The following is a 144,179-nucleotide window of genomic DNA, read 5'->3' as shown; positions in this document are numbered from 1 at the left end:
AATATTTTTATTGTGCTACAAAGCGAATCTACCATGTGTAGTGTGTACGATGTCATTTTTTATGTGATCTATAAGGTGTGTCTTCGGTGAATGAACACAATTTTATCTTCACTTCATTGATTCAGTTGAATCCATGGATCATGGGGATGAACATCAATTCATTTTTGCCACTATTATTCTCAACTTTTTCTCTTATTCTCTAATAGTACACACATATTACAATATTTGGTTTATTTGACGATTTCTTTGGGTCTTGCATTGCAGGGTTTTCTGATTTGAAATCAATTGATGTGAAAATCAACAAATCAAATCACAAATCAATGATTTTCAAATAAAAACAATCAAATAATTTGAAGTGTCAATTTAATTGATTTGTTGATTTTGATTTAAAATCCCATTTTGAGAACCAATGACTGCCAGTGGATTCAACTCCACAGCAAACTTGAATAATTCCAAACGAAATTCAACATAGATTTTCCATTTTCATTATTTAAATATTTCCTTGAAATATTCAATGGCACAGGAATGATGACTATAAAGTGTTTAAGCAAATGCTTCGTGTTTTCTTCTACTTTTGTTGTCAATGAGGCCATTTCTTTTTGAAATATCTATTTATGTCCATCCCCATGGTCAGGTACATGATACAATTGTCAACCCATTCCTCGTTCAGTCTTCACAATTGTTGCATGCCACAAATCGAAATCTTTTGTGAGATCTACAGAGCTACACAACATCACCATCAAATTATACTTATTAAAATACAATTCAAAAGTACATTTGGTTCCGAAAGAAGAAACCATTTCGATATACGACACCGCCAAAACACCCATAAACAATTCAAATTATTCACTCGTTGGCTACACATTAAGTTCACTTGCTGAAAGTGAGCTTGTGTGCGCGTTCCTATATATAGGTGTTTGTGCGTCTGATGAAAATGGAAAAAGGTGTCCTTTGTCATTACTATAAAAAAATGATGAAATTCGACACCAAAAAAACTTACTTAGTCACAATATTTATAACAAATTAATCGGTGTCTGAAATATTCCACAGTATGAATTTCACATTGCGGGAACTATACACAACTTGGACGTCGTGATAGTTCAATATACATGCACTTGTGATAATTAGCATTTTCGATTTTTACAATTTTCACACTGATGTGGCTTCTTCATGTTGCGTCAAATATTTTCCATTCATTCGAAAATTCGTTAATTTGCCAAATAAAGTTGGATTCACCGTAGCTTTTCTCGCATAGAACTTTCCAGCCATTCAATAATGTCATCAACGCCAACGGCAATGACGCACATCATCAATGCACATTGTGTGTTGCCAGAACTTACATTTCTATTCAAATCGAACGGAGTATGATCCGGTTATATAAAGCGATAATATTAGCTTACATTTCATCGCAAAATATTATATTATTATTTAATCACATTTCAAAACGATATGCAGAAATTAATATTGATATATTACAATTACATGTGAAATTCGTTCAAAAAAAAAAAATATGCATGAACACGCACACGACAGTGTTCGGCAGTGGAATGGGGAGGGGGGTAATTGATAAGAATGAAATACAAAGAATAGACAAAACAATTCTACATAACACATAAACTCAAGTTTATATTTTTTCAGCGAATAATTTTTTTATAACTACACATAAACAAAGTTAAAAAGAAATCAACCGAAATGTCTTACGGTCGCACACATTTTTGTATACTTCATTTTTATGACTACTGCTTTGAAAATGTCATTACATCGCGTTTGAGAGTTTTTATATGTAATGTTTATATTTGTTTTCGAATTAATTTATTATAATTTGTCACAAAAAAAGTCAATTCATTTTATTAGTTGTACATCCAACATGTGTCTGTTAGCCCAAAGCAGCAGTACAATAAATGACTATCGGTTCGATTCGACCGCAATGTGCTGTGTGCTATGAACACATTTTTCATTGATAATAAAGCATTTGCAAATTCAAATTGAATATTATACAAATGAACACGAAATATTTGATCTATGCGGTAAACTGTAAGCGATTCGAATTTTATGTGGTGTCTATGCTTATTTATTTATTTTTGTTTCATTTTGCAATCTTGATTGTTTTTTTATCACGAACGCAACAGGAACTTATAAAAATGCGCTGAAACGATACATTCAACCGTAATTCTATTTACAAAACTAAATGAACAAACAAAATTCACCCGAGATCGGTGCAGATCTTTTTTTAATTAGATTAAAACTTGCGTGACGAACCCCAAAAGACAAAGACGCATCATTTTACAGTCATATGATTGGTTTTTTTTGTTAAATGCTATATAAATGTATGTATTAGAGAAGGAAAAAAAACGCGCACACACTTAAATAAATGATTGTGAGCTTTGACTAAAGTTGGAATGGAAAATGTGAATGAACGCACATCAACAGCTTACCGTTAAACAGTACATCCAGGCGGCTCAAATCGATGGCAAAATTGTTATTTGGCTAGAAATTTTTATTTCACTCCCTCTCTTTCTCGATAGCGCTCCACGTCGCGTTGCGTTTGCGTGTTTTCAATGCTAATGCACAGCACAGGCGAATGCTTGGCTGCCTTTTATCGAATAATTTATTTTACACAACAATAAAACAAACGGAATATGAAAAAAATGTATTTGAATGCAAAAAAGAGATGGATTTAAAAAAAATCATACTCGTTCACTCACTTGCAACGAATTAACTCAAAATGAACGCCGAATCGGACACAAAAACATACACACACACACACACAAACCAAAATCAAAAAATGCCATTTAGTATAGTAGCTTCAGTCATCGCATCACAATTATCATATTTATGTAAATTTATGCATCGAATTCAGCTCTATCTATTCAACTTGACTCCATTATATGTCATTGTTCATTTACATATGGCCGATTTGTGCGCGCGGTGGAATAAAACGGCTAGAAAATACAACAGCAAAAAAAAAGAAGAAATACAAGCAAAGGACAGAAGAATAGAAGTCGTTTTGAATACAAAGCAATTTTTATCATGGAGTTGTGGCCGATGGTCGACACTACGACAAATCATCGTCGAGTCGGTTGTGTGCTTGTTATAATGAACGATCTCACTTCTGTGATGAATAATATTTTCTCTTGACTCTTTTTCGCGCTATGTGTGTGTGTGTGTGTAGTGCGATCCGTTTTGTGTCATTGAGATGTGATCAAAGTTGCCTCAAGTTCATAGTTATAGTTCACGTTTTTACATAATCACAGGTTTGTTTTTCTGCTTATTTAGTGCAATTGCAATTAGTGATCTGAAATTGAAATAGGTCTTACTCATAAGCGCAACCGCAACAGCCACAACCGACAAAGCCATGATCTGCGGCCAAGTGGCAACGATCTTTGCCAACAGTAACGTACAAACAAAACATTTGTAATATGGGGAAATTGACGTTCTGCTTCGCAGACTATAATAATCATGACACAGACTTATAATTCTTATGCTATTATGATGTTTTCTTTGTTACCATTTTTTCTTTCTCTCTGATAGTTTTTTTTTATCTTTCATTCACATTTAGCATTTCGATTAGAGTCACAAATGCTCCGCACTTTCGATGCACCGCATTTCTGCTCTACTCGACAACAAATGCTGCTAAGTTGTTGTGTTCTTTCGTGCTTGTTGCTTGATTTTTGTGCACATGCAGCACACTTTACATCAAATTACATTGTTTGAAATGAAAAAAAAAAAGCAAATGTGGAAAATGAGAAAAACGATTCACTTGAACGATCCCGTCTGTGGCACATTTGTGTTAATCTGGCGCACTTGAAGTGTGTCTTTGTCATCAAGCCCATCGCGGTATGTTACTTCATTTGAAATGTATAGAAAAATCAGCCAAAACCAAATCGAAAGGATTAATCCTAAAAACTTCATATGATTTTTTTGGTGTTTGGACCACGATCGCTATATGTAACTTTTGTGAAGCAGTACTATGTAGAAAAATAGTTGTATATACTATTCAAATTTGTGCATATGCATAATGAGAGACCAACAAAAGGGTGATGGTATGCTGTGTGTGTGTTTTTTTCTCATTCTTCTACTTATTTTCAGTACGTGCAATTTTGATTGTCCTGGAAACCGAACTGAATGTTAAACACAGCTGTTAATACCTAGGTTAATACACACAATTCATACGAACTAATAATTTACTTGGGTATTCCATCAGCACACATGTGTACGCACATACACTCCCATACACACATGTCACTACATGTGCATAATGACAACAACGACAACGACCGAGAACCTAACAAACCGATCATATTCGTTGTGTGTTGAACACGTAACCCGTACAGTGAATTTGAATCGCATCGCACACAATCGAATCGGACGTCAAAAGTTGTAATGCGTAAATATGTATGCGGCCACATTGAACATTCAACATTCAACCATTGAACATATGAATGTAGCAAATACACATAGCAGCAATAGCTCTCGTTGGCACAGCAATTTGTTAAGGCTAAATACATACACACTCTCGCGCACACCATACCAATGTATTGTTTGCTTATATTGTATGTAAAGCGAGCATGAAAACATTGTAGTACGTCATTCACCTAGGGGATAACCGTGAATTGCAGATCGAATAATTTATAATAATAAACGCTATTTCTCTCTATTTTTCACTAATTCTGCTAGTATTTCTACTAGTTTGTTCTAATACTGCTATTTTTTGCTAATTTCTCTAGTACGTCAAAAATATTGCATACGTCAGATTGACAGCATGATCGAATAACTGAAATGTGTTTACGTAAATGTTTCAAGTTGACACTTTCAACGTGTATATTTGAAGCAGACACTAGCGTATACGTTTTCAGTGTCATCAAATCTACATTTCCGATTGCAATTCGTAAATTGTAGTTAATACAGATGAAACGTGCTTGGTTACGTGCCATTGAATATATTTTTATTTAAAAATGAGAAAAAGCGTATTTAACTACATATTTTGATACATTTTAGTTCAACACTATTCAATTCGTTTGTTTTGTGAATTTTATTTTAATTAATTATTTCAATATATTCAAGAATAAATGCTTACTAAAGTATATACGTGTACAGTGCTAATTCTGCTATTTATTGCTAATTTTGCTATTTTCTTCATGTAAATTTCCCTATTTTTTTGCTAATGTGCTAATTCTAATTCGCATGGATATCCCCTAGTCATTCACACAGAACGAGCACGTACAGACGTAAATGTTGAAGGCAAGAAAAAAAAACCAAATAGCGGCAAACGTTCGAATGTGCCAGGTACTTCCATTAAATGTGATTCATGAGTCAGTCGACTTCTGATCGGAAAACGTCTGTTTGTATTTCTTTGTTGGTGTACGGAGAAGAAAAAATTGCAACACATTCAATCGTCGACGTCGTTGTTTTCATTTAAGACGTTACTCAAATAGTTGTGTGAATACGAAAAATTTATTTGATTTCTCGAAACTCATTCAGCGACTGTTTATTTGTGTTTTTCATTCCAGAACGTGAACAGAAAAAAAACACAGAAAGTAAATAAAGATTCGTGTATTGCAAAAACAAAATGAATAAAATACAAACGCAGTGTTATTGATTTAAATATTTTCCGATAGTTTTATTGAAAAAATATGTGATTGAAATCGACATCAAGCTAAAAGTAAGATAAATTACAAATATCTATAAAAAATTAACCACGAAAATCACTAGTAGATCGTATTTAAATAACCAGAAATGATGAAGATTAAATAAAAAATTTATCAACGGAATTAAACAAACGATTACTTGAGCCGTTTGTGATTAATGTTTGTCTAAATAAAATTAATCAAAACAAATCTGCGTCAAGATTTTAAAATAAGCGCTTGAGTATCTGTTTTTTTTTTTGGGGCCTTGCTCGACATTTCCGACGTTGACATACATGACAACCGAATACTAGCAATAAAATATGTTTCTTCTTTTTTTTTTTAAAGTGTTACAAGCCGTGAATTGACAATAAATTTCGCGCATTTTGAATATGATCTGAATAACTTTTGTTCCCAAATTTGTCGATTGGAAACTCAAGATATTTTTATTATCATTGTGTATATAAAAAAAATTGTGTCGATGTATAGTTGCTGTTGTTGAAGCACTTTACCGCATACCAAAAAGTGAGCTCCGATGAAGCAAAGATAGAAAACTAAACGACAATACAATAAAAAAAGGGCGAAGAATAACAGAAAGAAATTGATTTGAATAAATAGTTTTGTGTTAGTCGAATGAAGAGGCGAAGAAAAAAAGCATAATATACCGTGTTGTTTGGTGCATGAATTATGATCAATTTCAATATAATTCCAAATGATTGATAGAATGTGTGCTCTATAGTCAAAACAAATATGTTTTTCTTTCCAAATTTGAATCGTACATATGAAAGAAAAAATTGTGCAAAAAAAAAAATTTAAATGCCGCTTGTAAATACCGTGCATACGTGATCATAACATATTTGAATGTTGAAATTCGAATAGCTTTTTTTGCAATATTTGCCGGTGACGTGAAATGTTCTTCGTCGGCAGTTTCTCCGTTTGTTTGAAATAGTGACGGTTTTTGGCACATTCAATCATACAAAATCGTCGAACATAAAATTAAGAGGAAGAAGAAAAAACCATACACGCAAATTTAAACAATTAGCGATCGCTTGATATCGGTTTGTGATGTTATCACTATGAAAAGTGTACGTCGTGCTCATTGCTTTTTTGTGAATCATCATCGTCGTCTTAAATAACAGCCTAACTTGTTTATAATCAATTGGCCCATTGGGAATAATAGTTCAAGACATTTCTTGTGTATATACTGCATGGTAAGTGACAATACACAGGAAAACAAGGCATTTGTTGCTTTTATTCATTTGAATGTGAAAATCTTAAAATGGCCATTTCGTCAATGTAATCACACCACAATAATAATGTTCAATATGTCAATCATTTTTAATGTAATTTAATTGCTATTGCCGTGATTATTCGGATATCTAATTGGTTACTAAGCCAAGAAAAAAATGTGCTCACTTCACTAAAATAGAATCAAATCTCGAAGACTTATGTCAAAGCGGAGATTTAACCGTACACGATGAGAGAGCAGACAATGCGTTGAGCTGAGCTTAGTCAGTTTATGTTTTTTTTTCATATGGTTGATATGAGATGATGACGTTGTTCCTTTCACTCATGTAAGACTTTTGAACGGGCACCTTAATGAGAATTTCCAATGAATTTTCACCAAAGCATTCGTCAACTTAAATGTTATTCTTCTTTCATGCAAAAATCATGCATAACTCTTTGAATAGATTAGAACGACAAAACTAGCTATATCAGTCGAATAAAGTTGTTCAACTGGCTGAGACAGGTCAGTACAATGGACTAGATCAATTTTAAAGAAAGGAGAGAAAGAAAGAGCAAAAAAAACTCACATCTCAATCAACCGGTTGGCATGGATATAATTTGATTTCAGCATCTAAATGCGATTAATGATGAGGTATTATTGGAATTGCAACAAAAAAAAAACAATTCCAGTGAACGAGACGGTCTATCTCAGCTCGGACATATTAGTCTCTTGATTGACCGTCTCTTGGTTTTTTACTTTATTCGATCGACATTTAATTTCCAAATCGAAACTAATGTAACATTTGCCGTTTGGGTATTTATTTGAAAGTTACTTACCTGTATGTTACGTCTTTGTCTAATTCATTGCTCCAATTTGAATTGAAAAAAGAGTGAAGAAAAAAACCGATTAAAGGACTTCACACTTTATCGCATCCATTTAATATATTATTGGATCACATTTGGATTTCATCATCAATATAAATTACATGAAAGCCAATTCAATAACCGCATTAGATAATTTGGTCATTATTTTGCATTAGCCGTTTATTAGTCAATCAAAGGGATGGACGTGTGTATGTATCTTTGTAAATCCCATCAAAATGATGTACATTATATCGTTGAATGTGTCTGGCACTTTTTTCTCTTCTAAATAAGCCAACATTGAGTGTGCTTTATTGAGCAATAATAATTGCATATTTTATCTTTCTCAACACACGTAGATGCAATCATGTTAACCATACTGACAATAAATTGCTAATTAATTTTACTTGTCAAAAAATTATCATAATCGCCACTTACTTTAGAAGGTAAAGAAAAAAAATGGCGAACGAAACGATGCTATCAGGTCAATTGAAACAATTTAAATGTTTTGCGAAGTAAAGTGATATTCTCCATGCTGGGTATATAGTTTTTTTTCTTTTTTCATTTGTCAAATGTGACATTCGGTTTGGCCAAATCACGGTCGAAACCGAAAAAAAAAACCAACAACAATGGAACGAAAGTTCAAAGATTCATCTGATTTATTCATTTCGCCGAAAAGAAGAAAAAAAAAAACATTGAGTCCTCCATTGTTGGGCCATTCTTCTTATGCGATGTGACACTGTTTTATTTTATGTGATTGATGAAAGATGCTTAGCGGTACTTGATGGCACAGTGAATGTACGAATGAATGACAGAATGAAATGGGATAGAATCGCTAAACGAGTAAAAAAGGAGGAAAAATTAACGTTCATTCTGTGAAGTGTGTAAAAGTTAATGAAAACCAGAACGGTAAACATTCTACAAATGTAGAAATAGCAATTACAAATGATTTTGATGCTTTTTTTCTTTCTCTGTTTTTGGTCATGTTGGAAGATTGAGCAATCTATATTGTGTGTTGTATTTGTTGTCATCATCATCATCGCCGTCGTCGTCGTTTTTTCTTAACTTTATTGACGATGGATGATCTCTCTGATTTGTACGATTCTAACAAACAAACGATAGAATTGCGATTTAACAAACAGCAAATCGAAAGAGACAGTATGATAACGGGAACCAATTTATGAACATAAAAAATTAAAATACGTTAAATAGACAGTCATTCTTGTGCACAGTTTAAACTATTTGCTGGGTGCTTTACTATTCGATGAAAAATATTATTGTGCTCTGCAATGGTGTACGGAAGTCATCCGTACATCTGAAAATGAACGCGAAGAGAGATAGAGATATGCATGATGGAATGGGCTCATGCTACATTCGTAACAGTAACACATACATCATCACCAAGCCAAGGTGAAAAGCTGTTGTGATCTGTCTTTCTGGCACTCACTATGTCTTACAGTGAGAACGGGAAAAAAAACGAGAGACAGCAAGATCATGAACTATAATGTTGTGTCGCGAGCACACCGCTTTAATAAGGTCAAACATATTTTTACAAGAGAGTTTTAGTCAATCGATTGAAAATGTTTTCCACTCATCTTCACTGTCACGTTGTTCTTCGCTTATTAAAACCACTTTAGAAACGATCACATTTTTAATTTGCAATCGATCAAATATTTATATCCGAACACATTCTCACTCTTTCACATTTCCGACAATCAAGCATGAGACACTTACCATATAAATAACGAATTTTATAAGATTCTCTCACTTTTCAGTCGTGAGAATTCACCACTTTTTTTAATAAATAAATCTTGATCTATGTCTATTTGTTAGCGTTCGAGTTCTTTGCACAATTATTCATTTCGTTGCCGCATTTCTCCACTCTCGAACGAATACCATCATCATTTTCTTATTATTATTTTTTTTTTTTGTTTCGTGCATGCTCATTAATTCAAGCCGATGTTCTTTTTGTTCGAGTTTTTTTTTTATAATCGCTAAATTGTGCATGTATGTCAAATTATCAACACAATTGCACAAACTCAATGTGAATCACATTAAAATTGGATGCAATTGCATTCGCGGTGAGGAAATGAAATCGCTTTGCAAATTATGTTCGTGTTCATGTTTCTCTTCAGTTGAAAATGAAATGATAAAAAATGGCGCACTCAATGTAGATTTTTCACTTGAAAAAAAGTTGATCACAGCGAAAGCTGCGATCTTTTCAATAGCACATTCTTCTGCAGAATTTTCCTCAAATTCATTTTTTTTCTCCCCCCTTTTTCAAACTTACAAATTATAAAAAATAAACGACAAAATAACGAAAGAACTTTCGAAAATCAAATGCGTGCGTTGAAAATTATCGAGAAAATTGATCAAATTTGAAGAAATAATAATATACCATGTTGTCTGTCGCCGAGACTATGGAAGAAACGCTGCTGCCGTCTCGAATTTCGGCCAAATTATCCAAAAAAAATGATGATCCACAGTTTTACTGTGTGATATTTTTCGCAAACGGCCATAGCCGTAGAGATCGCATTTCAACGAAGCGATCGAATTTTGTGGAAACAAGCAATAAAAGCAATGTTGTTATGAAAATTGTGCGTAAAATATTTTTTTACGCTTTCTTATTTAATATTCTTTCGAAAGATTTGGATTTTTCCGAAATGTGTATTATCCACTGGTCTAATGCTGTGTGTACTACACGTTGTGTATGTGTGTGTGTAACGCGCTACTATTATTATTATATTTTACGCAATTACCATCATATGGATGGTTTCAAAGAGAAATCGTTATTACAGTTCAGTTTGTTGTATTGTAGTTTTTGTTGTTATGGTTGATGTTAATTTATTTTTCTCGATTTGCCATAGTGTCGAATGTGTATATGTACAGCAAAGAGCACACCTTATATTGTTGAAACGAATCTGTTGCTGGCTTCGTAGTGTACAAAGTGCCACGAAAATTGAAATAAATCGGTACAATCTAGAATTGTGCGTCTCTTTCGCACTGGCTGAAAATGAGCGATCGTTGTGTATGTGATGCACGCGTCTGGAACAAAAAACTATTCAAAATCACTTGGCAAAACGATGATCATGAATCGAATAATCCAATATAGCATAGTCAAAACCCGACAGAGATAGATACATCCGACGGTATACCGAGAAAACGAAAATAAATGCCTGCACCAAACAATAGATGTGAATATGAGAATGAGTATGCACATGTTTTTGGATTACGCACATCTAAATGCTGTTAGATTAATGAACGACAAATTGATGAGCAATCAAATGTATATTTTTTTTTCTATTCACGCTTTCATCTTGCTCGTATATCTTGTTTGTTTGATTTTCAGTCTATTTTTTTATTGCTTGAATCAAGTAAATAACGAATTAAAACTCAATCGAATATGTCACAAAAGTTCCACTATGTGGTTCGCATCATGCGTTTCATTTAAATTAATAGACATCGGTAAATACTGAAATGATATTTACGTTTGAGTTGCAAAACGCAAAATTTTAATAAACTAATAATTATAATTATAGTAAAACACCTAAATGGTTGGTCTATTTTCCAGCACATCCCGGAAATTATTGAAAATAGACTTTATTTGGTCCATGAAATTATCAAATGTTATGTTTTGCATTCAAATTTCCGACAAATGGTCATGCGTCGACATTTGGCAATGTAACGGTACTTGCATAAACAAACATTTGAAAGTTCCATCGCATTGAAATGATTTGGATTTTATGTGTCCCGGAACAGATGCAAAAAATAAATTACACTTATCGTTTTTCATCATGTAAAATTTTACATTGCGCGGGCCATGTTGTGAAATAAATTGTATTTATTATACCTTCGCTGGAAGGTAAAGCAGTTTTTTTATTTACTTTTGAATCAACTACCGTACTTATCTTCCACATTTCAGCAAAAAATAAATCGAATAAAATGTGAAAAGAGTGCAAAAAAAAAACATTTGCACACGCAACCCAGTCGAATAATATAAAATGATTAAAATTCTGTATTAATTTGATAAGTTCCTCCTCATTTTAATTTTTCAATCGATGAAAACCCACTGTGCAATGTTCATTTGATGTAATCGTTGTCGTCTTTTCTATGAATCATATCACTTTGGTGACTACAAGGATGAAATAATAACTTGAAATGAAAAATACAATTCGTTCGCTAAATTTTATGCAAACATACACGCAAACGATCGATATCAATAAAAACCATCAATATAGTATTGTGAATGCCGATGTTTCCCACATTTAAAAAAAAATGGTATTGCTGTGCACGTTTGCGTTGGAGTATTTCGTTTCAGTGGTCTTGAATGCATTTCACGAAATACGAATCGAATACGGTTTAAATGTATATATGGAGATGCCGCTACCAGGTTGCGTGCTAATGGGATCCATGTATCGTTATGAACTTTCGAACGAACAAACAAACAAACGTTGAAAGAAGAAAATAAAACGACTTTCTTGAATACACTATCTGTATAAGAATTTTTTGTGCGCATTTTTTCTATGGCATTTTCATACCGTACATACCAGGCACAAAAGCCCCTCCGAATCCGACAATTTGAAAGTCGAAAATAAGATTTATTACCGTTGTTATAATGAAACAAACTATATAATTCGTACTATTCTGAACGTTTAATCAGACGATTTTCGATCGGTTTGTTAAATCGATATATTTATTTATTTTTGTCATTTCTTTGGATTAATTTCAAATACAAACAATAATGACTGTAGCATGTATATGTGTGTGTGTGTTCTTGCCATATTTTCACTTTCACCTCAATTAGTTGACCTTTTATTGATATGGCAAACTGTTGTCAGTGTTTAACCATTGGAAATGCTACCGCACAAATAATTAGCTGAAATTGAAGCTTATTATATTAACATGGATTACCATTGCCTGGCATGCATACAGACCAACGTATGATGATCGATTGAAAGATAGATCACTCTTTCGCTCCATTGAAATTACTTTTCAATTCACCGGAAATGTATGATGCAATCAAAATATAATCAACCATCAATTTTCTACTGTGTTATTTTTTTATGCATCTATTTTGACTTTCACACGTACACACACACACACACACACACAGAGAGAGAGAGAGAGAGGTCGTAGTTTTTAAAATATTTTTTTTTATTATGTGAATGTTTTGACATTGCGAAAATAAAAATTTCAACCCTTCTAATACACGAATACAAATAATTTTGATTGCTTTTAACAATACGTAATAATTTATTATAGATCATGTTGTTGTTTTTCATTTAGTATCGATTAATTGTCGATTCGCATATAAAACATACGGTATACGGTTCACGTTTAGAACATATGTGAGTGTGCAAATCGCGGTGAAACTAAAATAGAACATGGATATGACTAGAAACAGCTAGAAAAAAAAAAGCGTACACCTGCATAAAATTATTAAAAATTCGTTCCATTGGTTTGATGGTGGCGAATGGCGTGTACTAGAGAACAATGGACACGAAGTTAACACTCATGTGATCAAGAATCAAGTAGCCTCGATCTAAAAAGCACATCATCCATCTTTATCGTATCGGATATCGTGTTTGCCTTTTGTACATTGGCGAGGTGATGTGTGTTTTTTTTATCAGTAAAGTGTGGCGCTTGCTTACAAAATCACTGAAAGGAAACCCATCTTTATTTTCGTGTTTTGCAATCAAACCTACCAGCAAAGGATTTATCGTAATAATAATTGCTTCGATGACGATGATGATGATCGGCGACACACAAACAATTTCACGCAGTGTTAAATTGCCTGTAAATTAATTAATTTCGTCTTTTTTATTTTGCTGAAGATGTAGCATTTTTTTTCTTCTTTAATTTGCCACTTACCTATACATTTTTAAAATGAAAAAAAAAAACACTATGTGTTGTGACTCTTTTTCAACGTTCGCAAGCATATTTCAAAGCAAATAATAAAACAATACGACAAACGAAAACATTCATACAGGAAAACAATGACAAAGGAAATAATCGCACGACTAAATCAACAAAACGACTCAATTTTAAACAAGCAATCAACATCGCAGCACATATACACATATATAGACAGAAAACATACATTTTATATTAAAATGTAGAATTACCATTGAAATGAGGTTTTTTCGCCAAAATTAAATCATTAATGCCACTATTTTTTTTTGTGCGCAGAAATGAGTCAATTAACAAGAAAAAATTGTTGAAATAATAAAAAGAGAATAGTTCTCGAAGTTCAGATATCGAATACCTTCCAGTGTTCAGTTCATATTTGTATTTTAAAGCAAAAATACGATGTCCGCAAACCGCGTGGTGTATCAATATATGACATGAATGTCAGTGTCGACAATCATTTTTCAGTAACGTCATTCATCAAACACGAATTTTATTTTTAGAAATTAAATTTACTCCCAAATGTATTATTTATTATAACAATTCTATTTTCTGTACTTCTCTCCATCCCGATTACATGTATTTAGTTCCAACGTTACCTTATTTCATCTGTATATTTTTATGTATGACTGTCTGGATACATCACGTGAATAATTCTGTTGTTCATTTTCAGATGAAATCTCATTGATTAATGATCAAATTGTTGTAATACTCACAATTTCTTTATGATACATATTTCGATGCCGATGACAGCCAAAAAAAATGTTAAAATTAACAGAGACTTGAACTTGTTTAGAAACCTTACGCAACCTCATCAGACATTTTTATTGGAATTTGAAAAGAAATTGTTTGAAAATAGATGCTTCATTAGTTGGATAATTTATTGACCACCATATGCGATCGATAAACTCTTCAAAAATTTGATAGATAAATGCCATAAACTTTTATTTCCATAGGCATTGTTAACGCCGTCCAATTCGCAAACATTAAAAAAAACACACACCAACAACAATAAGGAAGCATGCTAAGGGAATCGACACATGTTTTATTATGTGTAAATAGTTGCCCGAGGTGATTGCTTAAAATGTGATGTCGATTTAATGGATATTCAGTAGGAAACATGATTTCTTGCTGCATGGCTCATGCCGAGAGCACACACACACAATACAACCATCACTCATCTCATGATAGGAAAAAACCAGAGACCAATATGCGTTGACAGCAACGTTACACAAGAATCACCTATCCATGGTCTTAAACGTCGACGCATACATTTTTTTTAATATTTGCGATACTTTACATGCAGCGTTATTGTACTGCTGCGCGTGTACGAACACATGATCAAGTTAGTAGAGTCTACCGTTGACCGTCAAGACAATGCGTCAACAAACATAGGTAAAGAGGTTGTCTCTGATGAAAACAAAAGCACATAGAAATGCTTGTGAGTAAAATTAGACCAAACGTGATGGGAAAATGTACATATTCATTTTTATAAGACTAGTCGTATAGAAAATGTGTAATAATTTTTTATTTTCTTTTTTTTATCGTGATGACATCTTTGTTAATATCGTCACTTAATCGAATTTGGTCATGTTGGTCTGTTGCATGCGGGATATCGAGTTTGTAAAACGAGTTATTCCGTTCGTGCTAACATTCAGTACATTGGTTCGTATAGCATCTGCAGACTTTTTTTATGACTTTTTAATTTTTAAAATTTAATTTTAATGCGGTTCGTATTCATCGCCACCATAAAATAACTGGTCCATCAAATAGATAGCTTCTGGCCAGGAGATCTGAGAACTCGGAATACCCCCTCCCCCCGTAATCAAATTCATTCATTTTTTTTGGAATGGAAAATGAAAAAATATCTTTTGCTAAGAAATGTTTGAGATTTTCTAGGGTCTTTACCCCCTTTACATTCTTAGAAAATGTTGGAATGAATCCTCCCTTTGATCGCCACCGTCAGAAGCTATTGAGATCATAGTAAATATAAAAAGGCGGCGCAACAAACAAACACACACGATTTGCGCGCACTTCTTTTGATGGTAATGTTGTGCGCTGCCATTTTTTATCAATCTAAGGTCATCAATGTATCATTGATGGTATGATTACATAGTAAAATAGCCATTTTTGTGCCTATAAATTGACATACAGCAACAGGTCAATGGTTTTTATCAGATGCATTCGATAATTGACGTATTTTTTTTTTGCTGAAATGCCTGCATTCAGATACGATTTCGTCATTTATTCGTTGTTTTTTTTTTATGTTTCACTAATAAATATTCAACAAGTTCATCTGGTTGGCAAGCAAGTCAAGGAAATTGTAAATGTCTGCCATGCTGCGTTGAAAGTGACCAATTAAATTTGATTTCATGGCGTAATATAAATAAAAGCGATACACATCATACACAGTTTCTATGTCACACTATGAGTGCCTCATAGGCTATGTGCCGAAAGTCAAAACAGAAAAATGACATAATTTTGGCCATTTTCAAAAGAAAAATAACTGTGAGCCTGTGTCACTTGAATCCACGTCAAAATGTTAATAATAAACAAAAAAATAAAATAAAAATCCAATCCACAGACCTTGAAATTCAAAGAACCCGCATCGCTTGAACAATTTTATTGGCTTGAAATATTTAATTCACATCATGTTTGGTAACAAATCTATCGACAAATTTTTCGGCGGGGCCCTTTTTTGTGCGTTTAATCGAATACCATTTAGTATTTTTATGCATTGCAATCATGATTTTAGTATTGCAACCGAAATGGTTGGCTTTCAATAAACTTACCAAGGTTATACATACTTGTGGCCCAACTGAATCAGCGCAACGATACAACAATAATAATAAAAAGAAAAAAACTAAATCAATAACGTATTGGTCAATTTACTGAAATTTATGGTGATGTGGCTCAGTTCCATTCTTTCGATCAATTCGTTTTGGTATGCGATGAAGCAACAATCATGACTGAACAGAAAACCAATGCACGATAAAAACCAAGTGCAAATATATTTGAAAGAAAAAAAAAAATAAGAAGAAGAACAACAACAACCTGAACGCAACAAGCGATGATGGATTTTATAAAATAGTACAGCGGAACATTTGTTGCTACGGATGCTGCTGCTGCTGTTGTAAATGCTATTGACGGTTTCTGATGTGTTGCTCTTGGAACGAATCGAAAAAAGATTCGAATGCATTCATCCAACTGTGCAACAAGAGCAATATGTAAAAATTTACTTTGTAAATGCGTCATCACCTTTAATGCTTCACAATGCTATTATATATATTGCAATATGAAAACTGTCTGCCACGAATGAAATTATTGATCGTTGTTTTGTACTGTTTATGCAGTTGTTGCACGCAAAATCATTTCATACAACGGATCTAGTGAATGAGAACGTTTAAAATGCTGTGTACGTTATTATTCACGGTGCGTTCTGGTCTTGTGCTTCCGCACAGTCAATTTGTTGACTGTGGCAATAAACCAATAATAACGGGGTATTCTTTTTCTGCATTGAATGTTATGGTCGCCGACATTTGAGTGAAAGATCTAAATACATGTTGCTGTTAGATTGTGTGTATGCATACTTGTTCTAAATTCATTTAAAAGTGTGCGGCCGCTACATTGCTCCATTTTTCTATTCATCTGAATATACATATATACATTAACGAAATTTATATTGATTCATTCGAAAATCTGACTCAAAACCAATGGATTCTTTTTTGTTTATCAAAACGAATACAAAAAATGAGAATATTCCCGTGATTTGAATCTTATTTTTATTACATTCAATTTGGAGATTATCGGGCCAATGCATGGTTTTCTATATTGGCATCGTTTTATTCGGGCAATTCGTCGCAAGAACATGCAGATAATAGGTTAATTGTTCTGACATTTTCAAAATGTAGGGTAAACTCTCAATTTGTCTATGTCAAAGGTGATGCTAATAGAAATTCACACTGGCAATCACTTTAAAATAATGCAAAAACACAGCGAGATAGATAGATAGAGCGAGAGGAAGAGAGAGAAAAAAAATCGAAACGTGTTCAACATTAGCCTCTATGTGGTGCTCTCGCGCTCATAAAATCATCAACATCAGAATCAATGTTCCATCAATTGTGTGTCTGCGCCAATTTCGAATGTGTATATACAGTGAGCTTAACTTTCTGAAAATTTGCATAAATACGTTCCGTTGAACAGTTAAAAAAAGGCATGCTCACTTTCACTTCTAATGAAATCTGTGCTATTTATCGATGCTTTTGTGACACCTGACTTAATGCAGAAAGCCATTAAAAAAAACATTGGCGAAAGATCATCCAACACACACACACAACATATACAGCTCGAAGATATAATTAAAAAAATTTGCGGTTAAAAAATATATATGTGTATATGCTAAAATTGAAACGAAATGGGGAGCAACATGCAGACTGAAGTTAATGTTTTTCTTTTGTACGAAATATAAATTTATGCAATTGGCTGAATTCGAGTATATACATCGCTGTGTTTTGAATTTTTCACATACAATGTGTGCACTTTTTTTTCCAACGTCGTTTGCCCTTTTGTTTGAACGGTCAGCAGTGAAATCATAGTGTGTACACTTGAATAATAATATTTTGTGTGTGGTTTGGTGTTTGATTTCGATCGTGTTTTTTTACCTCTGTCGTCATTGCTAGGTTGTCGTTATTCTGGGGGATTTCCCAACAGTTTGCTCATCGATCATACAGACAAAACCCCGAAAGAGCCCACTCAAATTGTATTTTCTATCAAAAGCGCTTAAGTTTGATTTTGTTTGGTTTCAATTGGAAACGAAACAAAAAAAAAAAACAACCAGCAACCAAATTACCAAAGTCACGAATTCACTTATGTGATTCTCATATGCATGCTCCCTCTCTGCGTCTCATCATTCCGTTCGAGGATAGCAACACTATCAAAAAGTGTGAAAGTATTACATACGAAAAAAAAGAAAATATTATCAATAATTTTTCGCCTAGTGGTGAATGTCATACAACACATTTTCTAATCCAATTATTCTCATTCCGCATTGAAACTTCATTTGGTAATGTTCAATTTTTGACCGATTTCACTTTTGTTTCCATGTCGATGAATCGACATTGTCGACCAAGAAAAAAAAAACCAAAGACGGAAAGAACAAAATAAAATTCAGCCAAAAGGTCGAGATCATAGTTGGTTTATTTGCCGAAATAAGATGAAGCAGAAAATTTTCGGACCGAAATGCTAATTACATGTGATATGTCACAGTACCCCGTATTTTCCGCAATTTTAAAACATGTTTTATTAAGTTTTTGGCAATAATAAAAAAAAAAACAAAAGCGTTAAACGCTTAATTTGAAATTAGAAATAGATATGTGTAATTGGCAGCGTTATTTAAGATCACATCGAAATGAAGGTCATTACATATGCTGGCTGAAAAACAAAATGTTTATGAGAAACGTTGATCTATTAAATGAATGTCCGAGAATGACTGGGTGAATTCTGCATTCACATAAATTTAGAAATTGTGTTTTACTTCAATGAAATTGTATAATATTGTAGTTTTAAAAAAATTGACTGAAGTTCATTTCATTAACAAAGTTGATGTACAATAGAATCAGAAGCACATAAAAACCGATCCATGAATCGATTTTTCCCGCTTTCCCGATGGAAAAAGCGATTTCCGAAGTCGCATCCATTCTCGAACACTCAAATAAACTTTAAAACGTTTTTCGAACTTCTTTGTTTTATTCGCGGCTTTATATTCTCATGTCAGAATTTTTTTTTTTTTTTTTCGTTTCACATCCGACGTTTGAAGACATTGCGCGTCCATCAATTTCAAGGTGGACTGAGTTCACTCCATAAAATCAGATGCTTTCGCGGAAAAATTGTATCGCCAACAAAACGAATTTAGATTTTTTTTTATGATTCAATTCGTGTTATTTTTTTTATTATATATTTCATGCACTAGTTTAGATTATTGAACCTAAAAACAAGAAATCGTTGGCCTCAATATTAATTTTGTTCTGTTTCATTGCAGGTTCAGGTACGTATCATTGAAGCAAAGAGAAACCATAAACCATTTTCTAACCGATCAGTAAGTGTGAAAATCAAGCATTAAATCGCTCTACAAAACCAAAAAAAAACTGAGTTTCACCAGTTTTTAGTGACTTACCACTGGACACATTTTTAATGTTTACGATATTTCGATTTTTTTTTTTGGTTTTATATTTTTTTCTTATGTCTAAGCGTAATGAGCAAAAGAAAAAAAATTGTTGGCATTAAAAGTCAAAACAATGAAATTTCACTTTCTTCATATGTTTAACAATGGCCATAAAAATTAACTGAAATGGTTGACTGGAAAAATACGGCCCATTTGCGATTTTATTTTTTATGTGAGTTTACTTTTTTCCTCATTTCTTTTTTGCCAATGGGCAATGCGAGAAAGAAGTTGAAGAGAAAAGTTGACACTTTTTAATAGCCCACGACTTTTGGCTATTAAGCGCATTTTGTTTCCATGTTGAATGGGTTTGAAAAAATAAATGCAATTCACCGACTATTTCATATAGACAATTCGCCATTTTCGATCGTAACAGAAGCAACGAGCGTTCATTGTCGTTGAATTGAAGTTGATGTGGACAATTAATTAATTTACATTCACTAGATAATTTTGTGTGTCTGTAATGATATTTATGACTTTCGGTTAATCAGCGTAACAAATTTACGGCGTTCGATTTAAAATGGAAAATTGTGTACACAGATATGGAAGCTGCGCTATTGATGCCTAATTTTGCATGGCACGGCGCGTATGTGTACACGGCTTGTTTTGTTCATTGCTTCAACCCATATGAAAAACACAATACAATTATGTAATGGTATTCGTCAAAGTGTTGGCACACTGAAACAACAACGACGACGACGATGATGTGACAATACGGATATGTCCCGTGCCAATGTTTTTAATGCAGGAAAAAACAAAACAAAACAAAGCATGTACACCTAATTAAACTAAGAAAAAAAGAGTGAAGAATTGTTTATTAAGCGAACGGTATGTTGCAAATTGCCCGTCTAATAAGCACTTTCAGATCTTTCTCGATTAGCCTCAGTCAATTTTTGCTCATTCATATGAGACAGTTTAACTAAATTGATATGTTTATTAAACAATTCATTTTGAATGATCAATTCAATTGAATGGTTGCGGATCAGCGGGAAAAACTGCAGTGGATTATAATGCGAACCATTGGATTTGTGTTGGTTTTTACAATCTAGGGCTGGCCATTTTTGTATTTACAATACAATTGTCTGTTCCCATAATTTTTCTGTATTTTTTTTCCGTGTCAACAATAAATTCATTGAAAATTCATGTTGAAGCTTATCATAATTGAATGTTTTCTCTTACTCTCTTCAATTTAAAGAAATCTTTCATTATTTTTGTCTTCAAATTTGAAATGTTACCGCGGAAAAGATGAAGAAAGAACAAATTATGTGAATAGAAATTTTCTGAGTGAAAATGGCCAGCCCTAATGCAGTTTCGGTCTCAATTCATGTGTCAGTGCATATATGGTGTTCAGTCACAACCGTAAATTTGAGCCCGCATTTTGTTCCATATAAGGGTAATATTTATTAACAATATCGTAGTAATTTTAATTGAAATTTAAAATGTTATGTAATCAGCAAGATTGACTACGGTTATTTTCTAATTTTGATCCTTGGCGGTAGTCGAAAGATTTAAATCAGCCGATTTATGTTACGATTTGTATGCAGCCAATAAGTGTTTTCAAATTTCGGTGGCTTTTTGTTTCAAACAAATTAACTTTTGAGACTATTCCACTCAATGGCTCGTTGTCGTCTCCGCATTGGATTAAAGATACAACACAAACATCAAGGCCACCGTGTCATTTTGTGAGTCTCCGCAATTTTCGATGTAATTTTCGTTTCAATTATCATTTGAGAAAATGTCAAACGTGAGCTACACAAATAAACGCTGTAATTTAAGTTTAAACCACACAAACAGTCAACAATATCTAATTTTAGATGGTGAGTCTACCTGAATTAAAACCATCTAAATCGCAATGGAGCCAATTATCAAGGGCCTTTTTATTCGCATTTCTATTTCTCGGTCAATCCAGTTGCTAAGAACGAACGTGCGCTCACATACATACATGCATTAAAAAAATGTGTAGTTGATATTGTTTAAATGCCATAATAATGCGCAATTTGATCACAAACAAAAATATAATATGCATGTTGACTCTTCACGGTCACTGAATCGCCCGCTCGTTGTCTGAGCGGGAAAAAGACCAATAATATAAGATACTTATTTATTTGACTTGTCATTCCATGAAACTCCTGCACATTGACGCGCAAATTAAATTTCATTTCAGTGTATCATAAAACTCACTCAAGTGTTGTGTTTGCTTTATTTTTTTATAAATATATATTTTTACATTCACAAAACATATATGCGGCGCACAGAGTCGATGCAGCAAAAGTATTGCAGACAAAAAAATGTTCGTATCCAAAAAAGAATATGGCGTTAAAAAACGAATTTGGAAAATACACCGGAAAAGTTAGTGGGTTTCTTCAAATCTGTACATTGTTTAATTAGTATTGCTGTTCCTTGTTTATTGTTTTGTGTGCATTCAAATATTGTTGTACACAGACGGCGCTTCAAATGAGATAAATGAGCCACTTTAACACTTCAGACATTCATAGAGATGAAGATGAAGCGCCTAGATTAATCGATAAAATATAAGTGCTTGAAGAAAACTTTCAGCTAAAACACGAAAAATATCCAATCATCGATGTGTTCATATGAAACAAATTATAATAAATGACGATAGACCACGCATAAACGCTGCAATTATTTCCATTTGTGATCTTTCTTCGCTGATCTATTCAATTGTCTGTCGAATTTTCACCATTTCCAAATAGATTATACTTTTGCGGTGGCCATTCAATACAATTGACCACAAATGTTTTCTCCAATTTTAACACACACATAAAAATAAATGCGAAAGTAAAACCAAAAAAAAATGTTTCATTTTCCGCAAATAATCTGTGTTCAGTGGAATTATTGAAAAGTGAAAATCATATTTTTGGACATATAAACAATATGAATTAATATAGAGTTTATGATTTGAATGGTATGTGTATATGTTGTTGTCAGCCATTACGTCTCATTGAGCTCCACAACATTGTGATAATTGAACCAACACCACATGTAATGCCATTTCATTGGACAAAGATTTCACCATGACAAAGAGAAATATCAGAAATTACGTCTTGCATTCAGCCTAACAAAATGTTAAAAAAAAGATTTTAACAGAAAAAAGCTACATAAAATTATGAAAAAATATAAACAAATAGACCCACAGCGTGCAAATGTATGCGTTGAGTATATGTCCGCCTTTCTTTTCCCGTACACACAAAAAAAACTATTAAAATTGTTAAAAAAACCGACACAAAAACAAACACAGCAGCGGCAGCAGCACGAATGCAAAGAAAAATTAAGCAAAGCATTTGATTGCTTCCCCAATACTCAGTGCGAAGTACATTATAGTTATTTTTTCGTCATCATTTTTGTTATGTTCCATTGAATAACTGCGTAGTAAAACTAATATAACAGCGAAGGAATCAGATGAAATCGAGTTCCAGCGTCTCAGGTGTAAACTTGTGCTGCAGTTGGTTGTAAAATACTATTTAATCTCGTTAAAAACAAGTATCAATAGATAAATCATACGTACACATGGTCGGGTCGACACATCACCATCAACATCATCAGCATGATGACTGTTTAAGCGGCATTTGAAAACAAACGTACACCAAATCGCATTGAATTTGGGCATTTGATGGTTTTCTTTCTTTCAATATAACTAAATGCAGTCACACAAAAATGATAAAATTCCCACAATTTCTTATGTAATCGAAACATCTGTGTGTACAGTTTGAGAATTCTGACTTTTCGATGGATTTTTAATAAAATAACAGTTTCATTGTCTTCGCAACCGTTCGCAGTGAACAAAAAAAGAATACGATTGGCTAAGATATCGTTTCATCATATTTGGTTTTTCTCTCTGAACAATTTGTCTGGAATAAAACATATTGTAAGTAGCAAAACGATTGTTCTGTTCAATTTTATTTATGTCGATAAATTGTTGTGCTATTTTGTCTCATTTAATTGATGCTGCCTTTTTTTACTATTTGAATTTGAAAAAAGTTGTAAATCATAGGAGATTTTCGCAAGATAAATAACTTTTTGCGAAATACATGTATGAATATATGTATAAAATTAAACAAATGATACAATAGAATATTTATTTTTCAATCATAGATGGGCTTTAATACAAGTTCTTTAATTGGAATTTCATTCAAAAATGATGAAACGAACTTCATAAATGTGCCCACAAAATGTGTTTTCGTCAAAATGTGTAATCCACGTGAATAAACGTATATCTTTATACAAGTATGATTCATCGTGTCATAAAAATCAATATTGTTTGTTTTTCCCACTTTCATGCATAATTTCACATGAGAGAAGCATAAACACGCCAATATTATTTCCTCGCCCAAGACGGAGTCGACGTTATTGTTGCGGTTTTGCTATTGAACCTCAATTCAAAGTGTAAATTTGAATGACGGTTTTGGGTTGAACGATCGGAAGTAATGAGACGATATAAAATCTATCTCTCTCATTTTGTGAGTCTATTGATGATTATATGTGTGGTTTGATGATTATTTTGTTGATCAAAATCCTAATAACTACTATTAAGTTATGAAAAACCAAATTGTTAAAATCCATGTCACCGAACATGATCAACATATTTTGTACAATGTTTATTATAATAATTTGTGAAAGTAGAAGAGGAAGTGCATTGCGCTGAAGAAAATTGTCTAATATCAAATTATATTTGTTGATATTTGATTTATGGGGTCAATGTGAATCTGACGCAAATCGCAAATTTGTAGGGCTCGTATTGTTTCCGCCATTATTTTCATTTTTCGCCGAACACATAAATCAAATGAAAAATCAGTTTTTGTTTCGTTGTGGATTAATCTTTTATGAATGGATGATAGTAAATCGAAAATTATGCATAAAATTCCCAGGTTATTAGACGAAATTTTTCATATCTCGATTCAATATATTAATGACGTGTGTATGTGATGCACATTCGCTTCACTTTGACTAATGGAAATGAGCCATTTTTTTTAACGTACTAAGTCGACGGATAGAAAGTTGATTTGTGCTGTGATTTGATTCCATTTGGTATTTAATGTTCAATAAACTAAGAAAAAAAACTAGAAACGACAACTGTTATAAACTGCCGCTACAATTGCCGATTAAAATATGTGGTGAATGGCAAATCGTAATTTTTCATTTATTTTGTTGAATTAGTTTAAATTTATAATATATTTTAATCATTGCAAATCGTTGTCTGTACTTTCGAATTTATAAGTTTAGACCAAAAAACCATAAAAAAAATACGTCAGATTTAAAAGACTCTCAAACCACACGCGCGCGAAAACCGAATTATAGAATGGCTTGCAGCAAAAACAGTTGCCCCATAAATTTATTACGTATTACATTATTTGTATCCAGACGATTCAGAGCGACAGATTAGCACACAATACATGACTATGCGGCCATAAAAACATACACACAAATACATATATTGTTTCAGCTACTGTAGCATATATATCAGACTGAAACCGTAAGCAAACAAATTCGTTCGGCAACACTTCAGATGTGCATGACGATGACTACGACAACTGATCGCTTTTGGCCACAAAATAACTACCCAAAAGCATATTCAATATTGATCTATCGTGCCGAGGCATTGCATTGAATCATACGCGATCATCGCGAAGTCGATCTCGCACACAATTTCCATATAAGCATTTTCTTGAGGCGATGAACTTATTTTCTCTTTGGATTTTTCGAACGATTTTTTTTTTATTTTAAAACTTATTATTACAATTACGTAACTAAATACACTGCAGCTACCATTTCTGAGCACACATGCAAAAAGACGAACGTATAGGTTCGGGCTATATAATATATAGATTTCATAAGGGTGGGCACGGTGTACACTATTTATGAGATGGATAATTGATTTTAAATACACATCAATCTCTCGCCATTGATGCAAAAATGATGGTGTTTTAGCCAAAAGAGCTGTTTTGGCCTCTGTTGTATGTGTCATTACCACGTATAATTGAAACCACAAGAAAATAATGCCAAACAACAAAAAAAACGCTTTCAAAAAAGACTCAAAAAAGGTTTTTACTTTCTAAAGTTTCATTTCATCTAGTGTACACCCTGCGTCCTACACAAAAAAAAAAAAAACAAGAGTAAAAAAAAGTAAGACACAACATTTCGTGTACCGTCAATAAATGCAGTGTACATTTTTGGAGAAAAAAGACTCAATTCATTTCCAAAAAAGTGTATTCCGAAAGATGTCTTCATAATTAATTAGCGATTCTTTAATTGTCACAAGAAACCTTAGCCTTCAATCCAATCCAATTTCAAATCGGTTGTCCAGTGAATGTCACGTCTTGGACCCCAGGTCAAAATCTATGAACATGTGTGTCGTAGCAGAAAAAGTGGTAATATGTGCACTTTGAAAATCGTCTTCTGACTATGGTTTTCTCAAAAGTGCAGCATGGGTAGCGTTGCAGTACATGGACTTTATGTTGTGTTTTATGAGAATAGTTTCTAGCGAAATTCAAAGTACATGTCTCTACGATTTCTTAGTAGTCTCAGCTTAATTCTCATCCCATCATGTACACCTTTTGTCTTTTTCTCTGTATGATGTGAAACCACTTTTCACATCGGAATCAACAGTTGAATCTCAATTATTTACTTTTGTTCGTATTACGTCGATGCGATTTCTTTCAAGAGAAAGAGAGAATTTAGAGAGTGAGTTTCGACACATTTTGAGAATAGACGATAATTAGGATGAAGATTTAAGAATGAATCGAAATATAATTTTTTTGCTTTTAGTGAATTTTTATTTCAACTCTTTTCGAATGTATACCTATGAACAGCTTGAAATCACTGAAATTCTTAGCCACGAATTAATTAATCATAAATTGAAAAGATCTTGCATTCACAAATCGTGAGTTAGCTTATTGATGAAATACTATTGTTTCATGAAATAAGAGAAGCGAGCGAGCGAAAAAAAACCACTTAAATATGAATTCCTTTGAATTCTTTGCTACATCTTAACAATTTCATCCGATTCCAAATGCTTATAACTTACGGATAAATTGCCCTTACAAAATACAATCCGCAACATTTTGAGCAACGATTTTTTTTTGCTTCTGCTGTTGTGTGTAGCTGACGTGAATTCAAAGAATTCAAATTAAGAAAGAATCAAAAAACGATTCCAAAAAAGCCGTACTAAATGTGCGCCATCATGTACGCTCACGTTTTTTTTTTGCTCTCTAAACTTTTTTTTTCTCTCAACAAATTACCTTTTATCTTCACCAAGTTGCTTGTTTTCGTGTGTGTTTTACCATTCAAGAACACTTAATTAGGCGCGAATGAAAGAAGTTCACAATCTCAAAACATATATATCGTGTGATTATATCATGAAACCATACAGATTAATGGTGTTGCATGAATATGTTTATCTATTGTAAGATTCTTTCGTTCGCAGCGACGGCATATAACGAAATGTTGACAAAAAAAACAGTAGCTAAGATGAACGAACATGTAGCATCGATTTCAAACATGTTTTTTTTATTTCTTCGTCATGTACTCTCATCATTTAATACCAAATTAGTCCGAGATCAGATTCGTTTGAGTATTTGAATGCATTTTAAATTCTATTTGAAATATTCTGTAGAAATCTCCTTGTTTGTCGACCGAGGTTGAACAAGGTTTTTTTTTCGAAGACTATAAATTACATAGGAACCGTCATTTGGCCACTATTTGTCCTTCGTTTTGAAATTATTGCGATTAAGAAAAAAAAGTGGTGTAAAATAGCAAAATCATTCTCGACGACTGGAGGAGATTTGAACGATTGAGTACGATGATGTGTGTGTGATGTGTTTGACCGTTGCAAAAAAAACCTAATATTGAACACTGAACCGATTTTTAACGAGCTAACACAACTTCTAAATAGAAAGATTTAGTGCACAATATGCGTGGTATGTCCATCGTGAACGGGACAATCAACCTGTTTTCAATGTTGTGTGTGTGTTATTTGTATGCATCTTCAATTTTATGATCCACATTACGTGAACTGAATCACTGAATACAGTTACTGACCAATTGCGATGCAAATCAAGCAGACATACGCATTTAAAATTCCAGTAACAGACTGCACAGACTGGATTTCATGTAGGACGGCCAGTTTTCGGTTCCATTCGATTTGTCTGGGCAATTATATTACTCTGAGAGTTTAAAACTCGATAAAACAATTTGTAAAAGAAGCAAAATATCATTTTACACTGACTTTTCTTCACATCATCATTGAAAAACAAAATTGCATTTCGGTAAGAAAAAAAAACGTCCGAATAAAATGCAATAAAATGTCTCTTTAATTTCGCCCAGTAAATTGATAACAAACGAAAACTTTTATTCGTGCATTCGGGGTGGCCAAGTTACAACATTCAATCTTGAAGTGATTGTGTTGCTTCTGTTTTGATGTGAATAAACTCTTGCATGAAACCATTGGCATCTTGCGCTATCAATTTATATATCTACTTTTGTTTTTTGTTGTTGGTTTTCATGTGTGAGCATTTGTCTGTGCGATACATCATTTAAAAAAAGCATTTACAGTTTCGTTTGAAATGTTAATTAAAATTATGTTTTGATGCGCGTTAAATATGTTTGTTTTAACAGCCTACTAGAATTTGTTAGCGTTACCTTGTGCACTTTTTAAGTGATTTGAAAAAAAGAAAAAATGAACATAAAAAGGCGCACAATAACACAAGTATTGTATTGCCATGCATGTTAAAAATCCGTTTTATGATCGGGCAACCGTGCCATGTAAGCACCCCAAAAAAAATGAAAACTACAAAGTATTGAAGGTAACATGCGAATCAAATGGAAAAAAAGAGAGCCAACACAACACATAGCCGCAATTATATTTCATTCAAAAGAAGAGAGCCACTTTATATTATGCAATGAACAGTGCTCATCTCATAATAGAGTTTTATACACGAGTAGCATAGAAAAAACAACTTAGCCATCGTCAATTCGAAATGAATTGTTGTTGTTTTCTTTTATCAATCGATGCAAAATCACATTATCGATGTAATGGGAATTAAATCAAGAGAGAACCGCTATTGACAATTCACAATGCAACGAAATTAATGGCAACTAATTGACAAGACACTCAACAAGGTGTTAGACCGAACAAAAGATTTTAACAAATCTATTTGGCGACTAGAAATAGTCTATTATAAATGAACTAGACAACGAATTACATAAATTTTAAGCTCATTACAAATGATGACAATAATAATAATTATTGATGGATTTTTTTTTTGAGTCTTTCATTTCCATTCGCAATTTTTTTTTTTTTTTTGAAGTGTTGTTAATGTTATTTAGTTTCTAATGTATGTATTTAGTATTTCAGTATTTTAATGCGATTTTGGTTTTGTTCGCTCTTCAATTACAGGGTGAATTGTGCACTTTTACTTCAAGGCGCGGTATGGAGTGTATGCCATTGAGAACATCATCGGGAGCATATCATTATCACGTGAACGATCAAACAAAATCTCTACAGGTAACTAATGATATTTAACGAATATTGTTTTAATTTGTTTAATGATATGCGGCGAAATAAAGTTTATTTTATCGTTTATAATTTTGTATTGTTTTGAAGGTTCTTCAAAGCATACTCTTTATTCCAGTAAAACTTTTTGTCTATTCATTCTATGGTTTTCATTAAGTACGTTTGCAACTAAAATCAGTGTTTAGCAGCATAAATATGCAGTGAATGACAAATGATTGGCATGCATACTGTGTGTAATGTTTCATTTTAAAATTAACGATTTTTAGTCGGCCATACAAAAGCAAATGACATGGAACAAAACATTTATCTTGAACTTTACCTTATGAACTTCATGGTATCGACCATTGTAATCGCATTGTTTGTGCACACAATTTCCATATATGAATTGTTCTTTTCGATGTGGTTTCAAAGCGATTAAAAATGTATGTGACTAGGGGAAAGTGTTTCACACACTATGTTATTTTCGATATCAACAACACCACAACCATCACCACAAACCATCTTACAGGTCTATGAGAGTGTTGCACCATGTATTCCGTTGAAAAAATTGTGCCCCGAAGCATACATATAAGTTTTACGATTGAATAGTTCACCCTGACGATGGCCCGCAGAATATTACGTTTTGCGGTGTACAATGGTGTGTGTCCTTGTTAACAATGTATGCAATTTTGTCAATATGAAATTCGAACGAAAATCATATCCATCTTTTGGCCGTTCGCTTTCAATACCGACACTTGCGAATTTAAAAAAAAAAACAAGGAACTTTATGGAATTACATCAGTTTATTACTTTTTGTTTCGCTCAGCCCATGAATATTGAAAAAACCAAATTCCCAACAGTGGTTTTGGTGTGCATTCAGACTCGAGTCATTTATAAAAAAAATAATTTACTTTTTTTTTCGCATTATAAAATCACAATAAAAACAGACATTGCATGTGTGGCATGTATTGGACTAAAATACACATAAACATGTAATGCATGAGTTACCGACTCAGACTTTCTATTTAATATGATTTCAAGGTAAAAAAAATACTCGCGCAAAATAACTGTACACAGTTGATGCACACAGAAAAAGAGCCACACACATAGATAACATAGGTATATTTGTAATGGCAAAGCCGCTATATACTTGATGATTGCATTTGAATGGGTAAGAATTGATGTGGCCTGAAATGCCGCTGAAAATTAAAGGGCAACATGAAAAATTCTTTGTTTGAAGTTACAGTATGTTGTTTTTTATTTTCAACCAAATTTCGGGTCACTTTAACTCTTACCCAATGCATTTAATCAACAATGTCAGATTGTGTTTGTTTCCAAAATCTTTAAGACACTAAATCCCCATGCACAATCGAGTATGTTTTATAGCCAAAGTGAGAACCTTATCGACTATAGTCCCCCGGGGAGGAAATGATGCGAACTGAAACGAACATAACCAAACGAGACGTTGACAACTCTGCAACGCAGAAATTTGATGTGTAAAAATGAATGAAGACGTGAAGTGTGTCGTTCCGATATTAATTGGCCAAAAGTTGGCCTTAAAGATTATTCCATAACAAAAAATAAGAATGCAATGGAATATTTGTATTTTACATTGTTTTATTATGGCTGTTATTGCAGCTACTGCGCGTCTCTTTCAATTTAATTTATCGCATTCGCCAATTAATTTGTTACGAATTATGCTTTGGGTACCGAGACGGCAATTAGCTGAATCATTGCTATTGTGTGTTATGATGGTTGTTCCAATCAAACTTAAGTTCGGCTCGGAAAAATAAAAATCGACCGATTATTTTTGTTATTTTTATTACTGCAGTCGCACTCACATTGCAACGGTCTGATTTGTATTTACTCAAACATTGTATATTGTTCGGCTGTGCGAGTAAATCAGTTTTGTTCGGGCAATTCGCTTACACAGATTCGTCGTGGTAAAACAAGCAATTATTATTCATTCATAAAATACTATACATCCATGCACACACACACACACACACACTCAAAATTTCCATTCGCAGAATTAAAGTCTTATCTTGTGTTCAAAATGAGATAAGCTTTTTTAAATGTTACGTTCCTCGGAAATGAACCGAACTGAGAAAGAGGTATAAAATCGAAGAGATGTGAAAAAAGACAGCGAGCAAGACACACAGAGAGAGTGAAAAAAAAAGAAAGAAAGACGAAGAAGATTGAAAGTGATTATTGTGTATTAGTTTTGTGTGCATACGTAAATAATCCCAATGAGTGAAGTGATTTTGTGCAATGAATGCTTTTCTGTGTTTAAATTATGGTTATTGATTCTGATTTGGGAAGTTATGAAAACATTACAATTTTGGATAAAACTTAAAAATGTAATCAATGAAAAATGCACAATTATTCTTTTGATTTGTTGCCATCATCTAGATAAATAAATTTCCATGTGAAAACAATTCTTTTATAAATGACATTAATTTTCATTGTTTAATTTTGAATGCAGGAACTGCAGAATGAAGTCGGCGCATTGTTGGAATTTCGGGATTTGGTCATTGAAACATTTCCAGATCTCAAAAATAAAATGGCTTCAATATCAGCGTCCAGTACCGGTGTGCCGTCAGCGTCATTGTTGGCTTCAAGGTAAGTAAACAAAGACGAAAAACAAAACGAAACATAAAAACTGTACCCTTTTGACCTTTTATGAAAAGTAAACCGTTCAAATGAATTTTAAATGTGATACACATTTCTGATTTTCTTCTTCTTTTTTTCCGCTTAATTTTCTATCAATAAAAAAAAAATGCGAACATGCGCAGACGTGACTGGGAACCAGGTATTCGTGTTCGACGTAAACTAAATCACAAAGAAACATCCGATATTCATAATTCGTCTTCGTTGACTCGAAGCCGAAGTAATTCGCATAGTAATAAGAAGGAACCAAAGAGTGGCGAAGGTAATAATGCTAGTGTTATACAAGACTCGGGATTTTCCACCGAAACCAGCTCATCAAAGGAGACGCATAGTGCGACGTCAACAAATGGAGCTGGCGTTACAACTGCCATCGGTGGTGGCAGTAGTAGTAGTAATTCAGCATCCGGCTTCCAGCGCGTATCGCATGAAGCCGAAGACGAATTATGGAATTTATTAGATGTGATACATAGAAAAAGTACACGGCTACGTGATGAAATGGAACATTTGCGGCTGATAGAAGGTGGTGATGGTAAAAATTCCGATTCACATCATTTACACCATGATCATGATCATCAATATATGGCCACACATGAAACAAGCAATCGTCATTTAACCGATATATTTCAAATGGAATTGAATCGGATAAATGGTGAAGATATGGTTACATTACGCAAAGATCGTGATCGTTTGCTTGATAAATTAGCTGAAATGGAAGCCGAAGTGGTGGCCGGTCGAATACGAACAAATCAAATGGAAGACGATGTGAATGCATTAACCATAGTCAAACGTGATCTAGAGGAACAATTACGAATTGCACTTAGTCAAAAACTAGAGCTAAATAGCCGATTGCATGATTTGATTTCCGATCGAAATGACATTCCAGCGAGGTATGGCAAACATTTCATTTTTTTTTTTTTCAATTCAAAACAAAATATTCATGTTCTTTCTTTTCCTCGTCGCTTTTAATAAACATATGGAAATTAAACAGTTATGCAGATTTGCCGAAGACTCGTCAACGCTCATCGATGGCTGTACGAAAACTATCGTCGCCGGATACATCAACGTATCATCATTCGAATGTGTTGTTGGGAAATAAGTTTAGTGGCAATAGCAATACCGTTACAAATAATACATTTTCAGCAGTCATTGTTAAGTCATCCGGATCATCGCAATTACCAAATTCAAAAGTCACTGTGGACACTGATATGAACAGTGAATTGTTCGGCGATGGAACGATAACGCAAGCAAATAAACAACAAGAATACACATTGGGCCGTTTAGATGGTTTGGTCAGTTCGCCAAATCGATGTAGTAAAGTGCGAGTGGCCGATTCCAGAAAAATAGCTGCCATATTATTAGAAACAAATATCGTCGAACTGCAACGACATTTATTGACAATTACAGTTCAAAATCAGGTCAGTTTCAAATTAAAAATTTTATAAGAAAATCCAAATACTATTGCTCAAAATTTTGTGTGTAATGCAATGGAATTATAGCCAATGCAAGAACGGAAGTTACCTCATACCGCATAAGCGTACGCATATTTTGAAAAAACATGCATAGAAAATGTTTTTTTATGAAACAAGGACGGTCAATTCATTTTAACATTTAAACATACAGCAACTATGCTTATTGCAATTATTATTAATTTTATGATAATTTTTTTCAATTAAAAAAAAACACGCGCTTCTCTTGTAAAAGGAAATCGTATCGCAGTTCTAGTTCAATAAACAGCCGCATACCTTTGATTCTGAATTGGAATTAAAAACAACGAAATGATTTCAACTCAAAAGTCTTGAATCAGCCAGTGGGTGTGCATTGGCTTTTTGCTCTGAATTAATTGCTTCTAATTTAGTTTAATTGAACATCAATTTATTTGTGAACTTAATGCGAATGATGAGAACTGAATTCAATTTTTGATCTCAGTTTTTCATGTATGTTTCAAATGGAATGGTATTTTATACAATCAACGCTCTTTTATAGCAAAGCCTCTATTCAATTTATATTTTATACATCATTCTTCTCATTTCTCTTTTTTTGAAACCGCGTTTTTTTTTCGTTCATTTTGCGCGTCATTTCAATCATACATTGCACTCGCGCATACATGATACCAAATGTACTCAAAACTCCAAATGTTGATGATTATGATGATAACCATGATGCTGTAGACACTGCCATTATTATACTATATCAGACGGTTAATGGTCTTGAATTAAGAATTAATCGAATTTGATATTATCTCTCGGTTTGTATGATGCGGTTTGAGAATGCGAAAACATGTGAAGTACTTTCATTGCACAATTTTATCTTATATTTGCCAGTATGCTCAATCAAACTCATCTCTCCGCACACTTTAAGAAAGAAAAGTAACTTTCGATTTCATTTCACACGTTATATTTTATTTTATTTTTCTTGCGGTCAATAAACTGACAATATATAACGCATTCCACATACAGATGTCTGATGTGCAATAATTTTGGTGGCACAAACAAAACGTATTTATCAAATTAAATACTTTCGTATTGAAGCAAAATCAAAATATCACAGAATTCACAGCTACACAAAATTAGCTTCCCTTTCGATGTGGAAATTGTAGACACACTTCAAAATTGAATGACAAAAATAATACTATAATTTTTTTTTAAGCACTTAATCATATGTTAAGAGACCGAATACCATTATAATGGTAAATGTAATTTTGTGCAATGTTTTCATGCGACGCTAAAACAAAGACGAAAAAAGAAACCATTGAAAAATCAACCGGTGTTAAGAAAGTATTGCAAACTGAAATGGATTATAAACTCTAGTTGTCATTGCATATGTTTGTTTGGTTGTGATTTGCACAAAAGAATGCATTTTCTGCAAAATAACACTTAATGCATTCGTTACGTTAACGCTAGACTTTTGTATGCTAAACTTTCTCGTGAAATGATGCAACTCGATCAAAATATATTGCATGAAAAATCAAAAAGATTGAACAAAAAAAAACGATTTGGTCATACAATTTTTTTTAAATAGACTGTGTCATTCGATACTCGAATTCGTAATTTGCAAACGAATCGTATACAATGAAAAGTAATTTTATTTTCGTATAAATTGCAACGAGAGCTTTTGTTGATTTTTGGTCAATGTTTGCCACAAAAAAGTGGATGTCTCATTTTTTTTGTTCATGCGTTTAATCAATTTTCGTCTAATCAACTATCACCTGTCATATTTAGTTCCGGTCGGAAGACAATAGATCTGCGTGTATTTCGTTTCAATTCTCACCTCGCCATGGGAGCCACATTAGTTAACATGTGAAAATTTTCAATACAAGTATACAGTTTGTTTCGCCACATTTCAATTTGTCGAACGATGATAATTCCATTTTAGACACACGTACACACGACGCATAAAAACATCGAAGAAAAAAAAAGAATTGAAATAGTTTCGCTTTCGTTGTATTGAATGAACATATGGAATCTTATTCGATGGTGGGGTTTTTCGAATAGATTTTATGCGAATAATGTGTTGCCTTTTGCGTTCGTGCTGAAATTTTCTCTCGTTCATTTTTTACGCCCAATTAGAGAAACATTTGAAAGCATTACCAAAATCCATTGCATTCACATTGATCGTATGTGTGTATAATTGTACCGTTGTTGCTTGGTGCTTCGGTCGCTGCCGTCGATTTTGATCTAAAGAGAAATAAAAACAGATTAACTGCATGTATCGTGCTCATGCTGCTTCATTGTATGTAACTAAAATGCGTTTTTTATGAGACTCACTTCAGCAAACTTTTTAAATTAAATTTACTTAATACGCGTACGCTTGAACTGTATTCGCATTTTTTTTTTTGAAAATTTATAATGCCTGCACGGCTGAAAGACTCAGAGTGTGTTAAGTTGTTACGAAAGAGCCACAACGAAAAGAATAGGAATTCAATGTTTTTTTTTAAATATTTATTACGAGCACAAATTAAAACATATATATATCACATAATTTGGTAATTTATCATTCTTGCGTGGTATATGAATGATGTTATCTTACAATCATACTTATGATGATGAAAAAAATAATCCGTTAACCAACTCTTTCTTTTCCTCATATGATATAGGCTCTGACACAGAGACTAGAACAAGCAACTAAGTCGAAAATATACCTAATCAAAAAATTAGATAAGGCGAAAGAGGACATTGATGACCTAAGGTTTCAAGTAAGTCTTTATTTTGCGTATAGCATCAGGATTTTGAATGAATTTTTAAAAAATGATATTTTTTCAGTTGGAAGAGCGAAATATTGAACTCGAAGGCACAAAAGCACAATTACGTGTAATGGCATCCAAATCAATGAAATCGGATTATGGTTCGTCAGTGATTATGAATCAAGTGTCGACGCCAAGTATGAAAGCAATGACACCGTTGGTATTAGATGATCTACAAAATACAAGTAGCACGGAATCGGCCCACGATAATGCGGAACGTGATAGTAGCGTACGTGGTACAACATCAAAATATCGTCCGAGTAAAATTCCATTGCCGGGTTCAAAGAGTTATTTAGCACCGAAACCGCCAACGGGACGAAATTTTGTAAATTCACGCAGCCCATCGGGACCGCCGTCAAATAAAAGTCTCAATAAAAGTACCAGCAGTCTAAATAGTCGATATGATGTATCAAATTCAATGCAACAAAAAATTACACAGATTTCAACATCACCAAATCTTTATCGGCCCGAATCGGCACAAAGTCTACGCAAAGATATGTCATTAAATAATACAAATCGAAGCAGTTCATCGTCGATACCCGTTTCGACGCCAAAATCATCACCGACCCGAACAAATCCAGCCAAAAATTCACCAGTACCAAAAAGTAAACGGGAATCACTCACATCAAAAGTACGAAATATGGATTCAATGACATTGTCTCGTATGCACACATCACCATCACATCAAGCATCAGTCACATCAACGCAACCACAATCACCAATTCATTCAACCGGCACACCCACACACCATCTAAATAATAGCAATTGCAACAACAACAGTAGCAATCATCTATACAAATCCAATTCAAAAAAAGATCTGAGCTCGAGCTTTTCCATTGGACAAAAGAAACAGCAAAATTCCGCCAATAATTCACCAATCCGACGTGTTAGTAGCAATAGTTTTGGTAGCAAAGGCATCGATTTATCGAATACCTCCGAACCCGTACAAACCGAAAAGGTACAAACCAATTTACGCAGAATTTGGAATATGCTTAGAATTTAACAAACAAAAAATAAATGAACAACACAAACTCAATATTGCCCAATAACGAGCAGTATTTTTGGAAAAAAGGCATAAATTTAACTACTCATGTGGAGGGGAATACAGATTTTTGTGCGTCTGGGCTTGCCACTCCCGACTATCGTTTGTGATTTACGTCCAAAAAGAACTAAGCAATTGTAATGATTTGTGCATCAGCTTTCAGGCGTCAAAAATGTCAGTTATTTGTTTTTTTTTACATTTTTGTTAAATTATCTAATTTTCAGCCATTATTACTTATTTATGATATTTTTTTTGGGAAAGTATTTGAAAAGGGAAACAAATAGGAACATTTTTTAAAAAAAAGAGTTAAAGTTATCCAGTTCATTTTCAAAAATGTTAATTTAAAAAGACCAAACACTCAAATTGATTAAAACGGTGTTTCGACCGAACTTGCTCATTCATTTTATACATATATACATATCGCTGAGGGAGGACAGACATTTTACTAATTAACTATGGATTAGAACAAAAACAATTAGCTGGCATTATGATCGACTTGGGAGCATACGATACAATATGTGTATACATTTATTATTCCGATTAACTATTTTGAAAGAATTGATATAGACAGACAAAAGCAATTGTATTTTCATATTTAAAAAATAATGAACATTTATAATAGAAAAAAGTATTTTTTTTAAGAAGACTTATGAATTATGTGATGTTTGTTCACGACGATATTGTTTCAAATGTGACAAATAACGCAGCTGGTCTCAGAGAAATAACAAAATCAACAAATTACAAATTATTTTCGAAGTCCAATTTATTTTAACAAACAAAAAATCATCAGAACGTTTTTTTTTTGTCGCACGCAATTAATTGTCAGAATATTGTTTATTTTTCTATATATTTGAAAAACAAAAACTGAGTTGGACTAACTCAAATTAAAAAAAAAAAACGAATAATTGTGGTATAGAGTTAATTTTGCAATATCACAAATGAGTCGTTTCGACTGGAGAAATGTCTCTTATTTTCTTCCAAATAATAGTGCAGCAATCAAAAACTACGCTTTTTGTGCATAGATTTGTTGTTGTAATTTGTAAAGAAAAAAAAGATCTGTATAAAAAAAACGATTTAGGCTTGATGCTGTACGATTATTTCCAACAAAATTCGATTGATTTGTCCACCCGCAACGATCCAAATGTAACTGGGATTATTACGGATTCGAGAGTTTATATTTTGTACATATTTAAAACAAAAAAGCGAAGAAGGAAAAGAAGAATGAAAAATGAAGAATTCCATTAGATTGTTTACTGAAATTTATACATTTAGTTTTCACATATAAAAAAAAATCTTCTTGTTTGAAAATGCTTTAGAATAATTTTAATTCTTTACGTGTGCGACCGTTAATCACCTTCTTTTTATTATATATTTTTTCTGTTTAAACAAAAAATGAAACAAATCAAAACCTTTATGTTGTGATTAGTGTAACAATATAAAACAATAATATTAAAATTTTAATTTTCACGTTTTTCATTTAAATTGGTTATCTCAGCAAACGCTGCAAATTTGCATGAATTTCTTTCTATTTATCTTTCTTTCTGTTTTTTTTCTCGATCTTTCTTTGGTTATGATGTTTTTTTATTTCTGTTTTTTCTTGTTGTTGTTTCTCTTTTGTGAATTTATTTTTCATTCCAATTGTCACTAAAACATTTGTGTGTGTGTGTGCTGTGCGAAGATGAGGACTTTCACGGCCATTCGTCGAAACGGTTTTCCATGGTTTAGGATTGAAACAAAATTTTGCCCGCCGCACATGAATGCTTGAGCCGGCAAACGGAAAAACATCAGCACGAATAACGTTCTTTGACTAACACTGATCCTGATAGCCAATTAATTTAATGAGCCATCGCCGTTGCAGCAACTAATCAAAATCTGCTCTGTCGCCGCAAAATATATTGTTGTGTGTGTATATGTCTGTTTTGTGGAATTCGCGCTTTAATATCCAATCGTATCATATTCACGCTGAACGATGCAACAGCAACAATAAAGACAATAAACGCCATTCATCCTGCGCATTTTGCGAATGTTGACTTCACATACTCTTGATTTATACAACACATAACATGAACCCACAATAAATCGAACAACAACAAAACATTTTATAAGAAACACACACAATATTGCACACGAACTTAAGGCGCATTAACTTCTCTCCTCATTTACTTTTCGTAAGTTCCATATTTTGATTTAATTTCAGTTTTTATATTCATTAGTTTATATTCGTTGTTGTTATTTTTGACGTTTTTTTTTTCATTTAGATTTTTTTCATTAAAATAAACCATATGCTTGGATTTTTAGATCGTATTTAGTTTTTTTTACGAAAAAAGTAGTTTTTGATTTGATTTTTTTTTTTTTGCAAGCAAGTATTTTCGTGATATGAAGATTTTGACCGCAAATTTGTTTAACCATTCCTGAGCTAGTTCATTCAATACTACCAAAAACCTCAAATATTCAGCTATTAATGAAAGAACCAACATTTGATTTTAACACTCTAACAAACATTTATGAAATCATGCACGTCCATTGAACTGTTTGTTTATTAACATCAAAATTATAGCTAAAAATATAATCTAAATGTTGTTCGTCGTGTCTAAATTAATCTAATGGAATTAAGTGTTTTTGAAAACTAATAACCTTAACCACTAAATATTCTCTTTTGTCCGCATCATTAGTGAATGTATTGATTTAATTTATAATGCTGGCTTCAAATTTATCCACAGATTGATGATGTTGAATATAATCCAGATTTAATTCGAGAATATTTGATGAGAAATCGTGAACCACCGGCAATATTTCAACCGTCCGCAATGACAACATACAATCCATTGAAAGCGCTTCAGCAACGATTTGTAAATATGGCATACCGACATCCACAATTGTTGATCGGTGAAAAAGATGAGGGCGACAAAATCGAAACGGAACTATATGAACATGAAATGATCAACACCGAAAATTTCAACGATCCCAAATTTCGATCATTCAAATTGAATATATTCGAGAGCAACAATGAAAATGCAACAACATCGAAACCAATAAATACCGATTGCCGACTAATTGGAAATGTAAAACCAAATCTTATCAAAACGTGGGAACAATTGAACGGCACAATGGCATCACATTCATATCCAAAAGAAAGCAACGAACAACTGAATGCACGACAAACGCACATTAGTCCCATGATTTACTTCAATAACAATCATATGGTATTTGATCAAAAGATGCCAACCACATCGAAAAATAACGAAAGTTTTGTTATAAAACGACCTGCATCACAATCCGGCCACTATTATGATAGCATAGATAATGAATCGATTGTAACCGAAGATGATGAGGAACAACTAATCGCATCACTGTGCGATGTGGAAAACGGCGGTGAAGCGATGGCCGAATACATTTCACTGATTGAAAAAAAGGAAAAATTCTGCTGGTCAATTGACAGTTGCAATTGAAACAAATCAAAAACTACTACTACTGTAACATGCCTTTTTTCCATACGAACATTTTGTATAATTAAAATTGATATAACGCAACGCACATATGACAACATTTTTACAGTTTTTTTTAAGTATAGATGATTCTGTTTCATTCGGTTTGTGACGGAGAAAACGACTTCAATAGATTTACTTTTTTTTAGTTTAAACAAGTGACTGAAATAGTAAATTAAATTGGAATTGGTGCACCATACACAAACACACCTGTTAAATCAAGGCCACTCAAACTGTTTTATATCTACGATTATTAAGTTCACATAAAACGTGTTTTTTAAATATCTGTACAATTGTACATAGTTGTGACATTCCAATATTAAAATGTATTGAAATGTAATCTAGTCGACGAAAATAGGATTATTTTTTTTAAATGAAAAAAAGATTAAATTTTGTTATATTTATTATTATTATTCTGTTTCAGTTTTCTCAATTTACTCAGTAAATTAATTATATCAATTATGGCAGAATGGAATGTAACGTTTGTAGGAAAAGAATTAGATTTGTGAAAAGTTTTCTAAAAAAAACTATGTAACACAAAACGATTTAATGTGAAACTGAACTGAAATCGAAAATGTCTGTTTGAAATTAAAAAAAAGATGAAATAATTATAATTATTAATTGTATTCGAATTAAAAGTGCTTATTTATTAAAACCAAATTTAAATTTAAAAAAATGCATTTTTCATTTATATTTTTTATAGATAAGTCCATTCAACACAAGCTCTTCAAAAAAATGTGACTTTATCAAATGTGAACATTTTCTTTCCCCCACCCAATGAGCCTAAATGATAGATTTTAGGCATAAATAGAGACATATATGCACATTTTTTTATCCTTGATGTTATGTCTCGTAATTTCAATGATTTTTTTTGAGACATCAATTTTTGGTATGATACAGTTAGGCCTATCAGTTATGCCTACGTGAAATGGCTCATTGGGTATGCAACTTTTGACACATTTTTTCTTAATGTGTCATTTTGTATTTCATAATATGATTTTTTTACCGGCGCATCAAGCAAAAATTTAATAAATAATGTTCAAAGAATTTAAGAAAAAATGTGCCAGGAGTTGCATGGGGACTCTACTATTGAAATGGACTGAATTGAATACAGAAAGGCGGATTTGTTTTTCGTTCAACAAATAAGAACGATGCTTCACAAGAACACACCGTTGCAGACAGTTTACCTCACACTTCTTGTGTGAAATCCGTAAATGCTCAAATGAAACAACGTTCGAGTTTTTCTTCGTTCATGGAAAATAAATAAATAAATTGTATTTAACACGGGTTGAATCTGGATTATACATACACAGAAAGAAAATATCAGCCGACGCTATGACTGGTACGTGCGCTCATACGTTTTTACATCTTTTACATCTATTACCATACGATTTTTCGACTGTGCGAAGAAACGCTTTTTAAAAAACAAATTACTTTTTATTATTTTATGAAGACCAAACACAAAGAGAATAAAATTGATTGGATGCATGTTTTTTTTTTCAAAGTGGTTTTTCACCTTTGATTTTATTATTTTGCATTCACATTAAAGTCGTCGGGATTTTTATCAACAATTCAATCTAAGTGGCAGTTTGAAAACAAAAAAACACATTGTTTCGAATTTTAACTTTCGCATTTATCTAAAAATTTGAAATCGCCTTAGTACGTCTTTGTTGACAAATCAAAGACGAGTATTTTGATTTACGATCAAATTTCTTTTTTTAAAATCGTTATTATGTTTAAGCATTATGAGTGCAATGTAAAAAATATAAAAAAGGTATATCTAAAATTAATAAATAGTTTCGTGAGTGCAAAACTTCAGTGTGTGTTTCAGAAATTGACAAAAAAAAAAACAAAAAGAAAGAGAAAAAATGCCGGTAAGGTATAGTAACCGTTTACTGATTTTTTATCTATTTCGTTTCTATTTGATCGGCAACATTTTTTTTAAATTTTATTTCGCTGCAAAACCCAAAACTTTCTTTCAACCCTCTAGTGCATAAACCTGAATCTTTTGCCAGAACTCATAAGTTCTTGAATGAAATATAAATTCCAAATCACTTATCACTTGAATTATATCGTGTGAGGTTCAAAGATTGATTGATTTGCCGGTCATTTGGGGGCAGTTAACAATTTAGCTATAAATAAGAATGTGCGTGAAACGAGAACTTTGAAAAAAAAATATTTATTTATTTCTTGTTTATAATTTTCCTCTTTTTTAATGCTGGAAAACAATGGTTTTGATTGTTTACTTATCTTTGTCTTTTATGTAGCGTTTTATTGAGTAAAGTATGAGAATGTTTGCATTTTAATTTTATTTTTTAAGGAACAACACAAGCACATGGGTAATATGCTGTATAGTCTAAAAAAAATTGATACACACTAGAGGGCTTGGAGCAGCTTTCAAAATTCGATACTAATTGGTTTGTATTTTTTTTATTGCGCGTATGTTTTGCACGTGAATCGAATTCTAATTAAAAAAAATCTCTTTGGAGAGAATGAATGACCACCATGACGATGACTGATTCTCGTGCAAATTGCTTTTGTTTTTCACTTAAAATAGGTCTTTAAGTAGTAGATTAGATGAAGTAATCCGTATATATCATAGCTTTTAATTAAAAAAGAACATTTAAAAAAATGAAATCAATGTAGAAATGCGAATACACACTATTTGGCTGAGCAGTCGTTTGGACTACCTTTTGGTAGCTTGCAAGTATGTTTTTTTTTCTTATCTAAATTTGATGTTATTTGTCATATAGTGTGTAATACATTTCTATTTTTGTGTTACTATTTTATTTAGTGCATTCGAATTGATTTCATTGGTGTATTTCAATTCACATTTTATTGATTTTTTTTTATTCGAAAACGAAATTCGAAATCAATAATAAATTTAACATCACGATTTTTTTTTTTGTTTATTTCACTTGTTTCGATAAATTTAAATTCTATGCGTATGTTTTGTAAATTTAATTTTTTCGCTTTTTTTTAATGTTTGTCTTGTCTTGTCTTCCAGTAGCAGAAATGGAAAAATAGACTAAAGACGGTGTAGAAGAAATGTAATGCGTATTATAATTTACACAATCGATCTTAAAAAAAAAAAAACGATTAAATGACAACTTTTACGTCAGTTTGTTCACAATTTAGTCTCGTGTCCATTAGACACAATTTTTATGCCTTTCAAACAATCGAAATCGTCACATTAATTCCAAGGTTACCATTGTCGGCAAATAGCTGTGCAATTGACGTATCAAAAACAAGGCAGTCTGAATTAAGAATTGCACTGGCAACGCCTTCATGTATTGAACGTGGCATCGCTTCCCACGTTAAACGTCTTCGATGTCCATTCAATTCTAAACGATATGCAAAGTTTTCCGCTTCCTTTCGCGATCCAATTAATTGAACGATAGCAAAAAACTGCTGATGACCATCATATTTCTCTTGTTTTTCCAGTACAAGCATAAAATGATGTCCAAAACATGACTGCATCATAACCCAATCGACGGCACCTGGTAGATTTATGTCGGTCGCTAAAAATACGATATCCTCGCCTTGTAGCGTTGTGATACTTTTGTGTGACATCATCAAATGTGGCATCACCAACTCCAATGAACCTTGCCATTTGCAACTGGCACCAGGGCATGGACATAAATATGGTCGATTTTCACACGTTTCCTCGTGATCAACTTTTTCTGTATATAGTAAGGAAGCGTGGCAACCATGCTTGCATGGAAATTTAACATTCGATGCAACCTACAATCGATAGAAGAAAAAACATGAGAATAAATTCCAATTTCAAAAAAAATGTTGTCTTACCTTTTCCATTGCTAGATTCCGAATATTCCCAAGGGACCCACGGCACGTTGGACAGCAGGTTAATTTTGACCGACAGCTCGAGCACACCAAATGACCACTTTGGCATTGCAAAATTGGTGGTAAAACATAATCAAAACAAACCTGAAAAATAAATCGATCCAAAAGTTTAGGAGGCCATTAATATGTTATCATTTATGCATTTCTTGGTTAAAAATATCAATTTAAAATGAAAATACATACTGGGCACTCGAAAAATGAAGCAAGATCAGCTGACATTCCCACGGCGTCACCACCACCTGATGAAGACAGAGACGAATTGGATGAAGATGATGCGTTCTGATCTCTACGTTTTATATTTGGTATTTTACCTAAGGGGGAAATCACAAAAGAAAAGAATACAATTTATTTAAAATAATCGAAAAAGAATCAATAAGAATTAATCAATAATAGAAAGGCAATTTTTAAGTGAATTGCCCCTCGGTATTTTACCAGACATAATTTTTGCAATCGTCCCGTCGTTTATGATTCAAACAACGCTCTGAAAAAAAAAAAAAAAAGAACAGAAATAAGTTAGTGACTGCATAGAAATTTGGTGTTGTTATTATTTTGTTTATGGTTTTATCAAACGGCTATATGAATATTTGAAATGCACAACAGAACCGAAAAAGTAACATCGAGTCAAAAAAAGCGGTTGATTGAATAAATATTGTTGAAATGAGTAAGGCGTCAAAAAAAATCAAATAAATGGGTAAAACATCAAGATATACTCAAAAATTGAATTTAACTTTACAATCGGTAAGATAACATGATTTCAAGTCAAACACAACCAGTATTGCGAATGTGAATGAATAGATAAATAGGTAATCGCGCTTCTATTGGGTATTTTACAATATTGCAAAATAATTCACTACGATATCGATATATTCATTGGAACCATTGGTATATTATGCATAACATTATTCATGCATTTTTGATGAAATCGCTATGTTTTTATCTACATATATTACCAAATTAAAATCAAATCAATAAACCTTGGTATTCATGTAGACCCACTGCATGTAGACCCACTGAAACATCTAAATAAAACAATCCGTACACACAATTCCAACGAATGTCTATTCTCTTTTTAAGCTGGTCGCTTGATTTGTTGGCAAATTCATTGAATCTCACACTGTTTTGCACTAGTCAGTCAGCACATTGGTTTATCTTTTTCTACATATATTTGTATATATATATATATATATTATTTTGTAATATCTTAAGAAGAAAAAACTATTTTCAATAAACAACAACAACAGCAACAAGAAGTCTTTTTTGTCTCTGTTTCGCTTTGTTTGTTCTACTTTTGGTAAATCTGATACTTTTATTTGAATCGCTATGGTGTCCGATTATTAAATTTCTATTGTTAACATTGGTTTATGCGTTTTATCGTTTAATTTTCTGCCGAAGATCGATATTGAATCAGGGATAATAATAAAATAATACATCTATCTACTGTTGGCCTCCATCTTTGAAGTTAACACTTTCGATGACAGAGAGACAGCCTATGCGCATGTATTTGTATGCGCATTATGTGTATGGATACGCATTGTTTTCAATTCAGTGTGTATGTATTGCAACACCAGCTGTCATTCTGAACTTGGTCATGAAAACCTTATAACGTACTTTGTAATGTACGTTGTACTACAGCATGTATTCGGACCGATTATATTTTTCATTGAAGAATTTTTTCGACTTTTTCACAAAACGTATAGAATGTGGGTCACAAATCGACACATATTAATTATGGACGGTGATGTGAAAAGATTTATAATCGACAATTCAACTTGTCTGTATCTGTTATTAGGATTTCGAAACTTACCTAAAAATACCACAGATGTCGATGCAATTAAAATGCAAGCATTTAAATAAAAAAGCGCGAAAATTAAAAAAACGGTTAAATTTGTTTTTCAATTTTTGTAAAATGAAAATCTTCGGTAAATTTATTAACATTTTTAATTAGCAACACATTTTAGCCATTTTTTTGTCATCCCATTTTTTGTTTGAAATATCTTAATTATTTGTTCAAATCTCTTTTTTTTTTGTAATAATAGTAGTTCATTTTTTTTTCATTTCTTCATCAATTTGTTTATTTATGTAATCTGTAAGTTTGTTTGTTTTTTTTGTATGAATTCCACTCATTTATGCTGAAGATGTGATTATTTATCTATTTTGTTGTTTGTTCGCATAACATTCTCGGATACTTCGTGTTTCTCATTGTTTGATTTTATTTGCGATTTGCTTAGTTAGTAATGTGATCGATGTCAAAATTCAGATTGTTAGCGAAATAATGTTTATTTCATAATAATTACAGTACATTTTGGTTTTTTTATTTTGTTTATTATTTATTTTTGTTACGTTAACTTTTTGTACAACATTGATTGTTGGTTTTGATGTAGTTTTGTGACATTTAACATCATTTTATAATTATTTTCTATTTACTCCAACTCAAGCAAACGATACACAATTTATCAATTACTTTCAACTATGAAACGAATTTCAACAAAAAATTGGGTTTTTTTTAAGATCAAATCATATTATATTAATGCTTAAAGTCAGAGATACTAATTTATCATAAATAATGAATTTTTGTTTGAAGAAAAAATTTATGATGAACTCAAACTGAAATGAAACCAAATAATCAAACGATGATAATGATTCAAAAAAAAATTCGTTATCGCAGAATAGATAGTAGTCAAAAATTGGTGATCGTTGCATGTATATGGTGTATAATTTAATACATTGAATATATGTGCAGATGAGAATGAAATTCACTTAAGGATCCCCACCTTTAGCTCTCATGTACAGAAATGTCTATAGGAGAGAGCAGAAAGCAATACATCTCTTAATTCATGTTCATTCTCAACGATACATATGAACATATGTATCTTTTGTCATCCTTTTTCATGTTTTAGCAGGTGCTTTACATTATTTGCTAAGTTTATCAATTTTAAATATATATCAACAACGTAAAGTGCCTACTTTTAATTTAAAATGCGCAAAATTCTATGTCAGTCGATGGTATTCATACAGCGTATCGTTCGGTATTTAGAATTATCGCCGTAAAAAAAGATGAAAAACGAAGAGAGCAGAATTCGAGCTTGAAATGTCGTCTTTCGTGTGTGGTATGAATTTGACAATTTTCTGCTGCTTTTTGAACTGATCGATTTTGAATTATCAATAATAATATTTTTTGTCTTATGCTTCGGTCGCATCCACATTTTTTTTAAATTTTGTATGACCGTTCGAAATTATCTGTGGTCAGTCGTTAGTAGAAAATAAAATGTTCGTAATGTTCCGATCATATTTGTTTTGAAAGACAATTTTTATTTTATGTGAAAATAGTTTTTTCATTGGAAATGACGGACAGTCAAATATTATCGAAAAAAAATTATTGAAAAACTTTGAAAATCACATTTCTTGACAAATTCAAGTCGGAAAAATAATCTCATTTCTATAGAGAAAGTGGGGGAAATCTGATACAGGATGGGTAAAGTTTCAAAAATGACAATACATATTTTCAAATCAACATCATTCAATGTCCAATGCATAATAACATCGCTGTCGATGTTTATTCAATAAGTTTTATTTTGCTGTCTGATTGCATTCATACATCGTAGCGAGACGTCACAACCATTTTTTTTTGCTTCGAGAAGTCTTAATGTCGATCGATGCATTGTGTGAATACCAGCAATTGTCACATAATTGTTTGTACTTTAAATTGATACTAGGCACTTTTTTATTTTTCAGATATGAGAAACACCCTATTGTATCAACAACGTTTTTGATTCTCATTTATTCCCTTAATTCATATGATTTTTTTTTCTTTCGAAGTGTTTTTCTTACTCTTTTGATATGTTTATCTAACTGTCAAATAGGGATAACGCACACAAATGGAGAAAACACTGAATAAATTTCATTTTATAAGGTCAACTAGCAAACTTGGGCTGGCCGTAAATTCTACTGTGCAACATGAAAATTGTTCAGTGGCTCAATTTGTAAATTGTTAATTATTCTCTGTTTTCTCAAACAGATTTTTAAAATTATAGCTGGAGAGAGTGAAAGAGTCCTACATAGAAACTGAGCGAGAAAAACCAAGAATAATTTTCATATCGCACGATTGCATTTAACGGCCAGCTATAAACTATAACACGCAGTAGCAAATAGTTTTTAATTTGTTTGTAAACTTTACTATGCACCAGCAAAGTACAATGCGAAACAAAAGAAATGAAGATTTGAACAAAATAGAAACAAATTGCCTACTTTTTTTTATTTTGTTGCGAAGATTGTATCGAAGCGAACCACATGTAACTAATTTTCTGATTTGTTTATCTTTTTACATTATTTTATATTTATTTATAGGTATTCACGTGAAGATGATGGGGCTAGAAAAATGTTTGTTGGACTCAGAACAAGGTATAAACAATTTTAAACATGAATTGTTTTATAATATTGAAATCTACATTTTCATCACTTGATCCTTTGGTTCGTATATTAAAATATACATTTATTTTGTTTTTTTTTTTCTTTTCTTTAAATATTGTAAGACACAACTTTCTAGTTTTAATGTTATGTTCCTCTCTATAAGAACGGTTCGAGGCTAAAATCTATCTTTTGGATTGTGTATAGCTACGTCATTTAGTGCAAGCATTTCAAAACAACTGATTGATTTTTTTTTGTTTGTCAGCAGAAAACTAAACAACATTTAAAACTTGCCGATTATGTGCGGACATCAAGTTTCATTTTTTTGTCTTTTTATAATTGAATTACATCAATTTCATTTGCTAGTCATTTTTAAAGATTTTTTTTTTGTTTTGTTGAAATGATAAACATCCTTGTCGAAGAAAGTATCGCTACCCCTGCGAATTATTTTTTTAGAAACTCATATAATGAAGTACGATCAAAAATAAACGGAAAAATATTATAAATTTATCTGAATTGGTTTTACTCATTTTTATCAGTTATGCTATAAATGTTGATTATTCTTTTCTCTACCTCTAAATGAGACTACTGCGGGGATGATTGACTTTGACCATTATGAAATATGTATTTTTGAAAGCAACTAAACGATGTAATATGACGAACGTTCGATAATATGCATATTTTTATAGTAATTTCGAGTTTTTTTGAAATTGAACTATTTTACGGATATTATTGTAAATAAATAAGCAAAACCAATCTCAAAAGTATGTTATCAAACTTTCGTTTTTGGTTCATTTTTTATCTTGGCCATATTTCGTTAAATGTTTTCATAAAAAATAGCGAAGATGAAAAATATAGGATCAACAAATAAATGCAACGTTCATAAAAAAGAGAAAAAGCATATTTTGTCGGGAACTTCATGTTTTAACTGGAAAGCATGAAAACATTCTTCCAAAAGATGACAAGGGCAACAGAAGCAAATTATTTCAATCAATATTTTGGCCGTTTTTACAGCAAAAAAAAAATATTCCCTCTAACTTTGAATATTTTGACAGACAGGAAATTATTTCAATTTGCTAAGGATTTTAGAGTTTCCTGGTCATTATTTTTGTTCGAAGAGGAAAGTGTTCAATTTTCCTCTTTTTTTAAGATTGGAAAATTGTTTTATTTTACTTTAGCAATTTTCTAGTGTTTTTTTGATTTGTCGTAAATATTTTTCGTACATGATGTTTTATCTTAAATATATATTTTGGGACTTCATGTTCAGCTGGTGATGATCTAAAATATTTTGCCATTTATTTCACGGCATTCTCATTTTGTTGTATCTACAATGATCGATTTGGGTTGAAATTTATAATAATTTGTTTATCGATTTTATACAGTTTTTTTGAATATTGTTTTGCAATGGTGTGTGGAACAAAAAAGAATTGGGCTATTTTTTTCTTTAATTTAGACTTTTTGATATCGTTTATGATAAACAATAAGAGAGAAGTAGTAATATCATACAGTGTGAAGACATGGGAAAGATGGGTAAACGAAATTTGACTATTATAAAAAATGGTCAGAGGCGTAGTGAATCTTATGACTGAGGTGTGCGTGTGTGAGTGCTTGAAACAACATTGAAAAGTCTACACAAACTACAAAATAGCATTTCACGTTAACTAATTTATGATGTATCATTTGTTCAATTTATGTATTTTTTGTTTGTCTTAATTCGCATTTATATTTATTTGATGTTCAACACAATCAGTATGCATACTATTGTTACGATTATTACTATTTGACGATTAGAAGTGTGGAAATCAAAATTTTCCATTTTTCTCATTTATGATTCGTTTGTTGGTGCGACACGTTGGTTTTTCTATGTTAAAGAATGGAATGAAAAAAGGTAACATAAAGATGCCATATCAACATGTATGTTCCTACATAATCGAAGTAGTTTTGGATAATTGGGTTTTCGAACGTTCTAAGATACAGGTTGATTCAGTCACACCATCGTTTTATCGGATAAGGTAAACATTTGTGCCATGAGCGACTTGTGATGATCGAAATTAGTGATGATCGATTTAAAAGGAGAAACGTAAACCGCTGTTGTAAAGCAAATGCGTGTATGTGTGTGGGGGGGCGCGATGCGAGAAGATGCGATTAGTGAAATCCAGGTATATTTATAATTGATTAGAATTGCAGTTTTTTTTTTTAATGTTATTGTTGTTGTTTCGTGTTATTTTTTTATATACGTTATCATACGGAAAAATCACGTTTCACACTTATTTTAAAATCACATTATAATGTATTTTTTATTTCTTTGTTGTTGTTGTTTGGTTTGTCATTTATAATTAATTCGTTTTTCTTAAACTTAAAATGAAAAATTTAACTTGACTTGGTGAGATGAAAAATAATTTTACAACTTATTACAATCTTATGCATACTATACTTGATTTTGTGTTCTGGTTTGTCCTCGTATCTTTCAGTATGTATGTGGTATTTTTCTAATTCTCCTAATTGAAATTTATGTTTATGTCATGTATCTGATGATACATTTACTTGTTTCTTTTTTTTTATTTTAAATAGTAGCAGCATTAAACAAACATTTTAAATAACTCGCAATAATCGCATTAAATTTCATATGACCTTTCACATTTTTATCGTTTGCTTTTTTGTTAAATAAATTTACTAAATTCTACAGCCATGACATACCAAAAATATACTCGAATTCAAACAGTTTTGGTTCAAATGTCAATAGTTTTATAGTTTTCAATGTTGGAAATATCTTATATCATTTTCATTTGATTTTCTATTATGGTAACGTGAATTCTGCTCAGTGGTAAATGATAAAATTCATTGAATAATTTATTGCTTTGGACTGAAACTTTGTTTTCTTTTGTAACATTCTTCTTAAATAAATAAACTAATTAATTTAATTTAATCAGTACGCATGCATAACTTAAATAGAATTTTTACAATTATATCATTTCATGTCATTTTTCATAATTATTACAATTGTTTTTTTCTGCCGATATTAACAAGTGGCAGTATTTTCTCATTTGTTCGTGTGAGGAATTCGTTTATTTGTACGTTTTGAATATACGGCCATTTTCCAACACGATCAAATTGATTATTTCTTCTACATATGGACACCTGGCATGGTGTTTTTTCAACAGTGTATTCTGTTCGATTTTAATGCTGAGATTTGAAGAAATGTCCGTTTTGTGTCAATATTTTGTTAATTTTTGTGACAACTTCTGGCTATCTACACATGATTTTTTGTTGATGTATTTGTCTTTTCACTGTTGGCTGGCTCATTCCACGTGAAATGTTACATTTTATGGATATAGTTGTCATGATTTATAAAAATAATATGAACGCTATTCTCAGTGTTATATTTTTGGATGAAATTGTCAAGAATTTGATGTTCAAACCGAAAAATTGTTCAATTTAAACAAAATTTCTCCGTACTGGCAGGTTTTTCTTTTAAGTTTTACGCTTTAGCAGATATATGTTTTGATTTGAATCATTATTCGCTGTTTATGTGTGTGAATGTGCGGTTAAGAAGATGAACTGCAACCAAGTCCATTGCCACTGTCCACCGAGCTACTGTTTCGATTCAGCAATTTCGACTTACTATCGCTGGTTGTACAATTGGATTCAGTAGTGCTGTTTTTCGTTAATGATGATGATGATGTTACTGTTACGAATGTCGTTTCTTTTTCTATCGAAATTTTACATAAATAAATGAATAGAAAACGATTTATATTGATGAATTGTTGGTGAAATTACCGTTAATATTATTATTCTCTTTCTTTTTACTTTCTTCGGTGTATGAAACTGAACTTCGTTGTAGGATCGGTTTATGGCTGCCAGATTGTTGCCGTAGAACAACTTCTTCCGTATATCTCGGCACTTGATATTTAGCTAATTTACTTGTTGATGTTTGGGATCGTTGTTGCTGTACAATTGCACGATGTGCCAATGGTGGTGAAACGGATTTTGCGGCTAATGGATTTGAAATTTTATTCGGCGAATAATCACTGCTTATGTCACCCTTTGTGGATGAAAAAAAGAATCATTTCAAATAATTTCGCCCAAAATGATTTCGTTTCGTTTTTTTTTACTTACCGAACCATTTTCCGAAACTGCTGCACCCGAAGCATTATCGGATAATAGTCGCTCACTTTCCGGGTCAACTGATCCCTTCTGCAATCATAAAATCAGAAAATTAACAATAAAAATTGATTTATTATATCTCATTGACATATATCACTTACCGATGATTCGGATTTATTTTTTAAAATTGATTTTGATCGTCGATGTGTTTCAACACTTGGAGTACTCTCCGTTGAATCTTGTGATAGAGACTTGTCTGGTGATTTACCTGAAAACAATGACAAAAACAAAATCATAGACGTTGTCTTTTTGTTCCATTCCTATCGATAAGTACCTTTCGAATTGGCACTTTGGATGCCGAATAAATGTTGATTAATAAGTTTTGTCGCCGAGGCCAAACTTTTCGTTGGCATAAACGATGATCGGCGTATTTTTTTCACCGAGCCAGGATTTGATACGGACGTTGTTGGTTGATCATCTAGACTGTCGTATGAATGCTTTTTCGATGGCAATACATCCGAAATACCTTTGACTTTTCCTTTGTTCAAGCTACTTTGCTGAAATCGAGTTTTTCGATGCTTTGGAATTGGTGGGTCATTCAAACTAATATGACTACCTCGATCAACTCTTGATGCCATTTCAAATGATTGAAAAGTTTTCTATGGATATTAGCAAAATAAAGAATGGACGTGCGATGTAGCACAATTAAAAATTAAATATGAACATTTTTGTATTGCTGAGTTTATCAAGAATTAATTAAATAAGTTTGAATGAAAATTTATTGTTCAGATATTTACCATAACTTCTTCCATAGGTACACAAGCGCCTAAACTAAGCAACGATGCATCACCTGAAGCGCTTTTCTTTACTTTTGATTTAATTTTACCATCACCACCACCACCACCACCACCACCGGTCGACGGACAATCTTTATCCAATGATGTGAAATATAAATCATCGACATCCAATTCGGCCAGAGTGCAAGTGATATCAGCCATTTCGCCCGTTAGATCACCTTGTGATAAAAATGGATGCGTTTGACATGATGCATATGTATCCGAGCTATCAACGCTGGCCAAATCACCGCTGTTATGCAAACTTGCTTTTCCATGATGATTGTTTCTGCTACTTCTGTTGTCGGCACTCGTCAAATAAAGTGGTGTCTCAATCGGCAATGTAATTGTACTAAAATCATTTACGTCGCGTGGTATACTGGATTTTAGCATTGTACCGCTCGTCACAGATGCGGCTGCTATACATCGTTCCATTGTGTTTACATCACCACTTGGTAAACTGTATTTGTAACGACCAGCACAAACCGTTGGCTTGTGAAAGTCTGATGTGGGCAACGACATCAGTCCCTCAGCATCCGTATACTCTTTTAAATCCTGAAAACATGACCACCATCGCACAAAACACAAAATTAATAATTCATATAAAAGGAAATTGGCTCAACGAATCCTAATAATGTATAACATTCGTTGGAACCTCCATGTAAATATATCACACTGTCACAATCTAAAACAATTGCATTTATAGCAATCACACAAGTGTTGCTGGAGATTTAGTATCTCCAAGAAGAAAACAATGTACCAAATTAAATAAGAAATAGAACACATATATATTTATATGAGCTAAAAAGAGAAAAAGATTGAAATGAGTGAAAACAAATGAAGCAAATTGTGTGCATGCATAGTTTTGGAAGTGCATTATTATCATTTCATTTCGCGAATAATGTTTGCAGCTACATGAAGGAACAAAAAAAACCACTTAATATGGTAAATTGGTTTTAACACTAACTATATATACAAATAGAGTCGGATAATTTTTTTTTATTAAAATGAATGGCAATGGTGGCGAATTGTATTGATACAACAGAAATCAAATGAAAAAGTTGAATTGCTTTGGAAATGCGATATCGATTTGAGGTGCCGATAATTACTTCTAAAAACAACGAATTTATAGTTTTATTGTTTCAAAAGAAAAGGAGATACGAATTTAATTTCAGTTTGTAAGCGTCAAATAATTCATTGATACATAATTTAAATGGTGGTAGAGCGTTTTGCCGATTGATTTCTACTCGTGTGGTTTTCTAATCTTCGCAATGCAAGTTCGAATGATTTAAACAAAAGTGGAACGAAATATAGGGCAAATTTTTTTTATAACATGCAGCCAATTTGTTATCAATAAAAATTGAATGAAATAATCTACGTGAACCCCTTGCACAATGCGTCTAATTAATGGTTTTTTGCGATTTCAAATAATGGCCGCAGAAAGTGCATCAAACTTTTTAAATGCAATTAAATTCATATAAGCTTCTGGCTATACACTTTCAATTTTACCAGAATTATTCTATCGGGAAATTGACGTTCCCTTTGCATTTTTTTTTGTTTTCTTTAAAAATTCTTCGTTTTTATCCAAATGCAATAGGTGTTAAAATTACGTGTATGCATAGAAAAGCTATTGATTTCATTCATGACTCACACGCGCACTTCAACTATAGCCCAAAAAAGAAAAACACACAAAGTCAAATATATGTGAGTCCACGAAAAAATGTGGTGTGCATTTCAAACGTGTTTTTATGAGAAAATTTTAAAAGTTGAGGGAAATTTCTATTGTTCGTATTGATTGCGGTTAATGTGGAATTTTTTTTTGTTTGAAAATTTATCAGCTTTCAAATGAATGTTATGTGTGAATGCTGGCCAATTTTCTCAATTCAGAATTAAAAATGTTTTGAATTAGTCAATTTAGTTTGAACGAAAATTCCAAAGCAAACAATTTATGTGGTGGATTTGATGTTATTTTTTTGGTTTGCCAAAAAAACAGCATGAATATAAGACAGCATTTTTGTAGGTTTTTTTAGCATTTGGGATTATAAGCACAATTACAAAAACGGTTTTCGTAATTTGTTTTGTTGTTGTTTTGTATTTGGAAACTCACCTATCACCAATCATAACGCACATAAGTAGTGGATAGACAAAATACACAACGTTTGTTCAATGCGTTGCTCTTCACATAAATTCAATTTTCGATAAAATCATAAACAATCGAGTTTAATGCTGCGGTAATTTGTTCGTTTTCTTTTTTATGTTTTTCATATTATGTGTGTGGAAACGTGATTGTGAATTTGAAATTCGGCGCGCACACTGTCTTTACACATTTGTTTTTACTGACGAACGTTCAATATATATAATTTATTTTTTTCAACAATGAATTAAATCCCCTTTCTTGCTCTTCAAATCAGTAAATCCCGAAGTCTTTCAACAGCATATTTCGATTACCTAATTTCTTTTCTTTTTTTTTTTGTGTTTTCGTCATTGTTTTAGTTTGTCTATTGACATCAAAAAAAGTGAACAAAATTTGTTTGGTTTTCGGTTTGGTTTTCAATTCAAAAATGAAGAACAACATTATTTTATACTTTGGTTTTGTTTTTTGTTTTAAACGCCATTGAAATGTTTTCCTAAACACTTTTCGATCGCAAAGGAATACATTCACCATTACATCCGTTCGGTCCCTAGAAATTATTTCAGAATGAAAATCACCAAAAAAAAGAGAAAACAAGTTCAATTCATCAACAAAAAGTGGATGAGAATAAAAAAAAATGAACTTAAAATAAAAATCATATCAAAAGAAAAAAAAAACACATAAAATCAAATGTTCAGATATATTAGGAAAAGCATCAAAAAACCAAAATTATAACAATAAAAACATCTCACCCGCGTAACAAAATCAAAAAACAATAGAATGAACACAGACAAAATGTTAGCAAAATTCGAGTCTTCGAGGGACGTTCACAATACTAAACTAAAAAAAACTCACACACAAAGACAATTACACAGCTTAAACATTATTTCAATTTTAAAAGGTTAGTTCGTTAATGTTAATTTTTTTGTTCATTTCAGCCATGAAAATATTTAGTCTCAAATATGGTTTTGCTTCAGTTTGTTGTAAGTTTAGATTCTTTTCGGTATCACCATTATTTATATTGATAGTTACAGATAGTAGCAACATCTTATAAAAACGAAAAAAAAAAATCAAATAACCTACAAAAAGCGACGCGGCCAAAAGGTGTTTTGTAAAACAGCCAAGGATCGATATCACAATCGAATTGCAACTGTCGAACGAATTAAATGACACTTAAATATGAACATTTTACGAGATACAATGCAATTTTACGACATGTAGACATACGTATAACCCCTTGTGCAAATTTTATATCAAATGTGGTTGGTCGACTATTTTTCGGCAAAGCTACACAAAAATGTCATGACATGCAGACAGTTTTGAGTGACTACAGATTGAGTGTCTTAATCCTTAAAGGATTATCCTTTAAGCCGATTAAAATCACACAGTCTAGAATCGATTAATATCAACTAGGTATTAATCACATAGTCACACAAATCGACTAACTGAGTGTCAAAACATTTACCATTTGGCCTTTAAATAGTCAACTGACAATTTTTTAAAAAGACTAAATTTTACTCACTCAACTAATTGTGTTTTTTTTTTGTCACAAGGGATATCATTACAAGAAATATAAAAACAAACATAAAGAGTAAACAGATGTTTCAAGCAATACACAGAGTAAATAACTGGTTATGATGTTTTATGCCAACATTTATTATATGGATATGGGTAAAAAAAGGCAATTCATAAGAATGGATAAATGATGATTAAAATGGAATAAAAAAAAGGAAACGGACTTGGTTCATTCCATATAAACAAAAAAAAAGTAGTTTTTTTTTTGGTATGTTATTGCCAGTTATTAAGCAAATTAATCGATGAATAGCTTGCACATACCTTTGTGGTGCAAAAACAACATTCAAATTCAGTTGGAACATCACTATCAACCTTTTCCCGTTTATGTTTTGCCGCGTGTTCGATTGCGATTTGCCTCCGGAGCTCTGCCACTTGCTGTTCATCCGTACCGCACATCGTTTTATCAACATCGAAACGAGGGGGGTGAATGGTATCACAAAATAACAGAAAAATATTGAAAACCCAAAGATAGAGATGCATTTATTATAGTAGTCGAACAAATCATACATTGAGCAAATAATTTTAGCCGCAGGCCATACCAATCCTTCTAATATTTGAGCGTTCACAGATTTCAAATAATATGAAATCTTTATTTTTTTTTGTTGCGAAAAATCATTTCAACACTAACAATTTATAGTGAAACGTACCATTCTCCGTGAGATATTGACGTTTAGATTTTGTTCTAAACGATTCAAATCAAAACAGTATCATTTTTTAATCGTATAAAAGTGTAGAAATAGAAGGGCGGCTAACATTATTTTGCACATTGTAGATGAATTAATTCAAAGCACAATAGCAAAATAAACTCATACAAATGGAGCCAAGCGAATATGATTTCTTTTTTATATTGTTGCTGAAGTTGTTTCTTATTAGATTGATATTATATAGTTTTAGATGATTTCCATCAGCATCCAGTGCGAATATCCAACGCACTGAATCGATGTCAAATCTTTTATAAATGCGAAAATGCATGTACAGTACAGTGTTATTGAATTAGAAATAAATGAAATGAAAATAAAACAGATGTGCCCATTCGAACAGTAAAAACGTCATTTTCGAGCATAAAGATAATACTTTTCTCAGCTCTGGGCAAACAAAACGAAATTTATCACAAAAACAAAAAATTCAAACAGCTCTTTTATGGTATATGCTTTGGAGTACATGAATTCACACCACCCAAATATACATGTTTTGCGTTCAATTAACACAAATCTTTCGTGGGACATTATTTAAGATTTGCGTTAATCTCATTTCTTCTAATTATTTTTTATATGATAACAATTGGTCACCCTTTACTCGTCCTTGGTTCGTTATTTGGTTGTCAAGACTTGTTCAATAACAATGACAAAATAGTTTTACTATCTTGTAGCTTTTTGATGAGCTGCTTGAGACTTTTCATTTTTGTGAGTGGGAGTGGAATAAAGCTGTGCATCGAATATTGAAACAACAGCGCACTACGTATGCGAACTGCATGATGTTGTTTTAATGTAATCGTTTATTCTATTGTTTTTATGTATTCCGACGATTTGATCAACTTTAAACCAGTCGGATTGCTTAAATGTTCATTATTCGCTGAGTGCATATAAAAATCATTTGATAAAATTGAAATATGCATATCATGTCACAGATGCACTACTTCGGCTAAATGTCGGACTATATCCCAGCCCAAAACTATCATACTAAAAGCGAAACTGCAAATGAAAAATCTATTTAGCCTATATAGTATTACAATATTTGAGAGAATCGACCGTTTTATATGAATTATGTTGCAATTGCTTTTTTTAAATGTAAAGTCAAGAGCTATCACATAGAAGATGAACATTTTCCATTTTGCATTACCCATATTTAAAACGAAAGAAAAGAAACAATATGATTACATTCGGATGAAATAAAGGCAATATCGAACAACTGCTTTTATCAAGAGTCAGAGTGTAAAGAAAATAGAACAGGATGAAAATGGCTTTGAAATCAAGTTAAACACAAACGAGAGAGCAAGGAAGATGAGGAAAAAAAAACACATGCCACAGTGAAACTCCTTCAGTGTATTTTATGGGGAAAAAAAAATTCTTTTGACACCATCATAATTTAGGCACATTAGCCAATCCGGAACTGCCGTATTCGTCGAAGTTTCACTGCTTGTATATAAATATTATGTATGTATCCTTCGAAGATCTTCATTATTGTTTATACACAAATTCAGAATAATAAAAATGCAATGTATGCATAAATTAGCATTCAAAGACTAAAGAGTAATTGGATTAACAAACCACGTGCTCGAAAAGATCTAAAAATGTGTCTATCTCTAAGGAAAAAAATAGCTGAAACTATCAGTTCAAACGGTTAGTTTATTTGTTTCTTGGTTTGTTTTTGTTTAAAACGTCAATCGTTTCGATAGAATTCAAATATATAGATATATAGGTAAGAAACAAAGAAATGTGGACTCATTCTTTTTTTTCCTCGTCAAAATCAATCAGCGGAATATGAAACGATGAAAAAAAATGGATAAACAAATGAACGAAAGAATCTAATAGAGTTAATTCAACGATACCTCAATAGTCCTCGATTGTAGAAACTAAATTGAACGAATCGTAAGTAAAAATACACTTTGTATAAATCATCAGCCGCAAATGTACAAAAAAAAAGGAAGATTTCTATTGCAAATCTAATCTAGTGTATTGGTTGCTTTACTATGCATCTGATGTAATACAGTTTCCAATTTTTGTTTTTGTTTCGAATTTCTTTTTGGGAATTAAAAATGTGTACTGGATTGTGGGGTTGCGGCACGGTTTTATGTATAAAATGTATGTGTGTGTATGTGTGTTATGTGTATGTGTGTCATTACATTATAGGATATATCTACGAATTAACGTCAACATTTAAAAAAGATAATTACCGAATTAATATTCAAATTGAAAGACAAACTAAAACAGCAGATGGATAAATTATCCAACAAAATTTTATTATATAATAAAGTTTATCCAGTTTGATCAGATACCGTATAAATGCGATTTAAGTCAATAAACTAAGGATTTTTCCTCTGAGGAGGAGGAATGGTGAGTTTTTCTTTTGTCAAAAAGCAATTTTTATCACAAAAATATCTTTTTTGGTGAAAGACATATTCCTCCTTTTTGTAGCACCACTCAAAATTTATTGGACGATATTTTCTTTTCTGTACGTATATCGGATAAAAACCAATCACTGGGACAACGATTGAAAAACTCCTGAAATGCATACCGGAAATGGTATTCATGTGAGTGTTGTCAACGGTGCATGTGTCGTTGACTGTGTGCCCTTTTCATATAATATTTGAACAAGCGTATATACTTGGAACAAATTTCTGATGATTCGAAGTGTTCAATTATAATTTAAAAAATTGTAAATATTAAAATTCCTTCGCACAATATTAAGATTCAAAATCTTAAGAGAATTTCTTCACGAGAAAACCAAAAGATGAACTATTTGAAATTCATAGCACGATAAATAAGAAGGAGATAGAGGGCTGGCAATCTTGGTCCATTATTCAATCTTGCTTAATTAGTGCACGATATTTGTTGAATTGGAAACGAAAAGTTTGAAAACGTACATAACGTGACAAAAGCTTAAAATCACATTAGTGAATGAATTCACGTTTAGATCTCATTATTTAATGTTTCATTTGTCTTCAACAGACAATATATTTGGTTATTTTCATACAGGTACTTCACCTCAACTGGCTGAAGTCAGGCGCTGAAATGGAGCGACAACAATAGAAGTTATTTTTATAGTGATGGGAGTCGTTTTATACCTATAACTATCACTATAGCAACAACAGAAACTCCATTTCAATGCAAAACGTCAGCCAGATGAGCTGAAGTATCTGGATGGCAATATCCATATTGTCTAGTCTTCAAGAATTCAATGTGACTAAAGTGAAATATCTGGAGAAACACTACTACAATGCAATTCATCAAATAAACAAACAAAAATACTATATAATTCAGTGGAAACAACCAAACCCACGCTTTCAAACTCATATATGAATATAAAAAAGCTATCAAGAATAACGATCGGAAAATTTGTCCGAATCTTAAACTAATAAATAAAAAAAAAACCAAATATTACATATATTTTGCTGAAGTCAATCGACGTTTCTATACAAGAATGCAAAAGGTCTATATAAATAAAACAAATATAGTAACTTCCAGAGAAGAAATAGCTAAGAAGTGTCTTCGTCCAAATATGAGTGTGATAGCACGATTTCGGCAATTCCCACATTGATTCTCAACAACTCAATCGTTCTTCAGTTTGTATAATAGCTTTCTCCTTGGAATTGCTTATACAGTGGACTACGTTGTGGTAAGCAAAGAAGAATAGGTATCGAAAGAGTATCAACTTGTAACGCAGCAAATAAAAAAAACCATAGAACATGAATAACATAAACGCATTTATCACTCTATGTATACTCTTATATACTGTGTGTGCATAGAGAAGAGATACAACACAAAGATTATTAGAGTTTGTTATTGAAAATTGAACTGACTGAAAAAAAGTTGAAGAAAAAAAAATAAACACACAAACATACATACATACTCTTAGACCAAAAGATAGGTCTAGATACATAGTATAGTGTGAGGAAAGAAAAAGGAAATGGAGTATTTGCGCTCGGTGATTTTATTTTTTTCATTTAACTTGATGTATGTGTAGGTCAAGAATGAAACAGGGAAAAGAAAGATAACAGTTGTTTTTTTCCAAATAAAATGTGATTTGTTTTGTTAAAATAAAGTTTACTTACAGCTGGAGTAACCATCATTTGGTTGGCCATGTGCTGTGGTGTATCTTGTTGAGATTCTGATGTAAGCGGTTGACTTTCGTCAGCATCTTGATAAACATCATCTTGTGGTGGCAAAATGGCCGGAAGGGGTTGTCGATCTCGTTGCTGGAAACCAGGGAACAGAGCTTGTGTTGTCAATTCATCATAACCATCAAGTTCATTAATTGATGTCTGCAAATATCGTTTTGATATTAACGAGAGAGAAAAAAAAAGAGAAAAAACATTATGAAAATATAATTTAATTTATCAATTGGAAACGAGTGTAACAAATATGCGATGGAAATCCGATGCAAATCAGATTTTATATGCTCCGAGTTAATGTTTGTCGCTCGGAAACGACAGCTTTGCGTGATGAAATTTATCTGTCGGTCCTGAGCGACAAAAGTCATACGTTATAAATAGCACTCGACTCTTTTTTTACAACTCAAAAGCTTCGAAATGTTGATATCGCAAAACAAAAAAAAAATATGACATTTGGATGTTATGAGTGTACCTGCGGTGATAAATGGTCTCTGTTGCGTAATACCGATTGGTGTTCATAGTTTTTATAGCATCCAAATCCAGTGCTAGATGGATTACGGTTATCAATTGAATCGCCACCATCTGAACTGTTACCATCCCCATGTGAAATGTTGTGTCCTGTAGGCAATCCCCGAAGCGCGTAAGTTAACCGTTGCCAATTTGATATTGTTTTTTTGCGTCTTTCACTCTTTTCTTTTCTCATTTATTTTTTTTTTAATTTTTTTATTTTGTGTATATTTTTTTATTCGAGTTTTGTAGACAAGTTTTAAATGTTACCAAACGGTTTGAATGGTACATTTCAATCGTTTCGGTTTTGGTTTTTCAATTTTGATGGTTGTTTTGATTTTTGAATAGTTCAGTTTTGTTTTTTTGTTTTCGCCGATTAAATTGTTTGTTCGTTTGGTATTATGGGTAATTTTTTTTTTTGTGTTTGTGATATCACCAATTGTATTAAAATCGCATCGAAATTTTGTTTGGTTGTTCGTATTCACATTCCAAAATGTTTGAATATGCATACAAATATTTTGATATTTTCGCACCAAAATCAATCCAAGAGAAAACAAATCGTTTCGGTTCCGAATTGAATGAAGAATGAAATAAAAAAAGAACGGAATTTTTTAGATGAGAAAATCAAAATAAAAGAAAACTCAAAATTTTACTCACTAAAAAACACACTGGCTTTCTAAGCGAATTTAATATGCGCAACAACGACACCTACATTGTATCTATGTCTATACACACACATTGTGTTTTGCAAAATAAATTACAAATTCTCAAACATATTATTGGCTTTGAGTGGATTATTCACGAAACATAAGTTGCCAATGAATATTAGTAGCGCTAAGAATGAAAACGATTCAACAAATATCACCTTCTGCTCCTGCTCATAGCAACTGCCGATAAGTGCGAGCTGACGGTGCGATTCATTAAATCATTTTTATTGTTGGCAACAAATACGATATATATATATAGATGAATGGGCTTGATGCTTTTGAAATTGTGAACAAAAATGAAAGAGTTGTGTTCTCGTTTGGTTATTTAACTTTCTAAATGCACAGATTTGCTTGCACACGTGGAGTTCGCTTTGATTCCCAAAACTGACTAAAAAACAATAAAATTACACACACACTTGCACATTTGTACCTTTCTCTGATTTGGATGGATTGGATTGGATAACGGATTTGTGATGAAACACGTTTTAAAACTAAAATCTCCAACGCGAGATGAGGATTGGGATTGGGATGATCACCTTGTGCGAACTTTATACTATTCAATACAGAGTTGAATACGAAAGAAGAGACTACACCCAACACAAACAAAAGAGAGAATGAATAAACAATGTCGGAAAAATTAGATCGAAAATCTAAATCAAAGAATTTTGAAGGCACATTCATACAAATCTAATATGAAAATTGTAGTATTTATCGTTATTTTTTATGACTTTTAGTTTTTCAAGTCTCTCTCTCTCTCTTTCGCAAATATGTGTTTGGGGAGACTCCGTCGACAATGCACAAAAGCGTGAATAGTGCATACGATGCCTGCACATTTTATTCATAATGTCCTGAACATAGAGAGTTTGAAGCCAAAAATATTCACTATAGCACGTTATTCCGATTACAATTGTACTTTTATCTCCAAGTCATTTAAATATCTTTTTTTTCGTGTCCCGTGCTCTAATCTCTATTCTAATGTACAAACAATAAAGAAAAAATTTCGGCAGAAAAACGAACTTCTAAACAAAATCTCTTTACACATAAAACAGTTTGATCAAATATATTGATTACAACACAAAACGGAAAAAACCAAAACCCAAAACATTGGTCTATATACTTCTCAAAACCGGCTATTTATTTGTTCACAGTGCAGTTATTACACGATAATAACACACATAAAATGAGTTAAAATTGTTGAACATTGACCAAAAAAACAGTTTTAAGTCATTATTTTTTTTTTTTTTATTTATAAAAAAATTGTTTCGATTTCGCATCGAAATTGTAAAAATTCGTAAAACAATTGAAAACCAAAGTATACATATTTCGAACTCGGTGTTTGAACTTACACAAAAGAAACTGAACAAGAATTTAAAAACGAAAAAAACATGAAATAGGAAACGTAAAAAGAAAATACACAACACACATTCACTATAGTTAAATATTAAATACACTCTGGTGCAGCACTTGCATTTGAAATAAACTTCTTAAATTAATAATAAAGAAAGTTCATAAAAGAATGAAAAAGTTAATCAAACAAATACATACTGAATAAATAGAGAACATAGTGTTGGGCTTAAAGAGATAAGGTGTGTTTTTTTTGTTTCTTTGGAAAAAAAAGGTGAAGAAAAAGTAAATAAAAAAGGACACAATTCATCAATATACAATTAAAAAAGAATTTCGTGCTAGAACAGAAAAGAATATACCCTTGTCTTATTTGTTGTTGTTGTGTGTGTGTGTGTGTATGTATGTAGAATTATTATAAAATATTCGATGGACAAAATATGTTTTTATTTGATTTATGAAGTTTATTCTTTATTTGATCGTCATTTATAATTTAACACATATTAAATAATTGTATTTAATTGAACTTTTTGATTTGCTATCTCTCTCCTAGACATATATAAAAATTGACTCTTTTAATCTCAATGGAAATGTTTCTTTTTGTTAACAATATTTTTCTCGTTTCTCTTCTTTTGTTTGTTGTTGCATAAAATAATTGCTTTCATTACATTTCCGAAACTAAATGAACTTAATGAATTGAGTGTGAAAAGAAAACTCTCAACAAGGACATTGGGGGTGGGTGCAAATTATTTAAGTTTAAATTTGATTTTTTTTTTGCTACAAATGTACGAAAACATGGTGAAAAACAGATTGGAAGAAAATTATAGTGAATTGATATTACACATGCGTAACTATTCGTTTTTTGTAATTCAATATTAACATATATACTATTATGTTCAGTTTTTGAGTAATGGAAAATATGCCTCTATGCACTTCGTACAATATTCAATGTTTTCAACTAAATTAAAGTGGAAGATTTTATGAAATAAATAAAATGTGAGTCCAACCATTTAATTTCATATCGTTTATATCAACATTAACCATAACACATAATTGTGCAGATAAATATGTAAGAAACTAAAATGATTGATTCACCATCTGTAAATAGCATGTTTTTGATCGAATGAGAGACGGAAGAATTATTTTATGAGATTGAGTGTATTTATTTGTATATATATATTTTTTATTAATCTTAAGTTGTAGTTTTTTTTAGAGTTTGGAAGTTTTGAATAGGAAATTGATAAATTTTCCGAAATCATTATTATCTATTGAAAATAAATGCGGTCGATGTAAGGAGAGGAAATGAATAAATGAGAATTTTAATTTTTCTTTCCCGTCTGCTCAATTTGTTGCGCATTTTAAACTTTATACATTGTAATCAGTAACTGACATAGTTTTGTATTCTTTTCGAATAGCAGAGACGTCAGTGAGGCTTATCAAACGAAACTAATAACTGTGAGACTTGCATCTTATGTATGTACGAGGAGGAAGATTTTGGTTATATGAATATAAAGTTTTAAGAGACGCTTTAATTGTATGTTGAAATTACTTCTAAAGACGACAAAACACAATGGAATTCCCTTAATGATCCACTGAGATTGCGGAAGAAAGTTAAAAAACGACTTTTGTAATTCTTATTTTATACTTTCTGTCGTCTTTTAATTATTGATGTGCAAAAAAGAAAGAAGCCAAGAACTGAGAACCTGTTCTCCTCTATACATACAATAATGAAATGAGATAATATTATAAACAAGTCCAAAAATACAATACAGAAATAAAACAGATATTGTACAGGAATATTTAGACAGCAGAATATGTATGTACAAGCAATTCCAAACCAATTCCACAATAATATTTAATCCAAAAACATACAATATTTATGTTTGATTTTCTTTAATTGATGAGTAAAAGTCGATTTGTGGTTGTTTTCCATGTAGTGCTTTCTGTTGATGCTCATGTTTTTTGTATACGTGTTTTTTATGTGTTGGTTCAAAATCGACAAAGAGGCACTCCCATGCCACATTTTTCGTATTTTCTATAGATAAAGAGCGAGTTCGTGATTTTGATGATTGTCAACACAAATTAAAATTGCGTAGAAGATTAGCCGAGTTAGGCTTAGAAGAAGGTAATAGAAAATGACGAGAAGATAAAGGGTGGAAAGTGATTTTTTGATTTTTATCTCATAATAAAGGTGTCACCATATTTCTATGCTATGCAGAAAAATTCAACAAAATGTCACTTTCCTGAATCAGTAGTTTTGATTGTGAATAATACATAGATTGGAAACTTTTGCTTGATTTCGGATTGCAGAGATAGATATAAATGGGTCAGCCCATGAAAATTCAAAATTGATGTGATTTTATTTGCAGCGAATGATAACAGTTGAATGAAAATTATGAATGGTTTTTTTTTTACTACTTAACATGTGTTATATGCCTACACAAAATCGTCATTATAAATAAGGTAATTGTAAATAAATCACCCTAAATGTGATCGCACTACGTTTTTTTTTTTATTGTGATTCACTGCTGCTCTATCTTAAGGCACTATATATGAAATCGATTTGTTTATATCTTTCACGTTTTACCCGGTTATTTATGCCAACATAAATTTAATTGGTATTACATCTGCATATACTAACGCAACAGTCGAATTTATTTCAGTTCAAATTCAATGGAATGAAAACAAAAAAAACTGGAAGCGTTCAATTGTAAACAATTATCAAAAATTCTAAGTAAAATAGTATATACTATTATCTAAAATTCAACTAAAGAGAAGAAGAATTCTGTTTCTTTTTTTTTGTTTGCTTTCATCATTTTCTTACTATAAGATATATTTCAAGCCAAGCTCGTATACATTTACTTCAATTTTCATAGCTAAAAATGACGATTTTGAAATGAACACAATTTTAAAAGGCTTTCTATGTGAGTGATCTATGTAAATTTCGACAAAATGCTTCTTTCATTAAAAAGCGAAGGAAGATTTTTTTTTGTTTAAACAAAGCAAAAAGTTAAAAATAAGGCGCTTGAATCTCAACTGCATCGAGCTTTTACACACAAAATACATTATTGGTACAAGTACCTGTTTTTTAGGTAGCATGGCTCACTTACCTCACTTCCAAAGCGTACTTGTAGCAAGTAAAGTATTTTGTGTGCATCCCATGATTTTATTCTGTGACATATATTTTATTATACACGCATAATATGTTTCGTTGCAGTGTCAAAATGATTTTTTTGCAATAAATAATAGCTGTCGAAGTGATAATTTACACTCAGTTGTGATTGAGGGAGTTGTGAGTGAGAGAAAATTTACCTAAGCATTGTTCATAATAAATTAATTTACCTTATCTTTATGTACGGTATACATTTATAAGTTTGATCAATTCCATCTTGTCAAAATGTGTTTGTCTTTTCTTATATTATGCTATTCAAAAATGAGTATGATGAATGAACATAATATTTTGATTGCCAATAAAGTGATTGAGTATTTAAATCTCAAATATCACCTGATCTACTGTTCACAAAGTGAAACGAAGTATTGTTATATATCAGAGATTAAAATTTTGGAATCCTCTACCCGATTTGGAATCCGGTTAATGGCAAAATGTTTCACTTAATTCAAATCGAGATATAATGTTTTTTTTTTTTATACAAATGTCACACTGACAAACTGGCTTCTGTTTTCTTCTTATAAATGTATTTTTATTATATTCACTTGTATACTTTGCGAGTACTATTACAGTGTCTGATACGAAAAACTTAATACACGTCTACTCGATTTTACAATGGCAGCGTTAAAATGTTCAGCAGAATAGCACGGTTTTCTTTGTTAATCATAAAGTAATTGAAAAAGAGTAGCCGTTGAGCTTAATATATATGTATATGTTACGAATTTGATCATAGCTAATATGTTTTTTTGTTGTTGTATAGATTGGTGTTTTTCATCATTTTACTCATTTTACTAATTAATAAATCATCTATATAATTTAAACTGCATGAAGTGATTAATTTTTGTATTTCAATATTATAATAATTAAATTTAGATTTTTTTTTTTAGATTTTTATGTTGAGCTTGTCACATTTTAATTTGTCGTTTAATTCATGACATGGACTAGTTGTATACAGAGAGCGAATAAAATTGAGTGTTGTTGTGAGTAAGCAGAATGTCATTACATATAACATATAGAATGTTATGTATAATGGAGCATTTTGTAAAATGTAAACGGCACATTGTAGTTGATATATTTTTTTTATTTTTATGTTTATTTTCATTTTGGAGCGAATCACGAATAGTAGCAGTAGTAGGAGTAGTAGTAGTAGTGGGTCAAGTATCGTTAGCATCGTTATCGATTAAAAATTCTTTATTGATTTCGCTTATTCGAGACGATAATAGACGTCTTCGTGATGTGAGCGGTGTTCGCATATCGAGTGTGTCGGGCAGCGTTTTAATTAGAGAAGTGGACGGTGTATCGATACCATCAATCTCGCTTTTGTCACCTGTTGGAATTATAGATTGTGTGGAAAAGAAGGGTGTGTTTAAGAAGAAACATTCGACAGCATTTCGTTGCATTTTATGTTTTTTTTTTTATCTTTTATTATTATCATTTTTGATTTTAGGATTATTATTATTATTATTTGGTGGAGGTTGTTGTTATTAAAAAGTTTCTTTTTTTAATATTCTACTTAGTCATTAATTATTTATTCGATTATTTATTAGATTAAAAACTATAACCTTTTCCCCCCTTTGTACTACATAATATAGATACATATTACATATTAAAGGTGTACTTGGTTTCTAACTGTTTTGTGTTTTGGTTAAAATCTTTTGCTCGGTTTCATACTAAAATGATTAATTTCATCTAATTAATTTGTTTTGCTAGTAGTTAACATTTTGTTGACGTCTACACTAAATGACGACGTCAACTCTATTAAATAATGGCATATCTAGAAATGGGATCGGCTTGTTTTACTTTGTATGCATTTGAATGAGTAAGTTAGTAATTATTAAAGTGCTCTATCTAGATATTGGTGTTTTAATCGAATGAATGTTAATAATTGGTACTAGATTTTAGTATGCGAGATGAGCGAATCCAATGTTAAAACTATTCGGCAATCATATCATCTACATTTCAAATTCAAACATCATTTCGTTAACGAGTTGCTCAATCGTTGAATTATCTTTTGCTGAGATTTTGCTTTCTCTTGCAATTTTAACAATATTTAAAGTTTTAATTACATTATTCGAATGATATTTGAATATCAAAACAGAAAATTTAACTTAAGGAAAGAAAATGCATTACGGTGATTTGTTTTGGCAATGTTAAATTATAAATGTTCGATTTTGTTCTCAAGAAAATTAACCATTTATGAATTGTTTTTTCAGCGATTAGGATACTATGCTAAAGTTGCATTCTGGACGCATTTGAAGCGCATAAATATGAATGGAAGAATACGTTCCATGTATGTCAAATGAGATACAACCTCCATAAGCTTCAAGAGCGCTTTAAGATTTACTATTTAGTAAATTTGACAAAAGAGAAGAATGAATACATCGTTTTAAAGATGGCTTTTAAGGTAGTAAAGATTGGTGTCATATGGATGACAAAATCCTCTGAAGTCAGTAAACAGCGCACAAACTATTGTAAAATTCAAAGTTGTTAAATTCAAAGTTCATGAAGCTCTTTGAGCATGGTTTCTTGGTGTAGCCGAAATTTGTAGAAAAAATGGACTCCTCAATCTTTAATGTGTGCGTGCCCCATGAGAACATGCTTTTCAGTTAAATGGCAATATGAGAAAAATGTGAAACGGCACAATGGAAAAGAATGAGCTTGACCCAAGGAACGCATTACGATTTACTGAAATGATATCGAATAGACATTTTGATGTAAAAAATATATAGCAGAATGTGAATTTCGCTAGTGCATTGTGTGAGAGTTGTATCTGATGCGAGTTTCCTTTTCTCGTTTCATTTGATTAAAAATTTCCACCAACGTTCTCTCCCTCTCTCTGATTTGTGTTCGCATAGGTTAAAATTTAATACAGTAGTATGTATAACATTTGGCTTGGGATTATAATGCACGTGACGTAATGTTTAATTTATTGCATAGCATTCAAATGCTAAACATGCACATTTCTCAACCATGTGAACGTGTATCTGAAATTTGTAACAGTTAAATCGCATTTTTTATGAAGAACCTTATACTTTTCTAGTTTTGTATTGCCGCTCATACATACTAAACTCAAACAAATCAACCGGAAATAGCGAGAGCGAGAGACAGATAGAAAGAGAAAATGCAACATAAATGTTTATTTGGATGACAATCTACTGAAAAACATACACTCGTATATTACCAGAAGTGTCAAGGTAATTGTCAAACCATTGTTTCCGCATAGTATGGTCACTTATATTGAGTATGCTGCAATTAAACAACAATTCTAATGTATAAATTTTACAGAATTTTCCCATCTCTCCATAGTCCATCTTTATGTCAAGAGCAAATAATATGGTAGAAAAAATATACTTCTTATTGTTTGTTATAGCGCTTCTTTACTTAGATGTATATAAAACTGTGAGGGAGAAATTCATTCATAACTTAGTTTTGTTTGTGTTTTAATTGAATTTATCAATGCCTTTGTTTGAATATTGAAGTAGAAATTGAATTTTTTTTTTGTAAATTTTTCTCACTCGATGTAATGCAAATGTCTTCGTCAATCGTCGACATATAACATGAAAGTGGAAAGTCTATTGTTCCAATAAATTATCGCGGATGGCAAATTGTGTTGAGGTAGAAAAGTTAAAACTATGTACTGTGTATTTTCACATTGGATATTCGGATTTCGAGCAATTTATTATTAAACTCTCAGACATATTCAACTCACATGTAAATAGACAGTACCAAATTATTAAATAAATGTACTTGTTAAAAGCTTTCTTTAAACTCTGATTATTTCTTCCAGACGTTTGTAAATTTCTCGCGTGTTTCTCATCGATTTTTTTTTATTAGAACTGTTCTTCTTTTGTGTATTTTTTTTTATTTCATTTTCATAATTCGATTGTGTGTATATGTGTGTGTATGTGTGCTTGTGCGTGTGCGCAAAGTGTGTTAATTGATTGTGTATTGCGTGAACATGGAATTTTTCGTTATAATCTATGTATACCAATGATGATTAATTTCTTCCTAGCTTTTGTATCAAAAAAGACTCTATTATATACGCTGTGTGTGTTTGTTAATATAAATAATAGTACGTATGGATGCCCAATCTATTGCAAAAAAAACAAACACTCAACTATTTAGAATAAATCGTATCGTGCAGATACTCCAAACGAATTATACAAAACCGCTGAATTTATATCACCGTACGAACATTTGGAAGTGAATACCAAATGTATTGTAGCTCAATTCCACCTTCCGTTCAGCTACCGTCAGGTCGGATTCGAATTTTTTTGCCATGGGATTTAATTTTGAGTGGCTTTTAACTACATTGGGCCTCAAATGTTGCGGTCGATGGATGTAAACAAAAGGTTATATTTGTCGCATTGTGAAAAATGTGCATTTTCTGTTGTGATTCTGGTTCGAGCACAATAAATTATTCCATTGTGATGCAAGTTTGCGGAAGGATTTTTTGCATACAACATAGATTCTGCAATTCAAGTCATTCTAATATCAAACAAACATAGTTTTCATGACCTAGTATTTTCTTCAACAGCTTATTGTCTATGGGCTTAACAAGTTTATTTAAAGATTCAAACAACTATATATGTGTAGCTAAGAAGGAAAGTGAACCTAAAAGTACGGAGGTTTTCGATTGTATTTTTTTTCGGCTGTTTGAAGACATCATTTTTTCTTATCCGTCTGCATATATTGAGACGCAGATCCATATGATGATTTAAAATCATTGATTTACAAAATCAGAAATATATGAAAAATGGACAAAACTATCGACAATACGATATCCTTTGATTGAGGATAAATTCCATGTGGCTTACGTATGAATGGCACTGAAAATGGTCCACATAAAATTGTAGAACCTACCCAGTAAAATAATAATTCGTTGTATTTTTTTTTCGCACCGTAAAAAGGTGCAATTAACGGCAATGATTTGAGGAATAAGAAAACATAATTTCGTTTCGAGCCAATATGATTCGATATCTATTTCACGTATTAGAGACTTTTTAGTAAAATACACATTTTCCACCTTAATTTTTTTTCCTACGTTATTATTATCAGCTAGAATTATCAACTAAATGAATAATTTATCGTATAATATACTACTAATGGACGTATAGTGCTGCTATGTGTATGCATGTACATATAACAATGCTTGTATGCAAGTAAACTAGTTATTTAAGATAAAATTATATTTGTGTTTGTGTTTGGAGTGAAATTAATTATTTTTTTTTTGTTTGAAAGAAAATTTTACTTATCGCTCAGTCGAAAACTTTTAATACTACTAATTATACAATACTTGAGGCACAGTAAATATAGTTTATCATAAAACTTATTTTTTTTTTGCCTAAAAAAGAACAAACACACAGTAAATATTAATTACGACTACCACATTTCATTGTGAAAAAGTATGTTTACTCTAATGAAAAAACAATTTGAAAAGGATCTTAAAAACGACTTGAAAAACAAATTGAGATAATATTTAAATATATTCAGAGCCTGTTTGAGCTCTTTCAGTGCACAGAGCTAACTTTTGTGCTTGGAAGTTCTGTTCGTTTCAAGATGCTCTTATGATTTTCTGGAACTACTTTTACCAAAGCTTTTTCTTATTTATTTATCGTTAACGATATTTGCATTTAATTGCCTCTGCTCGGACAGGCCCCGAATCTAGGGGAGAGTCTTTCTATTGCTATCTTTTTCCCTAGTAAAACGCATATAACGTGTACATATTTGACATGACCTAATTGGTTCTAATGTTTCCTAGGTTTCGAGTTTGTGTGTCTACCCCCCTAGCCCTGAATATACGTATATTATTTGTGTATTAATCTCAATGTGAAATTTGAGTGTTAAACGCTTTCCTATTCAATAAAATCTAGATTAATATATGTTTTTTAACATTTTATAAGTAGTAACAACGAAATATATTTTTCATCTATACAGCGACATCAATAATACGGTCCCCGTTCTGTGAAAGTCATCTCACAAACTTCCAAAAAAGAAAGTTGCGCTATCTCTTAACAATTAACAGAGATTTTATACTATTCCTTTTTAAAATCTATTATTTTATTCAAATGTAATTCAACTGTTGTCATAACTTTATCTTATGAGCGATTTTAATTATTCGGTGTCAACAAATATATTTTATGTGTGTGTGTTTCTGTTTTATTTTTTCGTTGTTGTATGTTCACGCAAGAGGTTTGTTTTTCGGTTTGTTTGTTCTGTACGAAAACGCGGTATAGAGCTTGTACGTGCATGAGTGTATGTGTGCTTGTGTGCTTGTGTGCTTGTGTTCAGGCGCATGTGTGTATATGTTGTGTATTTGTCTGTGGTTTTGCAAGTGCTTGTGCATTTTGGAATGTTTTGCAAAATTTTGTGTGCAAGTCAAAGTGTGTGCTCTGTGTCATTGGACTTAATTCAATGTTCTATTCTGATTAGGTATCCTCTTCTTCGTCTGGAAGAGATATTCAATCAAGGAGAAAGAGAAGAAAAATAAATTAACAATTGCAGTTTTTAGGACCTCACGTAAAAATAAAAATTATTTGACTCTTTCTGTGTATCTGCTAGAATTTCGAATTTTATTTTTCATACGTGAGAGTATATTTAATATTTAACACGATTTTTTTGGGCAAAATAAAAGTTAGTTTCACGAACGTAAACATCTTTTCTGTACAATTCCAATTCAACGTTATTTACATTTGCAACGAATGAACAAAAAAAAACACGAAACAATGAAATGCAATTGAAGTAAAATATGGCTGACAACATTTCGAATTTCCATACATTACATGAAGCCAAGAAAGACAGAGGGTGTTAGGAAAAGATTGAGTGTAAAGATAGGAATTAATGTCTCGAAGATAGAAATAAATGTTGTACCGAAAGTAAAACGGAAAAATTCATTGAATTATGTGATTCTCGTCTAGTATTTAGTTGGAAGGCACATAATGTAGGGAAACATTTGATCCAAGGGACATTTTTTTTTTATTTTAATTTTAACTACATATGCATTATCGAGTGTGTGTGTTTGTTTATGTGTGCAAAAATAACATCACACACAAGCAAATAACATCTGCACTTCCAATGAAACACCTTTCAATCAATTTTTTAATGATGATGGAAAATGGCAGATTTTTTATTTGCACAAACAAGATGGAATTCGATAAATATGTTAATAAGTGTGTGTTTATGTGTGTGTTAATACGCATCCAGCGAATATGAGTTTTTTTTTTACAAAAAAAGGACAACGGACAGAGAACGGAAAAAATAGAATAATAGATAAGAGAACTAGGTGATGGAAGTATTGTTTTTGTAAAATAACTGAACATTTTTTACACGAATTTTTATGTAAAGGGTATTTCTTATTGCTTCTAAACTTCGTTCGTGTGATTGACCTTGTACAATAAATAAATAAAATGATGCGCTTGAATTTGTTCTTTTTTTAATCTTTCTCTAACATTTTCAACAAAAACATTTTGTTAGATAATTATAGGTTCATTGAAAATGTTAAGCATCCATGCATTGCTTGTTTGACCCATTGACTACTTTGTGTTGTACCAACGAGAAAATCATCTTGAGGTAGCCTACCAGCACGGTGAAATTGTAACGCATTTACAATGTGTTTAAATAATGTCTGCATGAGGTTCAGTGATGGTTTTTTTTCTATCTGAATAGCGCTAGCTATTCGCAGCGTCTGTACAGCATTGCTGCCCAAATGCTGAATCGAATTGGTTGCCGCACGCGTTTTTTACCACACAACATATTGTCATATAGTCTAAGTAACCAGTGAGCTCACAGAGTATGATACACTAATACCATAGTCAGTATACAAACGCATGTCGAACAGAGAAAGAACGTGAACGTATATGCTCTGTGCGGTACAAACGAAGTGTGTTGCGCGTGCGGCAACCGCTACGATTCAGCATCTGGGCAGCAATGCTGTACAGACGCTGCGAATAGCTAGCGCTATTCAGATAGGAAAAAACCATCACTGATAATGTTTGAATGATAGACCTTAGATATGCATACGTAAGCTTACAATACCATAATGAAATTAATTTTGAAGGAGTGCTTTCAGGCTTATAGTGTAAGCATACAAAAGAACGGAGACTTCTCATTGGGAGATAAATAGAAAAACAAAAAAGTCCCGAAGAAGTAGTACAGCAAGAAAATCAATTGGAATTATGATATCGTTAACTGACACAAAAGTTTCTAACTGGTGTCACCGTTTGATTACCGCATAAGGGTGACAATTGTGGGAATTAACCGGCAATGTAACATCCAATTCGTGTAGAAAATGTATCAAATCATGTACAAAAACAATTATTCCGAACTAGAATTCACAGACGGAACGGACGAAAAAGACAGAAAGTGTTTTCTTGTGTTGCAGGCATTTTGAAACAAACCATAGCTTTCACACGGAGAAAAGCTAAACAAATATGCTATATGTATTGTGCTAAAATTATATTCGACACATCAATTGTTTATCAGAAAGCGTAGACAAAAGTTTACCAACAACGTACAACAAACAGAAAATCCAGCCGTCCACGACCGGTATAGATAAGCAGCAAGTATGCATAGTTTCCCAAGCTTTAATAAAGCGAATGCTTGCTTCTTATCTACACAGTTCACAGAGTTTCATGAAAACCAAACATATAAAAAAAAACAATAAGGGGACAATTCATGCATATCTTACGATGTGATTGGCTTTGAAAACTTAACTATTTCATTACACGGCAAATTTTCATTTCTGAAACTAATACAAATTAAATACGAAGTGACTTCACGACCTAACAACTTTTCAAACAATTTAATTTAACATAAACAATGAAATTTTTTTCCAGCTGTCATTCATTCTGACAAGCATTACAAATATCTCGTTGTTACGCTCGATGAAATAATTCTTATTGGTCGATGATTTATGATGGAAAAAAATTTCAGGGTTCATATGCTTTTTGTCTCGTTGTTAAAACACACTTTAAACATGCGAAAACAAATTGAAATTCACCAGACCAATCTGCAGTTTTACCAACCGACACACAATTCATGAGTTAAACGGAAAACTGAAGATTGATTTGGCTCGAACGAATTTTTGTTTATTAATTTACAAATATTCAAATATTCCCGACACGATTTTGTCCGCAAAAATGATTGTACATATTGTTTTATGCATATAAATGTATAGAAATCGTTTTTAATTTGGCATAAAATTAAGTTGGCTTACCTGTGTCAACGATCACATCAATAAGATCCATACTTTTGGCAAAGGCATCCCGTAGATTTATATGGTGGAATGATACAATACTGCCTTCTCGTTTGGCTCGATCTAACGCCTCACGGCGTTTCAATGCTTTTTCGCGACGCATTTGATTCTATGATACAGGTGTTGATGTGATTTTTAATAAAATGTATGTTTCCAAAAAATTGTATCATTTGAAGTGTGTGTGAGTTTTTTTCAAATAAACCAAAAAATGTAACCAGTTCAAAAAAAAAAAAAAGAAATTATGAAAAAAAAAATCAATAAATCGGATTGAATGTATAAAAATTTGAATGAAAATATATCAGTACCTTATAGAACTCGGCAAAATTATTTACAATAATTGGAATGGGCAAGGCAATTACAAGTACACCACAAATACAACACACCGAACCAATTAATTTGCCCAATGGGGTAGTGGGTACAATATCTCCATACCCAACAGTTGTCATTGTGATCCCCGCCCACCAAAACGTTTCAGGGATACTTATGAATTTGGTGTTTTCCTCGTCTTTTTCAGCAAAATATGCTAATGACGAAAATATTAGAACACCCATTGCCAGAAACAACATTAACAGTCCCAATTCTTTGTACGAATTACGTAATGTAAAGCCTAATGATTGTAAGCCAGTTGAGTGACGCGCCAGCTTTAAGATTCGCAGGATACGCATGATGCGAAACACCTGCACGACCCTACGCACATCGTGAAACTGGTCCGTGGTATTTTTGTTCGTTTCCAATAAGAATAACGACACAAAATAGGGAAGAATGGCTAACAAATCAATCACGTTCAAACCACCTTTAAAGAATTTCCATTTATCTGGTGACGCCCCAAATCTTAATAAATATTCAAGTGTGAACCACGATATACAAACGGCCTCAACAATTGCCAGCTCAGGATTGTCTTGTTGTGTACCGCCTTTATGCGTACCATTACGTTGATTGTGTTCGGGTTGCAGTGCCGGTATTGTATTTAACGTTAAGGCTATTGTCGACAAAACTATGAAGAGGATTGATATCACAGCAATAATCTGGAATGTGAAGAGTTTAAGAAAAAGTCCACATTGAACCTTTAATACATTTTGTTGTTGTTGTTGGTTTTCATTTTGGGTGTTTTCATGTTTTGCTCATATTTCAATGATCTTAAAATATATATTTGATAGGTTACTGGTGTCTTTATCTTATTCGACTCAATCAGATTGTTCATTAGCTAATCAAATGTTCAAACTAAAAATGCAACAAATGAGAAACAAAAAAATATTCTTTCATGAATTTAATACAGGCACATGATTGACTTTATTTCACAATCAACTCTCTGTATTATGTACACGAAATGAACATTTTCTTCCTTCACATTTCCGATCATTTTCATCTTAACATTTGATTGTGTTGTTCTCGCTCACTCTATCACTTTGTTTCAGTAACCAGAACACAATCGATTTCTCTATGTCTGGAATTCGTTGTGTAATCGTGAATTCTCCCTTTTTCTTTTGGGCGTTCGGGTTTTTGTATTTCTTTCGGTTTTTTTTTATTTGTTTCAATTTTCATTTGACTGATCAATGTTGTTTCTGTTTCTAGTCAACAATGGATGATCGCGTTAATATAATTATTACTAAAAATAATCTAAATGTACGTGTTCGGTTTTTAGTTTTACTTATAGGAGAGAAAAAAATTTCAGACAGATAAATACGTATCAAAACTACCACTAATTGGGTTGGTCATCCCTCGATCGGAATAAAAGTTAAAATAAAACGTCTATGGAATGAAAAAAAAGGTACAGCAGAAAAAATTACATGAAACGAAATGTCGAATTATCCAAGCGTATTGTGTTCACTTCGATTTTAGATCTTCCGACACGCGTTTCTTACAATTCATTTGCATAAAAATGGGTGGTTCACGGATGCCCAAAAAAAATGAATAAAAAATGCTAATTTCGTGAAAAGTGCTTTTTATCCACACTCTTAATGTGTTTCTTTTCTATTATGTATGTGTTGTGTCTATTATAAATCCAAAAACCGGAAAAAGAGTTTGAAAAATGAAACAAAATGAAAATCAATAGCTCTCTACATAACAAAAAAACTGTATGTTAAGAAAATTCAAAAGATTTGATCGTGTGTTTGTGTTGTGTGTTGTTGAGAATATTAGCTAATTTCTGTTTTGGAATAATATTTTTTTGTGTGTTTGATTACAGATCCTTTACGAATAGATAAACCCAATAAAAATGTGTATCAATTCTGTTCTCTCTACAAATAAATTTATTGCTGTCCATTGTGTTTTTTTTTATTCATCTTAATCAATGTTGATCATTATCAAACTCAATACTACTGCGAAATTTCAATTTTGGAAATCCTATCAGTTTCGAAAAATTGAAACGTGGCCAAACAGCTATGATGTCCCGATATGTGTAATAATATTCGGCCAAGATCCGATTGTGTGTCTGTGTGTTTGTTTTTCTATTCAATTAAATACAATGTGTTGTTGTTTCATAAAATAAACAAAGAAAAAAAGAGACGCAAGATTTTTAAACGATTTGGTTCTGCATTACGGCATTTCTAATTCATTGGACATATCCAGAATGTGCTCAATATACTTTTTTCAGATTTTTTTTTTTTTTTTTTTTTCAAAAATTTATATTTTAATGTAAGAACCAAATCACTTTAAAGAATATTTGCATTTTCAGTAGACCCAGAAAAGAATTCAAAAGAAAGCAGAGTAAGAAATAAATGAAATGTCTAAATTTCTGTTTATACGTATATGCTAAAAAGAAGTTTTCCTCCAACAGCTAATAATCAAATAATGTCATTCATTACTACAACGAAGATAAATAGTTCTAAATTGACCGCAATTATATAACTCATTGTAAAACTTAAAATGATAACATCACAACTGTGATAATTGCATGCGTTGGCATAAATAGTAACAAATATGCTACATTATGCTATGGTCTTCAAATACGCACTTAACATCGCCTTCGGCATTCGATTTTCGCAATTAGTGAGTTTTGCACATTTCAATCGCTTTGAAATAATACATTATAAAGAGAATGGAAAAATATATATATAAAAAAATGCTCGCAGATTTAATAGCGCTACCGCGTGAAGATGGTTATAATATAGTCCATCATGCAATACATAATGCAATTCAATTCGGTTGATGCAATTATATAAATGATGTCAATTTCGAAATGGCCAATTAATTGAAGGTACTCAACACAGGCGTTGAGTGTAATGCGGCATCATCACTATTACACTAATGATGGTCACAGAAATATCAATTTTAAAAATGTGTTAAATAACAATGCTGTGTACATTCTTTAATGGAAAATGTGTTGTTACTCTGTTGAAAATACTGTTGAAAGTGAATTACTTAGCGAAACAGAGGCATGCTGTCACTTCATTTCATATTGCACAAAGCAGGAAATGTGATCGAATATTTGATGAATTGACAAGGAAAAATACATATTTTCTTATAAAAGAAAAAAAAACGGTATGTCGTTTGTGCTCAAAAGATATATAACGAATTTTTATTTATGAATTTTTCGTATGATTGAAATTTTTAACATTTTCGCGTGACAGACATTCATGTTATATTACATTCTGTACAAAATTTTCGATGAATTTATTATTCAATTTTGCTTTATTGACAAAGCAAACGGTATATACATGCGTGTATGTGATTTTTTTTCTTCTTCTTTATTCGTCTTTGCCTCATCATCTAGACAAATGTCAACGTGTCAAAATGTTTACATATATAGAAAAAAATATCATATTTTTCAATTTTGTTATATGTATGAATAAAGAGTTGGATGTACATTGTTTGCAACAAAAAACTCAAAAGCACAAGAACACAGGAACAAAAACAACGTAAATAACAGTGTGGACTAACTATTACAAATTACTTTACAGTGAGGAAAACTACACCTATAATTTCATGCCAGTTTAATTAGTGAAAAGCTTGTTGTATATACACAATAAATTGAAATAATAGCCATGAAAAATTCTTTTTTTCTTCAAACAGGAAAAAAGAACCAAATGACCGAGAGCGGCAGAATATATATCATTTTCCAATATCTTTATTTGTTGAGCGTTGCGCAACTGAGACTTTGAGTTGTGTTTTTGATGTCGTACGTGTGCATAAAAAATTTAATGACACAAAAGCCGTATCGGTAATTACATAACATACGGATAAGGAGTATACATTATTTATCCGCATATATATGTTGTGTGTGTATGTGTTTTCACTCCCGTCAGTGTGCGCAAACACAAATAAGATTTAATGGGTGCATGCTCTCGTGCAATTACAATTAATTGACATCTTCATGTCAATTTTGCTATTATTTTTTATCGGTAAATTAAAAAAAGAAAAGTACGTTTATTTAAAATAAAAGTTTTCTTATATATATGTACATAAAACAACAACAACAAATATTCATTATGCATCGAAACATGAAGGTGGGTTTAGGGAAATCAGTCAATAAACTTTTTAATCATTTGTTTTGTGATTGTTCGTTTCTTTTTCTTTCCTTTCATCTGTTTTTTTAGCGTGAAGTTTCAAATTTTGGTATTCTAAATGTTTCTTCTTTTTTTGTATGAAAAAAAAAAAAATATTTTGAAACTTGAATTTCTTTTTAAATTTGGTTCATATCTCATCAACAACATTTATTTCGAACGCATCAAAGTTGATGCGCCACACGAAAGAAAAAAAAAGCATTTTTTTAAAGCTATGAAACAAAACAAACAAAAATCTCTTGAACAAAACATTGACATTCGCGAAGTGCGGTTTTGTGTGGCGATATTCCGTGCAAGCCAAGCGCCCAGTATTTATTGAACATTTTTTCTTTCAACTCTGACACTTTCAACTAATCGTTAAAAAAAAAATGGAATAAGATAAGAAAAATGATGATATAGAACGAACGAAATGAGTCACAAAAAATGCTGAACAAACTTGTGGCCGCTTGTCTACGGAATAAGCGTTCTATGTTTGATTCAAACTACACTTCGTTCATAAATTATTATTCGTCGTTGCGTTAAATCTCTTGATTTGATTCTCAAAAAATTTCTGCCAAAAAAATGCGTCGTGTAATACTTGTAATTTTCATTTTTCGATTTTGGTTGGTTCGTATGTTATATATGGTGCGTACAGTCATATCGCCATGTACCAATTCCCACCGAATGTTAAAAAACAAATTTCTCTCCATAAAATTTGTTATTCAAAACGATACAATATTCACATCAACACCGTTACTTATCAACATCTTAATTTTATTATCTAAATATCAAAGAAACACCGGCATCTTCCAGTTTTTTTATTTTTGCTCATAAAGGAAATAGAAAAAAAAGAAAAAGTTTTTCACACATTAATTATGGAATGTCATTTTTTTTTTTGTAAAGATTAAATTATAAGTAATGTACTGAAATAAAAATATAAACAAAAGAGAACGGAAAAATCTATCAAATAGATTTGAAAATTGAATTGGAGATAAAATAATGCGAAAGTCTGCTTTATATTTTGAAATAATAAAAATAAACGGAAAAGAAGAAAAACAGGTACCGAAAAATCAACTGAACTAATATTATATAAATATTTTTTTTTTCGCCGCGTTAGCATCTTATAGAGTAAAAACAACATCAATTCAAAAACAACATAGAAAAACCAAAGCAATTGAAAAAATCAACACATTTTAAAAATGTATATAAATATACTCTTATAATCTAGAGAAAAATTAAAAGACGTACACAAATTATGGTAAATAAACATTTATATGACAAATGTTTGAATCAACATCTATGGTTTTCCATTGTGTTGATTATGAATTTGTCAACATTTTAAGTAGTCTATCGAAGAAAAGTGCGAATAAAATTACGCCCCTGAAATTCGAATCTGAAAAGAAACTTTTAACTTTTTCTTATGCTTTTCGTTTGGGTTGTTTTGCTTTCATTATAAGGCCCGTGATTTTAACTTTATCGAACCGTATTCAATGAAGTCATTTTCTAGAGCTTTTTCAAACCTAATGAAATGCAATTCTTTGCCTAGTTTGTTTGGATTCGTGAAAAAGCACAATATGTTCACAATTTTAAGCGTGGAGCTGATTTTATGTTGTGCTTCTGGAAGTGAGAAATTTGTTGAAATAATCAATCACATGAAAATCATTTGAATACACTTGTACTGAAATGAAGAAAGGCTTTTTCAATTGATTGTTGTTTTATTGAAAAAAAATGACGAAAAATGGATTTATTTCGTCAGTTTTTGGTATTCAATCACGATCTGAGAAAAGACTATGAATGAATGTGCGAAAATACTATATATACAAAAAATTATTTACAACGCACAACCGCAGTATCTGAGTAATGTATCTCCTTTGAGCACAGAGTTAACTTAAAGAATTTTTTATGAAGTTGGACGAAATGCAAGTGTCACTTTTTTAAGCATATACAGATTTTGCACAAAAGCTTTGATTACGGCTATATTTCGATGTAACCCAAAATTATATGTTAGTTTATTTCCACTGATAATTTATTTACATAAAAGCAAAGCACACAACTTTTGTTAACAGACTATGACAGTTATTGGAGTATAGTTTTTTAAATTTCTCTTCTCTTTATCCAACTTATTTTTCACGTGAACATTCGTTGAAAATGATCAATATTTATTCTTGAGCAATCAATGCACAGAATAAAGGAATTTAGATAAATAATCGAATCAATTGCATTATAATTGACGAAGCTATGATGTTTTAGCTAATATCTCGAGATTCGTTGATGTATAATCGTACACGAGCCGTTGACTATTTTTTTAACACATAAATTTGAATAATTTTTCGTTGGTATTCTATCTCTAAATCATAAAATGACGCTTTTACAGCAGAGATAAATTTATTAAGGTATGACGAATGTATTCGACGTAGGCCTTAACTTTGAACTTTGAATTAAATGGCCATTTAAAATGCAATGCGGTGCAGTTGAAAGGAGTGTCAAAAAAAACGCGATTCTTTTTTTCCTCTCCGTTTCATTGGTTGCTGCTAACATAATGTTAATAATAGTGTAGCGAACATTCAATGTTATACGCGGCTTACGAGCATATTTTGAATGAAATAGCATTTTAATGAGGAAGTTATTCTTAAGAAATACACACGTGAGATGAAGAGCGGTGACACTGAACGAAATTGGGCCACACCAAATAATTTTGATTTTAAAATATGAATTGACATTTTATGTTGTTTAGTTGGAGGTTTCTCGATATTTTTTGGCTTGATTGTTGAAAATGAACATCATTCATAATTTATGGTTTGATATGAACAAACCGAATCGGTCCGACAAAAACGACCATGTGAGAATAAGCATTGGTCGGTTTTCGGACACAATATTAAACGTGAACAAAATAATATTTACGTAATTGAAGCATTAAAATAAAAGAAAGACCAGAATAAAGAAAGAACACGCGCATTCGACACCAAATTTATTGAAAGGTTGATGTTTCTACTTGTGTATTTTCATGTCACTCTGAAAGTACTAAACGAAACTTCAGACCATCGAAGGGAAGTCGAATGAGGAAATATTTTAAAGAATAGTCAATTGTCAACGAACGATAGTGTTGTGGATCAAGGTGCTACGAATGGGTACATTTCGTGTTATGCACTATTTCTGTTGATTTCCAATTTGAATTGGGCTCATTATGCTGATACCAAATGTGAGTGAGAGTGCATTCAGTATTGTGTGGTATACAACGTTCTGTTAGCATTACATGTGGCGACCAAAAAATATATATTATATGGTTATTAACAACGGTTGTTCAATTCCTTGGCTGTTCTTCTTATAATATTTGTTCAACTTGGCCGACATCCAGGTGATAACCTGTTTTTGCCACCGAAAATATGCAATGGATTTGAAAGCAGCTGGAGGTTAGGATATGCTGAGCTATGGACACAGTTTTTATTTTACATTTTCATGTCACCATGATCAGTTTTGTTCGTTGCTGCTTTTTTTTATTTTATTTGTCATTTCAGCATTTGAGTACATGTAATATTATTATTCGCAACGAAGTATTAAAATTAGATTGCATTCAATTTTCTTGAGGAATAAAGATGAAGAAGAGTGACGAAAAATTATAAAGCTTTTTCATGCGCCGAGGAAAATTGAACATATACATAGACAACAATATATTACATAAGGAAAAACATTCTTTAACTTCCGTCATTTTGTTTTTGGTGTCAAAGGTCTCTCTTTCTCTCTTTCGAACATAATATCCCAATATTTCAGCCAATATGGTTTTTGGCTATGCAATATAGACAAAACTCGAACGCTCCAATCATATGATACAGTGTAAAAGAGAAGTTCAACATTTAAAAATTATGATTACGCAAAGTGTATTTTATGTTGGTGGTAATGCTTGAATGGCTTCAAAATGTTTTAATATTCAAATTTGATTCCATTAGAACGCCAAAGTCAAACGCGACAATTGAGTAAAGTTTTAGTGTGTACAGCATTGTGACGAAATGCAAATTCAATATGCTTCATTTTTCTTTTTATTTGAACTGTTTGTTGAGGCTGATGTACCGACTAAAGGCAGGTGAGAGCGCACATCCAAAAATACACATGGCAACGATTTAAAATGTTAAACGGGGCAAAAATGTTCAGAGAAACCAGCTACAGAATGGCCAACAACCGGAAAAAACATCGAAAATATATAGATGGAAGAAAGGGTGGAAATTTATATTTAGCATTCAAATTTATGATCTCAATAATTCTAAATTTTCGATGTGTGTCGCATTCAATGTGGGTGAGTGTGCCGTAGCATTTTATTTTTCCATTTTCATGGTTCATTTCTCTATTCAAATTGCATTCACAGTTGTCGGTGCTATTTATTACATGTCTTTGTTAAAAATACACTTCGTCTATTCTTTGGAAGTCTGCGAAAGAACATTCATTTGACTTTTTATGAAGGTTGGTATTTTAACGACATTTATGCACAAAAATTAGCCATTTCGTCGATAAAATCGGTAATTTAAATCTATTTCCATTGGTGTGAGTCCATTCAAGCCACTTTCAACTCGTTATTTTGAATCTCAACGTGTGTTTGAATAAAAATAAGTCAGTCATTTTATGCTTGTCTTTGCGAAAAATGTGCTTTCATTTCAGATTGTAATTACTATAATTGAAATTGATGAATGATTTCAAGAGAAAAGTTCTTTACAAAAAAATGTTTCTCATTTTTTAAACATTTCACAGAACTTGATGGTGTTTAAGTAATAAAATAATTTCAGAACACTTTTTACAGCATATATACTGTATCCAGTGTTCTTTTCATGTAGATTTCGTTGAACAAGTCTTAACTTTAAAAAGATATTGGTTAGATTTTATTTATCGGCTATTATTTTGAATCATATAAAGTTAAAAAAGAAGAAATATTGTTATGATAGATATTTAAAAAAATATAAAAGTCAAACGATTCACTCACCCTTGCCGCCAGATTAGTGTTTGGTTTTTCGAGTGTGTCCCACAAAGCCTTTTGATATTGTGAATATTTACCATCACCAAATTCTTCTTCTTCGCGTTGTCGCAAACTTTCGGCTTCTTTTCGCATTTCCTCAAACACATGCTCTTTGCGCTGATGATATTTATGTTGACAACACGATTCCAAATATAATTCATCAACGCCCCAATATTCTAAATCATCGCTAAACGCTAACACACACATTTCGTCTACCAAGTGTAATTTACCGGTACGATAAAAATTTAATATTGAACTAAAACTTTTCGGATGCCTATCAAAAAAGTATTCGTTATCAACTAGAGAATAATCGTCACATAATTCGATGATCGCTTCATGTGTTGTACATTCGCGTAATCGGCCGAGCCGTGTATGTGGTAAACGTTCTAATGTCCGCCACAATACTTCATGCCGTACACCGCCCACATTGATCGATACTCGGCGATTTGTTTGTTTTGCTTGCGCTATCATGAAGGGCTCTGGCTGTATCGATGACAACGATCTGCTATCATAAATAAAAACAAAAAAAAAAAAAAAAAAAAACAATTTTAATTATAAGCACCATTTCGAATTTGGTATACATTAAAGAAGAAGTACGCCATTGTATCCGCATTACCTGGAATGTGCTCTTTGTAATGGTGCTTGGTTGCAAATTGGAAACGAATGTTGTGGTGCATATCGTACTTCTTTTCCGGTGCCAGCAAAGGCGTTTGCAATATCGCCACTGGTTTCACCAAAATTATTGTTGGGTGCATCGTCATACTCATCATCATCTAGAATTATGCGGTTTTGTTGGAAGGAACAAACAATAATCAATATAACCAGTAAAACTATTTGATATGGTGAAAGCACATGGTGTCAACTAGAAATATATAGGTCACCACTATCTCATCAAGATGACTGATACTTACACTGATGTTGTGAATATGATCGAGCAGTAGCGCCGACGCTATTGTTTTCAGTGCCATCACCAACGTTACCGATTCCGCCAACCCAACTAGATTGTTGTACGCCATTGTTGTTCGATGACGTTGCTGATTCATCCAGTTCCCAACCCACCGCATTACGAATTCGGTCACGTTCTCCTAACATAGAGCTGTCACTGAAGAGGGCATTTTTTTAAAAATAAAAATTAGAGGGGACGAGAGACAGGCTATTAATATAACTGGCTGTTTACTGGATGGGCATATTCATAAATAGCGAACTATACATAACTTTCATAAACACTCTATGTCTCTGTTAGCTAAACTATTCAACAATTGAATTTTGTGCATTCAATGTTATCCACAAAAATGTCAAATGATGGCATTAAAAATCCCAAATTATGGCATTTATAAGATAAAATATGACAGAGAAACGAAATAACCTACTCTGACAACGTCAGCTTTTTTAAATTATTATTATTATTATTTATTGATTTTTGGGTCTACTTTGATAATCCGACTATGCAGTTTACAATATAAGATACAGTTTTTCTATAGAGTTTGATTGTAAAGTAAAATAGACATTAAAATTAAATAAATAAACAAACGTACTATGCGAATCATACGGCATAGTCTGTCATTTTAAAGAGTAAATATTTAAACAAATGCACGATTTTCGAATTGAATGAATTTGAAATATGAATTTAATAAATGTCACGTCTATCAATAAAAATCAATTAACTTTGACATTCATTTGAAATAGAAACAATAAAACAATAGCAGCTAATGGCCGGTAAAAAAGAAATGTAACATTTGGGCTTGCTATTCATTTCACCCATACTTACCGCTACATAAACCTACTCATGTCTCTCTTCAGTGGCATATAAGGATTCGTATTTCCTTAATGGCATTGTTTGCATGATTTGCAATTTAATATTGCCCGAATCAATTTTACAGTTGTTTTGTAAGCTGTTGCTTTGATTGCTTTCCCACTTATGACAATAGCAGCGTGGTATGAATGATGAATTTAATGCAATTGACAACGTTTTCGAACAAACAATTCCAAACCAAATATCTATTATCGATGTGTTCATTACGGATCCAAACAAATTTTCCATCATGGGTTTGTGGTCATCGCAAAAATATCAATCGCGGTTTTTTTAAACAAAGTGCTTGTGATGTACTCCCATATTGTTATTAGCCAGTACCTTTTCGTCGTTCCATGTTGTTCAATCGATTTTCCTGCATAAAGAAGATAAAGAGAAAAAAAATGAATTAAAAATATGATTTTCGATTACAATTTGTAATAATGATCAATTGAATTTGGATTCAAGAGTTATTGTTCTAAACTGTTGCAGTACGGAGATGATAGTGAGATGCGGTTTGTAGTAAATGGAGAATTTATTGAGTTCAGCCTTTGGTTTGACCACTCATTAAAAACTATGGACATATCACTGCATTGCATGTGCGGTTTTGGATTTAGCACGTTTCAACATTATTACAAATATAGCAATTCATAAAACCATACATCATGCTGAAATACACATGAAATAAGGTCAGACGGAGCGATTCAAATTCAATTCGTGATAATAAGAAAACACACACACACACAAAGTGAATAACCACTTTTTAACCATAAACAACTTTTTCCATGTGAAGACGATTGAAAATCAAAATTGATTTTAAACTTAAACGTAATCGATATATAAGGTTTCATTCAAACCAATTTTCCATTTTATATTGATTTCAACTCAATTTTTATTTTATGCCCACTTTTTTCTGTTGAATAGCGCTTTGAGTCCACTTTCGAATGTAATGTACAGCACGTAAAATATACGTAAGCAGCAGAATGTAAAATCGCTAAAATGAATGGCAAAACGACTGCTTTTGAAGCACATGCAAATTGAGAGCACATAACGAGAAAGACATTTATTTGTATCCGGGTTGTAAGTTTATGAATCATAAACGTATTGTTTAGAGAAAAATCGACCAATCTAAATAAGCGCTTTCAGTCCGTGGAAGTCACAAGAATAAATTTGTAAATTCAAAAAGTCAATAAGTTACTCGCTATTTTAATGTGTTGAAAAAATGTCAAAAAATTGCATGGAAAATTGGTCACTCTTCAACCATCATTCTCTGTTTGTAATGTACACAGTGACTCAAAACACGACAGACGAACTGGATTCATTCCATGATTTTTTCTATTTACTTCTTCTTTTTTCAACGAAAAAAACAACATACAAAAGACATCATGTTGTGCATACATTACATTGTGTGGCCAATACATGTTTAGAGAAGAAGCCGATGGTAGGAATTATTGGACTGATGGTTGGCTTTTCTTTTGGTTTAATGATCCATATTTTTCATTACATTCGTGACAGGGAAATATTAGGAAAATAGAAAAAAATGTTTCTTTTATCTATCGCTACAAGTTTATTTCGTTTTCTGTTGTGGCTCTTCGAACTTCACTTGTTTGTTTGTCGGTTTCATTGTTCGTTTTTATTTCGTCTTGGACACACATTCTCATTTATTTATTGATTGACAGTAAATTAAATACAACATACAGCAACCAGTCTTTCTTACGATAATTAAACAAGACAATGTAGCGCGCAAACTATTTTGACCGCTTTGTTTAGTAAAAGTCTTTTACTCAAATCATTGACAAGAAACTACTTGTTCTGCTTCATTTCATCGAAACAATGGCAAATATTTGATGAATATGTGATATAGATATTAACATTTCAACGAAACTTAAAACTATCGTGTACACGTCATTTCTTCTTGTATTTGATGTTTTTTGTACACTTTGCAAATAAATGGCGCTCAAATAAAATGCAACTCAAATTTTGAAACACCAATGTGACCGTACAAACAAGCAAATGGGCACAAACATGAAGCGAATAGCATTAATAATGATCAGTTATAGTAACGAATGTTACTTACAGCTACTGTAGCGTACTATGTATTGGTTACTATCAAACTGCTTGTATATACATTAGAACTTTGTTTGGTTCCCAGCTTTGAATCGAGCAAAGGGTTATAGGGCAATGTTGTGTTATATTTATGAATCAATTTCTATCAAATATTCACAAATCGATCATTTTATATTTTCCGTCCTACTTTTTTCCATTGATTCCATACATAAACATATATGCACAGACATTATATTAAGATATTTTTTAGCCGGCTGAATCAGTTCAGGAAGCTGTCGTCAGGCGCTGAAGTGGAGTGAAAACAAAAGAAGTGACTGTAACGATGGGAGTGCAATTTTTGTCATTTCATTTCAGCACTTGACGACAGCTACCTGAACTGATTCAGCTAGCTGAAAATATCTCAATCTAATGTCTATGCACGCAGACACAAAAAATTGGTCTATATCAAAACATATGTGTGGGTGCTCAATGTACACCCAGTTTTGTGTCAAATGACCACCACCGATAGTAATGTGTTTTTTTCACAACGTATACAGGCCTTGTGACATTCGACAGTATATGTAATGTCATAGACCAACGCAACGGCGGAAGCATCGCCGTGCCGTAAATTTATCAACATAAATGAATTTTCCTCTCTAGAGGAAAGATAGTTTACGTAAACCGGTGTGTATATTTACTGGTTTTTATTTTTATTCAAAACTTTTCTTTCCAAAAACATAAATTCCCAATTTTGACCATCGCTAGCTACAACATAATTACAAAATTCAATAGCTTTTCACATATGACCTGATCAAATGACTAATTTTTTGATATAATTAATAAAGATGATGTTATGCAGATAGACCTTAGGGGGATTAGTCGACGAGCATATCTAATGGTATTTTGGTTATTGTGTGCGTAGCTGTCGATTCCCGCATATTCTGTGCACAAAACTTAATTAGGAAACAACATCCAGAAATTATAGTTGACACACAATGGGACCGCTTTAAATTCAAGCCTCATTCCCAAATGCTATGACCATTACATCGAGCATTTGTAACAAATTCTATAATTATCGTGCTCTTATTTCGAAATTGATGTTCATAAATATTTATATGTTGTTTAAACTATAGGATGTCATGCCTTTATTAAAGTATTTAATCGACAATTAATAAAACGGAATAAATATTCATATGGTTTATGTTCCGTATTAAATTGGTTTGGTATGGTTCGTTCTGCTTTTCATATCGCATTCAACAACCTCTTTTGTTCACACACACACATTCAATGTAATGGTATATTAAGCCGATACAATATATCAATTATCAATTGCCATTATCATTAAACAAACATCGATCAAAATAGAATCAGAGTAAAAGAGAATATCTAATTTCGATTATGAGCCTTATTGACGGCTTTTGATGGTTTGGTTAGCAGGACGGCACAGTTTTACCAATTTTACACGAAAGGACATCGATAACAAGGTGAATCGTTTCATGCACATCACTCACACTAATTTCCATCTTTTCTAAATTCTTATTTATTTCAACAAATTATTATGCCCTTTTTATCGCTTACTCTGCAATTCATTTTCAATCAACAAACAGTACTTTCAATGAAATTACAAATGTTACAATTTTCTTTTTTTTAAGATAAAAACATTAAAGCTCCATTTAATGTTTACAAAACTTATCGATTCGACGAAAGTGTACTTACCATGTCTGCCAGTGAAAAAAGAATGAAATAGTTGGTATTTTTATGATATTCGTTTCACTGCTGTGGCAAGTACTGAGTTTGTTTATCTTCTTATGTGATGAATTTTTGGAGGGAGCCATTTGAACACAAGTATATATATAAGAGCAAGATAAGCGAAATTCAAGAGGAAGTTTACTCAAGATTTCATTTCAATAGATAAAAAATGCCGTTTTGGTAGGGAAGAATTTCGAAACGAAATACAAATTCACCATGTATTTGAACTGATGTTGCAAATGATAAAACTTCATTTGCATTTACACCAATGAGAGAGCATACTTGAATCATTTTTTGGTAGTTAAGACAACATTTTCGATAGCCAAATAAATGAAAACTATTAACGATTATTATTCAATTTTCATTTTCTCTTTATACGTATTTTATAAAATTCCTTTATTCCTCAAATTTTATAAAATACCTTGAGCTCGGCTGGTTATTGAATTTTTCGTTTGGATTTGAAAAGCTATTGCTATTGTCATTGAGTTTATTTACACCGAGTTTATTATTAATATTCGTTTGGAAAAACTGCCAACAACAACTAGCATTTAGCATTTAATTATTTTATACGAATTATAGTAACACCAGACGATATACAACATTCTTGAATTGGTCCTTCTTTAGTTCCTTCGTATCCGCATGCGTTTGAATGTTTCAATTTAATGCATCAGTATATCTACTGAGATAAATTATCTTATTTGGCTGAGCTCAGCTGCTATTTTCATACAAAGTGATGAAGAAAATAGATTAGTACAATAGCTGCTATATACGCAAACATTGTGATTCAATCGTAAGTGGAGTCGAAATGGAAACTATTCCTATCTCATAAAGCTGGAGAAGCGAGATTTTCTGTTTTCGTGTCTCCCTTTTTTACGTCTTTTGTAAGCACATTACATAGAATGTATATGTCTGCTTTCTGCGTCGCCAATCGGCTTTCATATTTTCCCAAATCTATTGAATAACTTTAATTCAATCCGATATAAATAAAAGCACAATTCGCCTGAAATTATGTATGCCTATGTCTAACGACTTCACCCATGGTGCTGTTGTGTGTTGTGTTGAAGCATCAACACATCTCATTGGCAGCAGTAATGGTAGTTCCAAACGAATGAATAGAAGTTTGTATGATAAATGTGAACACGCAATCATATCACAAAAGAGGCAAAAAAAGAAACTGATTTTGAACTAAATTTATGGTTCTCGCACTCGTTATTCGATAGCATAATTTATACAGTTGGTTTTTATATATATATTCCAGTCAACTTTGGATACCAACGAACAATTTTGTTCATAGTCAGAATCTTAAAGAATATTTCCCCATTTCCGAAAAAACAACAACAACAACATTTTTATATAGACGTTTTTTTTTCATCTAACAAATTACGCAGAGTATGCCAAATGTTAGTTTTTCTCATCGCATTCCCAGTTTGAGTCAAACCAAAGGAATTGGTACAAGAATTGTGTCTGTTGTGTGTATGTGTGTGCCGTTTTTATTGTAGTCAGCCTAGGGGAAAATATCTATACGCAAGTGTATTTTTGCAGTGATTACACCTCAAATGAAGACATCACTTAATATACGGAAATATTTGTAAATATTCTTTGAAACTTTTCTCACCATGAGTTAGTGATTTCGTCATCAATATTTATGCTTTTGATTATGATTTATGTGCTTTTCTTATATTCTATATTTGGAGGAAAAAATTAATTGGAATCATACAGATGTCCAAAGATACGCTCATAAAATTGAAAAGTCTAACAAAAGCTTCTACGTAAGTGCACGGCATTTAATTCAAATGCTTTATTCATATTCAAGTATTACTCAGTGAAAGAGCATACAGTTCTTATCTACATTTTACGATTTAGGTCAAACGTTCTTCAAAAGATCATATATCATTTGGATATTATTTGTATTACTTTTTCAAAAGGATTTTTTCCATGATTTTTCACTCAATTTTTGTAATCAGTGATTACTAATCGCAACATTCATTTTTTTTCACGTAACCAAACGTTTAAATGTATGAATTCACGCGTTCCATACAAATTGGCGTTTTTCCCATTTTTATTATATTTCAGTTTGAAAATCAAAGCAATTCAATTACATGCACTTCAGCTATTTTCCGAAACAAACATAACGCTTTTTCAATCAATAAGATATTCTTTGTTGAACGGTGGTAATTACAATTTCTGTTTTCAATGCAATCTCATGGTACTTCAATTCCAAACCATTCAAATGTAAAATCAATATGAAAATAAAACATTTTGCTGGGCATATGCAGTCATATAAACTCAAACTTTTACCTCAACTCCCATAATCAACCGACTTCACTTGATGCTTTCGAAATGAGATTGTCGAGATCGTTGAAATATTGTCGTTTCTTGTCATGATGCTACTTTACACCGCAAATTTCTTTTGATCTCGATTTCTCATTTCATTCCAACAACCATCGCACTAATTATACCAACAAAAAACCACATTGAATTGCTGTTTTGGTAGTTTGTGCAATTATTTTTCAGTCATCCGTTCTACTTTTCCATTCTGGATTTTTTTTTTTTCAATGACGATGACGACAAGAATACTCTCAGAATCGTTGACAACGCCACACTAAATCAATACAAGATGATTTAAATTTTTCATCAATTTTTATATAATGCTGATGAATGCAGAGAGGGAGCCACTGCTGTGTACGACTATAACATGTGTTTAGGAAACAAGGCATTCAATTCCTGCGCTATGCATTGACAAGAATGAAACGGAAAGGTATGAAAAAGGAGCTGTATTAAATCTATCGTTTAATGATTGCATTCGTTGGAATTAGCTTAAAATTATGCCAAGATGTAATCGTAACGGTTTTCATACAAGCATATAGATATAGTGAGCAATAGGTTGAACTATTGGCAAGTATGATATGAAGCACTATCTTTCTCAAATAGTAAACCATGTCAAGATCATATGCAAGTTACATCATGAAACAAATAAAAACTGATTGTGCTATTCATGTTGAGTTTGTGGAGCTTTTTTCTGTTGCCGATGAAAAACCGCATAAAAACAAGAACAATAATAGCATGAGCAATAGCAGCAGTAACTTATTGAAAAGATAAAAACTACAAAACATAACTTCTGCAGCTATCTAGAGCTACCTGAGCAGGAGATTTTGTGCTATAAAGGGCTTGAATAGTTTATGAGAAGGGATATCATTGGAATGCTTATGTGGTTGTGGTGCCATCTAGGTAGCACAACTTTATACACCATAAGTAAAATACTTTTTATTAAAAAGAAGGAGAGGATAGATGGTGTTTGTCACTGTCATTCGTATGAGAACTATTCTATGTGGCTCTCTTGTTCCAAAGTCTTGAGTTCCGAATTCAAACCAGTACCAATATGTTGAGTGTACTTTAGACTGAATGAATGTGTCTTGTCGAGAAGAGAAAAAATGCGACAGCAAAGAATAATAGAAACGCAAAGTCGTTGTGCTTTTGTTCGTGTGAATGTATTCTGATGGTTTACGACACTATTTGCAATGTGGGATTTAAACGTGAAATAATTTTATGTTGAGTTTACATTGCGCTACAGCTACGTAGTATATACCAAAGCCATCCAAACTATCGGTAATCCATCGGTAACTTAGTATAGGTAATGCCAGTTATCACCGATAAGCACCATCTTTGAATCTGCCTATCAAAAACTGTCTCTTTTCTGTTAATTTCCTTTCATTCATCTTCTTATTCAGATTGAAATTTTGAAGCTCATGAGTCCCTTTAACAATTCGTTTTGGTTTTAAATCGATTATTTATTCTTTTTTTTTCTTTTCAAGTTTCATGGCCATATGATTTGATTTGAGTGCGCGCAAGCATTAAATAGATTGCCCTTAGTGGGTCCATTCAGATATACTGTGAACGTCAATAATTTCACTCTGCGTACAATGCTAATACCGTTGAGCGAAATCATATTTGATACCCGTTAATCCAAACAGTTACGAGTCATGGCTGTGTAATAGCTAACTTGCAGATTTTTTTTGTTGTTGTTGTTTTTGTGTATGTTCGTGCGCAATTTCTATCCCACAGTGCGTTTCACTGCTGGGCTTCTCTCTGTCACTCTTCGTTTTGAGTTATCATGAATAAATGAAAAAAAAGGGGGAACGGGAATTTAGTGAGATTGATTATGCTTGCGGAGCGAAATGGTTATATCGGGCGTAAAAACCAATTTGTATACAAAATGGCATTGTAATTTCTATCATGATTGCTTACAAGTTACACGAACGCGATGCGTTTGCTTGTTCGAGTGTCTTTATTATTGGGTAAACGCATGAGTGCTTTTTGGTCTTATTCACCTACACCTTTTCAATGGTTTTCGGTGTTCTCGATATAGTCGAATGATATATTAAATTTTCACCATTTCAATGGCAATAAACTTTTGAAACCAATTGAAAGCTTTTACAACTTAAACTATACGAAACTCATATGGGCGAATGTCTTTTAGTTTAGCGTATAATATTGATTCCGGCTTGAAAATCCGTCGTTGTGCGTACATGCGCTTTTGATACAACCGACGCCAAAAATTTATGTATTTGTGTATTATTATCGGGTTTAGTCTTTCTTCGCATTCTGTATTCTTTGGCTGCTTTTGTATCGACGCGTTTTTATTTTCTCAAACATGTATGCATGAAAGTCAACACAGAAAATATTCTGAACTGAAACCAAGTCAATGTGTTTGTGGGTGCTGGTGTATAAGTATGCGTTCGTATCGTCGCTTACGCTCAATGGTATTTGTTCGTTCACAACGGTGTTGCTGTTGTTGCGTGAAATGCCTGTTTGATGTCCTTTATATGTGTACAGTTCATTTTAGCCAGCGTGCAATACCGCATGTATCTGACGCTAAAATGAATGGTACAATTCCATTTCATTTCGATTGATTCAAAATATGATTCGTTTTTTGTTTCGTTTGCATTCCAATTGGATTTGATATGACATGTATTGGCCGCATAAGAGCATTTGTTACACATTCGATCGATCAACACACAAACCCACCGACTGATATTCACACCAATTTTTTCGAGAAGAATAAATGTACTACTAATCTACTTCATTTGAACAACTACTGGCACATACGTAAACAACAACGCCACATACATATTCAATGTTATTGTCGATTTATATGCATATTTAAACATGAAATACCGAAATAAGGTACTTAAAATACAATACAAAATATAATTTAAAAAAAACGCCCATTTGTTCTCTACAAGTAATTTTACACATAGATATTATGTATTGAAATGATATCAACTATAATAATGATGACAAAAATGCCAATATTGTATGAATTATAAATAGATGTCTCGATGTACTAGATGTGAATAACACACAACATTGCAACACTTTAATAACGTAGCGTTGAAGAGTGTGAATATCTACTTTCCGTATAGTACTCATTGCTCTTTTTCATGATTGTAATTGAGAACACTCTTGTCTATAGACCATAATATTGAATCACTTTGATGTGGTATATACAAACGGCATTTCTGGGTGAAGTGTTGGCTCACAAGTGATTGTATTGTTCATTCATTTGTGTTAACATCTTTCACCCAAGAGATACTTCAATCATATTGTTCTTCATTACTTGTCTTATCACAAATATATCAATGAATATGGCTTTTGACACAATTGGATTTACTAGAAATATTACGCCATCCCATAAGACGTGATTCTCTTAATATCTTGTTTTGGTAATGTTATCATTATCGATGGTCTTATCTATCGTAAATGTACTTTAATAAAATAATGAATAAATATTCGTGATTTCTCTAGGTAACATTACGTGTACATAAAATACAGATAAACATTTGTAAAATCAGAAACAGTAGCATTTTTATAACCACTCGATAGCTGAATTGAGGTTTAATATTTTGCGCAGGGTGCTTTTTGCAAGCAATTGATTTTCATCAAAATCAACAAAACAACGTTGTAAAAGTTGTCATTTGGTCCTTAAAAATGCTTTAAATGCAACATTATATTATGAGTAAGCAAAAGGTGGAGTCGTTTTTTGTTGCCGTACTTTGAAAACAATTTTGAAAGCATGTAATGGGCTTGTGTTCAATTTTCTTTGTCATCATACGTTTTTTTTTTCTATTAATTTTAATAAATAATAGAATAATATTCTATTTCAGATCGATATAACACAATGTAAAATGATTGGAACTAAAGTTACATTGATGTATTGTAGTTTTTTGTTCCTACTTTCTTCTATTTCTAAAATCCAATCAAAGTGAATTCGTTCACAATGATTTTTATATCGTTTCAAGTTGCGTTTAAAGGGAAAATATTTGCTAAACAAAATTTTTAGATAAAGTGAAGCAAAGAAAAGAAGACAGAACGTTATTCGTTGTGTTATTGGAAATGTATTGTTACAAATTCATCATGTGAAATGGAGCATTCCATTCAACCGAAGCCATATTCCTAAGAGCCAAAGAGTAAAACTATCAAATGTCCAACTTTGTACCGACAAAAAATACAATATGGTTTCGAAATGTCAGAACTTTATAAATATTTCGTTTATTTCCGATGGTAAGAATGAAAACGAATGAAAAATTAAGAATACAAAATGCATAATTGACCAAGTCGAAATATAAGTATTATATTTTATGTGTACTTTGTTAAAATATCCAACAAATTTGCACCACATCATGTTTTGCACCGCACTGAAAATTGATGGCTTAAAGTGTGAAAATAAGAAAAATTACCATATTTATAATAAATGTGGCGTGTGTTTTAATTTTTCTGGTCAATTTTAACAATGAAACCGCGCCTTTTACAAAAAAAGGCACTGAGTACCTACATAAATACGGATATGATGGTTCTCAGTTTATCATAAGTGGCCCAAGGAAGGGTCTATTGGAAGGCTAGTTATTCATTTGAAAATTGGCTGTTTTCAGAGAATACAATATGGAATGAAAACCAAAATAACCGAAATGCCAATATGGACTTTTGCTGTTCAATTTTTGGTAACTGCTTAAGTGGATTTAAAAAAGGAACATAAAATTATGAATTAAAAAAAGGTTTTAAATAGATTTGAACAGGTTCAGCTTAGACCCCACTTGTTTTAAGCAATATACTCCTTGAAACTGTTGATAATGCCCATTTATGTTCGGTATCAATATATGAACCTTTTTTAGCATATTGTGCACTTTTTTTTTCTTGGAACTTTCTAATCATACATGGATCATTTGAGGCAGTGTGGGGTAATTTTTCATGTAGCTGGGACTCGCATATGTAAAAGAAACTCTGTTTTGCATGAAAATAGTTACTAAAAACGTAGAGTTCTTCAAAAAATATCGTAAAAATGAGTGACATACAAATCAAGAGAGGAGAATTTCTAAAGAGACTGAACTTTGTTCATCTTGTTTTAGAAGATTTTCATAAAAGCGACACTTATACCCCATTTTCTCCTAAAAATATTTTAATGAAGTGGAATCAAACTGAATGGAATGAAGTGAACGAACGAACGAATGAAAAATGAATGCGAATTGTAAAAAAACGGAGCTAATTAGAGATAAGTTCAGAGCCACAAGCTCGTTTGCTATAAATGAAACCGTTAAAAAAACCTGTGCGACTGTCGAAATCAGCACGCGACAGCAATTAGTTGTACTACACGTAGTTATTTCGTTAAAATTTTCTTTGAGCGCTATAGAACTGTAAATTATGTATTAAATTATTTAGAGAGCTGTCTTTATTTCATGCACAATTCTCAAATGGAAACGTATTTTTGTTTAGCCTGTTACATTTCTCTCTCTCTCTCTCTCTCTCTCTCAATCGTCTATTTGTGGTTTGTTTGCTCATGCACGCGATTTCATGTTTAAAATATTATGTTTTGTGGCGATGGTGGTAGTTTTCTCCAATCGTTTTCCACATTTTCGTCTTCAATTGGCTCGTTTTGCAATTCAGTATGAAAAATGCATTTTATTTTTACTCATAAATTCCATTTTACATATATGAACTGAAATAAAATGTGCACACTCATAACATGTCATACAATCATTACTTAATCAGCCAAAATCCATCATATCATTTTTGGCTTATTGTTGGTTTCATTTTCATCATCGTCATGTAACTTGTGGCATGCTGTTGCATTCAGCAGTATTTAGCATGAATTGAGTGAACTTACTCATGTACTAGTTTCTTTCTTGACTTTCACTTTATATGATTTTGAGTTCAATTTATTATATACGACCCATACGGCGAATAACAACATTTTTGACAATTTCGCACAAATAATAAACCATATCATGCAAAGTCTTTATTTTATTATTGCAGATATATCGTCACACATATGGCAAATGGAAAGCACACTCAACTATATATGGTTTATGTATGTTTTCAAGCTCAAAGTCATGATTGTCATGACATATAATTTTCACATTGAATTTTAACGCTACAAAAAGGTTGAATAGATACATAATGACTTATTTACTGACAAAGACGACGATGAAACTGATGATGATGTTGAATTTTGCACAGGAAGTGTATCAACAACATCATAACAAAAAAAAGGTATCATTTCAAAGTAAACCACAGCCATTGCTTACATTATGCATGTTTACAGCCTATTGAGTCAGATTAGCATTTAAAAAAAGTGTTATTAAGTTAAAGTGCACCCAACAGTGATGAACAACGATTTTCGAGTCCGAGAGACATTCAGAAAAAAATTGTTGCGATTAATTGTTGGTTCCAGAAAATACATCAAAACCAAGTTTTTACATAAATTAGAATAAGTAAATTCGAATTTTCCATGCTTTGCATACCGTTTCAAAATCAGAATACAAATTAAACAAGTTATGTAAATAGAGTCCATTTATCTCCCCCTCTGCCATTATTTTTCAAAACTAATTTTCTGGTAGTCGACCAATTTGGGACATAAATGAGAGAAAATTCAACCAAACTAACATCAATTGAAGAAATGAGAAAATGGAAAGGGACTTTGTCGTTTTATGAGTTAGTCAGTTGTCAAATGTGTAATAATTTCTTTTTTTTTGTATTTTCCTTCATCGCTTTGAGTCTCTATATATTTTTTTCATTTCCAAAGTGCATGTTTTGCATGTATTATTTATGAGGAAGAGACACTGCATTATCACACACACACACACACACGTATAGCAGAAAGCGCAATGACTTTTCAACAGAGAAAAGCACATTAAATGAGAATTTTTAAGCAAAAAATTCAAGGTAATAAATAACAAACTTTTCTCATCGTGAATGAATTTAAAATCATAAAATGTTAAATAACTAACCGCATATACATTCACACTTAGTTTCATTTTTCGCTCTGAGCTCACTGCTCTTGCGTTCACAAACTTTAAACCAAAAGAATAAATGCAGCCACATATGACTTATTGTAATAAAACACAAAACTCCCTCTCTTTTCTCGCCAAATTCTTACAAATACAAATTGGTAATGAATTCAGGTCAAATCGTGCATTTGCAAAAAAATATAAATTTCTGGAAGTAATTCAGCACATTTGCAATCGTAAAACTTGAATGTATTTTGAAAGAAAAAATGTGAAAAAAGCTTGAACTTTGACATATCCTACGTGTGCATCCAATGGGTTTTTGGCTGACTGAGAATTCTACATCTAGAATCATCATTCCAAAATAAAGGATACTTTTTGGGGAGTCGCAAATTGGGTTTTAAAAGATGCCAAAGTGGTGAGCCACAAATTTACATTTTTTAGCGAGTCACTTATTTCACGCTTTTTTCAGAGAGTAGAATAGGAACTATTTATAGGCACTGTTAATGTAGTATTACTATAGCGGTAGTATTTTCTACTCTCTGCTTTTTTTTACATTAATATTCATTTATGATTCGGCAATTCAATGAAGACTTATAACATCACTGAAAGTCGAAATAATTATATATTCGTAATACGCTTTCAAATTCAATCAAAAAAGGCTTTTTTGATCATTGCTCAATTTTAAATTTTATCGCAAAACAGATGGCGTCACTAATTGCCAATTAGTAATTGACCCGTAATTGCCTAGATAGTTTAACACTCCACATATATACAGCGAAACCGAAAGCGAGTCCAACTCGCTTAGTTAGTGAAACCATTCATCAAACACTGTTGCATTAGCCAAACAGAAGAAAAATAAATACGAAATGAAGTAGTCTGTCTCGAATTACACCTCATACCGAATCATTTAATCAGCTTTTTACTGACCGCACATATTACCAAAATAAAATCAATCAGGCGATCAATACGACGTGTCCGATTTGATGCGCGATGATGTTTTATGTTGTGAACTGTAAACTGAAAATGAATCATTTCCTTTTTGGCTAATTTCATTTCTATAATCATTTACACCATGGTGGTCATGAAAGGATGGTCAGCAGTATTGAAACACTATCCGAATCATTTGACATGTAAAAGGAAGAAATAAAAGCAAAGTGGGAACGAAAACAATAACTGAATAAAGGTTAGTTTATCGACCAAAATGTGCACATCAATGATGGCAACAATAACTTCTTTTTTGCGGAAAATACATATATATATATATTACAGGTTTAACTCAGCATTGGAGCAAAGAAAGAAAAAATCGGCACTGAATTAAATTTCGCTCGTTGTGTGTGTGTTTACAGGGGGAGGAAAAATTTTTAAGCCTGACATATAGACGGCACTATATACAAATTGTTCTTGTGCTGTAATTGACGTACGAACTGTCAATAGTATTGCAGAAAAAAATTGAGTTGATATCTGTCGTCGTTTGTTTTCAACATCATTGCATACCAAGTAACCTCGATATTTTTGAAAAAATGGATAAAATCGAATATCGTGCGGTGATTAAGTTTCTCACAAAAGAAGGTGTGACACCAAAGGATATCAATGATCGCTTGCGTGCTGTTTATGGGGTCCTTGCCCCATCGTATGCCACAGTAAAACTATGGGCAAAACAATTCAAGTGGGGTAGAGAATCATTGGAAGATGATCCTCATACAGGTCGACCAATTGAAGCAACAGCTTCAGATGTAGTGCAAAAAATTGAACATCACGTGCACGAAAATCCTCGAATGAGCAAGAAAGTGTTAGCAGCAATGTTTGACATCTCAGAGAAGAGTATTTACAACATACTTCATGAAAAATTGCACATGAGAAAGGTTTGCTCGCGATGGATTCCAAGAACGTTGAACAAATCCCAAAAAGAAGAACGAATTGCTGCTGCACACGAGTTTCTCGAGTTGTTGGAATGGAATGAAACGGACACATTTGAGGGAATAGTGACTGGCGACGAAACCTGGATCCACTACTATGATCCAGAGCTCAAATCACAGACGATGGAATGGCACAAACGTGGTAAACCAGCATCGAAAGTGCCACGCAAACAAATTGCCACAAACAAAGTAATGGCCTCTGTATTCTGGGATGCCAAAGGCATATTATTGGTTGAATTCCTTCCAAAGAATACCACAGTCACGGGCTATTATTATGCACAACAAATGCATAGATTGCGTAAAGCGATCAGAGAAAAGCGTCCTGGTTTGCTCACTCGAAAAGTTCTTCTTTTGCATGACAATGCACCGCCTCACAAATCATTGCTTGCACAAGCTGCCATCAGGGAATGTGGGTTCGAACAACTCCACCATCCACCGTATTCTCCAGATCTGGCCCCCAGCGACTATTTCCTGTTCCCAAACACCAAAAGATATCTGAAGGGGAAGCAATATGAGTCCGAAGAAGAGATATCGAACGATATTTTCAACGTATGGGAGGACAAAGATGCCGAGTGGTTTGAAGGAGGAATTACAGCATTGAAGCATCGATATGAAAGTGTCATTCGTGTTCATGGAGACTACTTTGAATAATAAATATAGTCATTTAAAAATACAATGTGTGTTTCTATATCAGGCTTAAAAATTTTTCCTCCCCCTGTATATTGTATTTGTAACTTCTTTTTGTCCTTATTTTCTGGTGAAAATGTCACATAAAAAGTAACACACGAAAAATGTGTGTTTTTTTTCTTCGTTGATTATGAGTCAGTTCGAAATAAGTGCCAATTTGCACGAAAGTCTGTTTGAAGCCACATTGACGACACACATAAAAACCGTCACGTTTCACGGAAATTCAACATTATTTCGCATTAAACTGCCCGGATTGCACCACTGTAAATTCTATTTTAATCGTTTAATGTACTGGCAAAACTAGCCCATTTTCGTTAGATATTCAACAGTTGTAATGTCCATCTATATAATGAGTCTTTAGCATACTACACGATATCACAATGTATAACACACATTGATCCACCACGTGCACAATATGATATTTGTAACATTGTACTCATTTTCTAACACCATTTGATGGTGTTGGTTCTTCTTGTTTTCTTTTTCTTTAATAATGTAATTTGATATTCAAATAGTTTAGTGTATATACGGAGTATCAACAAGTTTACTTAATTTCGCCATTTTCATTTTATTCGTGTTTTTCTTTCTTCTCATAAATAAATGGCTTGCCTTCAAAATGAAATAAACGAAATATAAAAACACAAATATGAATTATGTATCAGATTTCATTTCATTTCATTCGATTTTTATTTTTACGCTTCAACTTTTTATCATCATCAAGATTTGAGTTTGCTAAACGAAGACACATTCAAATAAATATTACATTGTATTTGGTATCATTTAATGTCCGTTATTTTGTGGTGATTTTATTTTGAATTCATTGACGTTTATATTAAAAGCATTTTTTCTTTAATACTTTTATGTAAATTTATTCGTATTTTTTTCTGCGTTATGACTGCAGAGCTATAGCTTGGCCGAGTGTGAGTTAGTCAAGTCGTTAAATCTCGCTTCACATTATCATTGTTTGTATTCGTATTATCCATCTAAAGGAATAAACGAAGACTGATTTATTACAAATTTGAAATTGTATGATGCAAAAAAAGGAAATTCAGCGGATTAAAGGTTCAGTAATGAAAATGAGTTTATTGAACGCTTGAAAGGGGATGGTTTGGTTTTTTCTGTATATTCCAGATTATGATGAAGATGAACAAATGCAGCAATAATCTTGTAGTTTTGGAGCACGCTAAAACTGAATATGCATGCCTAGATTCGGATTTAGCGACTTAAAAAAAATACACCATAAGAAACTGCGAGGGCAGTAGCTTGGATTATTTCCAATTTTATGATAATTATCACAGCAATTATGAAAAAAATGAGAAATTGTATACGCCACACTTTTCATCATAAATTATACAAATAATAAATAATAATTTTTAAATCTTTTCTGGACTCTTTTTTTCACTTCGCTTTTTTTAATACTTTTACAATCAAAACTAATATCCACATAACACGTATCATACTATCTCAGTACATATGGACAGCGTGTGTGTGTGTGTGTGTGTGTGCTCACAAATGCGTACTCTGTTTTGCTCTCTGCAATTAACGTGTCTAGTCCATTGCTGTGTCACGCAATAACAGAAAAGAGAGAAAAATGAATTATGAAGTTACATAAAAGAAATGAATTATATTCACTGTGTGGTATTTTTTTTTCGCTTCGATGTTTTGTATATATGGCTTTATTGCGAAACCGATTCGAATTAATGTCGATAGAAATGTAACGTTTTTTTATCTATTTTAACGTTGAAAAATGTAACGTTTTCACCCATTTCGGTGGTAATTTTCGTGTCAATGGAAAGTTGATTATATGCATAGTTTCCAATAAAATTGTTCATTTATTACGTTAACATTTAACAATTTATTTCTCCTATTAGTCTTTCAGTCTCATTCAAACTCACTCAAATGTGTTGCCGTTTTTGTTTGAATCTCAAAGCATACAACGGTATTGATACAATGCGCGTTTTGCTGACTCTTACTCTTTTAAAGAATGAAAGTATGTGTAACATGAGATTCAAATGTTCGATTTTGTTTACATAAAATTTATATCAACAATTCTATCGACTGTTTTCGCTGTTTGATTGCATTTTGTATCACTTATATTCATAAATATGTCCAGCATCATTAAGAAGGCAAGGATCAGTTGAATATTGAACATCACACATCGACAAAATTACAGTGTGTTGACAAAAATGTTTCAATATACAAAATCACAACGAAATATAATGAGTTGCCATTCAGATTTGTTTTCTTTTCAACTGGAGTACACACAAAGTTTGTATTCACATTTTTCAGTTTTCAACAGAATTAATCTAGCAAAGGAATTTTTTGTGCTTCGATTTAACATGTATCACAAACAAACAAATCACTCTATTCAATATTTAACGGGATTGTTTTTTTTATTGCGGCCAAAACTATACTGAGAAGTGCCGCCAGTTTAGAAAGAGATGATTTTTGGTATACAACAACAACAATCTCATACGATTGCATTCTCCGTCGCCTAAAATTCAGTTGGACAAATTCAAAAAGTCAAATATCGCTACGAATACAGAGTTTGTGTGTGTGTGAGGGAAAGTGATATAAACAAATTCATTCGGTGTTTCGGTTTGAAACATGCAATATTGAACCGGTCGCGCATATAAACAATTGAAAGTTTGTACACACACAAATGCACAACAGAGAGAGTCACACATTCACAAGGATAATTATGTGGCCATTTTAGTGTCAAACAGAATGTAGAGTATATCCATGATTTCCAATCGAATTTTCATACGCACGAGTTTCTTTGTTCTTATTGGCGGTCAGAAAATGTGCGTTGTTGTTGTTTTTTTCAAACAAATTAAATTCAAAATGACAACCGATTTCAGTTTTCAACATGATAAAATAAGACAAATGGATTTTAGTGCTAATATTGTATCAGTGGCTTTTTTATGTCACAGCACAAAGAAACGAAACATGTGAGAGAGACAATATAATATGTGTTTGTGTTTTTGTTTTTCTGTAAACGAAATACTAGTGCGAATGCAACAAACTGTAGGATTTTGACCGTACAACAGTATTCCCGATCACCGCTTGTTTTTGTGATGTGCTTCGTCAGTGTTTTGATACAACGATATCGTGTGTTCACGAAATGTGATGGATATATTTGCGGAAATATTTTGTGTCTGTTTCTGTTTTCAATTCAAACGACAGAACATTTATAAAGTATTACTGTTAATATTCCAAATCATCGAAACACATTTGAAAAAAGAGCCATTTCGACAATTCTCTCGTTTGTGATTTGTTATGTTCCTGTTTAAAAATGCATTTTCGGCAGAGTTTTGTGGCAAATCAAAGTGGAGTGATTGAGTTGTTGAATGAAAATATTGTAAATTTGTTTGCATATATTGATGTATCAATAGAATCGTTTAATTCCAGTCATTTTAGTTTTCGAGGCTTGACTTTTTGCAATACAGCAATAATTTGCTATAAATATCGGTACATTTCTGCATTCATTTTAGTTCAAAGTTACCGTTCGCGCTGTGAAGCTATTTGAAAACACATTAAAAATTACAATTTGAATTGTGAAATTGATGCGAATTGATTGCAACCGAAAATAGTGATAACTATCCCATAATATTTGGAAAAGCACCAGAAATTGTGATTGATTGATTAAACCATGAGTAGAACAAGATCAAGAGAGGATCAATTTAATATGTAAGCATTGTTTTTCTTAATATTTATTCTGTGTTTTTTTTTTTCATTGGATTTTCGATGCAATTTCGCGATATTGTTTTGTGACCAGTTTTTTTTAAATAAGTGTGTATGTTTTTCTTTGTTTTCGTTTCATTTATACAGTCCACCCGAAAGGAAAGACGACATTAAGAACCTTGTAGTCATAAAACAAGGCGTCAAGTCAATCATACGGGAAGAATATCGCGACAGAGTGATTCAGTTTTTAGATCATCGAAGCTACAAAATGACACTGATTTCGTCACTGGCATCATTGTTAGCGTTGTATAAAATTCAAGAAGCCATCGATGATGGGAACCAACAATTTTTTGTACAAAACGGTAAAACATTTTTCATCGAGTGCTTTAACGGTGTTTTAGCCGATAAAGTCGACAGAGAGGAACTAATGTCGCCAGCTTTTCGTAACATTGTCGAGGCACACTTCGGTGTTGAGAATTTTGAATGGCCCGATAAAGAATGCCTGGGAAATGGTTTTAATTATTTCTACCAAGATCACATTCGAAATAATCAGACCAATCTCAACACTCATTGTTCAGAACATGTTGAATCGTTTTTTCAAATGAAACGCTGGTATTATAACATGAATATCAATGGCCATCAATACAATGGATCAAAATTCGACGGCATCGATATACGAAACGCAAAAGTGTACGCCACTAGTAACAAAGATCTGACACATGGCGATGAAGAGAGAACAAATAAGATGAAAGTTTTATTGTATGAACTGGAAAGAATCGGTTGGCAGTGTCAAAAAGTTCATAATGAAGAATTGGTTCCAGTCACTGTCAATGAGTTCGTTAAGGACAATTGGTTCCAATCACTGTGGATGTTCGGTCAAATGCAACGCCAAATCGAAGTGTTTCATCAATATTCACAACAATGGCATGCATTCCGTCGCGATGGATTGATAACGAACAATCGACCGCCAAAAGTGAACAATTTCGCACTTGTCCCGTTATGCCGATTCCAACTGAAAAACGTTCGATTGGATATGAAAGATATGTATTATTTGGCGAACACTGTACTAGGAGTGGTGCCCAGTTCTCGCAATCCGTTGACCAATCGAATGAACTTATACAGCTTGGAATATTACATGAACGGCCATAGAGATGAATTGTGGAATTTGGTTTTCGACATGAATAAAATCAAACAAATCGGCAAGCAGAAGCGGTTTCACTCGCAAATCATCACCAATAGTGTTTGCGTGTCAATATTGTACGAGAAGCCAGCGAAGGCTTGGGTGTAAAATTCGGAGCAGGCCACATTTAACAACATGACATATGCTAGTGCCATCGATCCTAACGAGAAAACGTGGGTGGCCGTTGTGCGCCGCCATATCAATTCAAACATTGAGGTAAATTAAGTTTGTTATTACATTTTTTTTTTTCGGAACGTGATTGAAATTTGACGTAATTATTTAACAGGAAAACATTAAAATATCCAATCCACGATTTCATTGGCAAACCGAGCAGAAGAAGAGAGATCGAAAGGCAGATCGATTGACCTGGTGGTTTGTTGAAGAAGAAAAAATGGATTTCAAGTCGTACCCAGTGATACCATCGCCGCGTGGATCCACATGGAAAGCGTACATTCTGCATCGCATCAAAATGCTACGAATGGGAATGCAAGCATATGCGACTCGAAAATATGCACGATTGGATCTCGATCACCACATCAACGCTACCAAAACAAGTGATAAAGTTGCCATGCGGGTAACGAACAACAAACCGTCTTGGATTTGGATTGGTGCTGGAGAAATGGCACCAAATCGGCCATGGGGCATAAAGAAGCGGAAAAGATGCCCAGGAACGCGTAAATTGGCGACCAGCTTCAAGAAACAAGAGCACACAAAGGTCAGTTTTCAAGATGAATGGGGTACATCAATAACGTGTGCCAATTGTCACGAGCGATTTCCAAGAGAAACCAAAAATCATCGATTCAAAATTTGTCGAAATTGCATACCAAAACCGATTGTTGGACTACCACCGATAATTGTGACGAATTTGAGCAGACAAGAGCTTAAGAAAGAGCGAATTGTAGAGAGAGCAATCAATCCAGATCGTGAGAACATCGAGCGTTTAGTGCCAAAGATAAAAGTTATCTTCAAAACTTGGTCATTAACTCGAGAATACCATGAATTGGGTGATGCTGAACCAGAAGACATGATTGAGCACGTAGTCATTTGGCACCGTGACATTGTTGCCGCAAAGAATATTTTATTCAAAGGTATGTGCATAATTGTATATTGTATTAATATTAAATTGAGAATAGAGAGTAGAGCGTTTGGTGTTCAGTGTTCATATTAATTGATTAATGTTTTGTGGTTGTTTCTGATTTTATAGGAATGTGTCGTCTTTTTGGCATACCATTGCCCGATTCGTTGAAGAGACCTGACAATCCACACCATGCGAACAATGTCAACTGATAGCAGCATAAAATCAACAATAATCATAAGAAGAATATTTTAACAATTTTGTTAGTTACTAGGCGTGAATAGTTTAAATCCAAGGATTTCTATTGTACCCTTGACCGCAGTACGGGTCCCTATTTAGGGCTGTGCGGAATATAAAAGAACCCGTAGGTGAGTACTTTATTGAATTGATAGTTTATTTTTGCATTCAATCTAACTGAATTGTTTTTTTTTTCTTTTTTTCCTTTCCATTTTGACGGTAAAATTGACTGAAACTACACACAAATCCAACCCCAATATGACCGTCAACATATGCCCGATAATGGATGAATTTGCCACAACAAATGTTTGTTGGGTAATGTCGATAGAAATGATAGCGCGGAATTATTGTCAATATGAGTTTCATGGCGAGTTTATTACATAAAATTTATAATATCCGAGTAATTACTAGCTTCTGAGTGGCTTCACATTGTAGTTTTTGTGAGTGTGTGGATAGAACGTATACAACTTGAAGAACTTCGAATATCTGAATTATACAGAAAATCATCGTGAATTTTTCCCTTCTTTTGTTTGTTTGTCTGAATTCATTACGATGCCATGTCGTCCATCAAAGCATTCGTTACCGAATATCATAGTGCAAATGAAATCAACCTACTTTTCGACCAACGAAAAAAAACTAGTAAGTAATAGGTAATAAAAACATTCGAAAATGCGATGTTGGATGATGTATGATATTTTTTTTTTGTGTGTGCGTGTGTATATAAATGAGCTTTATACATATATGTACAATAAACACCATTGGAATCGACACACGCATTAATAACGTCACGCAGATACATATTTTTTTTACTTTATTTGCCTTGGCCCCATGCTACTCGCCTCGAAAAATTCATTTGAAAGCCAGAATTCTATTTTCAGCACGTTCCAGGAATTTCCAATGATATGATTTTTTCCATATTGGTACGGTTTTTTTTGGCTTTTATTATTTTCTGTTGTCAATAGATTTCAAACTGTGCACAATTATTCATGAACAGTTGCCAGTATACAGTTGACAACAATTTTATTGATGACCAAAGGATTTTTAGTTTCTGTGAGCAACGGTTTTGAAACATTTGTAGTACATAATATGGCCGAAGATTTTGGATGCAACCAGGCACAATCATATGGTAAAGCATAAAAAGTAATGACGCTTTTTAAAAAAAAAAATGTTCAAATACGATATATTGCATCGATTTGAATTTTTGATAAACGTCTGATCAAAATTTTATTTGGATGGATTCAATTGTATCGAGTCAAAATTGTAAAAAAAAATTGATTGAGAGACGCTTGCTGAATGATACTTTGCTTGCTTTTCAATGATTTCTAACTTCTTCTATGTTTGAAAATCGGTCCATTGTGAACACTTCATATCGCATACAATATATTGATAAACAGTCGAACACATATATATGTGAATGAAAGAGGACATTGAACTTGAGTAGATTCAAGTGAAGTGAAGTGAAGGTGAGACAAATAATACGTTTGTGGGTGTAATGTGTTGTAAAAATAAGTATTTGTTTGTTTTTGCCGATATTTTATTTGATTTTTGTAAAAAGCGTGAGAATCGCACCAGTCTTTGTCTATGAAAAGAGACAAAACAACATTTCCATGGAAATAGCTGCAGTTAATAAAATATTACAGAACATTTAAATTCATTTCCGAGAACTCAGTTTGAGAGTCCACTCAGTTAGTGTGATTGTTTTACCATTTCACAAACAAAACACGTGTTGCGATATCTAATTGAATCCTTACCACAAAAACTTCTCTCGGAAATCAAATAAGCTTCAACAAAAGCATACAATAGGTTCACTAATATTGGGATATTTGTTGTTTTTGCTGTTTGATTAGCCCTTTCTACAAATGTAGGCTTTCCATATGCAATAATTGAATTGGCTGTACTAGGCACAGAACCAAAGTGAAACAAATCTCGAAAAGGGAAAAAAAAGAAACAAAATTTAATTTGCTAAGCGTGAAATGAGTGAGTTAGGAATGACAACAAAGCCTAATGAGTAAATGTGTCTTTAAATTTTTAATGAATTCCAGCAATTTTCCGGGATCAGTGACAATGTTGAGCGTACGTGTGCTAATTGAATATATATCGCGACCAGAAACAGAAAATTATCGATTTTTTTCTATTTGTATTGTTATTTCATATATATTTTTTCGAATAAAACGATTTAGAATGAGAAAAATGCAGGTAATCGGAGAAGGGAAATGGAAATGAAAAGGAAAAAAAGCAAATAATATTATATTAAAACTACAATATATACGAAAGTTTTCGGATGTATTTATGTGTTTATGTGAATTGTTTGTATACAATTATCGAGGATACTCTAATTTGTTGATTAACTGTTTATATTTGAAATAGAAAAGTGGCTAGACCCAACAACCTACAGCTATATTTAGAAAGAGAGTATGGCCCGAACTTCTATATAATTTTATTAACTGACACTTTTTGGCATTGGAAAAGGTTCACCTATACGTAATATGTGTGACTTATGCAAAGACCCTGTCATATTATCATCAAAAATAGTTTTTGATGGGAGATAGAGAGAGCAAGCGAGCGAGAAGAGAGCGATTGATTTATTTCTGACGTTAATTCATTGATTGAAAGTGGTTCAAATGTTCGACTAACGGACGTTTAATTTGCTACGACATCGAATAGATGGATATGAAAAGACGTAATCATGTCCAATGCTCTATGTTTTACAACAATACTAGAAACAAATGATCAAAAAAGGTTTTAAAAAAATTGAATTGTAAATAGATTGGCATTTTCGTCGTTTGTTTTTAGATCATTTCAAAATGGGAACATATTACCGAAATAACCACGGTATGCAAATGACCTGCCGCACTATATATTTTCAGTTTTTGTTTTTCGTCTTTGAAACTATGATCTAAATATAATATAACAGAATCATGACGGCATCACTATAACGTAAGTTATACTCATAATTGGATCCATATAGAAGATGACGAAGCAGGAGAAGGTGAAAACAGAAGGACCAACATGATATTGAGAAATATTACAAAGTCACCGTTTTCAACGTTTGAAATGTCGTAGTAATCGCTATTTGGGTATGTATTCGTTTACATTAAAAACCTAATTTTCAATAAAATGTGCCACAACATTTTTTCTACGTTGGTTTAAGACAAACAAACGTGGTACAATTGGACATGAAACCGGTAGTGTTGTAATCTCTGTATGACTTGACTGTATAAGACTGTTTTTTCTCTCTGCTTTCTCTTGAGTTAGAGTGAGTGATAGAGAGAGAGAGAGAGAGAGAGAGAGTTCCCAAAAGTACTCTCGATTCTGAGCAAAAATCGAATGAAATGGAAAAGTGAGAAAAGAACTATCGAATCAACTATAAATAAATGCCATATAATGTGTGTTATTTCTTTCCATACATTTCGAATGGGATATGTTAAATGTCGTATTTAAATCGACGACCGATGTATGTTTGTGTGTATGTTTGTGCGCAAGAAGGATTTATTTATATTTATAAATGTGACGAACAAGAGACATTTAGCGTGCTCACTCGAATATTTGCACTCATCGAAAGTCGTACGGACAAAAGAATAAACTCGCGCACATACAACGGCGTGATAAAAAAAAAAAACAAGAAAACAAGTGCATAGGCAATCGTTGATTTTGTGGTACTTGAGTTGCTATGTTTTAACTATGACGTGATTTTATTTATCGTAGATTATTGTAAAGTCGCCAGAATTGCAATACACACATGCATTTAATTACATGATTTTCGCGTACCGATCATTTGTTGTTTTCGCAGTGCATTTCAATTTTTCTTCGGTCGAATTGAACAAGCGAGTGTCAATTTATGGTAAATCTTATATAGATAATAAAAAATAGGTCTCGATCGAGCAACGACAACACTGAAAGATCCCAATATAAAAATAAAATGACGTGTGTATTGTACACATGAAAAAATAAACATCAAAAATAGATTCGACAAACGGATTACTTCCTCAATGTCAAGCATTCAAACCATCACCATTTCAACGTTCTGTGCCACTACGTATATACAATTTAATGATGAATATGCGAGCGTATTGATTCGTCCGATCGTACCGCACACAAAGTTCGTATCAAAATCGTTTACAAAAACACACCAAATAATACTCTATACAATAATTGCTTATTTTCTTCAGTGTTTTTTTTTTCACCAACGACACACCGTTTATTGCACTCATGGTATTTATACGCGCCATGTCATACGTACTCCATGAAATGAACTCGGTTCGATGAATTTCAATACACATATAGATAGAAATGAAACAAGCCATAGTTCAGTGTTTGTCTGAAAATAGAAATTTTATGTTCGGAACATCAATATTTTATGAACACTTTCATTTCAATTGCTTTTTTGCTCTATGCCATCGTTTTTGTATTGATGTCAAAAAGACATGGCGAGTGCGTCGGCACAGCAACACGCACATGTCAGTTGTCGCCACGCCGACCTGGTTATCTATTGATTGAGGAAATTGAATATGGAATTTGAATAAAATGACATGAATTTAATTTAATTATTTTTCATGTGATACAAACGCGCTGTATACAAAAATTGCATATTAAATATTTGATTGTGGTGTGTGGTCATACGTGGCGCATATCATATATTTTTATACATCAATTAACAATGCATAATAACAACGATTCATGATTGCATACACAAGCAACAGAGAAATGAATCCTTGCCTATCACTATACGATCAAAAAGTGGGCAAAAATTAATCTACCAATAGTGGCCTGGCTCCATATATTGAGAAATTAGCGATTTTGATTATAAATTTTTTTCTTCTTGCTTTTGAACAATATTATCTTTTTTTTTTCTTACTAATTTGCAGAAGTGTTTTTTTCAATGAAAAGACGTAAACGAATTTAAGACGAGGACTTTTTAAGAAAAGGCGGAACCGAATGGAAAAGACAAAAAAGACGGAATGAATGCGTGAATCTTAATATCGGAACAAACGAGAAAACTCATTAACGAAATAAGATGAAATGGAATCCAATTGAAATTTCGAAAGTGAAGCACTTTGACAAACTTATGATTCAATATTTCAGTTCGAAAACAAAATATAATAAATAATCAAACACTCTGAATCGAATTGTCGAGATAAATTTCAAGTCTTGAAAATCTTACTGAATTCTTATTGTAAGTACGCCTAAAAAAAACTTCGGTATAACTCATTGTCAATAGCGATGAAAAATGGAATGCAATGAACGTAATGAATAATCGCATTCACGGAAAACTCTTGAATTCGCAAAATACAAATGCAGCAGCGTGAAAGCATCGATGAAGCATAAAAAATGTGATGAAAAGGGAAAATGGGCGACAATTTTCAAGTACATCCAAAGTGAACAATAGTAAAGCACAAAAACATGTTATATGGAACATGGCGTAAGTATCGGTCGTACGATGACAGAGAAAAAGAATGAAATGTTCGACTATAATATGTGTAATTTGTGAGAGCTGTAGAGTATATACCAATTGTGAATATAAGAAAGTAGATAAAGTATGTTATGCTCTCTGTCTTTGCTCTGCCACTTCACAGTGTGTTGCTGTTGGGGTCGCTTAAAATGTTTGTTGCCTTTTGATGCCTGCACTGTGGATATCTGGCTACAACGCAATGTTATATTCGTATTTTATATGAGTGACGTCATAAGTTTTGCCACCAACGCGACTCCAACAAATGGTCGTTTCGGCTCTCCCTCTCTCTCTCCCTCTCTCTGATACGGGAATATGGTGCCGTTGTATTTGTATGTTTGCTTGAATGTTGCAGCACATTTTTTACATGAACTGAAAACTGGGACGTCATAGCCATGACGTAAAATTATATTTTCGATTTTCGGCTCTCTGATTTAATCGCTTTCCCCTGTTTCTATCTCGTGTGCTTTTTGCACTCTCGCTCTCGCATCAAATTATTGTCTGTTCCCATTCTCCTAGTCTGCCAATTTGTATTCCCAAACACATGTTCATATTGCATGTACCATCGACTCACTTATTCAGACCCACATGTATCCATGGCATAGCGAAAGACGCATTCTCAAATACACTCAACACACAGCCAAAGAAATGTTTGTGTTATTTTCTTCTTCTCTCTTTTTTTTGCCAAAACGACGATATCGTTGAAGAAAGATTTTGCGCAATTTATTGTGCCCCACCCTTTTATCGCCGATAAATTGAATGTATAAATGTGAATATTGTACGATGTATAAGCATAGAATGGAAATGGCATTACAAATGAGACGAGAAAGAAAAAAAAAGATGGAATTTTCTTTTTAAGAATATACTTAAGTATAGAATTTCTCAAACATGTGAGAGGTAGTTTTTGGCGTTTTACTGTGGTTTTTCGTCATTATATACATAGACACACAAACACTCTTTGTCTCGGTTGGGCTTTCCCATCTTGGCATATACCATGACAACACACAACATATACAGGTACAGACTTTTCAAGTAGTTGGTGTGTAAGATCTTGAAATACATTTGATTACACTACATTATGCTGCTTAACAACAGTATACACAATCGAGTTTAATCGACTACTTTTGGTAAGAAATGCATTTTTCCATCCAGGCAAGCATATATATATATATAGAGTATTATTTGGCCCTGGTGCGACTTACTACCGAATTTACCATTATTACAGTATGTATCTTTGCATATTATGAATGATAAATGGGATCTTTCACTTTCTTTACTTGCACATCGTGTTATACTGATATATTCGAATTTCTATATCAAAACACTTGTCAGAAAAAATGTCTCTTCGAAGCCAGCCGTATGGTTTTAAAAAAAAAAAAATTCTATATGCAATCTCAACAGAATAATAATATATCGAAGCAAACAAACTTTGATTTTTGACAAACAACTTTTATAATAGGAATTTCGATGAAATGTACACATTTTAACGCGATATTTTTTGTGTTTTCAATTGATTACATGGGACAATCAGATATTTTTTTAACACAATGATAAAAATATAATGCGTATATCGTTTTTCTTTTATTCGTCTTTTTTTTCGAGAATCATAGATTCGAGCTAAAAGGAGGTTGAGCGTTGGTCATGTAACGAGTTAGCTTTGTGAACTGATGTGCTTTTGTAATGGTACTTCAGACGTTGCTTTCATTTGTTGACACGTGAAGTGTTACCAATATAAAGATTCATAAAACCGCTGACTAAAAAACTCCAATTGTTCTTTATTTGTTCCTACCTTCCAGCCATTTCTATTATTCTCTATGGTTTTGATTGAGGTTGATGGTGATGGTGTTTGTTCCCATTTATTTTGTTTCATTGATGTTTGTGTTTCATAGGTGTTGATCGGATTTTTTTTAGGGGAAGATGATGGCAAAATTCCGTAGGAGGTCCTCATAAGAGTCACTTTTATCTGGTATTAAAGGTGTTCTCTCGGCAAAATCTCTAGCAAAAATGGGTTTTTAATTCCACTCGCAAAAAAATTGATTACGGGGGGAGAATTAAGTTCAAAAATCCTCAACAAATCAAAGGATTCTAGGAAGAAGCTTTCCGAAAAATGTTTGGAAGGGGTAATTCAAACCCCGAGGCACCCTTTATTTATAAATAGAAAAGATGCTTTATATTTATGTACAAATTGAATTTTCTGCCAAAGAATTTATTCAATTAAGCAGGTTTAGCTAAATAATTTTATAATATAACGGTTTATTCTAAACGTACAGTAGATGGTTCTAATACATTCGTCAATAGTACCTAATATACGCAAAAGAAATGATTTAGTGAGCTGAGCTCACGTTGAACCTTTTCTTCGGTATATTTTATCTTCGCATGATGGACGACAACATTTTCCAAGGACTGGGGACCAAATTCGTACTAACCTAGGAAACTATATCAAAGAGATATTGGCTCAATTTTCGGGAGATAATCTTGAGGAAACGTGCCTCAATTAGAACGAATTAAAACTAGCGTCGCTTATAAACTGATATAGACACCCATAAGGTGTGAGATAAAGCTCATAGATTGTGTATATGTCAATTTAACGCTGCACCACATTGAAGTGGTTTTCAAAACAATACAACAAAAGATCACTGAAGTGTTCCTCTTTCATATTATGTAAACAACGAAAACAACATCTATTGAATCATGACTATATAGATGCGTTAAATTTGAACTTGGAACAATTTTGACTTAATTAATGCGTTTTGCATGACTTCGGCAAACGGAGAGTATGCACAATTTTGTTTGAATACAAACTCTCTATAGAGAAAGAGTAAAAGGGAGAAGCGTATAGCACGTGCACGAGTATATTTTAGCATGTAGTGAAGGTCTCTTGTTCGGTCATTGGTGCAAGCAAACAGTGGCAAAATGTTGATATACAAGCACTCACATTCGAGAGCGAATATTTATGTCAGTGTTATGGTACTGAAATACTCACATTTTATATAAATAGAGCTTGTCTATTTTTTTTATATATATATGTATATATATAACTTGTTGTTGTTAGTATTTTTACTGCGAAAAGTTCTGATTCAATTTTAAATGGCTTTAACCTGAAATCGACGCAATAACAATCGAAGCAAATAATCGCTGTTGATGAAGCTATGCATTTTCGATCTAAGCGCTAATCGATTGACTCAGCGCTAGTCACAAGCCGGTAAAAATACTCATCACTTTATTTGCTTCATTCACGCTCATAATACTTGCTTGCTCTGTCGCTTCTTTTCAACATGTATTCAAAACGTATGCCTTTCAGACTGTTTTCAAAATTTTCTATTACATTGTTTTGATTTTGTTTCTAAACACCTAATGGACAGCAAATATTTATAGATTATTAAATATTAGTTTTCTAAAAGGACCCGATTCACTTGAATTCACTTTTTTCATCAAAATATTGACATCATTTACAGAATCATTCATTCGATGCTCTAGAATTTTAATTTATATTATGGAATCAGCGATTTATTTGTATTTTATACATCGTCATTTTCTTAAAGCACCTACCTTCCTCGTGAATAAAATAGCGACCGCCAACAAATAAATAAAGATAAAAAAAAAAACAAACGAAAATGTTCAATGATTTGTTTAATTATTAATTTCTTGGCCATGCAAATGGGAAAAACACAAAACTCCAGTGATGAACTTTGAATGGAAATACATGATTCATACTTATCGCTCTTTTTCAATTGGATTGTGTAAAAATTTGAATAAAAATCATGACAATTTATCTATATGGTATTGTAGCAGCTCCAGGGAAACGTCAACGATACACTTCATACAAGTTATTCATTTTAATCATTCAGTTTAATTGAAGTGCAAAAAAAAAAACTTGATGCATCGAATGAACATAACGCCGGCTCAACCATAAGATTTCAAGAACAGTGCAGCGAACAAAATTGAAAGAAAGAGAGATAGAGAAATGGTTTGAACTCAAAGAAAAACACCGTATACATGTAACATCACATTTTATTTATGGGATTTTTTGTTTTCCGTTTTCCTTGTGATCAACACACACTCACACACGCACTTTGAATTACAATATTATTTACTGAAGTTTATAAATACTATAAAATATTTATAGCGTATATGCAAAACCGATGTGTTGATTTCGCAAATGTATAAAAAGAAAAAAAAGAAAATATTTCCACACTCTTTCTCGCAAATATGATTATATCGCTTTATATATATGTGATTTGTGTGTGACCTTTGTAAATCGCACAAAAAAATACCGAAAGCATTTCGAAGTAAAAAAAATTATGATCATTGAAGTGTTATATAGTAAAAACCCATCAGTTTGTTTACGGAAAGGAGAGAGAGAAAGAACGAGAAATCTGAGTCATAAGAGAGATTTCATCCTCATGAATATGACTTGACAGTCACTGTTTTTTTTTTTCATTAGTTTTCAACGGCTCTTTATTTTTGCAATAAAATCGATATCGTTCCGCTCATCGCTTCAATGATACATTTTTTTGATTGTTGACACGCATTTTAAAGCTTAAAAAACTTTTCATAAGTTTTTCGTTCGTATGCCGAATGGTTGAACTATTTATAAAGCAATGACGACAACTAAAAAAAGACATCATTGTAATTTCGATTAGTATCAACAATCAACATTTTAATGTATTATCTCACAAAATCAAAAACGATTAAACGTGCCCAATCATTTCAATCCATTTAATAATTGCTTTGGTTAACCGATTTGGTTCAATATTCAAAATTGCTTCAATCGAAACGAATGCATTTTTCCAGATAAGGAAATACAAACGAATTTGAATTGTGAAAATAAAAATCAATTGCCAGTCCACAATTTTTATTGGAAGCTTTTTTAGCACAGTCTCAATTCGACGAAAAATGCATATCGCAGTAATTGGAATGTATGTATTTTTATTGTTTTATTTTTTTGCAGTTCGATTGTTCATTGAAAATGTAAAATGAATAGGACGTTGAAGAGGAGTATGCGAAAAAGAAAACAGTAGCAGGCAAAAGCTAAAAATCATTGTTCAAACAGTAGGGCAATTGATTCGAGTTGCGGTGGAGTGTATATTGTTTTTCTTATTACTGATGTTTTTTTTACGGCGGAACGCGGCGGAATTGCTTGAAATATACAATCAAATGTAGACGTTTGATATAAAAAAATGCACATAAATTTCATTTCAGCTGTAAATTATAGTCGAGTCAAAGGGAAAAACAAACACATCAATAAACTTCCTTTTATGTATTTGGCCGGACAAAATCGAGGGAACAATTTCCATATACAGATATCCAATGAATTCATATGAGCATGAGCTCGGAATTGGACTTCAGAAATCAAATACTTATATATTACTTAATATATAAGACCGTTGTATGATTATAGCATGCATGCCACAAACCAATTTCAATGCGTGTGTTCCATATTTGAATCTACCTTATCATACCACACATGACCACCACACGGATGGAGAATTCAATCAAATGGAATTTCGTATTTGTATAATTCCATTCAAAGTAATTCACAAACAGACACGAAGCGGCGATAAGTATTGAAAATTAAGGTTTGGTAGGGCAAAAAATTTTCACAATTTTATAACAAAGCCGTTTAAATTAAATAAAAATTTCATATTATTTTGTATTTTATTGAGAAAAAAAAATCAAAACAAAATAGTCCAATATTTGGTGGTATAATGTAAATAAATTTGATTTTTTTCCCTATGAATATCGAATACCCTCATAAATCAAATAATCTTGCCTTATGTTCAATGTATATTTCGAACATTTTACACTTTGGTTGGCACTCAAATCACAGTATGTAACTGTTCGCAAACAGTTTTTGTTCAACTTTGTTAAATTGGGGGTCGAAAAGTCCAACACATTCAAACAAACAAAAAATAGACATTAACTCAAACACACACACACACTCGCACAAAGACAAAATGCTTCAAATGATACATTAGAGATAGACATAGAACAATTGATTGAGGAAAAATCGAATCTGAAACAGGGAATGGGTGAATGAATCAACATAGAAGCCTTTCCAACGTGTTTCGGCAACGGTGAATATGTATGTTTTAAAGCAGTTGCCTCTTGGTGTTTGAACAATTTTGTGTTCACCAAAATGGATGAAAATTACATATTGAAATTGAGTGCGATTCAATAGCCCCAGAAACATATAAGCTCACCGTTCAGTGGTACGGCCATAGGTATTTGTATTTTTGCATGATTACACCACAAAAAGCATGTATTGTTGGTTCATGTATTTACGCTAAGTTTCTTAAGAATTAAAATATCGGTTTCATTGAGGCTCATTCAGTCTATATGGAAAATAGCAAAAGAATATATCCTCGGATCCGTCAACACAACAGTCTACACAACGGGAGGTCAAAATCAAATGGTGGTTGGGAAAAACATGTTCCTCACCGAGATCAAAATTGTATCGAGAAAACATGCCGTGAAAATGTGTGTATTTAAGCATAGGTATATGCTGTGTGCAATTTTCTTCGTCTATTCATTTTCATTCTTTGGAAAATTCAATTCTGCCTCATTCTTTCTTTCGGTTTTACCATGATACAATCGATGGATTTGTGGTTCAAGTGTTAGTGTGTGTTTGTAGCAGCCACATTGTGGCAATATATGTCTCTGCACTCTCATTGCGGATTTTATATCGAAAATTACACCTTAAAACACATTTAAAGGCTCAACAATTCGAAAAAAATCTACAAGCTATAAACTACAATATAGAATGAATGTGTTTTGTTTCATGATATCGTCGTATTGGCCAATATTAATGGTCCAATCTTAAAAGCTCTTACCGTTGTCAATTTCAATTTTTTTTTTGCTCCGAAAAATGGTTGAGAGATATTGTACAAAGAGATGACAATATGTTGAAAACAAATCTCGAAATCGATAAAATGCCCAAATATTGTGAAAAACAAAACAAATTGCAAATGCCTTGAGCAATCGTAAAAATGTTCCAGAGTCATATATGTTGCCAGATAATTTTTTTTCGCTCTCCTCTCTTGACATTCGGTTATTGAGCACAGAGGAAATTGTGAGAACATAAACTTCAATGTGTTATAAATAAAAGATGTTTTATTCACTTCAAAGCATCGGAAGGCAAACAAACTGGAAAGCACACACTGTATCATTTGTATTTGCGGTTTGCGCGCTTTTTTTTCTTCGTTATTTTTATTTTCATAAATTTTATAGAAAAGCGATTTATATACGCTAAGAATATTTTTGCTTCATGGCATCGTTTGAAGATTGTCCATGGAGAGAGAGAGAGAAAAATATACGCAAGGCGGATGAGAATGCATTCCAAAAGCAAAAAGACAATAGTCCTACAAACAAAATCATACCGACATTTAAAATAATAATAAAAAAAACTGAGAAGAGCAATTTCACACAATTTGTTTTCTTCGGTTTTGGATTTGTGACAATGATTATGTGTGTCAACTAAACCATTTAAATGTTGTTATGAAATCCCACACTGATAATACTTTGGTCGTATAAAGTCTAGACAAAAGTCAATGTTTAAGCATCTATGTGATTCTTTTCAATTCAACATTAATGCAGCAAAGACGAAAACAATGACAATGCATTCGCACGAAACTAACCACAATGGGTGGTAACGAAAAATAATATGAGCGAGAAGAAAAATGAGGAATATCAGAAATGGAGAATGAAACATAGAAAGAGATAACACGATTGGCAAATATGCGTCGATATTGTGATAAACGTGAGTAGTTATTGTAGTGAAATGTTTTTTTTTTAGCGAACAAAAGCCCTGCTTCAAAATATTGTTTGCGTTTTCAAGCCAAAAATGATGCAGATGTGATATGTATACACTCTTAGTGTGCGTCGTTTTTGATAAATGATTTTGACCGATCTTATGAATTTTTATTAAAAATAAAAAACATGAATACCATTATAGACTGCAAGGAAAGAGAAGAAAAAAAATTCTTTTTGTTGGCAACAATCATTGTACGTAGAACGAACGGTACCGAATGAATATCACTTTTTCAACTATATTTTTGACTTTAACGTCATGATTTCGTTTAAATGTGATATAATCATCATTTTTATTCAAGAAGAGGTCTGATCGACTTGAATAGTGTCATAGAATCTTCATTTGAAACGCAGGACAAAGGAAATTGAATAGATAATGGTCCCTTTAAAGAACGTTGTATAGAGAAATAGAAAGCGATGAAAATGTAAATTATAATTGAGTGAGTTTTGCTTATTTCAGACGATTTTTTTTTTCAAATTTTTTTGCATCGTAATTTTTTGAATGATTTTTACCATCGAATTAAAACACTGTATTTCATTCACCGATATCCAGCTGAAATTGGAAATTATTTAGAAATAAACGGTAACTTACCTTATGATATTATTATGCGTTCAATTGTGGGAATCAATGTATGCGAAGTTTATGCTCGAATAATGATGATTTATTTATTTTCTAAGACCGTAGTTAAAATATTATTGCGTCCTTAAATCGTAATCAGTCTGTTCATCTGCGAATGGATGTATGTTGATTTTACGTGAATCGAATGTCCTTAATTGAGTGTATACAATTTAAACTCTTTGTTTTTATTATTATTTTTCGTCTGAATTTTCCGTGGTTTAACAATATTGTACCAATTTTTGCGGCAACATATATATTTTCATAATCAACATTATGCGCAGTTAAATGTGTTCTTTATCCTCGCACAATAATCAAATGCAAATACATATGACACGAATACACTTTGCTTGAATTAATATGACAACGCACATTTCAATATTGACTTTCAAATTGTTTATTCACTTCGATGAATTCACTTTTACTCATTCAACTTTTTGAGACAAAAGACATCAAATTCCGTGTTTTTGGCGAAATATTTTTCCGAATTTAATTCCAATAAAAACGAACCAATTGTATTATCCACTGCACATCAAACCAAATCAATGGACAGACAAATTTGTTTATTAACTTTCGCTTTGTATTCTTGGCATTTTAACGGATTTCACATGAATTTTATTTGAATTTCGTGTTTCAACAAAAAAACGAGAAAAACAATTTAAAATCATTTATATAAGTGCATGCGTACACATAACGTATACTCAATCATGAGGTGAAACTATTCCCATTTTGTTTTGGTGTGAAATAAATATAAATCGGTTTTGATGTATTTTGTTTCAATGAGTTGTTGTTTTTCACACGAAAAGCCCTTTTCGGATTTATTCATCTCCACGCCGAAAATGTTATTTAGTAAATTGGGGCGATTTTAATTATCTCGATTTTGGTTTTTGTATTTGTATTGTGTTCACAAGGAGGTATTGTGTGATGTACATTAAAATAAAATTTATGCGCATTGAAATGGAATATTTTCGCGGTAAATTGTCTCATTGTATTCGCACATAAACCTTTATTGATGTAATTTTTTTTTGCTTTTCATTAAATTTATGCATATTAATATATCAATTTTATGATGATTCACACACAAAAAAATCACCCAATAAACGAATTGAAACGCATAATAAAAAGAAATGAAATCACATTATGTGGATTGGTACCATGTCAAAGGTAAATCGATGGCTGAAAATAAAAAAAAACTCGTTGTGGGATCTGCATATGTAATTGCATGATGGTGAGCGTCTATACACATGACAAATAGACGAGATTGAGCGAGAAAATGAACGCAACAAAAAGTATGCGACACAATATGAATGTTGTATGTACAAGATTGAGATAAATCATCTGGTAAAATAGTGATATGGTTAAATCAAATTAAAATGAACAGCAAATAGTTTTTCTGGTGGTTATTCAATGGTCATGGCTCATGACAATGCACTTAAGCGACGAGAGAATTCCAAGGCATTCAAACAAAAGAACATAATCGAATTAAACACATAACAATGATACATTCACGATTACGAAGAAGAAGAAGCGAAAAAAACACACACAACATCCCTGCGGCTGTGACCAACACGCTGCAGCAGCACCATGCTTGTCTGCTGAACTTCAGTGCCATTTCTTTCAATAAATGTGGCTTGATTTTCTTGTATTGTTCATATGTTTGGATCTCATTCATTCACTCTGTCTTTTTAGTCTCGATGTATTGGATTCGAAAATATCCATATTGCTGTCGTAATTTCAATGTTACATTTCTTGCAGTTGCTTGGCGAAATTTGATTTGCAACATCATTTATCATTTGGCATTGATTTTTTTTCGGTAGTTCATCTTTAGTTTATTTATTCGAAACAATGTTCGGATGAGAGAAAAAAGTCGAAATAAAAAAAAACTGCTCTAGTTGTATAGACAGTGGCTCGAAATTCGGTCTTACATACAAATCCTTACGTTGAAAGCACGAAATGTTTGTAAAAGCTTCTTCACAAAAGCATGAATTTGAAAGAAAGAGAATATCCACTTTTTTTAAAAAGGCGAAATGCTACATTCTATCGATGGTCAAGTGGGAATAGACTTGTGGTGGGGCTTCATACGCAACTCGACCTTGTTTAGTTTAACCTGAACAAATACCGCACCATTTCAATTTTTTTCGCAAACCAAATTTGAACTGCACAAAAAAACGAGCATAATCAATTTCGAATGATGGCAATATTGCCAAATGAAAAAAAAAAAAGAAACCATAGTCTGTATTGTACACAAAGAAATGATTGAAATGGTTACCGACCGACTTGTACATCGCCACAATGTTTCGAACTTTATGCAAGTTTTGTATAACACTATAATTTGGTAATTATTTTTCAGTTTTAGACGTTATCTTGTAAAAATGGAATTGGTATTTGATGTAAGCATTCTGACGTAGAAATCTTTTTCTGTCAACTTCTTTTACCACGGAAGTTACATATGTGTGCTGAGAATGTTCTGGGCGTAACTTTAAACATCCAGAAGCATCTATTTTGAAGAAAACTTCTTCTGCGTTAGAATGAAAACGCTTTTTACACAATTCTTCCAGTTAGACACTAGAGTTCTTGTTCTAACCAGAATCATCACAATCACAATACACTTGCACAAATGCTTTTGCATGCTTCGTCCATGCTTACTTCAATTATTTCAATTACATGTGCTCTGTCATAAATTGGCATTTGAATCATCGGCCATTCGAATAAATTGTGCACTTCAATTTAAATAGTTCGAAATGTGCAAATAAAACGTAATTTTGTTTATGCTTGTTGCCGAGACAATGTGTAAATGAAAAATTTGAGCTTTCGTTTCAAACATTTCTTTCGTTAACATTCATTTATTTCAATTTCATCAAATGGATCACATCATTTAACACACACATGTTGATTAAATTTCAAACTTTAAAGTATATTTTAAAGTCGATTACATTCGTTGAGTCTATACCAAAATGCAGAAGCAAGAAAAAAACAGGAACGTTTTCATTCTTCACCGTGAACACAATTCAGATACAAAATATAGCAGAGACAAATTTATCCTCTGAATATATTGTTACAGTTTAATTTTCTTTTCTTTTTTTTTGTTTGACTTACTTTTAAATGCTTATCAAAAAACAATTATAAACAAAAAAAATTCCCGGAAAATAATGTTTTTTTAAATAGTACACAGTAAACAACACCACCAAAGTCAAAAGTTCACTTTTTCTGTTGCTCTATTTTCTCGCTTCGTTGGCTGTCGTTTTAATTTAGCTAATAACTTTTGCTCCGTTCTCTTGTTCGTGTCTATAGGATATTTGAAATGAGAGAGAAACAGATATTCAATAGGTATAGGAGAGAAACACAACACGCGAAACACTCGGTCTGGTGCCCGAATCTCAACTGATGGACAGACTCGAAAAAATGTCATACACAATAGGCACACACACTACATAGACATTACAATAACAATTTTGAAAATATACACGAGAAGAGCGAACGAACTGTGTGTTTGAATAAAAAGGAAAGCGTTTCTTCTTATTTGATATTCTTTTATATATATATCGTTTCTCTTTTTGTGAGTGTTGTTTTTTTTTCCTTCTTTCGAATTGGAGCGCTTCTCAGTGGTCGTTCGTACATAGTTTTTCATAATATTGAGGCAGCAGCACCAATACCAACAACAATAGCCAAAAAGAAGAGAGTAACGCATTATCCGCGCGCATCTTTTTACATACATCACAGCAAGAACAAAAACAAGCGTTACCAATACAAGTGTGAACCAAGAGCGGGCACAAAAAACAGTGGAAAGCACATTGTATACGTATGTGCGTACCACTCTCGCTCGCTCTCTCTCTCTCTCTCCTTATACTTATATCGGTGTGTATTTGTATGTAGGAAAAGCACGCTCCGACAAGTCGAAAAGCGGAGAACATTTTTAGCGCGACGAACTCATAGCATAAGCACATGACGTCCGAAACATCCATACCCGAACTTGTGAAGGACCGTATGGACATTTGTTCTACATGCGGCCTTCTATTTGTGTACGGCTTTTGCTTAACGTGAGTTGTTTTTTCGTCACTGGGCTAGACGATAGGTGAAGTGACTTTTTGTTGCTCGAAAGAGTTTTTGCTCCCTGATTTGCTTTGAACAAAGCATTTGACAGCATATCGGAAAATGTAGCACACACAAAAATTTAATGCGTTCTGCAACGCTTCGATGATGATGTGTGCGTATATACTGTTTATAAATGTGGGGCAAAACCACCTCGCATGCATGCGTTCTATCCGGTCTAAAAACTGTAAATTCTTACGATAAATTGAGAAACAAAAAGAGAAGATCGAGGATATGAGAAATTCGAGAAAGTATAGCACCGTGTACGATATAACACAAATGGATTCGATCAAAATCACAAAATGAGTACCAATACTCCATCTAGTGATGCGACAGCAACATAAATACGTAAACTTATAGAATTTAAACAATGTACAAAAACGCGTAAGTTACAAAGCATGTTGCGTTAATAACTATTCTACCGCATGTTGGCATAATAATCTACAAATAGACTCATCTGTGTACAAGCAAACAAGCGCCGCATTCAGCAAAATCAAACAGAGTAAAACAAATTGGTGGAAAACTCGGTACGAAGCAGAGAAGCTGAAAATTGAATTCTATTGTAATGTCCATTGTTTGCTCAATGGAAATGACAATTCAAAGAATAACAATGTAACATTTGAAGGGAAAAAAACATGTTGTTTTCAGGTAAAAAAATATGCTAAAATATCGCTTTTATTCACTATTGTTACAGGTTGCTTCAATACTTATTTCAAATATTTAAAAAAAATATCAATTTTGACATAATTTCATTCACCAGATAGATTCATTTACTTTTTTACTAACAAATCAGCAATTTGCTGAAAATCATATTTTGATGGGATATTGTGGAATTTGTGTCGATCTTTTGCATCTGCTAAAAGATGTTTCCATACATTGGTATGCTATTTGTATGCAAAATATAAAATGGATTCATTATGATCAATAAATTCTGAAAATAAAAACGAATCGTTCCGGCGAAAAAATAGCTCTTATATTTTTCAAAATAATACTCTTGATTCATGTTGCACTATTATTTGATTTTTTTATTGCAAAATACAAGTGCGTAAAGAAAAAAATTTGGGGGGAGGGAGTGCGTTGTGTTAAATTAACACGGTTAATTGAAAGAAAAAACCAGTGAATGTACTGCGGCCACAGCTATGGGAGTGCTATTTTCGCAGATCTTATTCATAGGCACTATTTGTGTTGCGGACGGAGCTAGGGGTAGATACAAATTAGAAAACTAAAAAAACTAAGAAAAATTTGGGCTTATTGTGAAAAATTAGCAATATTAGAGCCGTTTCTCACCCTAATGACGGAGTCCGTGCGTATGTCGCATCCAAACGAATTGTTGTCGCTATTCACTGAGTTTGTTTGAATGTGACTTACGGATTCCCTTCTGGTCAAGTATGGTATGAATGTTGTTTATAAACGAAACGTTAGTATTTTGAAATATTATTCGAATGTTTCGAATCATTTTCATGTTGAAGTATTATTTTGAAGCAAATAAGTGCTATTCTTTCGCCGCAACAATTCAAATCATCTATTATACTTACCGATATTGAGGTAAAATTTCCGCAGATCACCAAACATTTTTTGGCACGCGTCAAAGCCACATTCAAACGTTGCAAATTTGCCAAAAATCCAATGCCAGTCGTTCGTGTAGTACACAGTATTATAATGTCCCGTTCTTGGCCTGAAAGAGGGTCACAAAAGAATGAAAATTGATCAACAAATAATGGAAATGATCATGATGAATTACAATTGAATAAATAAATTTAAATGTACCTTGATAAGAGTCGATTGTGTTTACTTGAATATTGAAACCGGCAAGCGTCTGTGATGTTCTGTAATATAAAAAAAGGAAATGTTCCTGATTAAGACTTGAACATAAATTTAACGTGCTAAAAAAAACAAAATTGTTATACCCCATTTTTCTTTGAATTTCCGATCTCTGTTGTGCATAAGGCGTAATTATGCCATATGTATATTTCTTTGGATCAGCATGTTTGACCATCACTTTTAACATATCAATAATAAAAGTGGCTTCTTCTGAATTATAATAATTGATCATATCACTATTTGACTGCAAATAATTTAAACTGAATACAGAGTAGGGCTGAAGATCAAAGGGTTCTTTTGTATTTCCGGCCGAAATCAATCGATTTTTGTAGAAAGTATTTGGGAATTTACAAATTTCCGGATGCATTCGATACTAAAAAAATAAAGAGAAAAAAAGCAAAAAACAAAAATTACTGATTACATTTTGCTACTTGTAGATAGAATACGCACTTGAGTTGTCATCGTGTATGTGATTAGTGATCTCGAACTGCTACTTCCAAATGTATCATATAATCGTGCAAACAACGATCGATCTAAGCTATTAGATCGACACACCTAAGGAGAGAAAAAATCTATTATGTTCCTACATTTTTCAAATTGTACGAAAATGGTATTACGTTTGACAAAACCACTGGATTCAGTTGATTTGAATCTCCAATTAAAATAAACGATGACACAGCGTACTGTAATGGAACCAATGTCCACGGTTCAGTGCACTGAGACGCTTCATCAATAAAACATACGTCGAACTTTGCAATGTACCTTAGAAATTTGACGGGAAAAAATATTCAATTAATCACATTCGTTGACAAAGAAAGAAAAAAACCCACTGTTTTAAATTGATGCAGCTACTGAGTGTAGAACAAACAACTCTAGCGTTTGTCATAACATCCCTAATGTTATCATACTCAAATATGGATGAATTGCCCATCTTTTCCAATGCAGCGTCTATCGATTTTATGCGTTTTTCGTTGTCTTTAATCTTTTCTTTGTCAGCAATGTGTTGACTTTTTCTCAACGAATCATTATCCTCTAGAAGCTTCTTTTTGTCAGCGTGGAGCTTCTTCATTTCGGGATTACGTGGTGATGTTGGTGTTGCGACTAGATTTTGTGGTGCAATTCTTCGTACGTCCGGATGCATGCTATTCAGAACACCGAATCGAACTACATTCAGAATTCTTTGTTTCTCTGTAAAATTTGAAAAATTATTTAATTTCACTTTACATCGTTTACAATGATAATATTCTAATTGCAGAAAAAAATCTTATACCAATTTTGTCGTTCATTTTATCACGAATATATAGCAATCTTCTGGCTATGATGTCGACGGCAGCATTACTGGATGTCAAAACTAAGACTCGTAATTTTCTTGTCATGTCTTTGCCGTAAAGAAGTTGCAGAATAATTGATACAATGACCCTGGTTTTACCTGGCATTTTTTTCAATTGACAATAAATTTTTAGTTTTTACAACATTCAATTTTTAATAGGTAACGAACCTGTGCCGGGCGGTCCTGTGGTGTTGAGTCCGTAGATCGAATGATGGAGCAAAATATTCAATTCCATGGTTAAGAATAGAAAAATATAGAAAAATTGTATAAATAAAGCAGCGATAAAAATGTTTGAAAAATTACCTTCAATCAATGATAAAGTTGGATGTTTACTCATACACTTATTGTATATAGATTTCATAATATGCAATTGTTCCTTGTTCAATACATCCTAATTGAAAACAAAAGAGTTTTGATATCAACAGAAATTCTGGTTTGATTGGTTTTCATGTTGATAGACTGTTGACAATTTAAAAATCGAAAATTAAAAAGAAAAATTACATAGCCTGAATATGAAAATTCTTTCGTAATATTATTCGGAATTGTTGGTGGTTTGTATAACTTTGGATTGAGAATAAGATTTTTAAATGGTGTTTGATTCAAGTAAAAAATTGCATTGAACAACTTTAACTCGGTTCGAATATTAGCGATTGGTTTTATGTATATTGTAGTTGATTCGCCGTGCTTTAATTTGGATACCGCTTCAGATGCCTCCAGTGTGAGATAAGTTGTCTTTGAGTAGCCTAGTTCATTTCGAAAGAGACATTTGATTATTTCATGGATTATTCACAAGCCAAATTCGAACAATTCAATTGACATTCGACCAACCTGAGACTGTTGAACGACTATTTGTGACATAGGCAAAAAAATTGGGATGATTATTTGTTTCAACACAAACGAAATCACCCGTATTTGATGTGGCGTTTGAGCCTTCACCGACAACTGAAATGAAATCAAACCATTTCGAATAGTTATAATGCATTCATGGAAATTCATCAAACTTACGCTGAACATGGAATACATATCGATTTCGGTTGGCCCTTTTGGCAAGACTCATTGCATTGATAACTGCTTCTAGTCGGTTTTGATGACGATTCTCAGCTTGAATCGATGACCACAGCTCATGTTTGAGAAGCGGCGTAAGGGTGCTATAGAATTGTTTAAAATAAAAATTAATCAATTTGACATTTGACACCTATAAACATGAATCGAATGACTCACTTTTTGTATGATTCGAAATTCGGGTAGCTAAGAGATAAAGGTGCTACAACAAAATTAACACCGTTTATTGGTGGCGTAGTATTTCTCTGTGATATCCAGTCGGTTCTCCATTCTGTGACGTCTGTGATGATATTATGCAGAGGATCGTTTTGAAAGCTGCTTAAACTATCCATTCCATGTGCTTGCATTGATTTGACAGGTGATGCAATAATTTCACCAATATCATCTCTATCCGGTGTGTATTCACGAATTGTCGGCGATCCATTCGCGAATTGTACTCTACGGCCCCTTCTTCCACTCTTTCCTTCTTCGCGCACTGTTTTTTTTAATATTGAAACGAGTTGACCATTTTTTGGATGGATTTTTGGTTTGTGTGCAATACGTTTCTTCGTCGATGAAGTTGCTACTTGTTTGAGAGCTTCGTCGAAATTTTTTTTAGCTTCGTCTACCTTTTGTTTGGCAACAAATGGATCAAATTTATCGACAAATGGTTTTGGTTTTTCATTCTCTTTAATCGATTTCGCATTATCATCATCATTTCTTCTGGTCCTTCCATCTGACGTTGATGGCTGATCATATAAGTCATTACGTGCTCTTGGCATTGTTTCCACTGGGCATAAAATTTGTTTGGCAGTTGCTGGCAATGAGTTTTTTCGGCATCTTTTTGCTGCTAACAATGGAATGGGTTCGATTTCTTTGACCGATTTTCGCTTATTATTTTGTTGCTGTTCCGTTACTTTTTTAATAACAAAATCTTGATTTTGCGATAATCTATGTGACCAGCTCTCATTACCATCATCCGAGTCATCGCTATCAATTAAAATCGAATAATCATCATCGATTTCATCGGTGTTATTCACCTCTTTTTTTATTTCCAACATAACTTGCTGCGAATAAATAATATCGTTGTCATCATTGTCATCGTTGACTTCATTGACTTCATTGTCTTCGTTGTCAACTTGGTTTTCAACTCTTTGGGCAGCCTGATTTTCATTTGGAATTTGCGGTTGAACATCTTCCTCATCGTCGCTTATTAAATTAATTACATTATCGCTGCCGTTCTCTCTTAATGTATTGTTAACAAGTTTGTATATATAGTAACCGCTCCACTTTTCCTTTGGTTCAACCTCAAAAATTGATTCTGTACATCCAATTCCGATGATATCTCCGTGTTTCAAACTACGTGGTTCGGTTTCAATTAGAGCATCATTTACATATGTACCGTTTGTCGACTGACAGTGAAACCAAAGTGAAAAAAAAAAACACAAGAAATCTAGTGTTATTTTGGCTATTTAATACTTAATTTTACACTCAAACCAAACTAACCTGATTGATAAGTGTAACACAGTCATTTATTGCATCAAGTGTGATAAAACAATGATTGCGACTGCATATATTAGACGGTGTGCAAACATCCGCTTCTTTATTTCGGCCGATTGTCGACTTACCTACATTTAAAAAAAACACTCTGTCCTGCTTTAGCCGGATAAGATTCCATTTATTGCTTTTAACCATCTTTGTGTCAATAGTGGCCTGTAAAACAAAAAGACGTACATCAATTCGGTTTTATTTAAAAAAATAACCAATTTAATTTCCAAGAAAAACTGTTAATTTTAAAAATGCCGACAAACAAATTAAAAACAGAATATGACATACTTTCCACTATCCAAACTTGTTTTTTTTGTTACATTGACCGAAAATGCGTCGATATTGCAATATTTTAGCATATAAAAAGTATATTTTTTACGATATTTAACACTATGATTACATTGACAATAGATATTCAATTTATTGATGAGAAATATCGTGATTTTTTCATCAAACTGCGACCGTACCGAATTTCAAAAACATTCTCAATCAGTTGTTGGTAAATGTCACTGTCACAATTCAACATCACTGACTAACAAATGCCGAATCGATCGTGAAATGTTTCAAACAGATGGCGTTGCCAGTGTTAGTTTTTCGTTGAAGCTTTCGATTTGTTTATGTCTTTCGAAGATAATTTTCGAAAATGATGGACAAGACCAAAATTTGGAAAAAGACCAAAACTTTGTTGTTTTGTGCCAATAAACACTTCGATTTTGGATTTGATTATCAAAAAATGGAAATAATGAGAATAATTGATTGCCCGAGAATGAAAGCAAGACTTCTATTCACAACTTATTGAAATGTAACACCGCCATAGAAAAAATGCTGACAGTCAGCACTTTTTGTTTGGCAGTGTTACATTTCAATAAGTTGTGAATAGAAGTCTCGCTTTCATTCTCGGACATTCAATTCAATATCGAATACATTGTTTCGAAATTATTTTATGGGAAAAAAATCCACCGAACAACAATGTATGTTTTAATGTTTATCTATTACTTACATTGTTATGTTTTTGGGAAATTTTCAATTAGGTATCCAAAAATTATTTGAATGAGAAAAATTATCGTTTGTTTACTAAGTAAACGTTCGTTTGCTTTCTCCATTCAAACATTTTTTGTATGCTTTATTGAAAATGTCCCAAAAAAACATAACAATGCAAGCAATAAATTAAAACAATTTAGATTTTTTGTTTTTTGACGGAACTTTTTTTTATAAAATAAATCCAAAATTATATTGATATTTTTTTAATGTTTTTACATTCAAACCTATACAAATGTTTTTACATACGTCTAGCATAAAACGATAAAAATATATCTACAATTTTATTGATCATATATGATGAGCAAGAGCCTTTTTTTATTGGGGGATATAAAACTTTCAAAAAGGTTTGAAAATCGGTTTAATTTTATTGTTCCTTCCCTTATTAGTTTAGGTAACTATTACTATATCAAATGTATTTTTACCCTTATCATAAAAAACGGTCGGATGCCAAAATGCGAAGTTTAAAAAAAAACTTGAAATGCCACGTTTGATACCAAATTCAATTGAAATCGTGCCCTTTACTACGGTTGCATACCAATTGATACAGATTTCTTTCACGCGATTCTATAGAATATCCAACATCTATATCCAACCATCGCGCTCGATATATCGACTTATACTAAATACAAAACGGTTTAACAGAAAGTATTTATCCAGTGTATGGTGCGTATTTGGAAATTTCAAGTTATCATCGTATAGTAGGTTGTTCATCAGATGCGTTTTCACACTCTATCCGTTAGTTCTGCAGACTTATCTACTACCAAGTGTCATGATCTTTTTTTTTGATAATCAACTTTCTTTCAATTCCATTATCGCAGTAACCTTAGCGATAGCTGTGTATTCTAAGCGAATGAACGTGGGTATTATATTTCAACTGGAATTCACGCATATATTCAGACATGTATGCAATAAATTAAAAAAACTCTTATCTCTTAAAGTCAAAAAGTGATAAAGGAAATGATATTCATGTGAATTATTACAATTTTCCATATTTTTAATGATTCTATCTAACTTTAAAAATATCAATGAACAATACAGTACGTACGATGAATGTTTTTTTAGTCGCCAACATTCGAATCAAATTTATTTTCTCGTTTTCTTATTCTCGAGGAACCAACGTTTGGTTTTTCTTCGTTTGTGTGAGAGATAAAACAAATTGCATCAATGTTTTATGTCTAAACCATGACAAAAGTGGCAAATTCGAATAATTGCCTAATTGCAGACAAACTGCATGAAATCACTGAAAGACTTACACTAATTTTTTTTATTTCAATTTTATGATGGTATCTACTGGTATCTAATAGTTTTAATCTTCGAAAAAACATATCAAAAATAAAGTAGACCCTATTTTTTCACACCCTAAATGTTAAGAATGCTGAGGTTGTGCATTTCGACAATTGAGCATATGTACGTCATTGCAATACGCCCAAAGTGAATTGAGTAGTTCGTCATGTAATTTTTGGGATAGTAAATTTTTATGGTGATGCGAAAGTGAATCATCAAAGAAAATAATATTTATTTTAATTGAAATGCAGTCAATTGATCGTAAAAATCTTCCCTCTTTAATTGTTTGAGAATGTATTTTACGAGATTTGGTAAGCTGTTCGGTTATGTACAGTTTTGTATAGATTACTTTGATTAAAAATGCGCTCGTAAACTACTGTCTGAATGCATACCGCATTTTTATAAAATAAACGAATTATAAATGTGATCACATACGATAAAATGAAAACCATAAAAATTAGTTTTTACGACATTGGATATTGAAATTATATCCCATATCTAAATTATTTTTATTTATTGTGGATTTTTGTATGACTCACTGTAATTCAGAATAGATATGTTACGACATTTTAAATAAAATTATGCAACAGTCGATCAATTGGGAAAATTGGTAAAATGGATATGATTTTAAAGATTAGTGATTTGGGTGCATTTTTATATAATAATAAGAATTTCTGATTATTATCTTTGGTTTTCATTGTTTCATGGGCCTTGATGAAGATTCATGCACAGAACCGAAATGTCGGCAATGTTTTTCGAATAAAATATTGATTTACACCGTTCTTGACTTCAGAAACCGGTCTTGGCTTTAATTTGGTAATAATCAGATTTTCTGTTTTCAACCAATTATTGAATAACAAAATTGCTTTGACATGATTATATTGCCCAAATGTTTAAAATGCTGACTTACGTGAAAATTTACGGAACTTTAACACAGTTCAAAATAGACGAACAACAGACGACAACAGTACACTACACAAAAATGAATCTTCTGCTATGAGGACACAATGGATACTGTGTATATGCATATTTTTAAAAAATCTTCGGATCTAAATCAACACATCTCCGAATTGTGGCAATTTGGATTCTTACAAAAATTAAAAATTAACCACATCCAAAGGCAATCAAAGGAAACCAATAAGTACACCGAAAATTTATTAAATGATTGATGGTAAGTGTTTATAGATAAACTGGTTCTCTTTTCTTCAGAGAGAATCAACAACTGATTTTAAATGAACTACGTGCGAAAGCAAAAGTGTATTATAACAAAAGTACATATTAATATGCAATTTTGGACATTTGATTTGCTCTGATGATTACAATAGCGAAAAAGTGTGATTTGTATTGTAAATTACTTAATCATTCGTTGTTGCGCGATTGCACGCATCAATATCTATTATATAACTTATATTCTGCACTCATTAATTCATATGTTGTAAATCCAATGCAGTATTTTACCTAATAAAGTGTATAATTTGTGAATAATTGCATTAATTAATCAACAACAGCAGAAGAATACATTGTTTTCGTTGCGAATTTCGCGACTGTGAATCTTCACGGACTGATATATTAGAAGCAACCTTACTAGCGTCATTGTTTGAACGCTTTACTTACAGTAAACAAACACTTTGTGTGATGTAATAGGAAGATAGAATGTCGCTGCAATCAGTAAATACTATATTTTGGTATCGTATAGAATCAAACTTAATTCACTTGCAAACGTGAAGCATGCGCATTTCGCACAATTGTGTGCAAAAAAAACCATTCAATCGGATTGAATTTATCCTTTAGCTGAGTTTATAAGAAAATTGTATTGGTTTGTTTTAATTTACTAACATCCCACCACGATATTAGTGCTAACAATTCTCAAAATGTTTCAATACAGTGCTAATTTCGGATGTGTGTAGAGTTTATGGGCGTTCCAAATAAAATATCTTGGATACTCTCTGCTTTATTTGCATTTCTCTATCTTCTTTTAAAAATATTTGTTGCATTTGTGTCGGCATATCTTATAAGATACGCCCATTCCATGGAAACAAGTTTTAGGCACGCACTCTACGCTTTTTATCTAGGCATTTGATCATTGTGTATGATTGCTATTTAATCCATTGTTTTATTTTCAATGTCGGTCAATTTATTAACGATCATGTTTTGTTATGCTTTCCACTTGAACGATGTTCGAATTGACGACATCGAATTTCAGTCTACAGTCATAAATATCCTCTTTTGATTTAAAACGCTAATTCCATGCGGTAATAATAAGATGTATTGAAACCAACACTTGTTAATGTTCCACTATTTTAAAAGCATTATATATACAAAACGTGCATCTCTCAAGCCAAGTGCGTACACAGGTACGAAGAACACGAATTTTTGGCTGTCTTCTTTTACTCATCATTTGGTCAACATAAAAATCGAATGATGTGAATGGTTAGGCATTAATTTTCCCATTTGTATAGTCATTTATTCGGCAATAGAGGAAACATAATTTTCATGCTGAAAGTGCATTTTAACCCGATATCGTATTTCAAGTGGTCGCGATCGTAAATTAATTTTTTATTGCTTCAAATTTTAAACACATTCTTTGGCTAATGTAATGAGAGTACCGTGAAGCACGCTCAAATTGTGACCTCTTTCGGTTTGTTCATTCTTCATAAATTCATAAGGTAATAAATTGCATCTTACATTCGTGGTTTCAAGTGCAAGCATGCCTTTTGCATTAATGTTTTTCTTTGAAATGTTTTTTTTTTTTTGTGGAGACACATTGAACTTTTTCCATCATATAGTGTCGTATTTCAAGACAATGATTTTTTTTTAGATTTTTTAAAGAAAAGAAACATTTATCGTATAAATTTAGTTTAAAGAAAGAAGAAACGTACAATATTCAGATGTACAAAGCTATTGTTTCTTACTTTTCTTTATTGCAAAGACACAACAAAATGATTATTCGCGTGTTCATTTACCAGAATTATTTATGTTTTATTAAAACTGAAATTATCGCTGATATTGAGGAATGTATAAACAAAAACCGTGAATTTACTGGATTTTGTTATGAATTCTTGCCGAAACATCGAATACTTGTACAAAATAAAGTAAATTATATGGATTGGCTCAAAAACTATTAAATAAATAAACATCATACAGTCGCAATTTCTATATTTGGTAAAATGTCCAGTCACACTTCGTAAATGAAAACCTCTCACAGACGCTCTTCGTAGACGCAGATTGATATTCATTCATTTTATAAATCGTTCGTTGGCCATATAGTTCATTTGCGGAGAAATTTTGTCGATGACGTGATTGTGCTCGTACACACAGCGTTTGTATGACATCTCCGCCGAACTCCGCAAAGTCCCGCCATCGACAAAATTACTCCTCTAATGAATTATATGAGTGGTGAATGTTTTTTTTTTGTTTCGAATATTTTCATGGAACTAATTCCAACTTGAGTTTGAAAAAATGTTCTTGACAATAAAAAAAATGCATGCATTCAGATTCGAAAGCGAAATATTCTATGGGCTTGAAAAGGGAGAGTTTCAATGAATGCTGAGGAATGAAAATTATTATTGTGTTTTATCGTCCGCTTCATTCAGGCGAAAGTGTTTTGAATTTGTATGAGATCATAACAATATATAGCTCATTATTATGACTAAGTAGAATAAATCATGATTCATCTTTTTAGAAAATTTTCATTCCTCATAAAAATTAATATTTTTCATCGTCAACCGCTGGAAATGCGCATGAAGCAAAAAGTATTATTTATTTAACTATATTACTGTATATATAATACGGGTACACAAAAAAAAACGGCAAATTTATGAATTCTGTACAAATCCAATTCAATTATGATGATATTGTGTATTTCCCACCCCTTTTCAATCGTATTAACTTGAATAAAATTGAACCACAATTGCCGTTACCTGCATATTCAAAGTAAAAACTAACACCAAAATAAATATTGGATTTAAGGTTCAAATTCCAAAAACAATCAACACATTGACACGGAACGCTATATTATTGAGCGCATCGGCTTGTATGTTGTTTGACTGCATGCTGTGTGTATACGACACAAAGATTTTGTTTCAATGTCTTTCTTCATTTCGATATGTTTCGGTCGGCACGCACAGATTATACTCAACCATGGCTGTCATATTTTTGCGTTCACTTATTTAGTCTACACTCAAACGCAACAGCAATCGGTTGCACGATTAACGTAGTCCTCGTCTTTTTTCTTTCTTCTTATTTTATGTGCATTGTACTTATATGAAAAGACATTTATTTCAAAAAAAAGAGAAGAAAAAGAACTTATTTTTCGAAGAAACGGACAAAGATAATTTGAGTGAACGAACAGGTCGTTGTATTGATGCTATTTTTAGTTGGTTCTTCAACAAAAATACATTTCGTGCTGTAAAATCGAATAAAATATTGTGCATTTATTAAACAAAAATGAACGAAAAAATGCGTGAAAAAGTGAAGGATCATTTAATGGCTCGTCCCATATCATCAATTTACATAAGTTCAATGGAGCAAGATGCTGATATAGCGTTAAAAATGATGTGCATTGTGGATTATTATTTGGAGAAACATCGATTATATCCCGAAATAGAAGCAGTACCAAAACTATTAGGGCAAATCTTGAAATTTTGGCACTTCGGTTTGTTTCGTTACGTCGAGTATAAATTAAAAAAAACAATGGTCGGTACAAAACTATTGCAATGCGAATCTTGTGAATTTATTGGCCCGTACATAACCACACTTGAGCACATGATATTAAGTCATAATCGTCATGTAAGTGGTGTAATTTGTCAATGGTGCAAACAAACGGAGCTTCGAACACATGAACAATTTCATACACTGGAGAATTGCTACGTGAACTATGCATCGGAAAAAAACATTTCGAATTATCGTTGTGCCGATGTCATTGAAAAGTTTTATAATTTAATGAGTAATATTGCAAACAGGCTGGGAGTACGAATTACACGAGCTGAAAGGTTCAAAGCATGTGATATTCACACTAAAGAAATCGTTACTATTGTAATTGACGACGATAAGGAGTATGATACCAGAAGCTATAACGGAAGTCCTGATATGACTGCATTCAGAGCATCAAAGAAAACCATCGATCTGGACGTGCTCGAGAACCTGTTTAGTGAAGCAATGTTCTTTTTCAATATATCAAATGAATGTGACACAATGATTCCGCTTACACTCAATGATGACAGCGATCATCCCGATTATATTACGGCAAGAGCATATTACAGCGATCATTCGTCAACAAATACACCATCACCACAACAATACAATCCATCGCAAATGGCACCACAAGCCGTACACCAGGCAATGCAACGACAAATGCCATTACAGCAAATCCATCACCAACTAAACACATTAATTCAGACAACGACACAGTCCGGACAGCAATCAATACAAGAGCCGATCTCACAGCCACTGCACCAACCGATTTCTAATCAACCGATGCAAGGTGCACATCCAATCCGAACGATGCAATCATTACAAATACCAAGTTATATGCTTACACCACCAATTCAGGTAAACGACAATCTAACACCGCCGATCAACCAAGCCAGTGGAATGCATGCAATGAATATGATGAACAACGATCTCAATAAAAATGGAAGCCAACAAATGAATGGAAATTCTGATGAAATGGTTAAATTTGCTAATTTAATTTCGGCCACACTTAATAGTATGAATAGCGAGTCGTTGAAGCAAAGAGCCAAATTTCAAATTCACCAATTGTTGTTGCAGTTGTCTGCTGAAGACCTGAACATGTCCTATCGCAGCTAAAAAAATGTTTTAGATCTCAAATAAATATACACTTTCCATAGAATATTTTTATTTTTTATCGGTAGATCCATTGATTTGATAGTTAATTTTAATGTTTGATGAAAGAAAATAGAATAAAAGTTTGAATTACGACATAATTACTAATATAAATTGGGCTTAGTACTCAAAATTTCGCAACCTCGTATTTTTTATGATCAATACCTCTGTACAAGATGTGTACTTTACTGTACAACATTTTTTTCCGAAGTGTACAAAGAATTTTTTTTATGAATTGGAATATATTTCAATAAAATGTATGAACCTTTTTCGATTTAATTTTTGCCATTTTCTTGAATAATTTTAATTAAATTTCAATTTTAGATTGATTTCGGAACGAATTTGATTTGCAAAACAATAAAAGAAAAAGGTAAGAATATGAGTAAGCCTTTTAAGCCGTGAGTCGAGTCTTTATGGAAAAGTATTCTTCATTGTTTTGTAACTTGAAATGCGGCGATACACTGTTTACTTCTGAATAAATGGAAAACCACACTCTTTGTATCTGTCACTTGTGAAAAGAACACTCTTTTGTATACATTATATGGAAGCCGATCAGTGGCAGTGAAAAAATCATTTTACAACGTTTGCTAGTGACAAAAGTCAATATTTACATCAAAGAGAGTGTTTTCATATTTTCTTATCACAGCGACGTTTTAATGTGTTAAAAAGAGACAACATATGAAATCGGCTGAAACACAGTCTTATTGAGCCAATCTAAAAATGGAATGATTCTAATTATTATTAACTGGTGAACTCGTATTTGTGATAACTAAATTGCTGTCGTGTTGTGTTTTGTTGAAGAATTACAGTTTTATCTATATTCAAAAGCACTTACGTCAGACTGTTCAAACCGATATGGACCTACAATACAAAATGGTGGTGATCAATATCACAATCTCATGATCAAAATTTGGGTTTTCAATTTAAAATTTTAAAATCCACAACTCCTGAACGAAGTACCATTTATGGATCTTATGTTGTTTGAGACATGACAAAAAGTCGAAGTTGGATTTAGAACATTAAAAAAAATTCATCCAAACATTTATTGAATCAAGCAATAAAGAGAGTAATGTATTCGCTCACATCTGGCCCTCAGTTAAATAAATAGAAAAATTTTAAATCAGATATTAGCTGCAAATTGTTCGAAAATATTGAACCTTTCGGAAATGGCATGGAAAAGGCAATAAATTCAAATGTGCACAAAAGTAATCAGCCTAATTTATGTCATTCCCATGTTTGTAGCCAATTTGTGCAGCATATGGTAGATGACAATACATTACCACATAACAATAGCGAAAGCATAGAATCAAATGTGGAATAAAGAATAAAAAGAAATGGGCGGCAAAGGTAAAATGACAATTTAGTAAGGTGAATAAGGGTATTAACGTGTGTTTTAAATTGATATTACCCTAGGGGCCCGGAAGTATTTTTTATTCGTGAAAAACCATACATTTGAGTAGTGTACAATAACTTCACTTTCTGTGAATATTCGTGAATAAAATCGTTATTCCTGATTATTGTAAATACGCAAAATGGCGGAAGTCATGACATGAGCTGGAAGTCTGTCTTGACTCACTTTGGGTCAGGTCGGATCCACCTACTCCACAAGATCCACTACTCAAAATATCCCCGTATGATATCGTATGAGAGTGAGCGCTAATTTTCGTTATTTTACTCGATTTCCCG

At 32.3% G+C, this 144,179-nt stretch overlaps 5 protein-coding genes across 16 annotated transcripts in view; 2 read left to right on the top strand and 3 right to left on the bottom strand.

Annotated features, from left to right (window-relative positions):
• The window catches only part of LOC116346818, a 45,019-nt gene extending 3,572 nt beyond the window's left edge, over positions 1 to 41,447 (top strand). For 2 of the 4 annotated variants that reach the window (XM_031777047.1, XM_031777046.1), the window contains 8 exons: positions 19,657 to 19,662; positions 29,249 to 29,356; positions 31,830 to 31,966; positions 32,140 to 32,901; positions 33,003 to 33,429; positions 36,108 to 36,206; positions 36,274 to 37,212; positions 40,017 to 41,447. In XM_031777047.1, the coding sequence (XP_031632907.1) occupies positions 19,657 to 19,662; positions 29,249 to 29,356; positions 31,830 to 31,966; positions 32,140 to 32,901; positions 33,003 to 33,429; positions 36,108 to 36,206; positions 36,274 to 37,212; positions 40,017 to 40,745 (3,207 nt within the window). In that variant the 3' untranslated portion in view covers positions 40,746 to 41,447. Of the gene's footprint in view, positions 1 to 5,354; positions 5,663 to 5,991; positions 6,836 to 19,656; positions 19,663 to 29,248; positions 29,357 to 31,829; positions 31,967 to 32,139; positions 32,902 to 33,002; positions 33,430 to 36,107; positions 36,207 to 36,273; positions 37,213 to 40,016 lie in introns of those variants that run through there. The other 2 variants (XM_031777050.1, XM_031777049.1) reach the window with 2 other exon arrangements.
• Positions 41,448 to 43,685: 2,238 nt separating this feature from the next.
• On the bottom strand, positions 43,686 to 46,117 carry LOC116346899 (E3 ubiquitin-protein ligase sina). 2 transcript variants are annotated; one of them, XM_031777184.1, is made up of 5 exons: positions 45,596 to 46,117; positions 45,078 to 45,126; positions 44,829 to 44,956; positions 44,589 to 44,729; positions 43,686 to 44,525 (listed from the first exon to the last, which is right to left on the bottom strand). In XM_031777184.1, exons 2-5 carry the CDS (start codon positions 45,082 to 45,084, stop codon positions 43,953 to 43,955), a joined length of 849 nt encoding a protein of 282 aa, XP_031633044.1. In that variant the 5' UTR covers positions 45,085 to 45,126; positions 45,596 to 46,117; the 3' UTR covers positions 43,686 to 43,952. The 2 variants fall into 2 exon arrangements, with proteins under 2 accessions (XP_031633044.1, XP_031633043.1); XM_031777183.1 differs by having other exon boundaries at positions 45,620 to 46,117.
• A 5,849-nt stretch (positions 46,118 to 51,966) lies between these two features.
• Positions 51,967 to 127,862, bottom strand: LOC116346937 (potassium voltage-gated channel protein Shab). 7 transcript variants are annotated; one of them, XM_031777253.1, is made up of 17 exons: positions 127,592 to 127,862; positions 124,472 to 124,844; positions 88,749 to 89,145; positions 87,892 to 88,082; positions 87,597 to 87,753; positions 86,948 to 87,485; positions 77,806 to 78,525; positions 77,462 to 77,609; positions 62,996 to 63,216; positions 62,464 to 62,673; positions 57,954 to 58,067; positions 53,951 to 54,541; positions 53,488 to 53,812; positions 53,315 to 53,421; positions 53,166 to 53,243; positions 52,827 to 53,091; positions 51,967 to 52,758 (listed from the first exon to the last, which is right to left on the bottom strand). In XM_031777253.1, the coding sequence occupies exons 4-17, from the start codon at positions 88,070 to 88,072 to the stop codon at positions 52,595 to 52,597; spliced, it is 3,819 nt and encodes a 1,272-aa protein (XP_031633113.1). In that variant the 5' UTR covers positions 88,073 to 88,082; positions 88,749 to 89,145; positions 124,472 to 124,844; positions 127,592 to 127,862; the 3' UTR covers positions 51,967 to 52,594. The 7 variants fall into 7 exon arrangements, with proteins under 7 accessions (XP_031633113.1, XP_031633118.1, XP_031633117.1 ...); XM_031777258.1 differs by having other exon boundaries at positions 62,996 to 63,141; XM_031777257.1 differs by having other exon boundaries at positions 86,948 to 87,482.
• On the top strand, positions 109,863 to 110,754 carry LOC116346938. The gene is made up of 2 exons (XM_031777261.1): positions 109,863 to 110,400; positions 110,517 to 110,754. Exons 1-2 carry the CDS (start codon positions 109,881 to 109,883, stop codon positions 110,597 to 110,599), a joined length of 603 nt encoding a protein of 200 aa, XP_031633121.1. The 5' UTR covers positions 109,863 to 109,880; the 3' UTR covers positions 110,600 to 110,754.
• Positions 127,863 to 129,225: 1,363 nt separating the features above from the next.
• On the bottom strand, positions 129,226 to 135,811 carry LOC116347092 (uncharacterized ATP-dependent helicase C29A10.10c-like). Of its 2 annotated transcripts, none has more exons than XM_031777525.1 (16): positions 135,788 to 135,811; positions 134,283 to 134,489; positions 132,957 to 134,188; positions 132,741 to 132,883; positions 132,564 to 132,677; positions 132,237 to 132,478; positions 132,039 to 132,126; positions 131,904 to 131,918; positions 131,676 to 131,834; positions 131,236 to 131,593; positions 131,023 to 131,167; positions 130,856 to 130,960; positions 130,492 to 130,778; positions 130,352 to 130,410; positions 130,120 to 130,259; positions 129,226 to 129,468 (listed from the first exon to the last, which is right to left on the bottom strand). In XM_031777525.1, exons 1-16 carry the CDS (start codon positions 135,794 to 135,796, stop codon positions 129,355 to 129,357), a joined length of 3,417 nt encoding a protein of 1,138 aa, XP_031633385.1. In that variant the 5' UTR covers positions 135,797 to 135,811; the 3' UTR covers positions 129,226 to 129,354. The 2 variants fall into 2 exon arrangements, with proteins under 2 accessions (XP_031633385.1, XP_031633386.1); XM_031777526.1 differs by lacking the exon at positions 135,788 to 135,811 and adding an exon at positions 134,613 to 134,795.
• Between the last annotated feature and the right edge of the window lie 8,368 nt (positions 135,812 to 144,179).

The sequence above is a fragment of the Contarinia nasturtii genome, unplaced genomic scaffold (assembly GCF_009176525.2).
Source record: "Contarinia nasturtii isolate CC-2019 unplaced genomic scaffold, AAFC_CNas_1.1 Cnas_scaffold_1699, whole genome shotgun sequence".
Classification (NCBI taxonomy): Eukaryota; Metazoa; Arthropoda; class Insecta; order Diptera; family Cecidomyiidae; genus Contarinia; species Contarinia nasturtii.
Note: the sequence above shows the minus strand (reverse complement) of the source record. Positions and strands in the feature narration are given on the sequence as shown.

Excerpts from the sequence above, each read along its gene's own strand:
- LOC116346937 (XM_031777253.1), bottom strand. The coding sequence starts at position 88,072 with ATGTTAGGAGAACGTGACCGAATTCGTAATGCGGTGGGTTGGGAACTG. Across the intron at positions 63,217-77,461 it reads TGATGTGATCGTTGACACAG|AAAAGAGTGAAAGACGCAAA; the intron begins GTAAGCCAACTT and ends AAATGAGAAAAG. Across the intron at positions 52,759-52,826 it reads AGAGAATAATAATATTAACG|AAAAAGAAACGACATTCGTA; the intron begins GTAATTTCACCA and ends AAATTTCGATAG.
- LOC116346938 (XM_031777261.1), top strand. The coding sequence starts at position 109,881 with ATGCGGGTAACGAACAACAAACCGTCTTGGATTTGGATTGGTGCTGGA. Across the intron at positions 110,401-110,516 it reads AAAGAATATTTTATTCAAAG|GAATGTGTCGTCTTTTTGGC; the intron begins GTATGTGCATAA and ends CTGATTTTATAG.
- LOC116346899 (XM_031777184.1), bottom strand. Across the intron at positions 44,730-44,828 it reads CTTCATTTTTCGAGTGCCCA|GTTTGTTTTGATTATGTTTT; the intron begins GTATGTATTTTC and ends TTTATTTTTCAG. Across the intron at positions 44,526-44,588 it reads GGAATCTAGCAATGGAAAAG|GTTGCATCGAATGTTAAATT; the intron begins GTAAGACAACAT and ends TATCGATTGTAG.
- LOC116347092 (XM_031777525.1), bottom strand. Across the intron at positions 130,779-130,855 it reads CATACACGATGACAACTCAA|TATCGAATGCATCCGGAAAT; the intron begins GTGCGTATTCTA and ends TTATTTTTTTAG. Across the intron at positions 130,260-130,351 it reads CACAATCGACTCTTATCAAG|GCCAAGAACGGGACATTATA; the intron begins GTACATTTAAAT and ends ACCCTCTTTCAG.